The 118,763-nt window shown below is 39.2% G+C and overlaps 2 protein-coding genes across 4 annotated transcripts; one reads left to right on the top strand and one right to left on the bottom strand.

Annotated features, from left to right (window-relative positions):
* Positions 1–4,948: 4,948 nt before the first annotated feature.
* On the bottom strand, positions 4,949–91,483 carry LOC127660227 (protein phosphatase 3 catalytic subunit alpha-like). Of its 2 annotated transcripts, none has more exons than XM_052150354.1 (14): positions 91,096–91,483; positions 44,483–44,683; positions 40,593–40,717; positions 40,194–40,305; positions 38,268–38,413; positions 35,744–35,883; positions 26,954–27,031; positions 18,306–18,400; positions 17,390–17,515; positions 16,159–16,236; positions 15,716–15,800; positions 14,832–14,929; positions 13,860–13,907; positions 4,949–8,743 (listed from the first exon to the last, which is right to left on the bottom strand). In XM_052150354.1, exons 1-14 carry the CDS (start codon positions 91,148–91,150, stop codon positions 8,565–8,567), a joined length of 1,566 nt encoding a protein of 521 aa, XP_052006314.1. In that variant the 5' UTR covers positions 91,151–91,483; the 3' UTR covers positions 4,949–8,564. The 2 variants fall into 2 exon arrangements, with proteins under 2 accessions (XP_052006314.1, XP_052006315.1); XM_052150355.1 differs by lacking the exon at positions 91,096–91,483 and adding an exon at positions 90,594–90,696.
* A 5,981-nt stretch (positions 91,484–97,464) lies between these two features.
* Positions 97,465–114,201, top strand: LOC127659446 (ubiquitin-conjugating enzyme E2 D2). Of its 2 annotated transcripts, none has more exons than XM_052149270.1 (7): positions 97,465–97,729; positions 98,949–99,012; positions 103,541–103,572; positions 104,308–104,385; positions 105,992–106,097; positions 110,284–110,377; positions 113,147–114,201. In XM_052149270.1, exons 1-7 carry the CDS (start codon positions 97,706–97,708, stop codon positions 113,190–113,192), a joined length of 444 nt encoding a protein of 147 aa, XP_052005230.1. In that variant the 5' UTR covers positions 97,465–97,705; the 3' UTR covers positions 113,193–114,201. The 2 variants fall into 2 exon arrangements, with proteins under 2 accessions (XP_052005230.1, XP_052005231.1); XM_052149271.1 differs by lacking the exon at positions 97,465–97,729 and adding an exon at positions 97,873–98,845.
* Positions 114,202–118,763: the final 4,562 nt, after the last annotated feature.

The raw sequence follows: 118,763 nt of genomic DNA, 5'->3' as shown, positions 1-118,763 counted from the left end.
TAATTTGTGTATGTCCATTTAATATCTTTATATGATGAAGCCGTTAATCATTAAAAAGGACTTATCATATCAGGGCTAAAAATGTTTTTAGGAAGTGAAACATTTCTGTCCACAGCAGTAGCAGCATTATAAAACAGCGGATTTAAAGGGATATTCCACCAAAAAATGTAAATACTTTCTATCTTTTACACATCCCTATGCCTTCTCTAACTCGTATGACCGACTTTCTTCTGGAGGAAACAAACAAAGATATATTGAAGAATGAATAGTATGAGCTGTTTTTGTCTATTCATTGCAAGTCAATGGGGTCCAAATATTTCAAGCTCCAAAAAGGGTATAAATGCAGCATAAACATAATCTATATGTTTTGAGTGCCTTTTAACAATATGATCGTGTTGGGTGAGAAAAATAGAAATGTAACCCCTTATTCACTATACCTGACTCAATGTATGACTGTCTTGCCCTGAATAACTAAAACTCCACTTTCTGCAACAAAATAGTATTATATCTGTATTTCAATCGGCTCAATTCTCTGAGGCCATTAGAAGACATTCTCTGGTTCAGCTCTGCCTCTGCATTTTTAATATTCCCTTCAAACTACACAAGTTCTCGTGCTTTGGATTTCTTTGGTAAATGAGGCATACTGTATGATCTGACCCCTAAGAACCGCCTTAATTGTCTCCCAAGCCACGCCCACAGAGGATACTGAGGACCAGTTGGTCTCCATATAAACATTGATTTCGGCCTTTAACTTTTGTTGGAAATCAGGATTTTGCAAAAGGGATTCATTAAAGCGCAAATATATGATTTATTTTTCTCCATATGTGGCAACACCTCTAAACTCACCAGGGCGTGATCGGAGACTAAAATGTTTCCAATTCAGCAATCAACAACAGATGAAATGAGGGACTTAGATATCAGAAAAATACATATTCTAGAATAAATCTTATGGACTGATCCCTACCAGATGGGTTCAAAAGTCGCCAAATACCTGTAAGAACAAGATTTATACACATCCTGTTGAAGCGACAATGTAGCTCTAGTGGGCTTACACACTTTTGCTTAACTTTGATAACGAGTCCATCAATAGATTAAAGTCTCCTCCCAATATTATATTATAAGGGGTGCCAGCGGCTTGCAACATCCCTTCAAGATCTATAAAAAAAAAGCCCTGATCGTAAATATTATCCAAAATCAACCGTTTCTCGACTTCCCCGATTCTTTTAACCAGTTCGGGGAATTTCGCCTCCATAATCGATCTACATATTCCGGCATGATCCTCCAGGTCCGCTATGTCTTTTTCCAGCATTATGGACATACTCGCCAGTTGCTGCTGGATTTCTCCCGCCGCACCAAAGAAAAACCGAGTCCCCGGTCTGTGGGCCTGTCTGACGTATCAGCTTGAGCACTTAAGTGTCTTTTAATATCTCCAGGGCCTGAGGATTTTGAATTCTTTGGCATGCTGACTTTTTAGAGCAGTTACAATATGTAGCAGGGTGTATCGAATCTCACTGGTTTATAACATAAAAATAATTAAAACTAGCAAAGTGCGCAGCGCTCGTCGTTCACACGTCTGACCCTCGCGTGGCACCATGCGATTCCATCTACTTTGTGTTTCTTGATAAGAATGTATTTAACCCTTATGCATCAATAAGAAAAAGTTACTCAGAGGTCCTTCGAGGACAAAAATGTTTACGTCAAAAAACTGCCATAATAATATAATATATTAATATTATTGTCCACTTTCAATTAGTTACTTTTTTTTAACCAACCGAAGGCCGCACAATAGTTAAGAAACTAAAAGAGCCATTTGCTGAAACAACATAATTTTAAAGACTAATATGTTTAGCAAGTGTTTTCCATCATGTAAGCAATATATTCCTCTGTCCGGTGGGATTGAGAACTGTCTTGAATTCTTGGGCGGAGCTCACTCTGAAGCAGCACTTGTGGGGTCTGATTTTGTTCACTGTAAATGCATGAAGCTCAGGACACTGCCCTGGCACATGTGAACACATGAAGGAGGTGCGTGAGGCCGGGATATAGAAAATGAATGTTATGAGGAGAATACGGTTTAGACATAAGGTTTGCACACCTCTTATCAAAGCACATAGTTCTATCTTGTTTGGTGGCAAGGGCGATGAGGTAGACGCTATTTCACTGGTGGCTTGGTCACACTCAGTGATAAGCATCTTATCACTGAGATTATAGCTCGAGTTGCCCATGCCTGATGTGCCCCAGAACTCTTGGCTGGATGAACATTGCATCATTCATTACGCCATCTGTGGCCATTCTTTTCTCAGCTGCATGACCTATTGGAGAAGACATACTGAAACATGTCAGGGACTTGCAGATCTTTTCAGTCAGCGACTTCAGTTTAAAGTGTGGACTGGGCCTGTGGAATACCATTCTTTAAGCCTAGAAAGGGTTATGTGCCCAAAGTGCTGGCAACCCTCTTTAGGGCTCAGGATGTCTAAATAACTGTGGTCTCTCTATTCCCACTGAAGTGAATAAAAGCATGTAAGTAATGTTTCACTACCCTGTTGACTAGTGTCATTGTACCAAAGCTTCTGCCAGGTGACCACCCTGCTCCCCTCCTTCCCACCAAGTAAGAAGATGTCTCTGTCTTGGCATTGAGCCATATGTTTTATTATTCCTCCATTTCCTTCTTATTTTTCAATATGAAGGGGTGGTATTGGCAAAATCCTTTTACTACCCTACTGGCTAGAGGACATTGTCATATAATTGCACAGTGTTATGATATATGGCTCCCACAGCATCAGGTACTGAAATTTCCATCTGAAGGTAGGAGAGTTCATCTCTTGGTCCCTTAACAGTGAAAAACTGTGTGCTGTACAGCTCAAGAGATGTTCCCTCTCATATACTGATGTAACCTTTGTTCCCTGAAAAGAGGGAATGAGATGCGCTCTCCTTCCTTCAATCAGAATATTCTGATGGTGTGGCACTGGGCTCCGGTTTATATGCCCATAGGGCGGAGCTCCACCAACCAGTCAAGCTGACTTGATGGTATAGGGCAGCTGTCACCAGACCCTGGCTTGGTTTCTTCCAGACCGCGAGGCATCATGACAACGGTTGCCCCATCTTACCATTTCTACAGTTTAAGTGAGCAATGTGTCAAAACTACGGAGCTGTACACACCACACTAATTAATATTTTTCTCTACCACTGAAAGTCCTACATTCCCGCTCCCTGCTCCACACACATTGCCTCTTTCTCCCTGCTATAAACATAAAGTGCTGCATAAACCATAATAAGTAGAGTTGCAGGTGTGGTTATTTTAACAACAGTAGCAGAGACACGGTGAGCAGCAATATATATATGGATGCTAGCATCTTTCACATAAACACATTGCAGAAAACAAGAATGAAGCAAAGTGAAACTATCTTCATCTGTCTGATATATGACTCAGATGGTTTAGCTAAGGCAGGGTTGTGACAGGGCAAGTTAACGTAGTGCCTAAAACGTTTGAATCCCCCCATTCATTAATCAGCATTTTATGAGCATTTCATAATAAACAAACTGATTTTTGTTCTAATTTTGTGAAAATTAATCAAAGATGTCATCATCTCTGGCATGGATGGCAAATAAAAACAACCAAAACTTTGAATTTACTAGTTATCCTAGTAGAGTTCTCTGCTGTTGAGAACATTTCCATTATTTCATAGTCAGAATACTTCTCTTGGATCCATCCTGAATAACTTCTTCCAGTTAATCAATATGATGATCATCAAATTCTCCCCAGTATCCCTGTCTACAGCCTATATATGTATATATTGCAAACAGTATTTTTATGCTGCACTGTTATGTAAAATATTTGTTTGTGTTAGTAGATTGTCACTTTAAGGAATATATATTGTAAAAATGGTCCATTCAGACTTACCCCATACAGTGTTTTTTGATCTGTCAAAAGGCCTCCTCTGTCCCATACATACAGTAGGTATGTACTCTGAATGTAAAAAACATATTCAAACTCAAATACTGGACTTCTGTCATTCAGCTTAAAAATCAACCAACACTTTGGCTGCTCTGCCCAGTCAGTATGGTTATGGTTTCACAATTAAGCTATTATTATCCGGACCTTTTCAGGGTAGGAAATGGAGAAATTCTGGAGAACCTCTAGGAACTTTAACTGAATACCCCTGGTATAGGGTTTCAAGGTCACCACCCCTTGGAGGAGCTCCCACAGCGTCTATTTCCCTCCTTTCAGGAAACCAAGTTAATGTCAGTAACTGAAACGATATCTATAATTAATAATAGTTGGAATTCCAAATACACAGCTAGGCACTTCTTACTTGTAAAAATTATAATTTTATAGATAAATAATTCAATTGTTACTAGTGCAAATGTAGTTACAGGTATCAAAAATAGTTTTTTACTAGAAATTACATTTTTGATATCAACAATGTGTTTTCTGTGAGCAATGATGTAAATTATGATATCAAGAATTAACACTTTTACTAATGCAAAATGTAATTACTGAGAGCAAAAATGAACACTTTGTTGTTTACAGTAATTTTCTTACTGTAATACAGAAATGACTGCAATTAAAAAAAAAAAAAAAAGGAAATAACTGGATGCATTACGATAATCAGAATATTGATGAAACAGTACTTAATTAAGGTCCAAAAAGCAGGCTTAATTTTATTTATTCAAATCTGTAAGATTTGTATATTATCATAATATGATACGATTTTATTAAACAAAATTTGTTGTCTTGTGATTTTTGGTTGAAATAAATATATATTTATTTTCATGTGCTTTGGAATATTTAGTGCTGAATTTGTGAAACATCTTAAAGTGACTTTTGGGTTCTGATCATTTAGCATGAAGCAGACATTTATCTATTTGCTGATTTCATTGTCTGACATGTGTGAAACTCTATATTCTGGGAAATGCATCTTAAATAAATACAGAAATTCCAAAAGGTTCATGCATATTTTATTCAAGAGTAAAAAAAGAGATTTGTCCCATAGGGCATGCTCACACTGTCTGTATTGTAGATCAGGAAATCATGATGCTCAAAATGAAGCTCCAGAGAAAAATACAAGATATAGAATCACAAAGAACCCGTGAAAGGTTTCATTATTCATAAAGTCAAGCACAATGATCAACCAAAACAAGGATGAGGCAAAGTGGAATAAACCAGCAGAACTCTTAATAATAATAATCATAATCATAAATAATCAGCATATTGTTTAGAATAATGATCAGAATATAATTCTCCTTAAAAACGTGAGACATGTTAAAGTGTTTCCATATTCGATTTACATTTGACATAACCATGCAGTCATGCTTTGGCAGCCCGGATGTCATTTCACAGAATTATATGTTCCTTCACACTACTAGATAACTTCTGTACATCAATTAAATAAGAAACGCAAAAGCACAAGGTTTAACACCTCATTGGAGCTTAATTACCTGTACAGCAATGTAAACAAACAAACAATAAATAAGTAAATAGCTTGAATTGAATAAAAACAAAAACATGAAAATAAGCAATAACAAAAAAACTTTCCTTAAAAATATACGGCATTTATATACAAAATAAACTCCCATGAATTATGCGTAGCTGGAAATTTGTTCAGTCTAGTGCGCCTGTACAGGTCAAGGACCTGTTTGAAACCACACATTGTCACAAGGATCTGTTTGAAATCTCACATATCCACAATTGCCTAACACAGTCCCTAGGTCACATCACCTCCCTGTTTCACACACGCACACACACACACACACGAATATTCCCCTTGCTCTGCTCTGGAATGGAGGGAGAAGAGGTGAGGAAGTGTCAGACTCAGGACACAGGGAGTACTGCCATAGCAACTGCGGGACGACGTGACAACAGTGGATTTACACAATGCAGCGAGCACTCAGCTGAACAGCATCAGGGGCATTACGAGAAATTAATTGCGAATTAATCATAATAACTTGTGTGAAGTAATTTTTTGGAATATTGGTTTTAATTTCCTTCCATTTACATGTTTCCATTGATCATGGTATAAATATTGGGTGGTTGTACTTGCTTGTTTTTATTATGGGGGGGGGGGGTGTTTACCTCTCCCCCACCCCCCTGGAATCTACACCCCTGGCTATACTGTATATTGAGTACTAGTAGTAAAACATAGAACTGCAAGAGAGTTTCAAAGTAAATGGTTTCAAGCACCTTACACACACACTTACCTAAACGCAAACATACATTCCTCTCATTAAGAATAAATACAGCAGTGGCCTTGTGTTATATTTTCCACAGCAGGCCTGGAAAAAGAACAGTAAGAATTCGTGAATGAAGTAGTGAACCTACTTAAAATTATATAATACATTTTGCACACACACACACACACACAGACATACAGTGCAAACACGCATAAATAAGCATCTTTTCATACAAAGCAACTATTGCAAGCCCTTTCTAGATGTAATCATGTGCAGGATATGAATTATACATTAGATGCAGTTTTCACTAGTTAAAATGATAATTCTTGAGATCAGTAATTAGGTTTGCAATAGTACATTCTTGATATCAAAAATACCATCATTACTCATCGAAATACCAATTCTTAATTTCAAAAATGGAATTTCAACTAGTAAAACACATAAGTACTGAAAACATTTACACAATATCTGTCAATCACTCCTGCTCAAAACACAGATAACTACCAAGAATGTCTTACTAGCTGAAATTCAATCTACACATACAGTATCAGCTTAATAGTAAAATAATACATGTTTGATATCAATAATTACATTGTTACTAGTGCAATTGCCTATTCTGATTTCAACAACTGAATGACAACTAGTAAACATGATAATTTTTTATATATTTGTTTTTCTTCTAGTGGCAATGTTAATTTCAGTTATCTTAAATCTTTCATTACACTTCCATTTATTGATATCTGAAATCCATTCCCAGATATATGAAATACCAAATCTAATATGTAGAAATAAACATACAAATATTAAAAAAAGAGCATTTTTACTAGTTGTAATTTCATTTTTGATATCAGGAATGGATATGTACGTATACTAGTAACATTATTAAATTATTATAGTAAAATTATAATCTGTAATTGGGTTTTGAATAGACAGATCATTGTGAAATTCTACTAATGAAAATGCAGATACAGATTGCAAACACTGTTTTTACTAGTTGCAATTACACTTTCGATATCAAGAATGGATATTCCCGCTAGTAACTTTGACATTTTGATATCAAGAATGAACCTTTTTACTATTGCAAACCTAATTATTGATATCGTTTGTAGCGTTTCGCTAATAGTAATTTCATTTCTGATATCAATAATTTGCATTTTAACGAGGGAAATTGAATTATACATATCCATAGTTCATATCATGCACATGATTTATGTTGAAATGGCTTGCATAAAGCAACAGGAAATGCCTTCTGTTCATATGTACTTTACAAAGCCCATTTTCAAATAAATTACATATCCCATCATGCAACTCTCACGCAATCAGTCATTCCCAACCGACAACATGGGCGAATTCCAATGTGAAAGTGAGTATCACTTTGCTCTACTCACTGTGAAGGGCAGAGCTCTTGAAATGAGAACTATGAAGGGTGCAGGGTATTCTACGCACATCACTGCACATATCATTTTGAATTGTAATCTTAACTTGATAACGTAGCAGCAAAGTTCTGGTGTTTAGCTGCAAAGATAGTTGTGGCGACTAAACCTTTTTAAATTTGTAAGGGATATTTCCCATTGGGTTTACATAGGTTTAAATCCCAGGTAATGTCTCAAATTAATTATCTCAGGTTTCAAAATGAATCGTGAGGATATAGATCTCCTTAGAAGACAGGGAGAGAATTTATTTTCTGAAATAGTTTTGCATTACCTCACAATAGCTTTATTCATCTCTTACGAAAATGAACCATGGTTTTACTACAGTAATCATAGTTGAACTGTGGTTACTGTAGTAAAACCATGACCACAAAATTCTTCATGATTTTACTACACAACCGATGGTTTCACTATCGCAAACCTGCAGTAAACATGTAACCATTTTTTGTGGTAAGAACCATGGTTTTAAAATCCATGATACATGTAAAATCTATGAAATTAACCATGCTTTTAGACCATAGTTTTATTACCATAGTTTTGAATATCCTGTATTATGACAATTTTTTTCACCATGAATATCATGGTTAAAATATGGTTACTGCAGTGTACCCTTCGCTAACGGCCCATAATGAAGGGACTCAGTTGCTCACTTTCATTTGGAACAACACTTCAAGTAGCGTATTCTTCTCGGAGTGTCCGTCAAGGTTGCAAAAATGCTGTTTGGAATTCACCCATGATCTTCTCTAGGCATTACGTAATATCTTCTTGTTCTGAATAGCGACGCATCCCTTCTGTCCATCTCATGTTTGTTGTTGAGGTCGCTGAACACCAAGCAGGGAGTTCGGGCTAAGTATATCGCATAATCCGTCTGCTACACAGACAGTAGCACTGAAAATGAGGGGAGAATTGCATAATGGGAGAAGGAGCAGGGGTGAGCAAGGGACTGGAGGAGGAGGACGAGATGAATCACTGAATATTGCTGTTGTCATCCGTGCCGTTGGATTCGGCCATGTTCATCTTGCCCATGGAGAGCCCCACACTGTTGACCACATCTCGGCGAGGTGGCATGCGCTCGTTTATACGGTCTAGACCCTTCGCCTCCTCGAAACTGGTGATCTTGTGCTGTGGAGAAAAGCCACGGATAGCTAAGAGAGAGAGAGAGAGAGAGAGTGAGTGAGAGAGTGAGTGAGTGAGTGAGAGAGAGAGAGAGAGAGAGAAAGAGAGAGTGAGTGAGTGAGAGAGAGAGAGTGAGTGAGAGAGAGAGAGAGAGAAAGAGAGAGTGAGTGAGTGAGTGAGAGAGAGAGAGAGAGAGAGAGAGAGAGAGAGTGAGGGAGTGAGTGAGAGAGAGAGAGAAAGAGAGAGTGAGTGAGTGAGTGAGTGAGTGATTGAGTGAGAGAGAGAGAGAGAGAGAGAGAGAGAGAGAGAGAGAGAGAGAGAGAGAGAGAGAGGAACAGTCACCAATATGCATGGGCAACATATAAAACGGAGAACCACAAATACATACAAATACTTACACAAACAACAAGTGTCTACAAATTTGCTACACACATCACAAAGTTTACTGTGAACTCTCAACACATACAGAATGGTGTGTACTTTATCATGATATATACACACATAAAACCTGTAAAAACATTGTCCACATCACACTCCATTCCAAAATCAAAATAAGACATTGTAAAAACATTTTTAAATAAAGCCTATTTTTAGGAACAATAAGACTTTTTGCATTGTGAAAATATTTTGAAATTACTTTGTCAATTGAGCATATTTATTTGTCAAATGTTTGTTACTGTAATGCAGAGAAAATACTTGGATATTATTTAAATTGAAAAGTATTTAAAACCCAATGATAGCATTTGTTGTATTGCCTTTAATTAATGCTGATTTAAATAATACAAATTTATTTATTTTAATTGTATTACAGTAGTTTTGTTTTGTAATACAGTAAAATTTTCATTCTAAAGTGAATCTAAAGAGAATCACCAATGACAATAATGAGAATTACAATAGTCCCTGAAGTAAAATATTCAGATGCATAACAGTAATTTGGATTTAGGGATGGAAATGTGCTAAAATGTCATGATTAAATCTTATTTTTTTTATTTTATTTTGATTTTGGGGTGAAATATACAATACACACAACTCTTTATTTCAAACATTCTACTGGTCCACTTATAGTCACATAATAGGCACATAATAGTACTTCACAACCACACACACACACACACACACACGCTATAGGTGTACAGGGGAACATCTGTGGCGACGATAATGGAAGTTACAGCTTACACACCCAGACCTCTTCAAAACCTCACAAGGGACCAATGGCACCATCAATGTTTCCATTAGAAAACAAACCCATTTCAACAGCATAAAAAATCAGTTTACGTGTGGACGATCTTCACACATGTACTTTTATGTAAATTTATAACACTCAGATCCGTTCTGATGGAAACATGATAGAGCTTCATTCCACAGTCAGAGATGATGTGAGAGCCTCTCTTGGGTTTGTTTTCACAAAAGCTTTTAAAGACATTTCTCTGTATCATTGTGTGTTCTATCCTGTTGAAAAGATCAGCATACCATATGTTGTGTTTTGGTTTCTGGCTTCCAGTATGGGATGCTGGTGTGCTGGTGTCCCCACAACTTCACTAGAAAATACAATTTTAATCGACTACCTTCTTACCTTGCTTGACCAGCAAGACTTCCCTGGTCAACTAGCTTCTCCAGAAATACCAAGTTGGTCAGCTAACTTTTTATGTAGCTTAACCAGAAATATTTCCCTGGTCAACCAGCTTCTCCAGAAAGACCATGCTGGTCGACTATCTTCTTAACTAAACTAGCTTCACCAGAAATGCCATGCTGGTCCACTTGCTTCTTGACTAGCTTGCCCAGCAACATTTCCCTGGTGAACCAGCATCACCAGAAAGACCATGCTGATCGACTAGCTTCTAAAATAAACCAGCTTCACCAGAAACAATATGTTGGTTACCTAGCCTCTGAACTTGGTTCACTGGCAAGTCTTCCTCGGTAAACCAGCTTCACCAGAAATACCATGCTCATCATCTAGTTTATTGACTAGCTTAACTAGCAAGATTTCTCTGGTCCACCAGCTTCACCAAAAAGAATATGCTGGTCGACTTCCTTCTTAACTAGCTTGACCAGCAAGACTTCCCTGCTAAACAGGCTTCTCTAGAAATGCCATACTGGTCAACTAGTTTCTTATCTAGCTTAACCATCAATACTTCCCTGGTCAACCAGCTTCACCACAAAGACCATGCTGTTTGACTCTTCTTAAATAAACAAACTTCACCAGAAAAACTATGTTGGTCGACTAGTTCTGAACTAAGTTAACTATCAAGGCTTCCTCGGTAAACCAGCTTTACCAGAAATGCTGGACACCTAGTTTATTGACTAGCTTAACTAGCAAGATTTCCCTGGTCAACCCGCATCACCAGAAAGACAATGCTGATTGACTAGCTTCTTAACTAAATCAGCTTCACCAGAAATACCTTACCGGTTGACCGACTTCTTAACTAGCTTGATCAGAAAGACTTCCCTGGTAAACCAGCTTCTCTAAAAATACCATGCTGGTCCACTTGCTTCTTAACAAACTTAACTAGCAAGATTACCCCGGTTAACCAGCTTCACCAGAAAAAAACATGCTGGTTGACTTTCTTCTAAAATAAGCCAGCGTCACCAGAAATACTGTGTTGGTCTACTATTTTCTGAACTAGATAAACCTGCAAGGCTTGGTCAACAAGCTTCACAAGAAATACCATAATGGTCGACTTGCTTCTTGACTAGATTACCCAGCAAGATTTCACTGGTCAACCAGCATCACCAGAAAGACCATGCTGACTGACTAGCTTCTTAGCTAGCTTGACCAGCAAGACTTACTTGGTCAAATAACTTCACCAACAAAACCGTGCCATGCACCAGTTTTGCTGGTTTGATGCTGTTCTAGCAGGTGGACCAATATAACCATTCAGTATATGGGTTTTGCTGGTCTATCTACATCACATAATCATGTGTTAAACCCGCTAGACTAGCACCAAATCAGCAATATCCAGCATAAACCAACCAACGATGCCAGTCTAAGCTTTTCAGCAGGGTATATTGAGAATTAAGATATCCTGTAACCTGTGCAGATCTTTAGGTCATTGTTCACTAGGTTTACATTGAAATAAAAATGTAATGATGCACACTGAATGAGACATTAAACAAACCCTGTCAAAGAGAGGTCACATGATCCCTGCAGATCACAAGGTCATAAAAGACCAAACCCAGAATGATTGCGCAAAGAGCATCACTGGGATAAGCATTTGGGTGTGGTGCTGTAAGAATACTGGGTCATTATTGAGAGGCAGGGGGACACATCCCCCCACCTGTCCATTGCCCAGATTTTTGCATCTGCTGAGTCATTCTGTAACCTTGTTGATCAGGTACATGTGCTGTTGAGAACAGCAGTGCAGAGTTCATCATGTGTCTGTATGTCTGTGTGCATATGTGTTTACATGTCTATTAGTCTGTTGTATATTAGTGTTTGTGCATTTGCTTGTCAGTTGACAGAATTAGTTTTCAAAACAGTTTGAGTTACAATTCTTAACATCTGTGATTTCATGTACCGTTTAAATGGGATTGAAATCTCTGTATTACAAAAGTGGGAGTTTGAGTTGTTTGTATGTGGACGTTACGGAAGGTCATGTGCTATGGATGTGTCATGCACCTTACAGCACGTGATATAAATATATACTTAGTTATATAGTTACGGGAAGTAATTAATTATCTTTCTACATTGTATGGGATGCCTGCAGTGCTTAAACTACTAGTAGCTACGGTCACACCGTGTCCTACTCAGACGCCATACAACACTCAATAAAAGTTATCTTTTCTATGTTAATCAGAGTTTTTTGTCCTAAGCAACAGCAACAAGCAACAGGATATTCTGTCGATCACTTGGTTTCTATATTTGGTGTCGTGCCAGGTAACCCCGTACATTATGATCTGTCGTTGGTCCAAAATGTGATACATGGTGCGGACGCGAGGCGATTGGGTTACGCGACTGCTTTCAGGTCCTTGGATAATGTATAATGTGTGAGTAAGGGCAGCTGGTGGAGTTTCTGGTGTTCCCCTTTGGGTAAGATGGTGCCCCACTAGGGAGTTAGTGCCCTCCGCAGACTGTGTAATATGCGTATAGGGAGCGGTGGTACTGGTAGCTACCTTCAGCCTCCTCCATCACACCTTATGATGGAGGAATCTGAAACATTAAAAATGGACATTAAATGCATCTCTTTGTCCACTACAAACTCTTCAGACATGTTTCTAAGTTATTTTCTCTGGTTTGTGTGCATCTGTGTTGTGTTTTCTGTTAATATTACTGGTGGTTCTGTTGAAGCAAAAAAAAAATTGTTTCACTTGAATGCCCCATCTCGCGTGCTGTGTAACTACAGTTGCTCTGGTGCAAAGAACACTAAAGCTCGCGCAAACAGGAGAATAACGAGCAGTGAACATTTTCACTATATAATACATTTGATTCAGGTTTGATTATCACCAAACCATATCATATGCTTTGATAACATTCATGAGTCTCATGGAATTATTTATTAGACTTCTGAATTATACTTTTGTGTTCTTTTGAAGCTTGAAGAGGTGGTATCTATAAACTGCCATTGTATGATGTCACTTAGAAACTTATTTTTTTCACAATTTCTCCCTTCATATTAGAAAGTCATATTGGGTTATAACAACACAGGGGTGAGTAAACAATCACAACAATGAACTAATCTTTTAATGTCGTATTAGCTGATGTTTTACATGTAGTCAGTTGACAGGACTGTGTGGTATCTCGTATTTAAATGCTCCTCACGAGTGATGTCTGAAAGTTTGTACACAGTTTATTGTTGCTAGGCTGTTTGTTGCTCCTAATTTATCAGAGTCTTTAGTTCTTGCAATTAGCTTTATTAAAAAACAATAAAAGTCCCTGTTTTGATAGCTTGTAAATGTGTGTGTTTCTATATGAGTAACTGTGTGCAGTGGTTATTTGTGTGTGTGTGTGTGTGTGTGTGTGTGTGTGTGTGTGTGTGTGTGTGTGTGTGTGTGTGTGTGTGTGTGTGATGCACAATCCTGACCAGTCACAGCACCCCACACACTAAGTTAGCTAGGCTGTGCTGTCTAGCTAGCTAGCTAGCATGTTATGGCAGTTGCTATGAAACCTTTGAGCAGCAGAGAGCAACAGAGTGAGGCCGGCCAGTTTACCTTCTCCATCCTCAACCGTCTCGATGGCTTCAATGGCCTCGACGGTAGCTGAGGAGCACAGAAAGACAGACGAGGAGAGAGAGAGGGAGAGAGGAGGGATGGATGGGGAGTTTATTGTGACAGTCATGCACGCAGCACAGTGCCCCAGCATTAGCTGCCAAGTGCAGTTAGCGTTAGCGGCACTGTTAGCCGGTTAGTGTTCCTGTAAGTGTATGTGTTCATGTGTGCACATTTCAGATGGTTCAATTGCGAAGAAAATGAACGAATCATCATTTACTCATTCTCATTACCTTTTTCAGAGGGACACAAAAGGAGATGTTAGGCAGTATGTTAGTTTAAGTAACTGATGGACTCGCTAATATTCTTCTGCTAATATCAAAATCGCTCAGGGTGCTTCTGAAATGTTTAATGTTACATAATCAACTTAATATTTAATCCATGAATTACGCTGCCTTCGTTTAAGAAATGTTTTTTTCTATGTGGTAAGACGTTATCAGTAAACACTGATCTAGAGTCAGTTTTGACAAATTCTCTATGTGTGAGCAGAGGTCTTAACAATCACATGCTCATGTGCACATTGGAGGCATGAAAGCAGAATGATGCACCTGCAAATTAGGACACACTGATTTGCGAGATCATATACTTATACATTTATATATTTATTAGTTTTAATGCATGGATTTTGTGTGTGTGAAAATCTACTTTGCCAATATACAGAATTATTAGGCTTACATATTCAGTTGATGGTGCTCTAATATTTGCAAGCACCCCATAGAACTGGGCCTGTGGACGGGTTTGCAACATTAAGAGGATGAGTAAATAATGACAGAATTTGAATTTTTGTTAGAACTTTCCATTTAAAGAGAGGGGTTAGAAAACAAAAGTGAGTTTAATAAGACATTGTCTCTGCAATCTTGTAAGGGAAAACAGGCTGAGATGGAAGAGAGAGAGATGTTTGGTTTTGTAACTCACCACTCTGCAAGGTCTGTTTTCCGCCGGACAGTACGCCGCTTGGCAGCATGCCAGTAGGGGTCAGGCCTTTCAGGGTTAACACATTCTCACTCTCCTCTCTGTCAAAATGCAACACAATTTCAACAATTAGATACACTCATATGCACTATACACACACATTTTATAAAATGGATAGTTAAGGTCATGGATGATGATCGTTTGATAAGCGTTCCAATCATGCTAAAATGACTTGAAAACTTCAATCATGCTAAAAATGACTTGATTATCATAAAAATGTATTTCAGAAGTTAATGCTGAAGAAAGACACAGAAGAAAGACATTTTTTTTCCACTATTGGCTAATAGTCATCTATAGATGGCATTTCAGAATACATTTCAGGTGCTATGTGATGATATCGATGATACTCTTTGAGCAAATTATGTATTTATATGGCTTGTTGTGGCAAAGTCACATGACGATTTTTGATGCCTATCAATGTTCCTATATAACTTTTATAAGTTTATGTGCATGTAAAAGAAAAAGTTTTTTAATTTTTGTTTGCGCATTTTGGAGATTTTGTTTTCATCTGGGAGTTTCACTACAGCATTTTTTTATGCAATATCCCAAAATTAACAAAAAAATTGGTGGATGGAAACCCAGCTTATTGCAGCTGTATGTCTTTGAATTTATTAAGCTACTTTTTTTCTCAACAAATGCCATTGTTTGTTTTCTAAAAAACATAGTTAAATAGTAATAAAGATTTGTCCATGGATTTACCTGTGGTTTCCACGATGTATGCATGAAGGTGAGTATGCATGCAAGTATTGCTTTTGCTTTCATAATTAGTTTGGTTATATTATAAACATTCAGACTACAAACACGTTACCAACCCCTTTCACACTCACCGCAGGACTGAGAACATTTTGGCCATTTTGCCGATGGCACGGATCTTGTTCCTGATGACCTCTTTACGAGCGGCTGCAGCATTAGCTAAGAGAAAACATTCAGAAAACATTCAGAAAACATTCAGAGTGCGAGCATTTGCTAAACATCACACAAAAGGCCTATTCACACCAGGTTTGGATTTTCTGAATGAAAAACACACACAAGTTTTAAGATGCTTCTCCTTAAATGAATCTAATGTTTTTATTTGGTGACGAGGTTCATTTTAGAGACTTTTGAATGATAAATGAATGATGAAAATTCAGCATCAGAAAGTTGTTTGTAAATATTTTTACTTTAAAAATATATCTGCTCTGATGGAAATTGTGCATGAAGCATTTCAGTTTCTAACGCAGTCTTGACTTGTGCGCTTCTGAAAACATTACGAGGGATCTACAGTCCTCACCATCAAAGATCTCATCTTCTTCGTTCATGAGCTCGTCGTCAGAACAGATGCTGAGGACATTCACCAACATCTCTGTCACTGTGGAGATGTCAAAGGTCAGAAGGTTTTCTGAAAAAATTCTTGAGAAACTGCTTGTCTTTAACAATTTCATTCACAACAACAAAGAACTGTTATTGTAGTATTTATAAACATGATAACTAAATCCTGATCTCTATTAAATCACTTCATCAACCAAAACATTTCTGATTTGGCACAATTGTGGTTTTACTTATTAAGGCAGTTTAGAAGAAATACATGTCTTGTTAGTCCTGTTTCTGTGTTTTGACATGTCAAGACAGCACATCCACATTTACTCACACACCCAGAAAGTTATGACTAAAACGTGAGGAATTTAGGCACGGTCACATTTACCTTCACACAACAGAATTCCATCTCAAAGGGAATCCGCGCGATAGTGAATTTCTTAGCCCACGGATTTCCATTGAGAGTGAAATTCCACAAGTGAAGAAGGCATGGCCGGATGTTTAGCGTGTGTCAAACCAGTAAAAATGAATTGCCAAAAAGCCTCTTTTCAATGCTGCACTCTGGGAGAATGAAGTTAAAAAGAAACTCGCTGCTACACTGAAATACTTGTCCATTGTGAATAAACCAAGCAACTTCCTATTGGTCAGCGTGGAGAATTCGCCTGTCAAAGTTAACCAAACTTCAACTCTATGCAAACTTCAGAAGCGGAAATTCTGCGCCACCAGATGTCCATCGCACAAAAGTTACGAATTTTGCCATGCGAATGTGACCATACCTTAAATGTGACCGCACCATTTGTGTAACCACAAGGAACGTTTTTACAAAAAAGCTTTCAGATTTATAAGCAAGACAGAATGATGCCCAGATAGCACACATGCATCTCTGAGATGTCTGTTTTTAGTCTGGAAAGCATCACAATCTAAACATCTTAAAAAGATCAGATTTACACACGTTCTAAAAGTTCATAAATGTCTCAAAGACATCTGCTGATCTGCTTATCGGCATCCGATAGGAAACGTCCAATAGACGTATTGCAAATGAGCTAAAAAACTTACAAAAATACGTCTTCCAGATGTAAACACACATCAAATAGACGTCTGGGTGATGTATGTGTGCTATCAGGGATAACGTCTGATACTGTTTAGACCAGTTTAGATACTGTTTAGGGCAGAATTGTTCATGAATGTGTTTCCTCTGAATATCCCACCTTTCTCTCCAACAAAGGGCAGAGACCAGGTGAAGACATCCATGAAATTTGGCAGCCAGTACGGATGTGGCGAGCAGTTGAACTGTCGTATGTTCATCACGTTGTTCTCATATTTGAGCACAGCCGCTGAGGAGAGGCATGGAGGCAATTACACCAACGCCCACATACATAAACATGTTTATAAGAAAAGAAATACCTCTGCTACATTCTTTAAAGTATATTCAAACAAAACACAAAGACTAGTGAGGTATTATTCCATATTTACACATCACATATTTATGTATATATAAATCTCACAAAACAGGCTTATCTCCTTATGCATAGCAATATTGGGTGAAATCTCATCAAATCTGTCAAGAACATATTGTGGGTCATATTTCACCCTAAAATGAAGACAGAAAAATCTGGAATAATTTTTTGCATAAAGAAAATGTACCATATTGTAGAACCATAATTTTTTGGTCAATGTGACATTCCCATGACAAGTAGCACATGCCCCTCCAATGTTTTATTTTACTCATAACTGTATTGTAAAAAAATAAAGACAAATTATTAAACATGCAATGTATTTACACATCATGGTAGAATTTACTGCACAGAATGTGATATATGCTGATTTAAATAAAACAACATTCTGTCATATTAAGATGATATTCATTACTCTATTATAGTACATTTTTGTAATTGTAGGAATGTCATGAAAATGTCACAATGCAAAACATCTTAATAGTCCTGAAGTAGGCTTAATTGTTTTGATAACGATTCTAATTTAGTTTTTGTTTCTTTTGATTTTGCAGTGAAATATGACCTCCCCCTGGACCCTTCTTGAGATTCACCCGATCATACAGAATGAACCACATTTACAAGTATTTGTGTTTGTGTGTAATTTTTACTGATAGCAAAACTGAATTCAAACCTTTGTTATTGTAAACATCCAGGTAGTTTGGAGCTGAAAATATGGTGATGAGGGACGGGAATCCTGTGGTCTGACTCTTTCTGTACATACGGTAACTGAGAGGTAGGTAAAAATGCATGTAATGATTAATGGACATTATAAATATTATTAGACTGTGTAAATACAAAATAACCAAATTAATGATTTATAACAGTGAGCGTACAGATGCTGTTTGTGTTGTTTAGTCTCTTGTATTGTGTTGTAGACTTGTGGAATAATGTAGAATATCATTGACTGCTGTTTACTAGACTGTACTGTACAATATTGTAGACTGTTGAGGAGTATTGCTGACTATAGTGGAGCACTGTTGACGTGACTATTGTGGAGTAATTGTGGAGTATTGTTGATTGTTGTGTAGTTTTGTAGAGTATTTCTGATTGTTGTGGAGAATTTGAGCATTGGTGACTGTTAAGAAGTATTGTAGAATATTGGTGATTGTAAAGAAGTATTGTGGAGTAATGTCTATTTTTGTTTTTATGAATTGTTCACTGTTTTGGAGTATTGACTAATGTTGTGGAATATTGTAGGGCGGAGGGCGGGGCCGGGTTGTGATTATACACACCCGGTCCCTTATCAGGCTAATCAAGCCTCCGAGAGGGATAAAGTCTGACTGCGGAGGATTGTGCGGGAGAGAGCGATAGTTTACAATGTTTTTTGGGGAGAGTTCTCGCCACTACCGTCCACCCCAACGGAGCAGCCACGGCCATCTGCCGGGGGACGGGGAGCCTGGCCGCCTGGAAGCAGACGACGGCCGCCGACCGCAAGGGGAGAAGGAGCTCCTAACCGACCGCCTGGAGTGGTCAGGGCCGCTGCCAGGGGTTGAGGAATCCCCTACCAGCCGCTGAAACGCGGCGGGGTCTGAGACCGCCGACCGGGAACCGCTGCCAGGGGCGGGGGGGACCCCTTCTGTTCCCCAAGAACGTGGCGGGGCATTCCGTCCGCCAGGGGCTGGAGGTCTGCCTCCAATTCGCCCGGAGAGGCACGGCTGTCGTGCGTTAGAGGGTGGAGGAGTGGCCGAGGAACAAGCTACGGTGTATCGGAGAACTGGCGAGAAAGTGTTTTTATCTCTCCCTCCTCTCTCTCTCTCTCACTGCAGCTCCGCTTTGGCCTTTTTCCCCATTTCAATTTGACAGTGTTTTTTTTTTTGGGGGGGGGGTGTAATTCACTGTTACAGGAAGTACCCCCCTATTTAATTATTTCTGTTTCCCTCCCCTTGTCCCCTCCCTCGTAGACAGGGGATGACCTGCCGGCAGACAGGTAGACGGGGATGACCTGCCGGCAGACAGGGCAAAAGGCACGCCCCTCCTAAGGGAAAGGGGGGGGAGGGATGTACGTCATGCCGGGGGCTCCCCTCCCTGAGAAAACGAGGGAGGAATGTGGCAGGGCGGAGGGTGGGGCTGGGTCGTGATTATACACACCCGGTCCCTTATCAGGCTAATCAAGCCTCCGAGAGTGATAAAGGCCGACTGCGGAGGATTGTGCGGAAGAGAGAGATAGTTTACGGGCATGTCCGTCATGTGTGTGTTTTTGTCTTTTAAGTTTCTCATTAAAATATTATTTATATTGAAAAGCCGGTTCTCTCCTCTTCCTTTCCATTGAACTTCTTTACAGTAATGTAGTGGAACATTGTAGAGTATTGGTGACTTTTTTTGTGTATTGTAGATTATTGGTAATGTAGTGGAATATTGTAGAGTATTGGTGATTGTAAAGAAGTATTGTGGAGTATTGGTTACTTTTGTGGAGAATCAGAGTATTGTTGACTGTTTTGGTGTATTGGCTACTTTTAATATTGTAGAGCAATGGTGAGTGTTGTACAGTATTGTTGAATGCTGTTGAGAATTGTGTCACGAATCAGTAGAGGAAGGACCCAAACAAAAGGTTTATTTAATAAGAAAAACAAGATAACATACATAAACTACCCCTACGTGTGAAAACCAGGTACTGGGCGGTAATAACAAAAACGAGCTGCGCTGGATAACAGGACAAAACACAGGACCGACCAGACTGGAAACGAGACCGAAGAACAAGACAGAATAACAGGACCAACGAACAAGATCAAAGTACAAGACGAACTGGCACTGGACAGCACACATGAGGAGACTAAAATAGGGAGAGAAATCAAACAGGTTAACAAGGGGACAGGTGAGGCAAAGGAACCAATAATAGCAATCAAGGAGAGTGGGTATGATGCAAGACTGAGACAGGAGGCAAAATAAAACAAACAAAGCCATGTCCTCTCACAAGACACAGTCACCCAAATGCCACATGTAGCGGAATATTGTAGAGTATTGATGACTATTTTGGAGCATTGTAGAGTATTGGTGACTATTTTTGAGCATTGTAGAGTATTGATGACTATTTTGGAGCATTGTAGAGTATTGGTGACTATTTTGGAGCATTGTAGAGTATTGGTGACTATTTTGGAGCATTGTAGAGTATTGATGACTATTTTGGAGCATTGTAGAGTATTGGTGACTATTTTGGAGCATTGTAGAGTATTGGTGACTATTTTGGAGCATTGTAGAGTATTGGTGACTATTTTGGAGCATTGTAGAGTATTGATGACTATTTTGGAGCATTGTAGAGTATTGGTGACTATTTTGGAGCATTGTAGAGGATTGATGACTATTTTGGAGCACTGTAGAGTATTGGTGACTATTTTGGAGCATTGTAGAGTATTGGTGACTATTTTGGAGCATTGTAGAGTATTGGTGACTATTTTGGAGCATTGTAGAGTATTGATGACTATTTTGGAGCATTGTAGAGTATTGGTGACTATTTTGGAGCATTGTAGAGTATTGGTGACTATTTTGGAGCATTGTAGAGTATTGGTAATGTTGTGTAATATTGTAGAGCATTGATGATTGTTGTGGAGTATTGTAGAGTATTGGTGACTTTGAGTATTGTAGATTATTGGTAATGTTGTGGAGTATTGTAGAGTATTGGTGACTTTGAGTATTGTAGATTATTGGTAATGTTGTGGAGTATTGCTCAGGTTTTCACAACACGGACAGTAGGCCTATGTATATTTATACTGTATGTTTTATACATATTGACATTAGAAATTACACTTTTTTTCCATTTTGCACATCATCATCATCAAGTATATTGTTTTCGTTGTCTAAAATGTAATGTCATTTGTAAAATGATTGAATATAAAATTACAAAATATTGATTATTTTTAAAGAACATTTTTGTCAAAAGTAAAATATACTTACATTAAACACAAATATGTAACTTCCCCTGACAACGGATCACAATCGGTAAACACATGATTAATGTACAATTCATAAAAGCATTACCCCTACCAGACAACATTATGTATCCAATTCCAAGCATTATAGCAGGTAAACAACTTCCCAAATGGATAACAGAGAAACAACCATCCAGACTGCAGCGATACCATCCTGAACTGTGTGATTGTGACTAGCTGATCTGAACAGCGTCCTCAGCCGGAACACATGACAGCCTGTTCTTCTTTCCTGTGTTACGGACATGACGTTGTGACGCAAAGAGGAATGACATAAGCCAGCGATTTCCAGCCAAATCTGACAGCTCAAAATACAAATTATTATAAGTATAGGCTTACCGAAATAAATTTAAGGTAAGGGCATTGTTTTAAACACTGATTGTTTATGTAATTAATCAATAATGGCAATTTGTAAATTTTTTTACCAAAAAATCTTACATAGTGCAGTCTTAACAGGGGGTTATAAGGGCCCGGGACAGACAGGTGGCCCGGCAGGGCCGGCCCGTGGCATAGGCGGAATAGGCAAATGCTAGGGGCGCCGCCCACCCCTTGGGGCGCCTGAGCGTCCAAACAGTTTTTTTTTTTTTTGTTTTTTTTTAACAATACAACTTTAATACTACAGATTAAAATATATATATATATATATATATATATATATATATATATATATATATATATATATAAAAAGCGATCATCCCACAAAAACATAACTACATTGCTTTCCCGATCCACCCCGGTCCGAGTGACGTATCAATCCCCCCACCCCGCCCTGCTGCACTTAAAGACATCCATTACCTGTTTGATATTGTGACGGGTGGCCGAATTCACAGAAAAATTATCATTATGTCAAAAAGACCGAAGCCCTCTGGTGCCCAGGGAAGAAAAAAAAGAAGAGAAGAGGAAGAAAAACGGGATAAAGTTAGAGGTAATGAATGTGATGTATCTGTTTATCTATGTCTGCATTATGCATAAGTTAGCAGTTAGTTCAACGATCGATGCTAGTAACGTTTGCTAATTTGAAATAGCTTATCATGACAGTTAGTTGAACTTGTGCACTATTTTATGGTATTTTTATTTGAATTGGCTAAATTAGTAATGTGTAGTTAGTAGGACATTGCTGTAACCATCTAACTGTTACTGGAAAACAAACACTTTCAAAATAAATTTTTTGAAAATGTAACTACTGTATGTATGCTAGAGAAGTGCTCAATACAGTTTTGTGCATGAATACCAGTTGTAATTATTCTTGCTGTTTGTGTGTTTAATTGTAGTATTTAGTATTTGATTTGAATTCAACCTCTAATAAATGCATAAAAAGAGCACATATTTGCGTTATAGCTCGCAACCACATCACAAATCGAGAATCCATAATATCTTTCTTTATATTTAAAACATTTTCAGACCTTTTTTTCCTCATAAAATTGAATTGGTGTTATCTTTTGAACTCTTGGCATGAAAACAAACATGAGGTTTTAAATGATATATAGTTTGTCAATATTACTTTAGGTTTTTATTAAGATATTATTGTTGTTAAATTTGGAGTGCTCCTCAACTTTCCCCACATGTCCAAAGAAGAGTTGGTAGAGCACTGTCAGACCCTGAGCACAGCTTTAAGTCATGATGGACAGACAGATATTGATGGCAGGGAACTTGTATTGGAAATGCAAAACTTTCCACATCTGCCATCAAAAAACATGACAAACATTGAGCTCCTGACTTTCCTGCACAAGAAGAAGCTGACGGAATTTTACCCCAATATGTGGGTCGCTCTGAGAATCTCTGCCACTCTACCTGTTACCGTCGCTGCTGCTGAAAGGAGCTTCTCTAAGCTCAAACTGATTAAAAACTACCTGAGATCTACAATGGCTCAAGAACGTCTCAGTGGACTTTCAGTCATTAGCATAAATCATGTGGTCTCCCAACAGCTGTCTTATGATGATATCATAGATGACTTTGCTGCTAGAAAGGCAAGGAGAGTAAGGCTGTAGAACATTTGCTACATTTTGTGTATAGTTATTTCTTTTTTTTGTGTATCTTTTTGTTTCTGTATTTTTTTTCCCGCAATAATCTTATAATATAAATGTATTTATATTATATTTATAATTTAGTTGTGTGTGTGTGTGTGTGTGTGTGTGTGTGTGTTTGTTTCCAAAATATTTTCAAAATAAAGAAAAACAAGACAAAGCTGCGCAGTTTGTTTCTGTTTGAGTGTATGAACACAATGATCAGTGGTGGAATTGTCTGTGATTCCAGGGGCACCAGGTGAAATCTTGCATAGGGCAGCAAATTGGCCAGGGCCAGCCCTGTGGCCCGGCATTATCCCTGAGTCTTTTCCTGTATGATTTTGTGATAAATGGGTATTTTGTACTGGTCAGAAGACTGTTCTAACTAATAATAAATAATAATATAAGATGATATAGTGTTTGAGATCCCAATTGACGTCCACTGATTTATCCCAAAAGCACTTTTTTAATGGATGAATGTATATCCCTTTTATACAGTGAGGCAACAAGCAAGCATGGTGGCACTGGACGTGTCACAAACCAGGCTTGACTGGACTGTGTGGAGTGCTAAACAGCACAGCGCAGACCACAAAACCTGAATTAAACCGAGAATTTTCTACTTTGAAGCTTTAAGAAAAATGGTAAACACCTCATAAGGCCAGACTGACTGTTTGATTATTACGAAGGCTGTTTTAATTATAGATATTAAATGTTATAACCAGGGCTGTCAATTTAATGCGTTAATTCAGTGCGATTCATTTTATTAAAAATAATGTGTTAAAAAAATGTACGCAATTAATCGCAATGACCCCGGATTGTGATAAGGAAGATTCCTGAGAAATGCAAGCTTGTAGTACCACCTGTTTACTCCAGAGGGCAGTAAGTGAAATTTCAGCTGTGTGGTAATGCACAGTTTATACAGTGAAGAAAACAGCCATCCAGCAGAGCAACACAAACATGCGTTACGTTCTTGCGTTCAAAACATTTGATGGAGCGCAAATTCAAACTAAGGGATCTCAAGATGTGTTCTAAGTATTAAACTATATTTAACTTGACACAGTTAAATATAATTTGTAAATGCGATTAATCGCGATTAATTGGGGACATCATGTAATTCATTTGATTAACATTTTTCATCGATTGACAGCCCTAGTTATAACTAATGTTTTTTCCATAAAAAAATAATTTGTTTTTTTAGAAGCCTAATTACATTGACCTACACAATGATTAGCCATCCATGGTCAAACCTACGGTAATTCTAATAAATAAAATGTTTTAAATCATGGACAAGCTATCAGTTTTTCTCCTGTATAACATCTGTTCTAGTCTAATGCTCTTGTAGGGGGGAAATATGGTTTTGTTTGCCTTGAGATACTCCAAGAGATTATTTGAATCAACATTTGAAACATTAAAAACTCACTTATATGACTTCATCAAACAATTAATATATATATAAATATGGAGCATTGTAGAGCACTGATCAGCCACAGCATTAAAACCACTGACAGGTAAAGTGAATAACATTGATTATCTCATTACAGTGGCACCTGTCAAGGAGTGGGATATATTAGGCAGGGATATATTGTGTTGAAAGCAGGACATATGGGCAAGCGTAAGGATCTGAGTGACTTTGACAAGGGCCAAATTGTGATGGCTAGACGACTGTGTCAGAGCATCCCCAAACCGTCAGGTCTTGTGGGGTGTTCCCGGTATGCAGTGGTTAGTAGCTACCAAAAGTGGTCCAAGGAAGGACAACCGGTGAACCAGCGACAGGGTCATGGGCGCCCAAGGCTCACTGATGCTCGTGGGGAGCAAAGGCTAGCCCATCTGGTCTGATCCCACAGAAGAGATACTGTAGCACAGATTGCTGATAAACTTAATGCTGGCCATGATAGAAAGATGTCAGAACACATAGTGCATCACAGCTTGCTGCGTATTGGGCTGCGTAGAGTGCCAATGCTGACCCCTGTCCACCACAGAAAGCACCTATAATGGGCACATGAGCATCAGAAATGGACCTTGGAGCAATGGAAGAAGGTAGCCTGGTCTGATGAATTGTGTTTTCTTTTAGATCGTGTGGATAGCGGGGTGCATGTGCATCATTTACCTGGGGAAGAGATGGCAGCAGGATGCACCATGGGAAGAAGGCAGGCTGGCGGAGACAGTGTGATGCTCTGGGCAATGTTCTGCTGGGAAACCTTGGGTTCTGTCATTCATGTGGATGTTACTTTGACACGTACCACCTACCTAAAGATTGTTGCAGACCACGTACACCCCTTCATGGTAACGGTATTCACTGATGACAGTGGCTTTTTTCAGCAAGATAATGCGCCCTGCCACACTGCAAAAATTGTTCAGGAATGGTTTGAGGAACATGAGAAAGAGTTCAAGGTGCGTCTATGGGATGTGCTAGACCAACTCTGATCCATGGGGCTCCACCTCACAACTTACAGGACTTAAAAGATCTGCTGCTAACACCTTGGCATCAGATATCACAGGACACCTTCAGAGGTCTTGTGGTGTCCATGTGTTAATTTTTTTGCAGCATGAGGGGGACCTACATGATATTAAGCAGGTGGTTTTAATATTGTGGCTGATTGTGTATATATATATATATATATATTGCACAGATATTTCTATTAAATGAATTAAGTTAATTTAATTAACTTTTAAACTGAAGTTTCATGTCAGAGGGTCCAAAACTCCTACGGCGCCCCGATAATTGTTGTGGAGTATTGTAAGTATGTGTCAGAGAATGTGTTGTGTCATGTAGAGAATGAGAAATTTGTTGCACATCCAAAAACTCTTCACAAAAATATTTTGTCAAGCTACATTATCTGAGGACCTAATAAGTAAGTTGATATTTACATTGATATTTAAGTTGATTATATGATAGTTAATATAGTAAAAGTTGGTCTGTAACTTTGCCAGCGTTTGTGTGTGTGTGTGAGAGAGAGAGAGAGAGAGAGAGAGAGAGAGAGAGACAGAGAGAGAGAGCGAGAGAACACTGGCTGTGGTATATGTTGTGTGAGAGAAATTGTTTTGTGAGAGAGAGACAAAGATAGATTTGACATTGCTAAAGTAAATGTGTGTGTGTGTGTGTGTGTGTGTGTGTGTTGAGATCAATGAAGAGTACTGTAGTGTGAAGTGTGTGTGTGGATAATGAAGAATCAATCGCTCTTTGTCTGTCTGTCTGCTGTAGCTGTACATTAAAAGGACAATGATCATCCATCAACACAAACTCTCACCACTCAATCAATATATATACATACGTCTGTCTGTGTGTGTGCTTATGTTTATTGGCAGCAGTTTGTATATCTTTGGGAGGTGAGGAAAGTGAGAGAGTGTGTTCTTACCCTGCGTCCTGAGCCTCGTGTGCCCTGATGACCGACAGTAAGTTGTTGGTCTGTAAAAACTCACACACTGCAGGATAGCTGTGCAAAATGATAAGAAAACACACAATGAGGTATGATGGTAAATGGTCTGCACTTATATAGCCCTTTTAAACTTAGAGGTTACCAAAGCACTTAACACTGTGTCCCAATCACCCATTCACACACACACACACACACACCAATGGCTGCCTTACAAGATGCTAGCCTGCCATTGGGAGCAACTTGGGGTTCAGCATCTTGCCCAAGGACACTTCGGCATGTGGAGTCATGTGGTCCGGGACCCACTCTACCATGTGAGACTTAGACACTCCACAATATGATAAACAATATTCAGTCACCTGTACTTTGAGGGTAAACCAACGGCCTTGACTCACTTGTGACCTCAGCGAGATAAGATAAGAAAAAAGATGTCTTCCACAGCTTTTAAAACAAACACATTTTCTGTACAGTAATCATGCAACTTAAATAATAAAATATACTATATATATATATTTAAGTTGCATTCAAAATTCACTAAATTCTGAGGCCCCCTTGGCATGAATGGGTATGATGTTTCTGACAATATTTATAGTGCTTTATTGATAAATGGGTTCACTTAATATGTTTTTTGAGTTTTTGAACAGGTAAATTCATTTTTAAGGGGCTGATTTAAAGCGTTATTGCCAAGTCAACACAGAATCTGTGCCGCAGATTTACAAAGAACTGGAATGTATATCATTCTAAAAATGTCTAAATATCCCTTGCCTGTTTGTTTATAAAATATCTGGTTGTGTTTCAGCTACCAATAACATTTTAGTAATCTCCATTTAAAGGAATAGTTCACCCAAAAAATAAACATTCTGTAATAATTTACTCACCATCATGCTGATCCAAATCCATTTGACTTTCTTTCCCACGTGGAACACAAATGCAGATGTTAGGCAGAATGTCTCCGTTTACTTTCATCACATCTTTTATCCATATTATGAAAGGTTTGGAACAACATAAAATGTGCAAATGATGACAAAATTAAAATGTTTGGGTGAACTGTCCCTTTAAAAAAATTATCATGTTTAAATTCATCCCACATAATTAAAAGATTTTTCCTCAAAATCAGTGCAGAAAAAGGAGGGGTAAAAAAATCTGCAAATTCTCCAAGGATCAGTTTTTTGCTTATTTTGAAGTAGTTTCCGCAGTTAGAACTTGGGATTTAGATTTAAAACAACGTTTCAAACCAACTCCTTTGTTCACTAGATTTGATTTAATATGGCAGCTGGTCTGAGATCTTTGCGAACACTTGGAGAGATGATGGGGTCCTTGAATATATATTTTTGGCCATGTGATTTTTCTCCTGATTGTTACGGTAGCATGTATATAATGTCATCCTACTACATGCCACCAGGGGGCAGCAGTGATGTAAAAGTTTAGGGCTACAACAATATAAACATTATTTTCTGCTCAGAAAATCAGAGGGTTCAAGGCTGCATTCAAATTTGTATCCCCTTCCCTCGCAAATTTCACTCCATCTCATGGACCCGGATGTACGTCACTGCTTACGTTGCGCGAGAATCCACTACTGGTGTAAGACGTGCAATGGGTTTAACTGGAACACCCTTAACACTTGATCACTTGGAGCATGTCGAAGGCTGATGTCAATATGTGGAATTATGGAATTATATTTTTGCACCTGAGAAAACAATGTTTTCAGAGATTGATTTCAGAGGCTTATGTATAAATCTTGTATGTTTAATAAAAAAAAAGGATTAATCAAGGTTTACACAAATGAAAATGTTAACATAACCATGAACACATAGGCTCTAAATAAAATATTATACTAGTATTTTATTCCATATATTCAGTAAGATTGTGAACTTTTCTCTTCTTATCTAGCATGCCAACATAAAACCAGTGGCCTATGTCAAAAAGCAGGATTAAGCACATAGATAAACATTTACATTTACATTTAGCAGACGCTTTTATCCAAAGCGACTTACAGTGCACTTATTACAGGGACAATCCCCCCCGGAGCAACCTGGAGTTAAGTGCCTTGCTCAAGGACACAATGGTGGTGGCTGTGGGGATCGAACCAGCAACCTTCTGATTAACAGTTATGTGCTTTAGCCCACTACACCACCACCACTCCAATGGCTTTCATTGGGGTTCCTCGCTATAGTAACACGCTAATCAGCTAACCTGCTCTGGGGTTATGTTATGTATCAGGTTATGTATAGATTCTGGACCAATCAGATGTGAGCAAAGTGACAGTCACTCCCCCCAGTATATCTCACTCCAATATAAAGGTCACTTCAACAAGACAATTTTAGAAATGTACAAAATAACTATTTATGATCATTATTTATTGCAAGAAATACATTTTTGGCAGTCTTAAAGACACTTAAATTTTTCCCACACTGGCCTTAAAATATTTATGAATAAATAAACCTAAAATAATGACATAATTTCAAGTAAGATATTAATACAATAGCAATAATGATCAAATTGCTTTCAAATCTAAAAAAACGTAATCACTCCACGATATACTGCAGATACATCCGAAAAGTGTGAATGCCACCCAAATATCTTATTATTAGGATTTGCCACTGTTGGGTGTAATGTATTACTTAGTAATGAATTACTGTAATTAAATACATTTTGTATTCGAAAAAGTAAAGAAAGGGATTACTCTTAATTTTCAGTAATTTAATTACAGTTACTTCTGATGTAATTGTGTTAAATACTGTATAGACTATAGAATAATTCTATATAAAACAATAGTGAATTTAAAATCGTTTAATGTTAAAATGTATGTTTTCTAATTTAACGCTGCCCCCTTAAATTCTTTGGCAAGTTCATGAATAATGAATTACATTTTTATATGATATATTTGAAATAATTAAAAGAAAAGTTTCATGTCTATCCTTGTATTTTTCATCTGGTCGAGGCCGATAAGTGTTTAAGAAAGTAATTAGTAATAAGTAATGCAATTACTTTTTAGACAGAGTAATTAGTACAGTAATCCAATTACCCTATAGAAGATATAATCTATGTTTCATCTTGCTGTGTAAATGCTTTATCTTTATCATTTACTAGTGATCCTCTGTGCTGTGTAAATGTATTATATTATTCATGATTTCACAGTCATCATTCGTGCTGTGTAAATGTGATTTGATCATAGTTTTTAAAGTCCTCTTGTGCTGTGTTATAACTGTGTTTCAATTCTTATAATGTATCATAATATTCATAAACATCTTCAGCAGAGAAGTAAATTACACTGACTCTCTCACGATTGGCTGTTCTCTTCATTCATGTGAACACACACATGAACTAATCTTAACCTCGGGATCAAACTCTGAATTGATAGAGAAAGAGGGTAATGAGTGTCTTGATACCACTTAACCCTGATGAAGCCTGATTGGATTTGGTGAGTTTTGTCAGACTAAAACCAATCCTGCAATCCAGAATTTGTTCAGCTTTTTTTGTGATACACATCACAGAACCATTCTTAAACGAAGCCTACAAGGTTAGCATCCAAACGCATAAAGCAGCGGTACACTGGCGAGGAGACAAGAGGATATTCTTTTAGAATGGATGTCTAAGGTGGAGATGATTCAGTGTGCTGAATAAACTGCTTTTGTGAGGAAACAGCTCATCACTTATTGCATTAACAGCCTGTCTGCTAATCTTCAACATGTTTTACACTAAACACTCCTTATGAGATGAAATATCTGTGGAGATGACTACGACAAAACTGCTGTTTTATAAGAGAAGTCAGAGTAGAGAATGAAGCGACACGTTGGACTCATTTACGGCATTAACACAAGCCTACAGAGATGTGTTTATTTACTTTCTCCAGCTCACAAAAAAATGCATCAATACATTAAAATAAGTGTTAATATTAAATAATGATACATTTTGTGCAATAGTGTATATTATCTAATAAAAACCAAAATAAATTCATATATGTCAATTCAATTAAACTTACATTGCAATGATTCATATATTATATATGTAATTATATTATTGTAATGACTATTATGACTGTTGTGTGATATCCAGTGATACTGATATAATATAATATATATTTTTAAATGGATTAAGACTCTCATGACAAAATCTGCAGCAGCAAAACCATGCTCTTTTTCCAGCCCACTGAAACATATTCCACAAACATTACATTCCCAAAATACGTTAACTAACATAACATAGATATATCTTAAAATCTATCACAAGAAAAAGTGCAACGAATACTGTAAAAAAAAAACTGGCCTAAAACTCTGAACACGGTCCTATGATGTCAGCCGTTATATGATTGGCCAGAGAAGACTCATGTGATCCAAGTTGACCATTACACTCTCTACAATGATAAAAGCACTGAGGTTGATATCTCTGAATAGAATATCTCTGATACCACTCTTATGATTTCTGCTGTATAGGCTATAGTATGATTATCATGCCCAATATGCAAATATTTATGCATAGAATACCTTGATTGTCCATTACATTTGGCAAAATGTACAGCAGTATACACTGTACTAAATACCATATGCACAATGCAATGCACTCGCTCAACCTGACCTTCCATTTCCAGTGTTGAATGAACAGGAAGTAATACAGCTAAATATTACAATCACAATTACAGATTTGTATCTGTTTTGGCAGATTTTAATTCTATTTTGGCTCTTTATTTGATCAGACAGCCAAACGTTAATACATTTGAACACAAAACTGAATTGAAAATGCAAAATAACTGTTCTTATTTCCAAGATGATAACTGGTCGCACTTGTAAAAATGAGGTCATGTGACTAGGGTTCCTCAATAGGTGGCCAACAGGCCACATCCGGCCTATGAGAGACAAATGTTTGGCCTGTTTACACCAAATCCTTGACAATTACGTGAAACAAACTTCCAACGAAAGGTCTATACACGAGTACATAAAAATGTATATGAAAAACAATTTCACTCCTGTACAGTAGGTGGCACTGTTGCTGTTCTACAAACATTTATACGCATTTCATATATTTATCTTTGCACATGAATTTATCTATCTACCAAACAGACTCCAGAACCCAACTTCTCTTTTTTATAATGCTTTGATAATAGAACTCAATGTACAGTGATATAAACATGTGGAATGATGTACATTAGTAATAACACTGTACAGAAAGAAATATGATGCATAGCTTAATATTACAAATAATTTATAAGAAAACATTGGCTCACGGACTTTTCTTTATTTAAATTATAGCAATACTTTATATTATCCTTAAGAACAATACCAATATTAATACTAATAGGTCTAATAATTGAATCTGTAATTAGGGAAAGTGCAGGAGATCCTGTTTGGAGATGAGCAGGAACAGTTGTCTCGCATGGAGGACATGGAGATCCAGATTGTTCATTAAAGGTTTTTTTGTTTGTTTGTTTTCAGCAGGCAAAGTTGTGTAATTTTGTGTATCTGTTTACCAAAACATTTTCATAATTGTTTGAATAAATAAAACAGGCTACTAATACTAAAATAACTAAAAACAAATATGAATATTTATGCGTGACTGTTATAATAATAAAAACAATGGCAATAATAATAATAATAATAATAATAATAATAAAAGCAGCAGCACAAAAAATTTGTCATTACATCTTGACTTTGTATTGTTGACAGAATTTGGCCCTTAGTAAAAACTATTTGATTTGGGGAACCCTGCTCTGGACGTCCCGTACTGAAGCGTTCGAAATGCTCAAACATCTCATATTCTTGCGACAAATAGTTGGCAACCCTACATGTGACAACAACGTAGCATACCACATTTCTGAATGTTTATCGTTCATTATGTCTACTGTTTCTGAATACAAAAATTGCCAATAAACAATATACTGCATATTATTCAGGAAGTAATATTTCATTCCGATCATAGCCACTGACTTTCTGTAGATCTCACCAGAGTAACAAGTATTGTTTAAATGAATGGACAGTAAAACAAGGAGGAGGTAGTTATTAACTGAGCACTTAACCAGTCCACAGTAATTGTACTTACGGTTGAACTTAACTTGCACTTACAGTACAAAATAATAAATAAATAAATCCTTCTCTGTCTCTTTCTTCTGCACTAGAGCCTATACTACTCCATCCACCTTGAGAGCTTGGCAGAACAACACTGTAGATGTTGTTGAACATTGCTTACTATGTTCCTCATTTGTATGTTGCTTTGGATAAAAGCGTCTGCTAAATGACTACATGTAAATGTAACCTAAACAGGTGAAAAAAAGAGACCAAAGTTGACAAACACGGCAAGCCATTATTTCCTATAAATGACACACACATCCTGACCTGCAGCTTCATCCATTGTGTTTAGTTTCAATGATTTCTGTAGGTTTCATAAGATGTTAAAACAGAGAGGATTGTGGGTAATGTTCACACCTCAGACTCTCATTCACAGCCTGCTCAATATTTGCTCTCGTTTCAACACATATTAGCTTCATTTCTTTCTAAAAACTCCTCTACTGCGATCACTCACATTTTTCTCAAAATTCTCTTTTCTTTCTCCATTATTCCTTTTCTTGCACCATCATTTCTCTCTCTATCTCTATATCTTCATATCTCAGCGGATCTGGCAGTAGTAGCCAGTTGTCATGGTAACAGCAGAGCACAGATTCCCGTGGGATTGTGGGGATTCTGTATTGTGCTGAGGCTGGTCACTGTTTGGGCTGCTTTACAATTCCAATTAAATTCACACTCTCCATCCTTGATGTACTGGACTTTTATCTACACCCTAGTTTTACTGTACAACCATTCCCAGAGGAACATTTGATTCTTTAGAGGTTGCTCTTTTATATTTTGTAGCTCAGTTACATTTAAGTATCAGCATTGTCTTAGATGTTTATCTTAAATTTTAAAACAAATGAGACATACAATCTGTTGACATACAGTAAGAGAATAGAGCTTTGAAACCAATGTGGATAGCGTAGCTCAGAAAAATGCTGTCATGCGTTTTTTTCCCAGCCTGATCTCATTAAAATTACTTGACTGTAGTTACATTTTTGTAAAATTATATAACACATATCGAGGCAGTTTCGATGTTTCGATGTTAAATGTACACTATGTGGTGCTAAAAGTGAGTTAAATGTTCTCCCAAACAGATGAGGTTTTTAAGGTTAATACTCTATCAAGTTTTAAATCAACAAAACCAACCACCGTACCCTAAACCTTAAATCAAACCGATAGCGTCATAAAAAGCAAATGTGAGAAGAAATAAAACACAATTGCTGAAGCAACAATGTCATTTTGGGCCTGTTTACACCTGGCCACTTCATGCATTTTCCCTGATCAGATAGCTACATGATTATGAAAAGTCCAGGTGTAAATGCTCTCCGAATTGCAATCCGCTTGCTCAAACCACTTCAGGAGGTGGTTTAAGATGCATTCCAGACAAAACTGGTCAAGTCTAAATGCATCTGGCTGTTCAAGTCACATATAGTTGTCAGAAGTTTATATACACTTAGGTTGAAGTCATTAAAACTATTTTATTTTTAACCAATTCACAGATTTCATAATAGCAAACTGTAGTTTTGGCAAGTTGTTTGGGACATCTACTTTGTGCATGACATGAGTAATTTTCAATTACAATTTAAAATTTTCCAAAAATTGTTTACAGACAGATTGTTTCACTTTTAATTGACTATATCATAATTCCAGTGGGTCAGAAGTTTAGATAAGTTAACTCTGCCTTTAAGAAACTTGGAAAATTCCAGAAAATTATGTCAAGCCTTTAGGCAATAATAGGCTAATTGGTGTCAATTGGAGGTGTACCTGTGGATGTATTTTAAGGCCTTCCTTCAAACTTAGTACCTCTTTGCTTGACATCATGGGAAAATCAAAAGAAATCAGGCAAGACCACAGAAAAAAAATTGTGGGCCTCCCCAATTCTTGGGAGCAATTTTAAAATGCCTGAAGATATCACATTCATCTGTACAATGTGTACAATCTGTACAAACAATAGTACGCAAGTATAAACACCATGGGACCACGCAGCCACCATGCTGCTCAGGAAGGAGCAGTATCTCTGTCTCCTAGGGTTGAACATATTTTGGTACAAAAAGTGCAAATCAATCCCTGAACAACTGCAAAGGACCTTGTGAAGACGCTGGAGGAAACAGGTAGACAGGTATCTATATCCACAGTAAAACGAGTCCTATATCAACATAACCATGAGAGCTGCTCAGCAAGGAAGAAGCCACACTTTGGGCTCATGTGTCGACTTGCTCTTCAGGATTTGTATTCCATTCTTTTGCATCGCATTTGCACCGCTCAAATCGTTTGAGATGCCACACAATTTTATTGCATGTGAACAAGCTTGTAAATGTAGTTATATAATGCAAACGTCAAAATGCATCGCCATCGTGCTATAGTAAAAGTGTTTAGATGTCATAAGACAGCATCGTATGGGGAACAGGATGAAAAGTATGTGTTCATTAACTTTTATTCTGCCGTTTTACTCCTGATTTGTGTGAAAGTAAATAAATGTAATTGTTGTTATAGCACCTCTAGTGTTCATTTCACCAGGAAACTGTCGCAATCATTTTGCAAAAATGTAGGTACAGTAACAGGATTCTATGAGACCAGGTTGGGTTAAAGAGATTTCATTAGTTTGTTTTTATTCCTACAGGTTATGTCTCTCCTTTCTGGTGTTAACGTTTGTATAAATCGACAGCGCTTTTCTCCAATCAATTCTCAAAGTGTTCTCCATTAAAATGACATGTGAATGGTTGTGGTTTACCTGTAGAAGTAAGAGCATCCGCGGACAGAGTTGTGGCCGAAGTAATCTTGGCTCTTTTCATTGCCGAAGTCTTCCAGAGGGTCAGACCACAGCAGGTCACACATGGGGCCGAATGCCGGGGGCTCCTTGAACCTATCCAACTGATAGAAAAAGAGAGAGACAAAGTAAATGCAACTTTATTAACACTATTATTTATGTACTTATTTCTTTGTATCCCTTTTAACAGTACAAAGGTCATGGGCTCCATTCCCAGGGAATACAAAGACTGATAAAATGTATATCATGAATGCATTGCGAGTTACTTTGAATTAAAGCCGAATGCACAAATGTACATTTAAAATTAGAATTTTATTCCAATCATTAATTTACTTTTCTTTTTCTTATTTTGCACTGCTTTGAAAATACAAATGTAGAGTTTTTGTATTGAGAGAGAGAGTGAGAGAGAGAGAGAGTGAGAGAGAGTGAGAGAGAGAGAGAGAGAGAGAGAGAGAGAGAAAGTTATCATTTTAAAAAGGGTGTGTTGTGTTTGTGCACAGCCCGTTGTCGTAGAAAATAAAGCACGAGTATAAGGGGAGATTTACATAGGATCAGTGAAACGTCTGTTGTTGGAGCTCAGTCTTAAGTCTAAAACATTCCAAACAGACCAGGACTGCTCGATAAGGACTTCCGGAGGAACATGAAATGGACCTAGTTATGGAAATGGATTTGCCTTCCGAATATTCTTTTATAAAAACAGATAATATTAATTCCCCTAAAGACTTAATGCCTTGAACTTCAGACATGCTACAATAACATTTACACGCACTGCATTTCATGAAGACTTAGAAACACAGATAAGGGCTTTTCATACTTTCCAAACGTCTTTTTAACCCTGTGTTAAAGGTACTTTTAACTCAGTTTTAAGCAGTGTTTAACATTTGGAATTTGAAAGGGTGTTAGCATCAAAGCTGGTTAGTATCAAATCTATATTCGTATTCAGCGTCTCTAGACATCAGTGTTGTGTGCTTTTAAGATGCTCTGTGTCAAGTTAAACTGTTTGAAACTTTGAAAATATTCACAATTTCTGCATTCTGTTGTAATCTGTCTAGTTGTGTTTGATGACAAATGAAGTCTGTGGAAGGTTGTGCTGCCTGCTCATTGATTTGATGAGCCATGTTGCCTGTACAGCTGGCGTGCTGACTGCCCCCTACTGCATCAAGGTGGGACATCAAATTTGAATTGCTAAGATGCTAGGAACATTCCTTATTACCGAATTTATGTACAGGTTGGGGGCATGTATAATTGTGTACTTTTTTTAACACATTGTTTTTCATATTATTAATCAAACTAAATGACACTTAAATCGACAGCCCCAATTAAAAACATCTAAAGGCCGATACCAATATTTTACCACTTACCTTATTTTCTCGTTAGATTACTGTTTTACTTTGTAATTATGCTTTAAATATGTACAAGGAGGTATGAAATTATTTTATTGTTCTAACTATAAATAATTTCCATTGAACATGGATTAGATCTTTTGAGCCAGTGAAAGATAAATACAATAAAGATTTAAGATTTAAAACAAGGTTTGATAAAAAAAAATATGATAACATGACAATTGATGCAGAAAAATGTTTATATGAACTTCTAAATAATTTGTCACTTCTGTTTTTTTTTCTAAACAATTAAAATGTCATAATGCAAAATATGAATTTATGAAACATTACTATTATGCCAATACATTCATTACATTTGGCATGCTTAAACTTTATGGATTTCCTTTATTTTGGTAGATATGTTTTTATATTACAAACAAAAAAAAGCCTATTTAAGATTTTTAGCAAACTTGCATTGAGGTCTCGCTCCAGTGTGGTATGGGACGCCAAATTCTGATGGTTAAAATCAAGTCCTGCCCTACGATTCTTTCATAGTTGAATATTCTTTGTCCCTTAGAAATACATCACATTACAGGAGTCAAATGTAAACATTAAACCTAAACCTAGTGTCATAAAATCAAACGTGAGATGACAAACACAATTGCTGAACCAACCATGTCTTTTTGTGGTGCTTCTTTGAAACTTTTAGCTCACATGTCGACTAGCATGCTCTTCAAGACTGGTACCCATATCAGTTGAGCTACCACGCTATTTGATGATACTCGAACAAACTTGTAAATGTATTTGGTTATGTAATGCAAATGTTCAAATGTATCGCCTTACAAGTCACGTACTATAGTAAAAGTGTTCAGATGTCATAAGACAGCAATTTATGAGCGAAAAGTAAGTGTTTATTAACTGATAATCTGTTGTTTTACTCCAGATTTGTGTGAAAGTGAATAAGAGGCATTGTTGTTGTAGTGCCTCTAGTGTTCATTTCACCAGGAAACGCAATACAGACGATGAGTAACGATAAAAATTGTTTTTGAAAAATGGAAGTATAGTAACCTCATCCTTTGAGACCAGGTTGTTTACAAATTATAATAACTGCAAGTGTTAAAAGCCCTATAAGATCTCCATTGTCTAGTCCAGTTTGTTCCCCTCACCCTCTTGATGTCATCTAACGTGTGGATCTCTGGAGACAGGCCCCCATGAACGCACAAAAACTGCTGATTCATCAGAGCAGCCAAAGGCAGACAGTCAAACGCATCCATGCACACGTCATACACCTGCTCTGAGTATTTGATTTTACCTGAAAAAGAGAGAGACAGATATCACACACCTGTTTGAAGTATTTGGCTTTGTTTAGACGGGCAGCAAAAACCTCTTTTTTTTTTACTATTACTATTATTATTTTTATGTATCTGACTCAAACCTGTTTAGTTTTTTGTAGTCGGAACAGCAAAAAATATACCTGATACAAACAACATCAATATGTTAAATAAAATCAATTAAAATCTCTCACTTCACCTAACCCATAAAAATGAATTTAGCTGTTTTAACCTAATTTGTTAGGTTCATTTAGTGCAATTAAATAACATTTCTGGCTTGAATCAAACCAGTTAATGTTACCACATGAAGCATCATTTTAAGGTTACCAGACAAAACTTTTTTAAAGTGTACATACTCAGAAATGAAGTGAACTTGTTTTGAAGGGCTTGTTATCTCTGTATGAATCAAATTTGTACATTAAGCTCTTGCATTTATTTACACTTTCAGAGTACACAGAGTGAGAGAAATGTGTGTTTGTGTGTGTGAGACATTCTGTGCCGCTCTAAATCTTCCAATCTGTTCAGCCACATCACTGCATCACTCTGCATATCAATCTCTCCCTCAATCTTTCTAACACACACACACACACACACACACACACACACACACACACACACACACACACACACACACACACACACACACACACACACACACACACACACACACACACACACACGTACTCTCTAACTAATGATTGGATCAATCTATATATGTAAAGTTGCTGCCATAGTGGGATATTTGTTTTTCAGACTAAAAAATAGAAGCTAATAATCTATGAAATGGTAATAGCACAGTACAGTAAAGTTAATTAAATTGCAAATGCACCCCCTTCCTACTTTACATCCACTGACATACTCTCAGAGACTTCAATGCCAGTAGCAATGCCAGGGGTTTGGGGTTTGATACTTGATACTTACTTGTTAACTTAACAACATAAAAGCCGTGTTCTGCAACAGAAGCCGACAGTCTTGACAAAATAAAATGTATAGAAGCCTCAGTGAAGTCGAATGATGTCCACACAGCAAACGAACAAGGATCTATGTTTGAAACACATTGGGGGGGGGCTGTAGTTCCATCCACACAACACTGTGATGCTGTTTGTGAATGTTTGTTGGAACTATGGTTTCGGGAAACACCAAATCGTTGAACTGTGTTGGTAACGATGGAACTTGCGAACATAGTTGGCTAAAGGTGCTTTTGGGAAATGCACCCCTGGTAGGTTTTAGCATGTTGCTGTGAGGTTTCTAGGTGGTTGTTTACTGGCTGGAGTCAAGAGTCAAAATGTTACCTACCCCTAAATAACTATGATATTTTGTTCTATATTTGGCTGGAGTCCCTCCTTCAATGTCAAGTATATGGTATTTTTTTCACCTGTTTTCTTCAATAATAATAGTTAACATCACTGAATCAACCTTAATATATTAGGTGTGTATTATGAGCAAAGTATGAGCAATAATAATAGTGATGTCAATAGTGTTTGAGAGCGTGTGTGTGTGTGTGTGTGTGTGTGTGTGTGTGCGTGTGTTCTGTCACTCAGCAGATGGTAAAGGAGGGCATCCACTCCTCCTCACTCCCCTCATCAGGGAAATCACACTCACATGCTCCCTGGGCCCAACATTAACAGGCAAATGAATTTTCTGCTAATCATACTCTCTCTCTATATCTCTTGACATCTCTCTTTCTCTTTCTGACAAGAAACTGCTCTAGAAAAAAGACCATCAGAGGAGATGAGAGAGGCGAGGTTTTCAAGTACTCACATTCTTGTTTGAAAGTGAAATATTCAGTCAGATGTCTACATTCATGGTTTCCCCGCAGTAGAAACAGTGTCTTCGGATAGAGGATTTTCAGTGACCAGAGGTATAGAACACACTGAGGGAGAGAAAGACAAAACAAGAGAGAGATGATTTAATTGACCCAATCAAGACATTTTACCAAAGATAGTTTGAACTGAAAAATAGATGAGATACTTAAATATGAATATGATTATGAGTGTGCTGTCATACATCCAGTATTCATTTCATATATTCACATTTAAAGCTATAAGAGATGTTCAGGTTCCCAATTTGGAATGCCCAGGATCAACCATTTGGAGTCTATCTAACTGATACAGTGTGCACTAGAAAGACAGCCTATGCAGGGTGAAGAAGAACACTCACCTCAATACTGAAGTACCCTCGGTCAACATAGTCTCCCAGAAATAGGTACCTTGTTGTCGCAGGAGACCCACCAACCTCAAATAACTTCATTAGGTCGAAGAATTGCCCGTGGATATCTCCACACACTATAACAATGAAGAAAAACTACTAAAACATCTCTCCATTTTGTCCTATTAGGCATTTGTTTCTTAAATACCAACAATATATCTGTCTCATATATAGATGTGTCTAATTAGTATATCAAAAAAGAAGGAAAAATATGTCTACGTGTCCAAAATAAGATAATACTTTCTATAAATCCTGCATATATAATGCATTATAAAGACATTCATAATACTGCTTCTCATAATACACACTGTAATCCATAATATCTTTTCATTGTAACTCTGGTTATACTACGTGATAACAGTAGGTTTTGCTTCAGGACTGTTTATTTTGGATGTCAAGTGGCAACCAAACACTGTACCCACATTGTTTATTATTAAAAATAAGACCACATTTACATGCACATAAGAAAACAGTTTATTCCTTGTGTTCTGAAACATCATGTAAACAAGAACACTGATTTCCCTACGACATTTAAGGGATTAAGAGGAAGCAGTTTAACAAATCTGGGTTCTCCTCAGAGAATGCGGCTTATGTATTCATGCAAACGCATAAGTGGCATTCTGATGGGTGTTTGAAGAGTGCGTATGTGCATATATATATATATATATATATATATATATATATATATATATATATATATATACATATATACATGGTTGGGGAGTAGCGGAATACATGTAACGGGATTACGTATTTTAATATACAAAATATAAGTAACTGTATTCCACTACAGTTGCAATTTAAATCATTGGTATTTAGAATACAGTTACATTCAAAAAGTATTTTGATTACTGTAGAGATTACTTTGCATTTTATTGTCATTTGTTTCATTTAACCCTCTACCGCACAGTGTGGCCATATGGCAACATTGTCTTTGTGTTCATTTCCTTGCCACTGTCTCTTTAATAAAACATGCTAGATTTTTTGGGGGGGGAAAGAGAAGACTTCAGTTTAGCAAATGATGTGCTTTGGTTAAGTCACATGACATGCAGTACTTTTCTGTGGCATGATTTCTGACAACCTGTGGTCTTTAAATCAAAGTTGCTAAAAGCTGACTAAAACTAAGAATGAAAGACCAACCAATTTAACCTCATCCCAAAAAATTTTAAACATCACGTCAGGTAAGTTATGATGACATATTCATCACTCAAAAAAGTTTTTAAGAAATTAGTTTTTGTAAATGGATCAAATGCCTGTGTTGCCAAGCGGCAACACTGTGCAGAAGTGGAAAGACTTTACTGCAATAGTTTAGCTAGCTAGCGGGAATCTTGTAAGCTGTGTGGAAAAGATCCACAGATGTTACTGTTGATAATATAATTTTCATCTGCATCCCAACCTCAAAATCAATGCTGTACTGTCAAATGTGCATTTCAATGCACATAACAGCTAATATTATTTGCATGGGTGCTACCAAAGCAGGTGATGGTGCCAAATTTTCAACGGGCCCTTTGAGGGCACAAATAAACCCTGATAAGGCCTAAGCTGAAAATTTGTTTGACACCACTGTTTTAATCTATTCTTCGACAACACGCGTTAATACCGGTCCAGCGTTGTGGGCTTGTGGACACACACACAACAGCACTGCTGTATATACATATATGAGTTTTTTGAAGATAAGTGTTTTTATCAGACAGTGACGATCTCTTATGATGTATTATTCCTCTTTGGATAAAAGGGTCTGCCAAATTAATAAATGTAATTGTAAATATATACATATACTGTATATATATATATATATATATATATTTAAGCAATATCACACAAGCAAGAGTGCTATATGGCCCTACATCAGCACTGCTGTGATTCAGCAGCCGTAGGTAATAGCACAATTGTGAGTGTGATACTGCTTATATACAACAGTTCAATGAACAAGTACATTTTAAAAAATTAGGAAAAACTGAGTCCGGTCATAAAAACTAATTTGTGCATGGAACAACTTTCTTACGCGGCGGATCAGAACCTGCCATTGCTGATTCAAACCAAATGATGCGTCCAAACCTTCATTAGTAATAAAATTTAGTAGCCGGTGCGCAAGAATCATTCACTAAAGAAACCGCAATGTCCTCCGCCATTTTAAACAGTGTGCACTCCAATGTGGAAACTCCAGTAAGAGGTAAGCGTCTTTAGTTCGTGACATTAATCAGTCTGTTGTGTCTCTCAGACACACATATATATATATACTGTGTGAGGCTTTTTTTTAAAACCATGTAAGCAGCCTTCTGTGCTGATTTTGGGGGAAAATGAATTTTAAAAAGGTAAAATATGTTTAAGAGTTGGTTCAGAAATTGGGTCATTGTTAACTAACTCATGTTGTTTCAAAGCGTATGACTTTCTTTCTTTCGTGGAACACAAATGTAGATGTTTGGCAAAATGTTAGGGACTGTTCATTACATGGAGAAGAAGAGTAGAAAATGTCTCACCTTGTGATCCATGGAAAGAAAGTCAATCAGGTTTGAGTAAATCTTTTTTGAAAATGACGCGAGTTATACAAATTCAGGTATCTCCTGAAGTCCTCACACACATGATCTTGTCGTGCACATCCACTGTTTTTGCCTTCACATTCATCTCCTGTTGTTTATTACATCATTATCTAGTGCTTTTTCATGAGAGTAACATTGTGAACCCACTAATTAGTGCAAATACCTCCAGACACATGCACATTCGGCGGGTTTAATGTTAGAAAAATCATGTGGCATGTTAAGTTTTGCAGGTGCACATTCCATGTTTTTCAGTACTCAATTATGTTCTATTTCTTTCCTTTTTCTCCCCTTTTCTCCTCAATTTGGAATGCCCAATTCCCAATGCGCTCTAATTATCCCAATGCGCTCTCTCTCTCAATCCGGGTGGCGTCAATCTGTGCAACTTATCACGTGGCTTGTTGAGCGCAATACCATGGAGACCTAGCACGTGTGGAGGCTTTACACTATTCAACGCAGCATCCACGAACAACTCACCACGTGCCCCACCGAGAGCAAACCACATTATAGCAACCACAAGGAGGTTACCCCATGTGACTCTACCCTCACTAGCAACTGGGCCAATTTGGTTGCTTAGAAGACCCAGCTGGAGTCACTCAGCACGCCTTGTATTTGACCTCGTGACTCCAGGTGTGGGAGTCAACGTGTTTACTCGCTGAACTACCCAGACCACTTTTCAGTACTTAATTAAATATGCTTCCATTTTAATTTCCCTCGACCCTGTCCACCATCTTGGATGAAAAATATTATCAAGTTCATTGTTATACATTCTGGGATTGGATTATCCACAAAGAATTTATTTGAGACTGTGGTATATTTTGGCCAAAAAGAGGTATCTTTATGTCAGGTGTGCACACACGATGTCTAAAAATGTTGCCTCGATAGGCAGCTCGCTAGGTTTTGGAACAGAGGCCTTTCCAAACAACTTTCTTTCATTAAATACATTTTAACGATGAGTTAAAGGGAGTTTTACCAATGCTGAGAAAAACAAAACAAATCAATCAAACAAAATTAAACTATAAGGAAAGCAGTACTCTTCAATAAATGTCAATAACTGTAAATCACACTCCATATTTGTTTTTAAACAGAGATATATGCTGCCTTGCAAAGGCAAAATGCAATAACTTCACATTTTGTTAAAATTAAGTAATGACTTAGTAATGAAAATGGCTCTCTTAGACTATGATCCATAACAGAATCAGAGAAAACAGTGTGACACTATTTTATAGTCCACATTTGGCTGGTCATCAAAAAACAATGTTTCAGTGTTGGCTTTTTATGGGAGTATGTATATATGTCAGTGACCTGTGACAGGGGCCTCTATGTCCAGCATGGTCTTCTCCTGGCGGAGGATGGCGGCCCCCTCATTAATGATACGCAGTGCGACGGGCTCCTCCACGCGGCCCTCTTTAGTGAGGTGAGCCTTCAGCAGGTCCACTCGAGGTTTCCCCTCACAGTCGAAAACCTCTCGCATGCTTAACCTGTGGCTCAGCGGAAACGGCACCGCTACAGAGAGACAAGGATAAAGAAAGGAACAGAGTGTAAATGAAACAGAAAGCCAAGACAGGATGAAAGTACAAAACCATCCTATTCAGTATTCCGGAGTGACACATCCGGAATACTGAATAGTATTCCAGAATTCAGTGAGCATTCAGGGTAGAATGAACAGGGACACATTGGCACTAAGTTTCAGCTAGTTTGTTTAGTATGCTTCAGTAAGGTTTGATGAGGACAGCTCAGGTAAGCCTGATCATGAAAATGACGTGACTGTGGAAACATTTTTGCAAAATGATACTGTGCATCATGGTTAATTCCATGTATCGCGGCAGTTCTGAAATGTCCACCTTGTGATGCTAAAAGCGAGTTAAATGTTCTCCCAAACAGATGAGGTTTTAAGGTTTATGCTCTATTGAGTTTCAAATCAACCAAAACCGACTTCCCTACCCTTAAACCTAAACCTAACAAATAGTGTCATGTAAAGTAAACGTGAGATCAAAAACACAATTACTGAAGAAACAAAGTCATTTAGTGCTGCTTCTTTGAAACTTTAGGCTCACATCTCAACTCAAATGCTCTTCAGGACTCGTATCCCAGTCCTTTACATTGCAACTGCAATGCGGTATCAGTTGAGCTACTGCGCAACTTGATTGCATGTGAGCAAGCTATGTTTATGTAATGCAAACATAAAGTGTATCGCCTTTCAAGTCATGCGTTGTAGTAAAAGTGTTTAGATGTCATAAGATTATTATGTGAGGGACAGGGTGAAAAGTGATTATGAACTGCTAATCTGCCATTTTACTTGTAATTTGTATGAAAGGGAATAAGAGTAATTGTTGTTGTAGCGCCTCTAGTGTTCATTTCACCAGGAAACTTCCGTAATGTTTAAAATGAGCCCTGTAAAAATAATTGTGCAATAATGTATATATAGTAATGTGATTCTATGAGACCAGGTTGGCTCAGGTACATCTACAAAAATATGATATTTGTGCTATGAACATGATACCTCAAATCAGGCAAATCAAAATCATATCTAGGGACCAGAATTACATAGAGACTTGGTAGTGTGCTCTTTTGACTGGGCCAGTAAGCAACACCCTAGCATGGCTCTAGCAACCACACCAGAAACTAGCAACAGCATAGCAGTGCATTAAAAACTCTCAGAACACCTTAGCAGCCTCATAGCAGTCTAGATGTTATTCAAACTTCTTGTCAGATTACATACATCATTTTTCCAGGTTAGTCCATTGGCTTTGAGATTGAAAATCTACAGGTGAAACTCGAAAAATTAGAATATCGTGCAAAAGTTCATTAATTTCAGTAATTCAACTTAAAAGGTGAAACTAATATATTATATAGACTCATTACAAGCAAAGTAAGATATTTCAAGCCTTTATTTGATATAATTTTGATGATTATGGCTTACAGCTTATGAAAACCCCAAATTCAGAATCTCAGAAAATTAGAATATTACATGAAATCAATAAAAAAAGGATTTTAAATACAGAAATGTCGGCCCTCTGAAAAGTATAATCATGCATATGTACTCAGTACTTGGTTTGGGCCCCTTTTGCATTAATTACTGCCTCAATGCGGCGTGGCATGGATGCTATCAGCCTGTGGCACTGCTGAGGTGTTATGGAAGACCAAGATGCTTCAATAGCGGCCTTCAGCTCTTCTGCAGTGTTTGGTCTCATGTCTCTCATCTTTCTCTTGGCAATGCCCCATAGATTCTCTATGGGGTTCAGGTCAGGCGAGTTTGCTGGCCAATCAAGCACAGTAATACCATGGTCATTGAACCAGGTTTTGGTACTTTTGGCAGTGTGGGCAGGTGCCAAGTCCTGCTGGAAAATGAAGTCAGCATCTCCATAAAGCTTGTCTGCTGAAGGAAGCATGAAGTGCTCTAAAATGTCCCGGTAGACGGCTGCGTTGACTCTGGACTTAATAAAGCACAGTGGACCAACACCAGCCGATGACATGGCTCCCCAAACCAACACAGACTGTGGAAACTTCACACTGGACTTCAAGCATCTTGGATTGTGTGCCTCTCCATTCTTCCTCCAGACTCTGGGACCTTGGTTTCCAAATGAGATGCAAAATTTGCTCTCATCAGAAAAGAGGACTTTGGACCACTGAGCAACAGACCAGTTCTTTTTTTCTTTAGCCCAGGTAAGACATTTGACATTTGAAGCCCATGTCCAGGACCCGTCTGTGTGTGGTGGCTCTTGATGCAGTAACTCCAGCCTCAGTCCACTCCTTGTGAAGCTCCCACACACATTTGAATGGCCTTTTCCTGACAATCCTCTCCAGGCTACGGTCATCCCTGCTGCTTGTGCACCTTTTTCTTCCACACTTTTCCCTTCCATTTAACTTTCTATTAATGTGCTTTGATACAGCACTTTGAGAACATCCAACTTCTTTTGCAATTACCTTTTGAGGCTTTCCCTCCTTGTGGAGGGTGTCAATGATGGTTTTCTGCACAACTGTCAGGTCAGCAGTCTTCCCCATGATTGTGAATTCAACTGAACCAGACTGAGAGACCATTTAAAGGCTCAGGAACCCTTTGCAGGTGTTTAGCTGATTAGAGTGTGACACTTTGAGCCTACAATACTGAACCTTTTCACAATATTCTAATATTCTGAGATTCTGAATTTGGGGTTTTCATAAGCTGTAAGCCATAATCATCAAAATTATATCAAATAAAGGCTTGAAATATCTTACTTTGCTTGTAATGAGTCTATATAATATATTAGTTTCACCTTTTAAGTTGAATTACTGAAATTAATGAACTTTTGCACGATATTCTAATTTTTCGAGTTTCACCTGTATTTAGCAAAAGACACCTGATCATTTGGTAGCTTAAAACATCATAACAATAAATTAAACAAACAGAGCTAGGAATAAATATGAAAAGACTGTTATGTGAAGAAATGGGGCGAGTTGGGTGGCTAGAGTTGACATACACTCACCTAAAGGATTATTAGGAACACCATACTAATACTGTGTTTGACCCCCTTTCGCCTTCAGAACTGCCTTAGTTCTACGTGGCATTGATTGAACAAGGTGCTGAAAGCATTCTTTAGAAATGTTGGCCCATATTGATAGGACAGCATCTTGCAGTTGATGGAGATTTGTGGGATGTACATCCAGGGCACGAAGCTCCCGTTCCACCACATCCCAAAGATGCTCTATTGGGTTGAGATCTGGTGACTGTGGGGGCCATTTTAGTATAGTGAACTCATTGTCATGTTCAAGAAACCAATTTGAAATGATTCGAGCTTTGTGACATGGTGCATTATCCTGCTGGAAGTAGCCATCAGAGGATGGGTACATGGTGGCCATAAAGGGATGGACATGGTCAGAAACAATGCTCAGGTAGGCCGTGGCATTTAAACGATGCCCAATTGGCACTAAGGGGCCTAAAGTGTGCCAAGAAAACATCCCCCACACCATTACACCACCACCACCAGCCTGCACAGTGGTAACAAGGAATGATGGATCCATGTTCTCATTCTGTTTACGCCAAATTCTGACTCTACCATCTGAATGTCTCAACAGAATTCGAGACTCATCAGACCAGGCAACATTTTTCCAGTCTTCAACTGTCCAATTTTGGTGAGCTCTTGCAAATTGTAGCCTCTTTTTCCAATTTGTAGTGGAGATGACTGGTACCCGGTGGGGTCTTCTGCTGTTGTAGCCCATCCGCCTCAAGGTTGTGCGTGTTGTGGCTTCACATATGCTTTGCTGCATACCTCGGTTGTAACGAGTGGTTATTTCAGGCAAAGTTGCTCTTCTATCAGCTTGAATCAGTCGGCCCATTCTCCTCTGACCTCTAGCATCAACAAGGCATTTTCAGCCCACAGGACTGCCGCATACTGGATGTTTTTCCTTTTCACACCATTCTTTGTAAACCCTAGAAATGGTTGTGCGTGAAAATCCCAGTAACTGAGCAGATTGTGAAATACTCAGACCGGCCCGTCTGGCACCAACAACCATGCCACGCTCAAAATTGCTTAAATCACCTTTCTTTCCCATTCTGACATTCAGTTTGGAGTTCAGGAGATTGTCTTGACCAGGACCACACCCCTAAATGCATTGAAGCAACTGCCATGTGATTGGTTGATTAGATAATTGCATTAATGAGAAATTGAACAGGTGTTCCTAATAATCCTTTAGGTGAGTGTAAATTTTTTAACTATACTTTAAAACACTTATATTGGCCAATATTATGTTTTTTAAAAAGTGCCTTTGACTTGAGACCTAAAACTATTTAGAGACACTAGAGTTTGTAGTTTTAAAGATTGTTTTTTTTAAAGTGGTGAATCTTTTGAAACCTTTCAAGAACATGTCTGGGCCATATTCCCAAAGCATATTGTCTGGGCCATATTCCCAAAGCACAAAGTCTATTTTAGGGTCATTATAATTATTTTGCATTATGACACTATTTTCAAAACTATTAAACACATTTTGTTTGAAATGACCAAACTCTTGCATTCTCTGTTGTAAACAAAGTGCACGCTTCCAACTAAAATGTTACCCAGGCCTGCTTTATGAGATTCGCCTGAAGATTGTTCTAGGACAAGTGGTCAGCAGATAACCCCCAAGTAAACCCAATAAAACAATCATAATATTATTTAATTGCCAAGCTTGACATGCTGTGTAGATGCTGGGTAAAATGATGAGAGAGAAAACAGAGATATAATATAGAGCAAGAGAAATCAGGAGAGACAGTGAAAAAACTCAAGAAAAACAAGTCTGGAAAAGGTGAAATGAGACAAAACTGTGGCAAAGTGTTACTGGGAAACAGCAGCCAGAGGTTGGCATGCCACCAGTGAAGCTAATCACACACACACTGAGTCATAGCAGCCCACATGCTAACCCACTTCTACTTCCAAAAAATGTGTTTTCAAAAACGTATCTTTCAGTCCTTATTCAAGCATTTGAGCTGCACAAACTCACTGCAGCAGCCAAAAAAATAACTGTAAACATGACATTGAATCCAGTAAAACATCTACATATTTGGACAGAAATAGAAGAATGGATTGATCTTATTGCAAAGCATCTGATCATACCCAGAAGAACAGTGGCGGATTTAGGCATGGGTGACATGGGCAGTCGCCCAGGCCGGCATCTTGGGGGTTGGGGGGCGGCGGCAACCCACCACCCCCAACCCCCCAGTCAATAACTTTGTGGTGACAAAAATTTCTTTTTAATGCAGCAGATATAGTAATTGACACAAAAAAGATGGTTATTGACATCCAGTGAGGGTTGTAACATTAAAGTGAATAGCTCAAATAATTTGGTCTTGAAGGATTTTAATGAGAAATGTTTGAGTTCACAATGACATTTCTGACTTTTGACTGCAGTCTTTAGAATCTTTGCAAATCGAAGCACAGTTTAGGGGTCTTCATCTCAGGCCTTTATCTCAAGAGAAACAAATCTTAAATCTCCATTTGCTCTTCATATAATCTCATTGCTGTCTAAGAGACACAGTTGAGATAAGAGAATGTTCTTTCTTAAAGCATGGGCATTTTTAAGTATATATATTTGGCAGTATGTCTACAAAAAATATTTAGGAAAGCATGCACAAAATTACTGAATTGACATTACAATTTATGAAGGTTAAGCTGAGTTGAGCATATTTCTTTTTTCTTTCATGAGCTTGTGTGTGTGTGTGCGTTATCACATGCATATGAATGCTTTTGTAGTCTGCAGCGTATGTGTGTGTGTGTGTGTGTGTGTGTGTGTGTGTGTGTGTGTGTGTGTGTGTGTGTGTGTGTGTGCTGCAGTGCATTTGCCTGAGGAGACTATGTTATGTAAGAGAACTCTGCTGCATACTGCACTTCAATAATACACCCATACTGCTAAATAAAGGCACACACACATACAATAACAAATAATATACAGAGCTAAATCTGATTCTTAGAACATTTGATCTAAACCGTATCTAAGTCCTAATGCAATCTCTCTCTCTCTCTCTCTCTCTCTCTCTCTCTCTCTCTCTCTCTCTCTCTAGCTCAGTCTGTACCGTGTCATTGTCTTTCTTAATTTGCAGCCTTTCACTGTGCTCAGATATTCTGCTGTTGTATATTTTCTGTTTAGGGCAAATAACATTCAAGTTGTGTTGCTTCAGTCCAATAAGTAGGATCATTTTCTTTTTGTGCTTTGAAAATTTGGTTGGGGTGAATTTTGTGGATGAGGGTGTCAGTGTCCTGAGGCAGACTGTTGTTAGCCATGTTAGTTAAATTGTCACATGATTCAGAAGAGGAGCCCACATTTCCATATAATGCACTAGGTTCTATAAATGATTGGAATATTTTGAGTCAGATTCTAATTTGTATTTCAAATTGTATAGATGTTTTTAATGGCATAGAAGGCCCTTCTTTCTTTCTCTTTCAGTTCATTCACGGCCAAGCTGAGGTTTCCAGTTGCACTTATTTTCAACCCGAGATATGTGTAGTTTGTGGCATGTTCAATTTTAGTCATATTAATGGTAAAATTGGGTCTCTTTCCCTGACATCTTATGGAATGTGAGTATTTTTGTTTGTTAGGTTTAATAGTCAGGGCTCAGGTCTGACAGAACTGATGAAGGATGTCCAGCTTCTGCTGTAGACCTTCTTCTGTTGGAGACATCAGGAGCTGATCATCTGCGAGCAGCAGGAACTTTATGTTGGAGTCATATAGTGTGAGGCCAGGTGCTGCTGATTGTTCTAGTAGTTTCGTCAATTCATTAATGTATATATTGAAGAGGGTCGGTGATAGTGGGCAGCCCTGTCTCACCCCCCGCCCTTGATTGAAGAAATCTGTTTGTTTATTTCATTGCACATTGATTGTTTGAATACACTGTTTTTATTATGTTGTATGTTTTTCCCCTGAAACCAATTTCTGTAAGTTTAGACAGTAGACCTTCATGCCAAATTGAATCAAAGGCCTTCTGGAAATCTACAAAGCAAGCAAATATTTTGGTTTGGTTTTGGTTAGTGTATTTGTCAATCAGGGTATGTAGGGTGAAGATATGATCTGATGTTCTATAATTTGGTAAGAATACAATCTGACCAGGGGTGTGGATTCCCGGTGGGATAGGCGGTGGAGGTAACACCCATAATAATCAAAACAAGCAAGTACAACTTGTACTTCATGTAACCATGACCACGAGGAGGTTAACCCATGTGTCTCTACCCTCCCTAATTTGGTTGCTTAGGGGACCTGGCTGGAGTGAATACTCGCTGAGCTACCCAGGCCCACTGCTAATGAACTTTCTTAGTGGTTTTAAGGTTAGATACTGTTGCCAAATAATTGAAAAATGTAATTTATATTTTCTACAGCCAGATTTACACAATTTACTTTGTGAGGATTCATTATTTCTATAAGGTTATCTACGGGTGAACATATTTTGGGGTGGCCAGTTGCTGTCAGGTATTATTCAGTGCTGCTTTGGACCTATCTGTAATGCTGTTTAATATTATACAGCTTACTGGGTCATGGATGCATGTTAGTATTATTTGTCCTTTTTAGATACACAGTAATTTAGCTGTGATCTGATAGGGGTGTTAATGGTTTGACTATGAATGCGTTGAAAGAGAATAGATCTAAATCTGTGATCGTGTAATCAACTGTTGAGCAACCATGAAATGAACTGTAGGTGGATCTTCCAACAGAATCGCCTTTCATCCTGCCATTGACGAGGTACAGACTGAGGCTTTGGCAAAGCTGAATTAGAAGCTTCCTGTTTTTATTTATTTATGTATTGGAGTTAATCCTTGGAAGATGTACACTGTTTTGTGGAAAGCTCTGTCCGAATATATAGTTATCCCCACGGTATGTGGTGTAGTCGGGTAGGGATCCCATTTTTGCATGTAGATCTCCACACACCAGCACACTTCCCTGGGCCTGGAAGTGGTTGAGTTGATTGTGGAGAGTCTCAAAGATAGTAGGGAGATTCAGAAGGAGAAATATTAAGAGCACATAAGAATAAATATGTTGTTGTTTGACTAAGCTGATTATTGTTTTTGAGCCAGATATGGGATTCTTCTTTTTTGACTAGTTGGATATATTTATCAATGTCTAGTTTGTGTCAAAAGATTGTGCCCCCTGAATCTCTCCCAAGTGTAATTTGTTCACGTCTTCGGGATGATAAAGATATTTCACGATATCCCGGGGGACAAAGAGTGACCTCATCAGTTCTGCACCATGTTTCCTGTAAAATTATAGTCTATGTTCCATACACTTCTCTTAAAATCCAGGGTTTTGGTTTTACATCCAAAACTGGATGTTTCTAATGCCCTGGATGTTCCACAATGTGATTGTCAGTGGTTTCATGTGGTCAACAACCAATCCTCTAAAATAGAACCAACCCAACTTGAACCATATATATCTTTAAGATAATAGCAAAACCATTCACACTGTCTTTACAGAGATGTACGTGGTCATGGAGGTTGTGAATGTCCAGGGTAGGGTGATATGCCAGGTGAACATTTAGCATTCCAGAACAACTTTGTGAGATGCCTGTGTTACTCTATATGGTGCAGGGATGGTAATCAGTTCTGGGTAGGAAGGTGGAAATGATTGATGTTGGGAAGGTCTGTGTTGCTTTTACTGCCACTCATGAAACTGACTGTGCCACTTGTTCTTGTTCTGCCCTCAGGTCTTTTGTCCCCACATGTATGATTACTGATGTGGCTGGGTTCAACCAGTTTTTCTTTGCTGAGTTGTTGAAGGGCATTATCTATTTTTGGGCATCAAAGTTTCAATGTTTTGTGGTTGGCAAAGAGCTATTTCTCATTGATGAACCTGCCATTTGATTCCATTAAAATGACTATATCTACATTTCTATAAATATTTTTTCTTGGGGGCACTCAGGGGCTTCTGTCTGTGTTGTTGGGGTGTTGGACTCCTGGGGGTGTAAGAGGTTGGTATGCTGGCATCTGGGTGGTGTTTGAGATGGACTGTATTTGGGCCTCTGTCTGATCTTTCTCACTCTCTCTCTCTCTCTCTCTCTCTCTGTCTCTCTCTCTCTCTCTTTCTCTCTCTCTCTCTCGCTCTCTCAAATGTGATTTTTCAGTGTCTTAAATGTTAAAAATGTCACACCTCTATACTCCTATAGCTGGTCGGGATGCTAAAACAAACACAGCAATTTTTTGATAGAACAACAGTGACACGGTGACAATAAACTTGGGCTGTATGAGGGTCTCTGTCTACTCTCTCTCTCTCCCTCTCTCTCTCTCGCTCTCTCAAATGTGATTTTTCAGTGTCTTAAATGTTTCTCCAGGACAGCAATGAGAGTAAATGGAGACCACATGGAGACCTTTGCTTAAATATCCTACTTCTCAGATTTCTCTACTAAGAAAAAGACCCCAGTAATCTCAAATTTGTCTGCTCTAGAGCTTCAGAAGAAATCTCACAATGTAACTGCCCTCAAAAATCAGGAAAAGTCAAAGTCTGCAATAAAAAGTAAGAGACTTCAATATGAATATACACTCACCTAAAGGATTATTAGGAACACCATACCAATACTGTGTTTGACCCCCTTTCGCCTTCAGAACTGCCTTAATTCTACGTGGCATTGATTCAACAAGGTGCTGAAAGCATTCTTTAGAAATGTTGGCCCATATTGATAGGATAGCATCTTGCAGTTGATGGAGATTTGTGGGATGCACATCCAGGGCACGAAGCTCCCGTTCCACCACATCCCAAAGATGCTCTATTGGGTTGAGATCTGGTGACTGTGGGGGCCATTTTAGTACAGTGAACTCATTGTCATGTTCAAGAAACCAATTTGAAATGATTCGAGCTTTGTGACATGGTGCATTATCCTGCTGGAAGTAGCCATCAGAGGATGGGTACATGGTGGCCATAAAGGGATGGACATGGTCAGAAACAATGCTCAGGTAGGCCGTGGCATTTAAACGATGCCCAATTGGCACTAAGGGGCCTAAAGTGTGTCAAGAAAACATCCCCCACACCATTACACCACCACCACCAGCCTGCACAGTGGTAACAAGGCATGATGGATCCATGTTCTCATTCTGTTTACGCCAAATTCTGACTCTACCATCTGAATGTCTCAACAGAAATCGAGACTCATCAGACCAGGCAACATTTTTCCAGTCTTCAACTGTCCAATTTTGGTGAGCTCTTGCAAATTGTAGCCTCTTTTTCCTATTTGTAGTGGAGATGAGTGGTACCCGGTGGGGTCTTCTGCTGTTGTAGCCCATCCACCTCAAGGTTGTGCGTGTTGTGGCTTCACAAATGCTTTGCTGCATAACTCGGTTGTAACGAGTGGTTATTTCAGGCAAAGTTGCTCTTCTATCAGCTTGAATCAGTCGGCCCATTCTCCTCTGACCTCTAGCATCAACAAGGCATTTTCAGCCCACAGGACTGCCGCATACTGGATGTTTTTCCTTTTCACACCATTCTTTGTAAACCCTAGAAATGGTTGTGCGTGAAAATCCCAGTAACTGAGCAGATTGTGAAATACTCAGACCGGCCCGTCTGGCACCAACAACCATGCCACGCTCAAAATTGCTTAAATCACCTTTCTTTCCCATTCTGACATTCAGTTTGGAGTTCAGGAGATTGTCTTGACCAGGACCACACCCCTAAATGCATTGAAGCAACTGCCATGTGATTGGTTGATTAGATAATTGCATTAATGAGAAATTGAACAGGTGTTCCTAATAATCCTTTAGGTGAGTGTAAATATAAATATTTCTCATTATTATAATAAATATCTCCGATCGGCATAACATCGACATGACATAATGAATGACTTGTGGTTCAGTAGTCTTTGATTCACTTTAAAAAACTGGCTAATAAGAGTAATTCGTTCAGGAGGAATCTTTATACATTTTACGGTGTACAGTCATTTGATAGAGACTACAGTAACACTGATTACGCTGTATGTTTCACGCTATAGACTCAAAAGAATCATCTCATAAGAGTCATTTGTTCAGGAATCAGTCTATATTGGTTGCACTGTATGTTTCGTGCTGTAGATTCAAAAGATTCGGCTCATAAGAGTAATTTGTTTGGAAATCGAACTACATTGGTTGCGCTATATGTTTAAGACTGCAGATTTGAAAGAACAGATTCAAAAGAGTAATTCGATTAGGAATCTGTTTACATTGGTCGTGCAGTATGTTTCGTGCTATAGATTCAAAACAATCGGATCATTAAGAGTCATTCGATCGTGAATCAAACTGCATTGGTCATGCTGTATGCTTCGTGCTACAGATTCAAAGGAACCGGCTCATAAGATTGATCTGTTCAGGAATCGGAATGCATTGGTCATGCTGTGTGTTTCTCACAATATATTCAAAACAATTGGCTGATTAGAGTCATTTGTTTCAGAATCGGACTTCACTGGTCACAATGTAGAGTATGCTTTGCACTGAAGATTATAAAGAACTGGCTCATTAGAGTAATATGTTCAGGAATTAGACTATATTGGTTGGCTGTATGTTTTACACTGTAGATTCTAAAGAACCGGCTCATTAGAGTCATTTGTTCAGGAATTAGACTATATTGGTTGGCTGTATGTTTTGCACTGAAGATTATAAAGAACTGGCTCATTAAAGTCATTTGTTCGGGAATTAGACTATATTGATTGGCTGTATGTTTTGCACTGTAGATTCTAAAGAACCGGCTCATTAGAGTCATTTGTTCAGGAATTGGACTACATTGGTTGTGCTGTATGTTTCATGCTGTAGATTTTGGCTCGTTAGAATAATTTTTTTGAGAATCGGACAACACTGTTCAAGAAGATTCAGAAGAACCGGCTCATTAGAGTCATTTGTCGGGAATCTGACTATATTGGTTGGCTGTATGTTTTGCACTGTAGATTAAAAAGAACAGGCTCATTTAAAAAAAATTATAATAAAATATTGAACCGATTCTTGGTTCCCAACCCTTATTATGAATATCCAAATTATCCGAGCTAAGCTATAAATATACATTTTACACCTCTATACTACTAGTGTATGTCAATAATTGTCTATTTTTATTCCTCCTAAGACATTTCAGGAAAAACTGAGATATAACTGAGGGCTCCATTAAGCCTCCTGAGCTATGAAAGAGTAACCTCTGAGCAATAACCTAATACACTTTTACAGTAACACAAACACACACACATGATTTACAGTATATATATTTTTGTACATTCTTTCTGAATAAATATGCAGACCTACTGTGCACATACAGTATACTGTCCTCTCTTTGAACATTAACATACTATAATTACTGTTGCCATGGACACAGTCATGTATTGAGAGGCTACACACACCTTCGCTTGTCAGCGAACACACACATGCACACTTGTGGCCCATTTTTCACACAGATTCCCATGTGAATAAACACAAAGGCTAAAACTCAACACACGTCGGATAATAAACCAAAACAATGCACTGCAAATCCATGAATCATTGATCACACATCAGACGAAACATTCAAAATAATGTGTGCTAAAAATAAAAGCAACTGTTGCAGAGATGGTAAACTCAACCACCACTTACACAATGAAACAAATGCACACATTCACACCTACATCATTAAGATATTCGGTTAAAATGTATGTGAATGTAAAAGGGAAAGTATATATGATAGTGTGTAATTTCTGTACCACTAGCATCACCAATTGGAAATATGACTGTTTTCAAACAGTTTTCCTGAAAACTCTCCCTGTCTTCCATTGGTCAAGAAACAGAGAGTCCCACCCTAGACTCATGCAGTTGGTTAAGCTAAAGTTGCAGTGTCGAGTTGGTCGGGATGCTAAAACAATGCAGTGTTGTGATAGAACTACAGTGACAATACAGTTGTCACTTCATATTAAGCTGGTATAGTTTATGCCAATACCAATACGTAGCCACCATCTGCTGTGTGTCAACAGTAGTGACCTTTGATATGGCATGTGTATATCAACAATTCCTGTCATGATTTTATTTTATTTTTTAAATTCATGAATACTTTTTTCTGCTCTTTTATTTTAATTTCCCTTTCAAACTTCCTTCTTGCCCTTTCACAGCCTGTAAGCTTTGCATGTGTGTGTGTGTGTGTGTGTGTGTGTGTGTGTGTGTGTGTGTGTGTGTGTGTGTGTGTTTGTTTTGTGTGTATGTTTATATTGTTAAGATATGTTATCTTCTGTAAAGCTGCTTTGAAATGATGTGTGTTGTGAAAGGCGCTATACAAATAAAATGGACTTGACTTTACTTTATACTACATTGTGGGGACCAAATGTCCCAACAAATATAGTAAAACATGACTGTGGCAGCAGGGGTGTGGTCGAGCACCCGTCCGGAGCGAGAAAGCGGTAAGGGTGCTTGCACCTGAGCTAATTTATGTCTAACAGCTGTCTCTAATTCCATTGAGCATGGGGAGAGCGGCATATAAATGGCCACCCCACCACCAGATGAGAGGGAGAGAACGACACGAGTGACCAGTGACTGACATGTCTTATTGAGGGTTTTTATGTTATTGTGAAGCTGAGAAGTTTATGCTGACAAAGTTTGTGTTACACTGATCTGGTTGAACTGAGAAAAGCTCTGAGAAGAGTGCACGCAGAGTGTTGAAGGCAGAGAAATAAAGAGCCTTACTTGACTGCATCATTGCTCTCCGTCTCCTCCCTTCCATCTCCAAGCTTGAACGTTTTACAATTGTGGTGCCCAGCCAGCAGTCTCCACGAGGGAACTTTATTTCTTATTAAATGTACTAAACGTTTTTTGAAAATGTCAAAATGTAAAAAGGTTTCTGTGATGTATAGGGGTAGGGTCTATGGAGATTATGATATAAAAACGTGTGTGTGTGTGTGTGTGTGTGTGTGTGCCCTCCGGCTGCTGAGACTCCTTCTGTATCTACTACAAGAGACTCAAGAAAAAAGCACATAGACACACAAAAGTCTTCCTGACTGCTCTTGTTTGAAACTAACAGTTCCTACTATTAAAAAAAACAATAATAAATGCAAGAGCTGCTGATTAAGGAGCACAACAATACAGAAATTGCATTGGAATCCAATGATAATTATGATACACATCATTATCATAATGATATTTTTCAATATTTAGTCATTTGTAGATTTGAGCAACTGATATCAAAACCTGATATATTGATGTTTAGTGAGTTTCAATGGTGGAACATATTTTTTATATATATTAACACTGCAAAAATCATTTTCAATGAGTACTTTTGTCTTGTTTTCCAAAAACAATATCTAAACATCCTTAAAACAAAATAAACATACTTGTGAAGATCATAAGACTTTTTTGAGAGAATAAATCTTGAATTTTTATTTATAATATCACATTTGCAAAAAGCATAAACTTTGATATTTATTTTGATAGATTTATATTTAAAACAAGAAACAAAAACTAGTAACACATTACAATATGGTTCTATTTGTATCACGATTCCCTGTTGTCTGCTCTGTGTTTCTCCCCTGTCACCTGTCCCGAACTACACTTCCCATAATCCCCTGCCCTCATCACTGCCAGTGTCATTGTTCTCACCTGTGTGTAATTGAATCATCATCCTTCTGTATTTAAGCCATGTTGTTTGTTCATTCGTTGTCGGTCGTCAAATGTATGTTATGGTTATCTTTGACTGTGTTCCTGCCGTGCCCTCCGTAGTTGTTTCTAGTGTTTACATTTTTGTTATCCCCTCATGGATGTTTTGTTTGTTCCCTTTGTTTTGATTTATTCTGTGTTTTCTTATTTATTTATAAAGAGCTGCATTTAGATCCTCACTCCTCGTCTGCCCACGTCTGAATCTTAACAATTTGTTAACATTAGTTAACGCATTAGTTGTCATGAACTAACCATGAACAATATATTTTTAAAGAAATATTTTCTTAAAAAAATTTAAAAAATGCATTGTAAGTTAAAGTTAGCTCATAGAGCATTAACTAATGTTAACTTAAACTTTTAATTTAAAAAAATATATTTGTATGTTGAAATGAATATTAACCATAAATGCTGTAGAGTATTGTTCATTGTAAGTTCAAGTTAACTAATGTAATTAACTAATGTTAACAAATACAACCGCATTGTAAAGTGTTACCAAAAACTTTGCCAACTGGGTAAGATAAATTAAACACATTCAAGATGTATTCTCTGAAAACGTCTTCTAGTATCTTATGAAATGATAAAGTGTGTTTGGGTATTTTATTGCAAAAGAAAACAAAAATACTGATTAAGATACAAATTATTTCATGTTATGAAATGGTTTAGTTTAAAACACTATTGTCTATGTTGTTAACGGTTAAAGCTTCATAAAAAAATCATGCAACTTGCAATTGTGTAAGAGGAAACGGAGGTCAGGTACCAAAATATTGTTCTTGCATCTTACCTGAAATCAGAGTAAACCAAATGATCTATATATTAAAAGAGACAATCCACAGCTAATGAATAGTGCCAACTGGCTGGAGAAATCTTTTATGTTTTATTAAAGAGGTGATAGTGTTTGAATGTGTTTGATATCATTTTTCAGCCTGTCAGCAGAAGCAAAAGCAGTCTGCACCTTAAAATTGTTCATAATATTTGATGTGTAGTTGCTGTCATTGCAGTCTGCAGTCCATTCATGTTTAAGATTGAAAGTTCAGTTGCACTTATTTAATGGGTTGTCACTGTGGGTTGTACATTTTGACTATTTTTGTGTGCAAAATATTGTTTTTAGCCAATATTTGCAGTGACACTTGATTTCCCCACATCAAAGATTTATTGGAAAAACTGAACATTGTTAACATAAACTGTAAATAGCAATGAAGCAATTTTATCATCCATAACTTTAAAGTTACGGGAGCTTAATGGCAGGTTACACTGTGACAACTTTTGGGGCATGTTCAATCAACCTGATGTATTCAAATGTACTTTTAAATGAAAATATATGACCGTGGCTCCCTAAACCAAGACCAAAATTATGAATTGTAACTTCTCCTAGAGCTGTAGAGTAAATAATAGGCTAGAGTAAATAATCGATAATGATTTAAGTCATATTTAATTGAAAATATACAAGTTAAGCTACGTGGCATGGCATAAATTTGAGCAGCCTCCGGGGCCTTGGTGGGCGCCGGCGACAGTTGGCGAGTGCCGGCGGTGGTGTGTGTACATTCATAGACAAATCTTTTTTCACATTTTAGAACGCGCCATGCCGTCCGCCAGACACGTGTGGTGTGCGACCCCCTTCAGACCGTTCTGTCTCGTGTTGCAATATTTTTTGTTGGGTTTACCCAATTCAACCATGTTCTTTTTACACAGTGATTGTCTTGAGATTACTTCATTTTAAGTTAAGGATACTCATTTCATGATTGAATCAAGTTCAGCCAAAGAGTTATTTTTTTGAGTGAAGGCCTGCCATATCATGGATTTAAGTTACAATACAAATTCTATCCATCTATGTATCCTTTTGAAGGTTTTATCTGATGGTCTGTTGGTCTGTCTGTCTGTCTGTCTGTCTGTCTGTCTATCTATCTATCTATCTATCTTTTAAAAACTTAAGTTTTTTTCTTGACTTATCTGGTTAATTTATACAATTCTGATGTGACAACCGAGTTTTAAAAACCATTAGGGAAAATACAATTGGCTGATATTCGTTGTAAAAGATATAAATGTATGGAATCATAAACACTACTTTATGTAAGCATCTTTAGCTCAGAGTTATGAATATATGTAAATGAGATATGTGTGCTGCAACTGATTGTGATGGGATAACAATCAGTCGACTCAAGAATGTGACAGTATAATAAAGCAGCAAAGATTACACAACTTGGTCATTAAAGGACTATTCCAGGTTATTTTCAACATAATATGTACGGACAGCATCCGTCGAATTGGAAACACATTTACTGTAATAATTACAATTGTGGGCCAGAGGGTTTTATAAAAAGCAGAAATGCGAAGCTCTTATTTTACTAAAGCACTTGAATTCATCCTTAAAAAAAAGTGTTTGTTACTTGAGCTGTAAGGTTTAAATTGTCTTTTTGAGCTGTGGGAGGATTGTCTGGTTCTAGAATGTTGTTACTGATGTAATTCACTAGAAAAACTTTCCCACACAATTAAATTAAACATTTTCAACAAAAAAGATTTGGTTTGAACTGACTTGTTCTAGTTCTAGTTGTAGTTCTAGCTGTACTTAAATTAAATATAATTAAAAATCATGTCAGACCAACTAGATAAGATCTAATTAATTGTCTTAAGTTGGTCCAACTAAATAACTTTTATTAACCATAAATGCATAACTACTTTGTGCATGACATGAGTAATTTTTCCAACAGTTGTTTATAGAAAGATTGTTTCACTTTTAATTGACTAGTCAAGTTCATACTTGGGAGCAATTTCCAAACATCTGAAGGTACCACGTCATCTGTACAAACATAGTATGCAAGTATAACACCATGGGACCACACAGCCATCATACCGCTCAGGAAGGAGACACATTCTGTCTCCTAGAGATGAATGTAATTTGGTGCGAAATGTGCAACTCAATCCAAGAACAACAGCAAAGGACCTTGTGAAGATGCTGGAGGAAACAGGTAGACAAGTATCTATATCCACAGTAAAAGGAGTCCTATATTGATATAACCTAAAAGGCTGCTTTCCAAAACCGGTATAAAAAAGCCAGACTACAGTTTGCAAGTGCACATGGGAACAAAGATCTTACTTTTTGGAGAAATGTCTTCTGGTCTGATGAAACAAAAATTGAACAGTTTGGCCATAATGACCATCGTTATGTTTGGAGGAAAAAGGGTGAGGCTTGCAAGCTGAAGAATACCATCCCAACCGTGAAGCATGGGGGTGGCAGCATCATGTTGTGGGGGTGCTTTGCTGCAGGAGGGACTGGTGCACTTCACAAAATAGATGCATCATGAGGAAGGGAAATGATGAGGATATATTGAAGCAACATCTCAAGACATCAGCCAGGAAGTTAAAGCTCGGTCGCAAATGTTTGACCCAAGTTAAACCATTTAAAGGCAAAGCTACCAAATATTAACAAAATTCATGTAAACTTCTGACCCACTGGGAATGTGATGAAATAAATAAATAATTCTCTCTACTATTATTCTGACATTTCATATTCTCAAGATGTCACATTAGTGATCCTAACTGGCCTAAGACAGTCAATGGCAGGATTTGAAAAACTGAGTTTAAATGTATTTGACCAAGGTGTATGTAAACTTCTGACTTCAATTGTATATGCCAGGGTAGCAAGTGTAACTACAGTGACACAGATGCGTTGTCAACTTGTCAGCAACTGCTTATAGAGCTAAGCAACTTTGAAATCAAACATCAACGAAAGTGAGAGTCCATCCTCAACCTAACATGCGCCAATCTTCACCACAATGGTAACTCCAAAAATTCCAGCCTAACAATCTTTTTTAAATGCCAGTAAACACAAAATTAAACAAATATGTTCATATCTTACTCAAAAATGCATAAATAACACTTAGTTTCAACATTTGATCACCCAATCCATTCACCTGCAAAACATGCTGGGAAGTGGAAATCTCCTGCCCCGTTTCATCAATGTAGTGCTAATTCAAATTGATTGAGTAAACTTAATTTTTACAAATTTAATTGAATAGAAAATAATGAAATCAAGTTAAGACAAAATGTTCTAGAATTGTGCTGCTTTAATTCATTTTAATTAAGTAAACTGAACAATAAAAAATATTTTTTTCCTGTATACACATACACACACACACACACACACTGTGGAGTCAAACTGATTATATGTGGTAATTGATAGCATGCCATACATGCTGTCCAATGGCATAACCAAATGTTAATTTAAAAGTGAGTTAATGCTCTACTGAGTTTTAAATGAACAAACTTAAGCCTAAACTGAACCGATGATGTCATAAATTCAAGCATGAGATGGAAAACGCAATGCTAAAGCAACCACATACTTTTGTGGTGCTTCTATGACACTTTTGGCTCACATGTTGACACGCATGCCTCCAGTCTTTTACATCATAAGTGCGGTGCTCTATCAATTGCTACCTCGTAATTTGATCGCGTATATAAAAGCTTGTAAATGTAGTTGTTATGTAATGCTATAATAAAAGTGTTTAGATGTCATAAGATGGCATTGTGTGAGAAACAGATACGTAAAAATCATAATGCAAAAACATAGGTACAGTAACTTGATTTATGAGACAAGGTTGTCTTTTTCCTCTCCTCATTTCCCTGTTCCTGTGCTCCCACTCGCCAACCTCACCTTGACTCCTGCCTGTATGATCTCTCCTCTTCGAGTAACACTTACAAATGGCCAGCCCACCATCCCTTCACACATTCTCAGGATTGTTCTGCGGATCCGTTGAGCCCGCTGGAGCCCCTCCAGTGGTAACACAGATAATGGCCTAGAATCATACTTTGAGAAAGTAGGCTGCTGTCAGGCTCACGCTTGTTCCCGAACCCCAGAGGTACGAAGGGAGGGACTCATTCAGGTCACAGCTGTGCTAGAGCATTCCTCCCACTCTTTCCTTCACTCTTTCTCTCAATCTTTTCTCTTCACCCTCTTCTCTCTGATCATTCCCTCCGGCCCTCGCCTTGTCATGACCCCCATTTAAGGAAGACACTCCTGTAGGTTGAGCTGTGCAGGATATGCCTCCTCCTTCGACTACGTCACTCCACAATCCCACTTATACACCCTGCTGAAAGCACTTCACTATTAAACTCTTTCAGTGTGAAGCCCTGCTGAGCAACCATCGCAACGCTATTACAGGGTTCCACTTCCTCACAACGAGGAACGCCAAGAGCACGCTATCTCAAAGCAAACTGACTTCAAAGACTATAAAGTTTTATTATTAAGGGTTTTTTAGTAGGGTTGTCATTTTACCACGTTAAATCAGTGCGATTCATTTGATAAAAAATAACATGTTAAAAAAATGTATGCAATTAATTGCCCCCGGACCGTAATATGGAAGATTCCTTCCTGAGAAATGCAAGCTTGTAGTACCACCTGTCTACTCCAGAGGGCAGTAAGTGAAACTTCAGCTGTATGAGCAACACACATATCTGAACTAAGGGATCTCAAGTTGTGTTCTAAGTATTAAACTATATTTAACTTGACACAGTGACCTAAACATTTTATGTTTATGATGCAACATACACGAAACGCTACACAAGCATGTCTGACGCAGGTGTACATTGAAGGGACCTTAAAAAAGCCCTCATAATATATCTTGAACTGACTGACAAATTCACGTGAACTGTATGCCAATGATTGACTTATGATCAATAATATGGTAGTAAACAATACATTGTATTCTAAAGCCGTTTTTTGTATTGTTTATCAATGATTAACTCTTCTGCCACAAGAATGTAATGCACTAAAATGTTCTGAATATTTTTTATTTTATTTTATAATTATATATACAGGTGAAACTCGAAAAATTAGAATATCGTGCAAAAGTTCATTAATTTCAGTAATTCAACTTAAAAGGTGAAACTAATATATTATATAGACTCATTACAAGCAAAGTAAGATATTTCAAGCCTTTATTTGATATAATTTTGATGATTATGGCTTACAGCTTATGAAAACCCCAAATTCAGAATCTCAGAAAATTAGAATATTACATGAAATCAATAAAAAAAAAGATTTTAAATACAGAAATGTCGGCCCTCTGAAAAGTGTAATCATGCATATGTACTCAGTACTTGGTTTGGGCCCTTTTGCATTAATTACTGCTTCAATGCGGCGTGGCATGGATGCTATCAGCCTGTGGCACTGCTGAGGTGTTATGGAAGACCAAGATGCTTCAATAGCGGCCTTCAGCTCTTCTGCATTGTTTGGTCTCATGTCTCTCATCTTTCTCTTGGCAATGCCCCATAGATTCTCTATGGCGTTCAGGTCAGGCGAGTTTGCTGGCCAATCAAGCACAGTAATACCATGGTCATTGAACCAGGTTTTGGTACTTTTGGCAGTGTGGGCAGGTGCCAAGTCCTGCTGGAAAATGAAGTCAGCATCTCCATAAAGCTTGTCTGCTGAAGGAAGCATGAAGTGCTCTAAAATGTCCCGGCTGCGTTGACTCTGGACTTAATAAAGCACAGTGGACCAACACCAGCCGATGACATGGCTCCCCAAACCAACACAGACTGTGGAAACTTCACACTGGACTTCAAGCATCTTGGATTGTGTGCCTCTCCATTCTTCCTCCAGACTCTGGGACCTTGGTTTCCAAATGAGATGCAAAATTTGCTCTCATCAGAAAAGAGGACTTTGGACCACTGAGCAACAGACCAGTTCTTTTTTTCTTTAGCCCAGGTAAGACGTTTGACATTTGAAGCCCATGTCCAGGACCCGTCTGTGTGTGGTGGCTCTTGATGCAGTAACTCCAGCCTCAGTCCACTCCTTGTGAAGCTCCCCACACATTTGAATGGCCTTTTCCTGACAATCCTCTCCAGGCTACGGTCATCCCTGCTGCTTGTGCACCTTTTTCTTCCACACTTTTCCCTTCCACTTAACTTTCTATTAATGTGCTTTGATACAGCACTTTGAGAACATCCAACTTCTTTTGCAATTACCTTTTGAGGCTTTCCCTCCTTGTGGAGGGAGTCAATGATGGTTTTCTGCACAACTGTCAGGTCAGCAGTCTTCCCCATGATTGTGAATTCAACTGAACCAGACTGAGAGACCATTTAAAGGCTCAGGAACCCTTTGCAGGTGTTTAACTGATTAGAGTGTGACACTTTGAGCCTACAATACTGAACCTTTTCACAATATTCTAATTTTCTGAGATTCTGAATTTGGGGTTTTCATAAGCTGTTAGCCATAATCATCAAAATTATATCAAATAAAGGCTTGAAATATCTTACTTTGCTTGTAATGAGTCTATATAATATATTAGTTTCACCTTTTAAGTTGAATTACTGAAATTAATGAATTTTTGCACGATATTCAAATTTTTCGAGTTTCACCTGTATGTGATATATATATATATATATATATATATATATATATATATATATATATATATATATATATATATATATTAAATGTTTAAAGATAACTATGTATCATTATTTCATTATTATATATTGAATTATTTTTATATGAGGGGCTTTCTGTCATGTTCACTGTTGTCTTTTGTTTTGTGCTTTTATATTGAAGTTTAGTTTAGCTCCTGTTTCCTGTTTTGGTTTTTGTAGTCCTTTGTAGTTTCTTTTATTACCTTGTCTTGTTTCACTGTTCCCTCTTGTTTACCATTTTCGTCACTTTCTGCATTCCTTAGTTTTCACTTTTGTCCCTTATGTAACTCCATAGTCTCTTTGTTAGCGTTCGTGTTTTCCGTCATTGCTTTCACCTGTCCCTCGTCAACTTGCCACTTGCCTCTGTTTCTTCCCTCGTTATCTTGTTTGGTGTTCTGTTTGTTCATTGGCCCCTTAGTTCTATGTTCATGTATATGTATCCTGGTTTTTGGTTTAGTCCCTGTCTTTCGTTGATTGTATGTGCTGTTGCATGTGTTCTCTCTATGCGTGTTTACTCCAGGTTTCCCAGCCCTCCGTGGATGTTCTGTCTCCTCATGTTTAGTGTTATGTTAGTTAGTGTCTGAGTTTGCTTTTCCCCTCGTGGACTGTTCATTTGCTCCAGTGTTTGTTTGTTTTGGTACTGTAATAAAGCTGCACACCCTTCTGCCTTTCCCTTATTCTCCAATCATTACAGAACGAAAGACCAAAATGATGGATCCAGCGGCGTTCTTTGTGGAGCTGACGCGGACGGATTTAACCATCCGTGAGTACTCTCACTTCTTCTCCTGCGTGGCTGTCCTCACCAGTTGGGATGACAACCTTCTGAAGGAAGTCTACAGGATCGGAGTACCCAAACACCGACATCACGATCTGCCAGAGGCCGGAGATTGCACCTGGCAGGAGTATGTGGAGCTCATTGTGGAGAGATATGCGACTGGGGAACCACCTCTCTCAATCCCGGGAGCGGTCTCGGAACTTGTAACACCAACCCCACCTGCCAGCGAACAAACTCCCACACCAGTCGCATCCCCAGCACCCACACGGTCTACTTCGTCAACCCGGAGGAGGAAGAGAAGACGGGCTTCCGTCCCCCAGCCCACGCCTGTCACGGTGAGCGAGCCGGCGCCCACGCCTGTCACTGTGAGCGAGCCAGCGCCCACGCCTGTCACTGTGAGAGAGCCAGCGCCTGTAGCCTCGACCGTCCCTGAGCCAGCGCCTGTAGCCTCGACCGTCCCTGAGCCAGCGCCTGTAGCCTCGACCGTCCCTGAGCCAGCGCCTGTAGCCTCGACCGTCCAAGAGCCAGTGCCAGTAGCCATGACCGTCCAAGAGCCAGCGCCAGTGGTCGTACCCGCCCAAGAGTCAGCGCCTTCCGAGCTTTCCAGAGCTCCGCCTCTCGAGCTTTCCAGAGCTCCGCCTTCCGAGTTTCCCGAGCTTTCCAGAGCTCCGCCTTCCGAGTTTCCCGAGCTTTCCAGAGCTCCGCCTTCCGAGTTTCCCGAGCTTTCCAGAGCTCCGCCTCCCGAGCTTTCCAGAGCTCCGCCTTCCGAGCCTCCCGGGCTTTCCAGAGCTCCGCCTCCCGGGCTTTCCAGAGCTCCGACTCCCGAGCATTCCAGAGCTCCGCCTCTCGAGCCTTCCAGGGCTCCACCCCTCAAGTCTCTCGAGCCTCCCAGGGCTCCACCCCTCAGGTCTCTCGAGCCTTACATGGCTCCGCCCCCAGAGCCTCCTGAGCCTTCCACGGCTCCGCCCCCAGAGCCTCCTGAGCCTTCCACGGCTCCGCCTCCCGAGCCTCCTATAGCTCTTCTCCCCGAGCCTCCTACGGCTCCGCCTCCCGAGCCTCCTACGGCTCCACCTCCCGAGCCTCCTAGGGCTCTTCTCCCCGAGCCTCCTACGGCTCCGCCTCCAGAGCCTCCTACGGCTCTGTTCCCAGAGACTCCAGAACCTTCTAGAGCTCCACCTCCTACGGCTTCGCCTCCAGAGCCTCCTAGGGCCCTTCTCCCCGAGCCTCCTACGGCTCTGCCTCCTGAGCCTCCTACGGCTCTGCTCCCAGAGACTACAGAGCCTCCTACGGATCTGTTCCCAGAGACTCCAGAACCTTCTAGAGCTTCGCCTCCAGAGCCTCCTACGGCTCCGCCTCCAGAGCATCCTAGGGCCCTTCTCCCCGAGCCTCCTATGGCTCTGCCTCCTGAGCCTCCTACGGCTCTTCTCCCCGAGCCTCCCAGAGCTTCGCCTCTGGAGCCTCCTGCAGTGCCACCGCCCTCGGCTCCACCTCCTGAGCCATCCTCGGCTCCGTGTCCTGGGCCTTCCTCAGCTCCGCCTCCTGAGCCTCCTACGGCTTCGCCTCCTGAGCCTCCAGAGCCTCCCTCAGCTCCACCTCCTGAGACTCCCGAGCCCCCTACGGCTCCGCCTCCCGAGCCTCCTACGGCGCCGCCTCCAGGGCCTTCCAGGGCTCCGCCTCTAGAGCCTCCTATGGCGCCACCTTCCTCGGCTCCGCCTCCAGAGCCTCCCTCGGCTCCGCCTCCAGATCCTCCCTCGGCTCCGCCTCCAGATCCTCCCTCGGCTCCGCCTCCTGAGCTTCCAGAGCCTCCCTCAGCTCTGCCTCCTGCTCCTCCAGAGCTTTCCATGGGTCCGCCTCCCTTGGCTCCGCCTTCTGGGCCTCCAGAACCTCCCACAGCTTCGTCTCCAGAGCCCCTCTCAGCTCCGCCTCCGGGACCTGTCCCTGTCCTGAGGCTGCCTCCCAGGCCTCCTGGACCTGTCCCTGTCCAATGGCCACCTCCCAGGTCCCCTGAACCGGCCTTTGCCTTGTGGCCAGCTCCCGGGCCACCCAAACCTGTCCCCTTAGTGTGGCCTTCTCCCAGGGCCCCTGACCTAGTCCCTGTCCTGTGGCCTCCTCCCAGGCCTCCTGACCCTATTCCCGTCCTGTGGCCTCCTTCCAGGCCTCCTGACCCAGTCCCTGTCCTGTGGCCGCCTTCCAGGCCTCCTGACCCAGTCCCAGTACTGTGGCCTCTTCCCAGGCCCCCTGACCGGCCTCTGTCCTGTGGCCACTTCCCAGGCCCCCCAAACCGGTCCCTTTTTTTCTTGTCTGCCCCCTGTTGCCCCCTGGACTGCCTGTCTGCCCCTCGTTGCCCCCTGGACTGCCTGTCTGCCCCTCGTTGCTCCTGGACTGCTTGCCTGCCCCTTGTGCCCCCATGGACTGCCTATTTGCCCCTATTGCCACCTCGGACTTCCTGATTTCCCCTTGTGCCCCCTTTGGTCTGTCTATTTGCCCCTGGTGCCCTCACTTTGTTTCTTGTGGGTTTTTGTCATTTATTTTTTAGGATCGTCTGGAATCCGATCCTTTGAGGGGGGGTTCTGTCATGTTCACTGTTGTCTTTTGTTTTGTGCTTTTATGTTGAAGTTTAGTTTAGCTCCTGTTTCCTGTTTTGGTTTTTGTAGTCCTTTGTATTTTCTTTTATTACCTTGTCTTGTTTCACTGTTCCCTCTTGTTTACCATTTTCGTCACTTTCTGCATTCCTTAGTTTTCACTTTTGTCCCTTATGTAACTCCATAGTCTCTTTGTTAGCGTTCATGTTTTCCGTCATTGCTTTCACCTGTCCCTCGTCAACTTGCCACTTGCCTCTGTTTCTTCCCTCGTTATCTTGTTTGGTGTTCTGTTTGTTCATTGGCCCCTTAGTTCTATGTTCATGTATATATATCCTGGTTTTTGGTTTAGTCCCTGTCTTTCATTGATTGTATGTGCCGTTGCATGTGTTCTCTCTATGCGTGTTTACTCCAGGTTTCCCAGCCCTCCGTGGATGTTCTGTCTCCTCGTGTTCAGTGTTATGTTAGTTAGTGTCTGAGTTTGCTTTTCCCCTCGTGGACTGTTTATTTGCTCCAGTGTTTGTTTGTTTTGGTACTGTAATAAAGCTGCATTTGGATCCGCACACCCTTCTGCCTTTCCCTTATTCTCCAATCATTACACTTTCTCAGCAAATATTTGTAAATGCGATTAATCGCGATTAATTAATCGGGACACCATGTAATTCATTCGATTAAAATTTGTAACCGATTGACAGCCCTAGTTTTTACACTTTGGTTACTTCATGCATTTTTACTAATCGGATAGCAATACGACTATGAAAAGACCCGGAAGGCTCCCAAGCGTTCCTGAGACGGACGACCAAGGGAACGAGACATTTTCTCCAGAGCTGGTAGACAGACCACTCCATCCCCCAGTGGAGGGCCGGGAGGAGAATCCTCAGTTCAAGTTATTTCCTTTGCCGCACCCCCTTTGGTACCCACATTTTCAATAACAGAGCAATTCCGTCTTTCCCTGGGTCACCTGGCCCGCAAATGCCATTCTCACGGCAACCCGGTTCGGCAACAACAATCGTCTCTACCCCTCGCATGGAGCTTGGACGCGTGGCTTTCACTTCCCAACCCATTGCGCTGGATGGCCAGGACCATCCGACTCGGCTACGCGATCCAGTTCTCCTGGCCCCCGCCCCATTTTTGTGAGCGAAGTAGTCACTGAAGCACCAACTGACTTTTTTTCGGGATCTTTGGAGGACTGAGGAGATTGGGGCTTTAAATTTAATATCTAAATTTCTATAAATAATTATTTCACACCGTCAAAAGTCAAAAGTGCAGGGGCGTGTGCTTGCGATTGATTCAGCGAGAGTGAGGGCGGGGCCTTGATTTCGCGGCTTTACTTCCTGCTCACTACTGCTCAGGTCTGGTCCCGAAATCGCAACTGCGCAGCCTCAAGTCCCAAGATGTCAGGGCCATATCGGGACACTGGCGGCTTCAGTTCTCACCAATGGAAAAGAGCGAAGGGCCGTCGTCCATCTTTTTTTACAGTCTATGGGACTCCAGCGCTGCTAACGCATCAGCATTTCACAGTACAAGCTAGAAATGTCCCGCCCCTTACTGGAACGGAAAATATGATTAGTTAGCAAATATCCAATCGCGTATGAAACAACCGTTCTGATTGGTTGTTCTGCTGAGTCTGACTGTCTATCTTCAGTTGCGCTCCCGCTGCTCCGTGCGCGTTTTAGAGAGGATTTCTGTTCACTTATTAAAAACGCACAAACACACACAATTCACTCAACGGTGCTGCGGCATCACCTCAGTAGAGTGAACAGTTACAGGGTCAAAAGCCTACTCGTTGCTCAGGTGGCCATACATATCATCACTCATTTTAGGTGACCATTCGCAAAATCCATAGAAAATTAGATGGGCATACTGCGTATGTACTAGATACACTAGATGTTCACTACAGCATATAGCGCAAGAAGAGTAGATCGGATTTTGATATGTATGTAAAAGCAGATACACCCGCAGACTTCACCTCTCACCACCAGAGGTCATCCTGAGTTCTGAGGAAATCATGCACACCTGTGGCTGGTTTAACTCATTATGAGTTCATTATTTGCTACACCTTGACTTCATTCATTATCTTACTGCAATTCTGAGCATTATCTACCTCTCTGAGCTCTTCTGTGTTTTGAGCTCTTTTCCTGGTTTACTCTTGTGTTTTGCCCTTTGGATTACTTATTTTACGACAGATTTGTGGTTTTTAAAGAATATCTATTGAATATCCCTTGGTAATTATAATTTTTTTTATCTTTGCAGACATAAATCTAACCCAAGAAATATTGCTTCTCAGAAAACCTTTTTAAATCATTTTAAGAGTTTTTATTGAGAAGTTAAATATTTAGTACTGGAAACAAAATGAAAAATATTCAAATTCTTTGTGCAGCATTGTCTGATATCATCGGATTACAATGATTTTATATTTGACTGGTATTTTATATTAAAAATCTGCTGAACGGCAAATGTACTTTTCATAATGTTTTTATTAGACTAGAATGGGGGTTTCATCGCCATACTGTTTCTGATGAGACATGTTTCTCCAATGGTCTGTTCGACTACTGAATGTGGCCAGCAGTGTCTGTCAGAGTTTATAATCAGTCTGTTCAGTTCATTATGTGTCCAGCTGGAATATCCAATTCACACACACCGGAAAAAGAGTGTGTACGTACCAGCCTGAACTCGCAGTGAAATCAGAAAGAGTAGACTGATTTTTCTTTCCTCAAAATCGGTATAATTGACTGAAATTTTGAAACACTGCCCCCTGTGGCCAAAGGAGTAAGTGTTGCAGGGCATTTGGACCCATGTGAGCTACATTTATGTCCAGGAGAGGCTGCCAAAAGCTAGCAGTGAAGCAAGTTGTTTTCAGTTTTACAGGACGTTATACAATGTAGAGAAAAGAATATATATATATATATATAGATTATATCCCCCAACCCAAACCCAAACCTTACCTTACCATAAGTGGAGTAAAAAGTTATGTTAGATGGAAAAGTGAAACCTCCAAATCATACTTGTCAATGATTATTTAACATGGTAACTGCCTGGCTTTGAACCCTAGTCTCCCACGCAGCTGAAACCACGTGCTGCCAATCACACCAGGTGGAAAAATAAACACATTGAAACCACTGCAAACATGCAAACCTTCACGTATGATCATATTGTATGCACAGTCAAGAGTGTCTGGACAGTGCGCACATATTTAAGCCAAGTTTATTTTTTTAAATCCCGAAATGTTTGTGGGAAATTGCATACGCACATTTCAATGCCCATTTTGTGCATACACAACATTTATACATCAGGTCCCAGGTGTTTGTGGTGTGCTGACAGCATGGCTGTCTGAGTGGCTATAGAGGCCTGAAGCTGCCCCATCTCTACTGGATCCTGAGGTGGCGAAGTATCCTGTGAATCATCAGACACATTAGAATCCATTTATTTAGCATAAGGACCAGGGCTCTGATGTATAGACATTGCGCATGCACAAAATGGGCATTGAAATGTGCAGAAACAATTTTCCACGAACATTTCGTGATTTATAAATAATGAAGTTAAATATGTGCACACCATCTGGACACTCATGACTGTGCATACTCACTCTTTTTCCAGTGTGGACAAATAATGAACTGAACAGACTGATTCTAAACTCTGATTTTCATTTAATTCACATTTAGAATAAAAAAGTATGTAATAAAGCACTTGAAACAAGTAATCGATATCAAGCCAATAGTAGGCTATATTGATTTTATGTAACTAATTGAAAAGGCCTTCAAATATTAGCTGTAAAAGGGAAATATTGGTTTGGGTTGCACTGCATTTGTAGAACTTTCCTGTGTCATCATAGAGAAGGAACATACAGAACTAAAAATGACAGTGAAGATTTCTCAGTTTGAGATATTTTCTATTCTATTATTATCATGTTCTGAGATAAGTACAGCATTTTAATAAAGATGATCTGTAATGCGATGTGCACTTGAAATGGCTCAGTAAAACGGACAGCAGCTATAAGACAGACACTGCTGGCCACATTCAGTAGTCGAACAGACCATTGGAGAGACATGTCTCATCAGAAACAGTATTGTACAGCTGCAAACAGGTACAGCAATGCACATAAAATGTGCATCAAATGTGGCACCTGCTCCACTTCACCCCGACCCTCATCGCAATGAAACCTCCATTCTAGTCTAATAAAAACATTATGAAAAGTACATTTGCCGTTCAGCTGATTTTGAATATAAAATAGTAATCCGATGATATCAGACAATGCTGCACTTTGAATAATTTTCATTTTGTTTCCAGTACTAAATATTTAAATTCTCAATAAAAACAATTTAAAAGTTTTCTGAGAAGCAAAATTGCTTAGGTTAGATTTATGTCTGCAAAGATAAAAACATTTTGCCAAGGGATATTCAAGATATATTCTTTGAAAGCAAGTTCATATCATAATAAATACTGTTTCTTCATGGAGCACGTGGCTGGATGGTGAAATGCATATAGTAATTGTATGCAGATGAGGATATGCATAGTAAAAAAACTGTACATATGGATTGTACACTCCATATATGGTGATTTTGGGGAGGAGACTGGTGTGGGGAACGAATCATGTGCATGTACACACAATCTTCCACTAGCTGGGATTTATTAAGGGAACTATACGCAGGTTCTGGTGTACGTACGGTTTTATAAATCCGTATAAATAAATTATTTTGTGCGTACACAAAATATGAATTTTGTTCTTACACACACTTTAAGGAAGAAATCTAAGCAGCGTTTTATGACATTTTTTTCACATTCTAGTTCCCTAGTAGGCTGCAGCTGTGCCTTCACCCAAACTCACTGTTGCCATAACACACAGTGGTCCCTGTCTGGCTCTCCCCGAGAAGTTTGATGTCACCTCTGTATCATGTCATGGTTTCCTCAGTTCACCATCTATATCGCCCAAAAATCTCAAACTTTTCCAATGGAGGATTCCAAGGTGCACATTTATATCATCTTTTCTCACTGAATGAGCACTGGTGTGGTTAATGGCTGTGTAGGAGAGAGATACAGAGATTCACAATTCGCTCTAACTTTTAAAGTATCGTCTCAAGGAAGTCTTTGAGCATCCGAGTGGGGGAAAGGAGGCTGGCGAAAAACTTATTACTCTAAACCAAGGAAGGCAGCCTCCAGCTGAATTCCTGTTCACTACCATATTTCCCCTATGTTTCATGTCTTACTGCTCAAACCGATGGCTTAGGAGAAACATCTGACTGACCAACGGAAAGCACGTCCTACTACTTCAGCACTTGTTATTGATGGAGCGGAGGCATACATTGTCAAGGAGCTTCTAGACTCATGATGTAAGGGTTGTGTGTGTGTGTGTGCTTGAGGAGCATAGGGTGTGAGTCCAACTTGATGTAGGGGTTGTACCATGTATTATCAATGGGACTGGGAGGGTTATGGTCCAGAAGAATGCTTCTGGTTTTCCACAGCAGACATTTTAAACCCCTCTCTTATCTGAATCACTTCCACCGTGATCATCCCGATTGGCCTGCGCCTAGGTGGCCAACTCGGAGATCAACCTCAGTGTCAGGAGCCAATCATAATATCATAGGATTATGTAACAGTGGCTTCATCAGCAATCTCCACCTCTCACCACCAGAGGTCATCCGAGTTGTGAGGGAATCATTCATACCTGTGGCTGTGTAATTCATTATCAGTCAGTTTATTTATACTGGCTTGTCTACTTTATTCAGTGCAAAGTATTGTTGTTTTCTGAGCATTATGTACCACTCTGACCTCTTCTGTTTTTAATCTCTTTGCCTCATTTATTTGATTGCTTTTAAGTTTTGTCCTTTGGACTTTGTTTTTTTGTTTTGGCTTCGAACCGTGCTATGTCTTTAGATTATTCTCTTACTGTGTGCCTTGTTTCTTCTGTTAAATAAAACCTCTCCAAATAGATCTTAATGCATCTGATAATTCACAAAGTTTTGCAGAGACACATTTCAACTAGCACGTCATTATATAAATAATTATATAATGATTTGATACATCTTTCATTATGATTTGATACATCTCAGATAACCTGTCCTAAACATCCCGTAATGACAAAATTTACTGTGATTGGTCACTTTACATGTCAGTTAGAAGGCTCTTCCTGTCTAAATGGGCAGTTCTTGGCCAATTGAAGCGGTTATAGACCCCTGACTACACAAGACTATGGGAAGAGTGCTATTGAAGTTTTAGGCCCCAAACCTACTTTACACAAGTACATGAAAAAAAAAATATTTCTATAATACTGAAGACAACCTTGCAGAACAAATGAGATCTTATAGACATGTTTATAGTAAGCTACATAAATAATAACTTACCCAGTTTAATGGCTCAGACATTTGAAGGTAACTCTTCTGCCCCTGTAGTACTTATTGCCAGAATGGTGTTGCCACGTTACATGTGCGTTCATGTACTTGTGAAGAGAACGTAGTACAGTATAATAGACCATTCAATTTACTTTTGTTGTTGTGTGATTAGGAGGAGGGCGGGTCCGGTCCCCAATCGGGCTAATCAGCCAAGGAGAGGGTTTAAGGCTGAGCCGGATGCGGCAAACCTGTGTATTTATGTTTATGCCTTTTTAAATTTTCATTTAACATTATTTTGACTGTTCATCTGGTTCCCGCCTCCTCCTTGCCCATTTTAAACCTTGTTACATTGGTTCCGAAACCCGGGAAGGAGGAGGGATGCACTGTCGTGCAGTCCTCGCCACTGCCGTCTGCCCAAAGGAGCAGCCACGGCCATCTGTCGAGGGATGGAGGAGTCGCTGCCGGTCACATGGACACGGAGGAATGGCCGCCATCCGCGAGGGGAGGAGGGGCTCGCTATTGGCCGCCAGAACGCAGAGGGGCATTCCATCCACCAGGGGTCGGAGGACTCGCTCCAGTCCACCCAGGGAGGAGCAGCTGTCGTCTGCCAGAGGGTGGATGAGTGGTCATGGACCAGGCAACAGTGTGTCTGGGAACCGGCAAGCTATTTTTTTTCTATCTCTCTCACTGTCGCTCTGCCTTGCCCTTTCCCTCTCCTCTTTTCCCTCCCCTTGTCTCCCTCCCAGGTCTCGAAAGGTGGGGAAAGCTTGCCGGCAGGCGCGGCCAGAGGGGCAACGATATGAATGATATATGTATTGAGGTGTTAAATCTTCACTGTACAATCTTTAAAATGACCAAAGCACACAACTCCATTTGAACCACGCCAAACCTCTTGTACCATTTCCAGTCCACAGCTTGGTTCACGTTACCGATGGTTGTGACCTAGTGCTCCAGGCAACATTTTTCTGTTGATGTCTTCACTTAGTCGAGATCATAAAACATGAATACACTGGAGTACAGAGTTACCGAGCTGGTGCAAACTTAACTACATCTGGGGCCAGTTGCTTAAATCTGTTTTAGACTAGTCTTACAAGTTAGTTGTCTAAAATAACACTTTGAAATAGTCTAGTGTTATTTAGCTAGATAGTTTCCTGTTATATGTGTTTAAAATGTACTTGCTTGTTTTGATTACCTCCCCCCATCCCCTTAAATCTACGCCCCTGCGCAAATGACAGATAGTTAAAGGAGACTAGTGAAGGGTGCCTATGCCAGTGCTCTTTAAATTAAACAACTACAAGCTTCAAATACTGCAATGCTCCAGATGTGAGGAAGAAGAGACCTGATGAATGCATGCATCATCAACGTATGTTTTAATCTCAATAGTCATTGTTTCATTGATAAGTAAATCGCTATATGCTAAAATGTAAACGCATAAGTAGAAAAGCTGCCAAAGACAATGTAATAAATTAATTAAATATGACTAGTGCTGTTTTAAATATTTAATGAATTTATTCAATTTGACATTAAAACTACTTCTTTCTCTGGTTTTTAAAGCCTGGTCAGAGTAAGAGAATGGCTAATGTTTTTATAAATCAATCTATCTGGGACATTTAACCAAACTAAAGCAATTTGCAATCATTGCATGGTGGAATGGTGCAGCTTGCCCAAAAGTTGTTGATCTGGGGGCTCTTCAGACAATCATGGCCCGTTCGGCATAACACGGTGGCCCATTTCAGCTTATCGCCCCCCCACCAGGAAAAATTCCAGTTCTCCCTATGGCCAGTCCGCCCCTGACACCCACAAGTCGATCAGTGTCTTAATTTTCCCACAATGCAAATTTTAGAAGAATGTTTCAGCTCTGTTGGTCCATACAATTCAAGTGAATGATGACCAGACCTTTGGAGCTCCCACACTAATCATACCACTTCTAAAGATATGGATTTAACCACTGGAATTGTATGGATTAGTTTTTTGTTATACACATCTGGGATGGCATGAGGTTGAGTAAATTATTAAATAATTCTAATTTTTGGGTGAACTATCTCTTTAAATGGCTATGTATGCAAACCAGCCCCTGTGCGATTGTTTGAGAAAAGACATTGTCTAAGACTTTGCCATGTGATTTTTTCATACATGAATTCTACAAATGTAGATAAATTACCAGATCAGTAAACTTGTGCATATTATGTCCACACAATATTACTTTAAATAATTAAGTGGTTAAAACAGCTTCTTTTGCTAATTTTATGTGTATTCTGTTCATAAACCGAGGAAATAATGGTTCATGGCTGTGACTTAAGCTAAAGACTATTATTTTTTTATTTCTTTTAAAAGGTTACATTCACTCCTTTTGTGAGAATTTAACATTCTGAATAGCTATTATCAGTCCAACGCTTACTGTGAGCTATTGAAGCAAGATAATGTCAAAGCCAAATACTGTATTCACCCAACTATTAGATCGGCAATAAATGCATGTTTATCTTATGCTAGCATATTGTGCTAGCTGCCCTGACATACTTAATATTGACACCTTGGACGCTAGGCCAATTTTGCTCTGGTAAATTAATGATTCAAGGATCATAACTTTTCAGAAGCATCAGAGTTAACTGTCAAAATGAGGTTGTTCAGTTGTATGTTGAGTACCAACTGGAATATTAGCAAACTCACAGTACATTGTCAGTAGGAAGTTCAGTACTCGCCTTGGGGAAAAATGTAGGGCATAGAATTTCAGAGAAGGTAGTGTCGTACAACAACTTAGGAGATCTGAAACAACATACAACTGAAACCGAAGACCATCAGACACCCACGGTGCTGTTCTAGAACTACTTCCACAGTGCTAGCTGCAACATGCTGTAATTAAACTGCTGGCAATCTAAAATACATCATCCTGTGATTACAAATTCATGTGACGGCTCTGTTTCAGCATCTGAGACCAAAAAAACGATGAAAGACACATTTACCTTTATGTTACTACAGGCTAGCTACAAAGTAAAGCCTGCTCTGTCTTGTCTGTCTGTGTGCTGTCAGTGTCCTCTTTGCTCTGCGACGTTATCACTGCGTGAGAAAAGGGACGTGTGGCGTGAGAACAGTGTCAATTTTGTGACACTCACGCTCAATGCATGAGAGTTGGCAGCCCTGTGTAGTTAAGTGAAAGTAGAGATGCTAATAGCTAAACTGACAGGAGTTTAGTGGTCTTCAAAATAGTTTTGCTTTTCCAGCAACAAGCAAAAATTTCCAGCTTGTAGTGCTGTAGCATCACAAAATGCTACAATTGTTACATTAGCATTGTGAATGGCGTAATGGAGCTGAGGGAGTAATTAATCTCCCATGTAGCGCTGTGAAAACCGGTTATATTTAAGTCACATTATTTATTTAAACCGCACAATGAGGACTTTAAGGCATTACAGCATAAAAGCTGCTCAAAACAATGTGTGTTGTTAAAAAGCGCTGTACAGATAACATGTACTTGACTTGCCTTGACTTAAAGGTGCACTCAGAAACTTCTGTCTTTGTATCATCTTGGACTTACAGTGACACCTAGTGGTTTGGATGCAGCATAATTTAAAATCAATAGTTTTCAGTTTCAGATGCATGTGTAGAAATGTATTCACAGTCAGCCATAATTAATTTAATCAATGAGTGAAAGTGTCCAATAACAGGACAGTTACTGAGATTAAGTGAGTAGTGTTCAGCTGGTCATGTGATTCTAACATGGCAGCCCCCATGTGCAGATCCTCTTCATGTAGAATAAAACAGCTTTCATAAGGTTACTGATATGACTGGAGTCTTCACTTTAATGTGAGTGCTCATGATTTCTAACATATATTGCAAAATTACAATTCATGTCTTTAGAAGCTACACTTTTTTAATAAGGAAACATTGACTGAGTGCACCTTTAATGAACTGGTTAATATAAACAATTCCATTATATTTAGCATTGGGAACTCCAGTTCATTTTAGTGATTTGGTTCTTTTAAATGGTTCATGTAAATTAACTAGTTCACATAAATTATTAATCAATTCACTTGAGCCCCACACAGCCTTAAAAAGACTTTGCCATCTTTTTTAAAACAAAATATTTAGTGTATTGCTTCTATATTTTGATTCAGTAATATAAAATGTATGTTAATTTTAATGTTGTCACTGTTTAATCCTTACCAAGCTTAACCATGGTTTTACTATAGTAATACTGTAGTATCCATATAGTAACCATGGTTAATTGTTTTGTTTTGTTACTATGGCTTCACTACAAATACAATGGTTAAACTATAGTTACTGAAGTAAAATATTTTTTTTTAATTAATAAATTTTGTTTTAGTAAGGGAATGTCACCCTTATGATATTATTGAATTTTGCTTCTTTAAAATAGCTAACTTAATAATTTTTTGTTAGTAGATTGTCATGTAGCAAACAAATGTTTTAAAAAGAGAAGCTTGACTGTAGTTTAACTATTTTAAGTTATGAGTAGCTTCTCCAAAAATGGTGAAAGTAACCATATTTAGCACTCTAAAACAGGACTGACAACTCTATGAACGTAGCCAAACAGAGAAGACAAAGAGAAAGAAAAAGGATTGAAGGATTGGGAACAGGGAAGACTGAAGAGATATGAGAGAGAGACTCATTCGTTGAACAGGCGTGATAGTTTGCGCCTGACCCAGATTGGAAGAACATAGCATAGCATCATGCGCCTTTGACGGAGGGATTAATACAAGCGCCGATTGAAGTTGCACAATTAATGCACGCTTCACACATAAGGGGCCATCTGCACACACGCATGCAGGCGGAAGGTGGCCCTTCAAGTACACAATTAGGCAGATGAACCAATCAGCAGAGTAAGCTGGGTTGATTGACAGGCCAGAAGTGAGCATTGATAAAGTTGTCAACTCAGGCAGCAGTAAATACAGGATAAACAGTGGAGAGACAGACAGATCTGCTGGATTGCTGGATCACAGAAACGCTCCTGCTTTTGCATGGCCTCATTAGGTCTGAGCTCTGCGCCATTCCATTGTGTCCTCTATGCTCTAAACTCACATTCAATGTATTTATGTTAAAGAGGCTAAATTTAGTCTCTCTTCCTCTTCCACTCTTCTTTCCCAGTTTAACCTTTATTGTGTTTTGAACCAGATCTGTGGACAGGTATCTGTGTGTGGCAGCAAGTTACAGTATTTCTACCCCTGTCCACTTCCTGTGCGGTGTTCTAATGATTTAGAAAATGTGATGCCACAGTTTCCGGACAGTCCCTCTATTACAGGGTGCATCCTCTGCAAGGTTCTAGTGTCAGTTCATCCAAAAATGAAAATGATGTCATTATTTACTCACCATAATGTCATTCTATAACTGTATGCTGTTATTTGCTGCTAAAGGAGACATTAAGAATAATGTTAACACTGCTCTTTTCCATATAAGGATAGGTCATTATGACTATATCTGTCAAGATCCCAAAAGACCATAAAGCACGATTAATATACAATTGTGGTCGTCTATATGAATTGTGAACTATATACAAAGTATTCTGCAGCCATGCGATTAGGGATGGGAAACTTAAGGAACTTAACGATTCCCATTCCGTTTCTTTTTAACGATTCTGATTCTTTTAGCGATTCTTTTATTATTTTTGAGAAAGAATTCTTATAAGAATGATTTGAATTATTATATAAGATACTACAAATAAGAAATACAATTCAATTTTTGTAAAATATAAATAAAAATAAGCATGTTACACAGACTTTCTTTTAGAGCATATAGTAAATCCAATAACTGCTTCTACGTAACTACATATAAAATAAAAATTCAAAAAAAGAAAAAATGAATTAATACAATTCCACTGTTTCTTTAACTACACTTTGTCATATGAACCAGTCAGTAACTGCACTGCTGGATTGAAGTCTCTACATAACACAGCATCAGTTTAATTTCATTTCAGTTGGACATGACGAAAGTCATTACTTGTGCGTCAGGAAGATTAATTCAATACCAGCTCCCTGCCACTAATGTTTTTGATTCATTAAAAAGATACGGCTCCTAAAATGTATTCACTCAGGAATCAGACTACACTAGCTGGATGCACTGTACTGTATGTTTTACAATGTAGATTCAAAAGAACCGGCTCATAAGAGTAATGTGTTCGGGAGTCAGACTACATTGGTTGCATTTATGTTTTGCACTGCAGATTCAAAAGAACCGGCTCATTAGAGTAATTCGTTCAGGAATCAGACTACATTGGTTGCACTTTCGTATTGTCAAAATGGCAGGCCGTGTTTGTTTAGAAGTCATGCAATAATCAGTAATGTTTGGCATAACTGACCTCAAACCTGGGGCGATGTATCTTGATGCACCAATTTTTAATAAATGTAAATGCAAATGGGATTCATGAGCTGCAGAGGAAGATTATCAGTAAATAACTATTTAAATTTCTATCTTTGTTTTTTGTTCTTCTCGTTTTTGCAGTTTGACCACTATGAACTGTTGTTGCATGGAAAAGAGGTGTAAATATTTGTTAAAAATGTTGGGTAACACTTTACACTAAGACTGAATTTGTAAACGTTAGTTACCTACATTAGGTAACATGAACTAATAATGAACAATACTTTTACAGCATTTATTAATCTTGATAAATGTTCATTTCTACATGTGTAACGGTGGCCACGTGTGTGAGTGTTCTCAATCACACACTTCTGTTTGTATTGGTGTGTGCATGCTCAAATTAACATCTCTAGTGACCCGCAATGTGCGTTTTTGTCTGTGTGTTTGTGCCTCTGTGTGGGAGGAAACAGTTTTCATCATCTTCCTGCAGTCCTGTATTTGATGTGAGATTGCCTCTCTCTCTCTCTCTCTCTCTCTCTCTCTTGCTCTCACTCTCTCACTCTCCATTGCATCATTCAGGTGGGCGATGGAGTTGATAAGATCAATATCTGGTTAGAACGGCAACACTATAGGTCGCATCACAGAATTCTTAATATGAGCAGCCTCACATTTTCACATGCATGAAAAAACAGCATATGTCCATAATACTCTTAGTATTTCTGTTGTATGCAGTATGAATACTGTGCACAGTCTGCACATTTTCTGTATGCATGGATGGACCTATTTCAAATGCCAAATGAATGAAGCTGGAACAATGACTAATGTAATTGAATCAGAATTGTGTTTATTTGAATTCTAGACATGTGACATCTAACTATTTAATGGTATAAAGTATTTTATACATTTGTATTTTAAATAGAATATTATTTGTTTTGAAATTTTTTAGTGGTGAAATTAGCTTTAAATATTCAGATTATGAAATTACAGGTTAAAAAATTCTCAGATTAAATCAAATGCAAGTCAGACCGTGCCAGGGAATTCTGGTAGCTCTGTGATTGTTTGAAGTTTGACCTTTGGCCTATATTTTTTACCATGTGAATTTTTCAGATCTGGATGTTGGAGTTCTGAATTTCTTCTTAATCAGAAAATGTAAAACAGTAATTTTATCATCTGAATATTTACAGCTAATTTCACCTCTTAAAAAATTTAACAAATCTGCTTTTTAATATATGCCACAAAAATCTTTTCTAAAAATTTAGTTCATTGTTAATTGTCACAGATCTAGAATTCAAATTAATAAAATTCAGATTAAAATACTTTAGTAATTGTTACAGCTCCATACAATTTTGTCTTGTTTCAGACTACAATAATGTTGTAAATGCTGTGCTGGGTAGATTACTTCTGAAATGTAATCTGGTACTGATTACAAATTACACTATTTAAATTGAATCAGTAAGGTAATATTTTAGATTACACTATTTTGTTAATCTAATCTGATTACTTTTGGATTACTCATTGCATATTTTGATGTAAATCTAATTGTTAATTTTAATTGCATTAAGTACCAATTAATATTCATTTCATTAAACATTAGTAAAACATATTTACTTACATAAACATATTTCGGTCTACAGAACCTCTTCTCTTTTATATATATATATATATATATATATATATATATATATATATATATATATATATATATATATATATATATATATATATAATATCATTTTGCAAGGCTAAGATTGCATTGCTCAGTTATTTTCCCCGTCTCTCTTTGAAAGTTATTATTACATTTTCAACATTAAAATTTGTATATGTTAACATAAGTTATTGCATTATGATATCAACAATAGCATATTTATAAATTAACAATTAAAGAAGATTAATAGATGCTGTAAAAATTTATTGTTCATTATTAGTTCATGATATCCAATGCATTTACTAATGTTAATGTATAGAATCTTCGGTAAAGTGTTACCAAAATGCAAAATAACTAATTTATTTCCAAGTTGACAACTGGATTCCACTCACCGAAATTAAAAAAACATGCATGTAATGAGGTCACATCATGTGACAACATGTGATAAATGCAACAAGGTCATGTGACAACAATGTACTGTGGACTACTACTGTATGCAGTGGTTATGTGTTATGTATTACATGAGTACCACTTCACATGTTTTTTTTAAAAGCAGGCAACATTCTGTTTATACTGTGTGTAGTACTACAGTATTCCATTCTAAATATGTCCTGTGTCCGTTCCTGTGTGTGAGAGAGGCTACTGTATGTTCGTAGGTCATCCGGGTATTCCATTCATACAGAAAATTGACCCTGAAGCACATTATATACCGCATATTCTATATATTATAGAAATAGTGAGAGTAGTATGGTAGTACGTGATTTCAAAGATGGCCAAAGAGATTTCTGGGATACATCGGCAAGCACATCCATCCATCTACTGTCAAGTGCCTAATTCCCTGTCTCTCACACTTCTCATCCTCCACCCTCTTCACACATTCCCCCTCTCTTTTCTTTCACCTCCTCTTGTTTCATTTATCGCCAGGCTCCTGTCAACACTCGCTCTTAGTTGCTCTGCCGGGCTTTAACATCCCGTTCATGTTGTGTGTCACCGCTCGACGGGGGGCATGCATGAATTAAAACAGACGGCAATCTGGAGAAAATGTCCATCTTTAAAACCGATTGGATGATGCTGTAGTTCTCACTGAGAGCTTTGAATGTGTGCAAACAATTTATTCTTGTTTTAAAGCTGCTGCATTCTCAGGAGCCAGGAACACCGATTAGTAACAATCATAAAATGATACACTGCGATGCAATTAACATAACCTGGTTATTATTGTCGCATTACTACATTCCTTGAGGAAACAGATGGAAGTGAGATGCGTTCTGTCTAACGGTGAATGCAGCACATAATAACTTGTGAAAATGATCAAATTATTCTCAAGCAATCTACCCAGTTCCCCACTGTGTGCTTGTGTTAAATTATGCCAAACACTACGTTCCCCTCCTTTCTTCACTATCAAAAAAGTACCCAAATGCACCATGGTAATATTATACTTTTACATTATCCTGGAACATTGTACCATTTTATCATTACCATGATTTTTGGACATGTACCATGGTAATATCGTGGTTTATAGGACATATTGTCCCATGGTAGTATCATGTTTTGGACATGGTTATACCTTGGTATTGTTTAAACTACCTAGTATATAAAAACTATGTTATATAATTAAATATGTTACCACTCTGTACCATGGTATATATCAAAGTATAGTATCAGTATTACCATCTGATACTTTACCATGGTACTGCTTGGTTTTCCTGGGCAATCTTGCAGTTTTTCACATCTGCTGCATGCTCTTAATATCTTTCTCACCTTCACACTGGTTGATTTCTGTGTCCGCCAATTATATGTGGACAAACTCCCATATAGTCCTTGCCTAAAGCCAGTTACCCATGCCACCAACGGTTAATATTACAAAAGTGTGACACATATGCCACAGTATGATTATTTCATGTAGAATGACATATGTTACTAAATAATTACAGGCGGCCACACACCAGGGTTGAGGGATAGCCCCTTACAGTACACACACACTGTAAACACTCTCTCTCTAAAGCACACTCACTGTACATACTACGGTGGTCCAAAATCTGCCTCCCTTGTCCGCTCCATAATCTTTAATAATCCAAACACAATTCCAGTGTTCATCACATTCACAATGATGCTATTTCATGTGCACAACAAGCACTGCAGAAGTCTAATTAGCCCCTCTCTCCACTAACCACCCACACCATACATCCACAAACACATAAAATATTCCCACATCTAGTGGTGCTGCAGCATCCCACATCCAAACTACGGCTGCACTGTAAATCAGAAAAAATGAAATGAGATTCCAGTTACAACTGCTGCAATTGACTAATTGTAAAAAAGTGTCAATTACAGAACTTCGTTATGTCAAAATGTTACAATAAATAAAAAAAAAACAAATGTGTCTGTTGTGTGCATGTGCAAGACTACAATGAGAAATCAGAAGCGTGTCAATAAGTCTAGTATTCTAGAATTGTTTCGTTGCTCATTTTCTGTTTACAATTTATTAAAACATTTAACAACACTTTTTAGTGCAAATCAAATCAGCAGGCTTCAGAAAACAGATTTCAGCTTGTTTTGTATTTATAGCCTAAATAAAAAATATTGCATGCAGCCACAATGAAAGTAAGTATGTTAATTCATTGTAAATTCAATTAATCAAATAACACAGTTGCAATATCAGTGGAAAATAATCGACAATTATGATTTCTGTCATAATCATTCAGTCCTAATCCTAACAATACCTATATGGTGACAGCATACACCATATTCAAACATTTATTATGATGGTATATTTTTCTATTGCTAAAACTGAGAAATTAAAAATGGCTGTATACAGGCTGTAAGCTAATAATAGATGCTTAAAGGAATATTCTGTGTTCAATTTACAAGTTAAACTCAATCAACAGCATCTGCGGCATAATGTTGATTACCACAAAAATGTATTTCAATTTTTTCCACCTTTTCTTAAAAAAAGCACAAATCTGAGTTACAGTGAGGCACTTAAAATGGAAGTGAATGATGCCAATTCATAAACGTTAAAATACTATTTCAAAAGTATCGCCACAAGACAAACAATATGGGTTGCACGTTATTTTACAGTACGTGTACTTTCAGTAGACTTACAGTGTACTCACCCAAGAAAGTACTGAGTTATATTAAGTAACTACATGTACTTAATATTAGATTTACGGTTAGTACCTAGTAATTACTATAGTTGTTGCAATTATATAGTACGTAAACGTAGAACAGTACTGTCAAATAAAGTGCTAGAACAATTTTCATGTTAACATGGTTTTAGTGTGATAAAATCGCTTCCTAACCTTTTCTGTGTAAATTATATCCGATTTTACAACTTTGTTTCCATGACGACATAACTGTAAGTGTAAACCTTAAAACAACAATAAAAACAACTATTAAAACAGCTTTACAGCTCAAATAATAGGCCTACACAAGTTTTCACAGAATACTTTTTATAAAATTATAAGATTCAAATTTCTGCCTTTAAAGCCTCCAAAAATGTGGCCCCATTCACTTCTCACTGTAACCTCGGTTTTTGCTTTATTAAAAGGAAATGAGGGTTGAGTCCAAATTACTTTTGTGGTAATCAATATTATGCCTCAAATGCTGTCGACTGAGCTTAAATTGTATTGAACCCGGAATATTCCTATAAAAACATTTGTGCACAATTATCTTCACATGAAATATACTCCAGTCAGTACACTGTTTTGAGTGTACTGACTGGCACATGTTCAGGTAGCTGTAACATATGGCGACTCTACCAACTTGTTGGAATACACAGCATCAGTGACCAGCTACATCAGCAAGTGCATTGATGATGTCACCTTCTCCAAGACCATCACCACACGCTCCAACCATAAGCCGTGGATGACTGCAGAGGTGCGTGCGCTGCAGAAGACCTGAGACTCCGCCTTCAGAGCAGGCGACAAGGCTGCCCTAAGAACAGCGAGGGCCAAACTGTCCCGGGCCATCAGAGAGGCAAAGTGCGCACACGCCCAGAGAATCCACAGTGTGGCAGGGCATCCAGGCCATCACTAACTACAGGACAACATCAGTTGCCTGTGACAAAGATGCCTCCCTTCCAGATGCGCTGAACGACTTCTACTCTAGGTTTGAAGCACAGAACGACGTGGTGGCGAGGAAGACCACCCCTCCTCCCAACAACCAGGTGCTCTGTCTTACCATGGCTGATGTGAGGAAAACTCTATGTAGAGTCAACCCATGGAAGGCTGGACCAGACAACATTCCTGGCAGAGTGCTAAGAGGATGTGCAGACCAGCTAGCAGATGTTCTTACCGACATCTTCAACATCTCTCTGAGCAGCGCCGTCGTTCCAACGTGCTTCAAGGCCACCACCATCACCCCCATGCCAAAGAAGTCTTCAGTGTCCTGCCTCAACGACTACCATCCCGTCACACTCACCATCATGAAGTGCTTCGAGAGGCTCGTCATGAGGCACATTAAAACCCAGCTGCACCCCTCTCTAGACCCACTGCAATTCATGTATCGTCCAAACCGTTCAACAGACGATGCCATCGCCACAACCCTCCATCTGGCCCTCATCCACCTAGATAAAAAGGACTCATACGCTCGAATGCTGTTCATAGACTTCAGCTCAGCATTCAACACAATAATTCCTCAGCACCTGATTGGAAAGCTGAACCTGCTGGGCCTGGACACCTCCCTCTGCAACTGGATCCTGGACTTCCTGACTGGGAGACCTCAGTCAGTCCGGATCGGGAACAGCATCTCCACCACCACCACACTGAGCACTTGGGCCCCCCAGGGCTATGTGCTCAGTACACTGCTGTTCACTCTGCTGACTCACGACTGTGCAGCAATGCACAGCTCGAACCACATCATTAAGTTCGCCGATGATACGACCATGGTGGGTCTCATCAGCAAGAACGACAATTCAGCATACAGAGAGCAGGAGCAGCGGCTAACGGACTGGTGTAGAGCCAACAACCTGTCTCTGAATGTGAACAAAACCAAAGAGATGGTTGTTGACTTTAGGAGAGCACAGAGTGACCGCTCTCCGCTGAACATCGACGGCTCCTCTGTGGAGATCGTCAAGAGCACCAAATTCCTTGGTGTTCACCTGGCGGAGAACCTCACCTGGTCCCTCAACACCAGCTCTATCACCAAGAAAGCCCAGCAGCGTCTCTACTTTCTTCGAAGGCTGAGGAAAGCACATCTCCCAACCCCCATCCTCACTACATTCTATAGAGGGACTATTGAGAGCATCCTGAGCAGCTGCATCACTGCCTGGTTTGGGACTTGCACCGTTTCGGACCGCAAAGCCCTGCAGAGGATAGTGAGGACAGCTGAGCATCGTGGTCTCTCTTCCCTCCATCAAAGACATTTACAAACAACACTGCATCCGCAAAGCAACCAGCATTGTGGATGACCCCACACGCCCCTCACACAAACTCTTTACCCTCCTGCCGTCTGGCAAGAGGTACTGAAGCATTCGGGCCCTCACGGCCACTGTGTAACAGCTTCTTCCCCCAAGCCATCAGACTCCTCAATACTCAGAGACTGGACTGACACACGTGTCCTGAGTTGCACTTTAATTATTGTCACTTTATACCTGACTGCTACCTCAATAACTACTATGTGCATAGAACACTATCTCATAGTATGTGTTTACATTTGGCATTTTTAGAAACGGTCATCTTTTTGCACTTCTGTGTACTGGTCGGCTCTGCACTGTCTCTCACTGTGCCCATTGTCCTGTTAATTTTTAGTAATTTATTGTACTGTCCTGTACTTTTTGCACACGTTTGCACGTGCACTTTATATAGCTATGTTATTTAGTTTGTGTAGTCTCATGTGGTTCTGTGTTTGTCCTATGTTGTTGTATGTAGCACCATGGTCCTGGAGGAACGTTGTCTCGTTTCACTGTGTACTGTACTAACTGTATATGGTTGAACAACAATAAAAACCACTTGACTTGACTTGACAATGCAACTTGCATTTGTAACACTGATACCACAGACTTGTTCACAGTGTCTCCCTGTGTAACGATGTACCAACGAATCGATAAACTGCTACAGAATGTTACGTTAAAATACACTCATAGGCCATTTGTGCGAGGATGTCCATGTCAGTACTCAAACGAGATGACACTGCGAGCATCCAAGCGCATTTTGCGCGCTCATGTAAATTCTTAAGGCATTGTACATTTCACATCATTACACGTATCAATCAAAACGGTAACTCACGCGATCATCTCGTTATGAGCGTAGCGACCCAACAAGCGCGCGTAACGCAAACGTACGCGTAACACAAAAATGCATGAAATAATACATGAATGTAATGCAAAAGCACGCTACCTTTAAGTCGTCCTTTCGCTGTCATCCTCAGAGTGCCAACAACATTTCATTGGAACGAGATATTACACTCTCTCTCTCTCTCTCTCTCTCTCTCTCTCTCTTTGTTTACCCCCCCCGGGTATCCTGGCACTGTATAACAGTTCACGCATCCGCCAGTAGGCGCTCGCAGCAACCGATGCGCTCGAGAGATGCGCCTCGCTTGCATGAGCATCACTGTGCATATCAGGAGAATTATTGGGTTGCCAGTTTAATAAAAAAAAAGCTCATAGAGAATGAGTTTTATTTTTATGCAGACACACCATTTCTCCTCTTCCTTTGATTATTGACCAATCACCTGAAGCGTACACAAGGATGTATTTTATCATCCTTTAAGCATATTTTCAAAACAAACAGACATCAGAATTATCATGGAAACAGAATATAGAATCGTGAATGATGCCCAATTACGTTTAATTTTCGTACATTGCATGCTTACATATCATATTGAACCCAGCGCACTTACATTTAATGAGGCGGTCGGTAGGGTTTAAACCCATGTCTGCATTGGACATCTTCATGGGTTGTTGTAGATACCCGGGAAAGTGCGCCTACTCCTAACGGGCGAGCGTAAGGTGTTCGGTGCTGCGGGATGCGCTGGCTGCAGAAGCCGCATCACTTGGTGCGTCTCTCCTCCGTCCAGGTCAGGGGAAGATGCGTCGCGGTTTCTCCGGGAAAACAGCGATGCTGTGGGTGCTGGACTCCGTGTGGGGGTGGATAGATGGATAGATAGATGGATGGATGGATGGAGCGACAGGAGGGGGGCTGGGAGACTTGTGCTCGGTTCAGGGTATCCTCAGCTCGTTGCAGCACCACCCCGACATGGCGAAGGCAGGAACTCCCACGCTCTGGTTTGCAGGGACTGCCTCATACCGCCATCACGCGGAGGCTAATTCGGGGTTTCCCTTTGAACGAGATAAGCGAGCCCTGGCTTTGTTGCCGCTTTACTGACGTCATGTTTTTATTAATGCTAACACGGCAGATCTGTCTGTCTGTCTGTCTATCTATCTATCTGTCTATCTGTCTGACTATCTGTCTGTCTGTCTGTCTGTCTGTCTATCTGTCTGTCTGTCTGTCATATCAATACTGATAGGAAAATACATGATTGGACGTTGGAAGTTTCAAAACCTATAATTTTTGTTGGAGATTCAAACTTATCTAGAATTCCATTTTACATGGATAGACATATTCAGATAGATATAGTTATAGTATTTTTGGTATATAGCATCACCCATTGAAGAATTATATAAATGTATATCTATTTTGAATAAACATCTTCCTTCAATTAAAATTAAATATGAGTTACAAGAGGAGATATTGCAGTTTTTGTATACAGAGTGTTTTTTTATAATCAGGGATGAGGGGAATAAAACTTTGGCTACTAAAGTATTTTTGAAATTGACTGATACTTGTGTTGTACTAGAGAAATCCAGTTGCCATCCCAGGCACACTTTTAGAGGTATAATTAATTCATGATTAATTCAATTTAACAGAATATGCTCAAAGTAGGAAAATTGTTAGAAGCAATTGAAATTTTGTTTAGGGCACTTCAACCGAGACGTAAGAGGTGATGTATATTGCTAAAGGAAACTACAAAAAATGTAATTCCATTCATTTCTACTTATTCTCAAAACTTCTACAAAAAAATATAAAAGACAATTTTGAGAGATTACAACAGAAAAATTCAAATTCAAAAGAATTTAGAGTAATATCAGCTTTAAGGAGAAATATTAATATATGGACCAGGTTTTCTGGTCCATTCGATGTTTAAGAGTACTAAGTCTCCATTTTTATTCGATATACTAAAATCGGTTTGGGGATGGGTGTATGGTCGTGTGTTTCTCTGCGGGAGAGGGAGAGCGGTATCAGTCTTTATCATTAATACCTGTCTCTTGTTATAGTGATGGTGGAGGAAGAGCTGAAAAGGCAGACAAAGAGCATCAGTCGCACTTAGCACTTAGTTTTTTTAACAAAGCTGAAGAGTAATAAAATACTCATGTTGACTGTTTCCACTGCCTCCTGACTCCTCCATTTGCCCTGAGAATACAATCTCTGTTACACTGGTGCTGAAACCCTGGATTTGGAGGATAACATCGTCATGGACACTTCACCATTGGGCGAATTGATCAAGTCCCTCACCAGCATCCAGCAGGACCAACATCAGGCCCTCATGAATTTATGCCTTGAGCAGGAACAGCATTTCAACTCCTGCTCCAGGCCCAAGCAGAGGATCAGCAGGCGTTCCGGAGCCTGATAGCCAGAGAGGGGGCTGCAGCTGCAACCCAGGAGCCCACAACCCCTGTTACCCTCATCAAGATTGGGCCCTCGGCCTACCTCGCATTATTTGAAAAGACTGCCGAGGTGTAGAGATGGCCTCCTGACCAATAGGCAGCCTGCCTGTTACCTTTGCTCTCTGAGGAAGTGCAGCTAGCGGCCCAGAAACTTCCTGTCTCCAGCCTCCTCAATTACGGAGACCCGAAGAATACGATCGTGCAACGGGTTGGCCGTAGTCCTGAGCAGAACCGTCAGCACTTCTTGACCCTGAAGTTTGAGAAACATGGCCACCTGTTTGCTTTCGCACAACAGCTCTGGGATGCCTGTTGAAGATGGCTGCTGGCTGAAGGAATCCGTGGCCCATGGATATTGTCGACCTTGTGACACTGGAGCAGTTCATCTCTCAAGTCCCTAGGGGGATGACCGAGTGGGACCAGTAGGGACGCCTGGGCCTGTCTGTGTGAGCTGAGGGAAGCCGGGCACTGTCAGGGTTGGTGTACATTCATGGAGGTGGGGACACTGATCCAGATCCCTGATGCTCCACAGGCCGCCCCCGATTGGGCAGGGACATATCAGATACCAGTGAGTTTAAAATGGGATACATTTCAATGTATGAATAATTATATATATGTGAGTGTGTGGTGTGTGCACGGGGATATTCACAGGTATCCGTTGGTTACCTTTGAGATATTATTTAGGGGTAAAAAGCATAGAGCAGAGGCCGGGGTTAATTCCCATCTCACCCATCCAGTGATTTGGGGAATAAATTGTCCCGAGTTTAGGAATTTATTAAGGGAAATATGTGTGGATGGGTCCTGTAAAATGTTGTCTCTGTGTGTGATGTGCAATACTATGGCTGGGGAGGTGGTGCCAAGGCTGTCTATGTCTGCTCAGCGTCAAGATGATGCAAGAGGGGGAATTTCTGTCCTCAGGGGGTTCCCTGAGGGGGATTTCCCTCTAGAGCAGTGACGTCACAAGTCCATCAAACATGTGTTTGACCAAGTGAGAGTCATCGATGGTCAACAGCTCCAGCCTGATATCACACTCACATACCGATATTTTTCAATTATTAAAAATTGGTTGTATCGAGTGACGCAGGACACTCAAACAAAATAAAATACAACCCAATTATTAGTACCGAAGAGCCATCGGGAAACCCTCTTCCAGGCGGCTCACCATAATCCAATGGCTGGCCATCTAGGTCACGAGAAAACACCGAATTATGGCACATTTTTTTGGCCGGTCATTCATGGGGATGTTCGCAAGTGGTGTGCAGCATGTCCACTGGCCTTTGTGGACTTTTGGCTTTGTATTAGTTCTGGTGGACTATGCAACGTGGTATCCAGAAGCAGTGCCCCTGCACAACATCTCAGCACGTAGTGTTGCGGAGCTACACTTCAGAATAATCTCCTGAGTGGGGATTCCAAAAGAAATCCTCACTGATCAAGGCACCTCACTTATGTCACAAACATTACGTGACCTGTAGGAATTGTTAGGTATTAAATAAATTTGTTTATTTAATGAAGAAGTGTGCAATTGGGCGGGTGGAAGTTCGGTATCTGGGGTTCCACTTGGGTTACAGGCAGGAAAGACCCCAGGTTAACAAAACTGCAGTGATCGTGGCCTGCCCGAGGCCCAAGACCAAAAAGCAGGTAAGACAGATTCTGGGGCTGGCTGGCTACTAACGAAGGTTTGTGCCTAGTTTCTCTTGACATCACCAGCCTATTGACTGATCTTACTAGAAAGAGGGCCCACGATCCAATCCAGTTGACAGTCATGTCAACAGGCTTTCCTAAAAGTAAAGTCCGTGCTTTGGGGGTGGCTACTTTTACATGCTCCTAACTTCTCTCTCCACTTTATCTTTCAGACGGATGCATCCGACAGGAGGCTGGGGGCTGTGAAGGTGTTGGGAGAGGAGGAATGGCTTGTAGTGTTTATAAGTCACAAGCTCTCCTTAAGGGAGACTAAATAAAGTACCATCGAGAAGGAGTGTCTTGCGATCAAGTGGGCTGTCCTCACCCTCTGCTATCACGCACGGATCGGCCATTGGTACCTGGCACTTAGGCCGTTTAAATTCAAGATTATCCACAGACCGGGGGCACAGATGGCTGTGGGGTGTCTGTGTGGGGGTTGGCTGGCTGGATGTTGGATGTCGGGCAGTGGGTTATGTAGGGATGGGGGCATGGTGGTGTGTCTATCTGTGGAGAGGGAGAGCAGTAAGGCTCGTCACCTGGGTTGTCTTAATCAGTAACAACTGTCTCTTGTTATATTGATGGTGGAGGGATGATGAAAAGGCCAACAAAGAGCATCAGTAGGCAAAAAGAGAGGGGCCAGATAAACTGAAGAGTAATAAAATACTCATGTTGACTGTTTCTGCTGCCTCCTGACTCCTCTATTTGCCCTGAGAATACGATCTCTGTTGCAATCGATTATCCGATTAGACACTATATTACAGTTGAGGACAGGAATATAGTTTATGTTCTTAAATGTAGGGAATCTGGTAGGTAGTATGTGGGCAAAACAGGAAAGCAACTTCAAGATCAAACAGCATATGTATATATATATATATATAAAATACAAGAAAGAAAAGCCGTTCCATGATAAAGTACATTATGAACATTGTATTGAACATGGGGAACAGGCCCTATACGTTGCAGGTCTTCAATCCAGTTTTAGGTGGTTGATGTTACAATGTAAGACTGTTGAGAGGTGGTGGATAACACCTTTGAACGTAATTTCCTGAGGATTTAAATGAAAAATAGGCGAGGGTGTTGTTAAATGGTGGGAGTTATTTTAACAATAATTTTGAGATTTTTGAGTATTTTGATTTTTTTTTTACTATAATTATCTATAATTATTAAATTATCCATCTATCTATCTATCTATCTATCTATCTATCTATCTATCTATCTATCTATCTATCTATCTATCTATCTGTCATCTGTGTGTCTTTCCGTCTGACTGCCTGTCTATCTGTCTGTCTATCTATCTGTCTGCCTTATTTATTTCTGTATTCCTAAGATATTTGTTTTGCAAGATATTAGTATTAGCTTTATATCTTCTGTATTATTTCATTGATCATATTACAAATGTGTGCATTATTATTGAAGTAATATTTGTAATGCTTAAAAGCACATTGTTGACTCTCAAGTATTAAACTGTATTCTCAGACCACATAATAGAATGCTGTTACACTAACAAAAAAAGTAGGCTCCTAAAAAGTGCTATTTCTGGACATGGTGCTATGGTAATAACAACTTCCTTGAAGTACTCTGTAAATACCATGGTAATCATGAAATACCATATATCAGTCATCATACCATCTGATGCCATTAATGTATCATGGTACTGCCACAGTAATTTAGGTGTAGGCTGCTCAATAAACAATCTTAATTTAAACTGTATTGTTTTAAACTGACTGTCTGGTGTGTTGCCAAAACTGCATTTTGCACTGTTTGTTGTTCTATATTCATAATCTGTAATATTTTATATTTGATTGTACAATTTACCAGCAAGTGGTGTGGCAATACTATTATAAATGCTATTGTCAGCAAATGAATGATTACACCATTAGGCCTAACAATGAATGAAAAACATTGTCAAATATGATTGTGTTTGTCACAATAAAATGTGATTGTCTAAATGGGGTAGAGGACCTATGCTTGCCAGATAAAGATATCATAATGAATCGAGGTATTTTAGGAATATAGGCCAATAGTTTGATCTTTTGGGATTTTTAGAATGAGGATTATGTGGCGATCAGACAAAAGCACTAATATTTGTTATTGTTTGGACAATCAAATATTCAAAATGAGAACAAAGGCAGGTACTGGAGTATATAAATAATCAGAATTAATTACTTAATGTACAACCATATATTTGTGGATTGAATAATAAAAAATTCAGACAGCTCAGGAAAAGTATGACACTTGTGTTTTTATATTACTGCATATACGCTAAATGTAAAAAGTAAACATATAGATATCTAAAGCACACACAAATTAACGTGGCATATTTAAATTTTAAAAATAAAAACAGTCTAAAGTGTGAATTCCCATGCAACCATTCACATCCATGGTCCGTACATTCAAACTCATTCACTTATCGATTGGACGATAATCTCGTATTGTTCCGCGATAAAAACATTATTTTCTAAAATATCCCTCCGCACTGTAGGAACTTCCTGTGATCGTGAGTATTTATGTTATCTCTATGAATGTCGAACTGTTAGTATGCCTGGTATGAACGTGAAAACTAGGCGTATGCGCACCACTTACAATAAACATTTCAACATATATTCTAATATCTCTCCTTTCTATTTCCGAGCTGATCCTCAACCTCGTCTGCTCGAAATGGAAGCGTTAGCTCACTGGAGTCATTTGGGCTCAATAAGCGTTCAAGTGAACAAGCGTGGTCCGCCATTTTGAAAGCACTATTGCATCAGTTTCGCGATTCTCTATAGCACAATCGAGCAACTGGCGTCGGCGCGCATTCCGTTCCCAGCGAACGCGTCTATTGGCGGAAGGATCTGATTAGAGCGGCACAGTGTGCGTGATGCGGTAGCTGCTCGCTGCTACTGCTGCAGGAGGAAGGACCGGACTGCTACCAGCACCACCTTTCAGTTTCGCCTTCGAATTACACCGACCGGCTCCGTCACACACACACCACACGACTGAATTATTACGCAAAGGCGTCCCTTATTACGACTCCAGGGGTTTGGTCGCGTATAAACTGAAGAATCACCGTTTTAATCGCGTGAAAGACGGGTTTTGTGTGTTTTTGACAGCAGTAACAGCACAACAATGGCTCTGAAAAGAATCCACAAGGTAAGAGAAGGAAGTCACCGGCGCCAGGCCCTCAACACACCATCCTGTCCCATTTACGATTGAAAGGCGATTCAGTGGACGTTATTGAGGGGTTAAACGTGTTAACTGTGCCGGTGGTGAGATGACAAGTGCAGTAAAGCGCCCCGGTACGACGGTTCGGCCCGAGCTCACAGTTAGCATTTTAGCGAACATCCCTCGGTCGAGCGGCGTGTGGATGATATTGAAGGTTTATTCGCTGTCTCGTATTATCACTCGAAGTCTGTGAAGTCACGAGGTTTTTGGAAATAAATAGACACTGGAAATGGCTCATGATAACGTGTTAGCATGCTAACTTCTCCTAACTGCCAATACTAAAGGCCCGTTTGGAAACTGAACGAAGATCGTGTATATCGAACACAGAATGGTTTGCTAACTGTATATTAGTGTTATGATATTTGACTCTTTACATTATATCTGTTTGTTTGGTTTGGGCACAGAGAACAGGCCGTTAGCTGTGAGCTGCTAACCGTTCGGGAGAGGCACCTGGCCCGTCAGGCTGTCGTCGCATTGGTGTATTTGAAACCATTTTTGGGATACTTTTGACGTCTTTATACTTGTACATCGGGTTGACCACTCTGTCCTCGCCAGTACCGACATATATGATCAGTGAGTCCGTCGGTCTTGTTATAAACTAAACTAACACACTTCATAAGAACGTTTATATGAGGTTAGCTCATGGCGCAAGCAAATTGGCCTTATGAACGTGGTCAAAAGCGTCCGTGTTCACATGTTAGGTCGGTCTGGTTTAGGTCTTTATATGAGATCTGAAATGATGGAAGGTGATGGTTTCGGTATACGAGGCTAACCCGGAAAAAACGCAGTTACATAAGCTGTGATTACCTTTCATGTTATTCCAGCAGCAATAACTCCCTAACAGACATGTTGTGTGTCTGATTTGAGATCGCCCGCATTTATGCGCTACACTAAATATCCAGTGCGTGTGTTTAGTGTATTTGAGTATTATTTGGTCTGATGTGTGGATATTTGTAGTATTAAGTTTCGGTGTCAGATTCTCAGTTTCATTTTTAGTGCTGCATTGTTCTCATCTCGGCTCATTCAGATAAGCGAGCGCTGCAGGTGTGTGTTCAGGAATGAGGCTTACATTGGTGATGACAGGTGATGCAAAGGTTTAACTGCTGGCTCTTCTCATTTGACATTGATTGTTTTTTGTGCGATGCAGGAGCTGCATGATTTGGGCCGTGACCCACCTGCTCAGTGTTCAGCAGGTCCAGTAGGGGATGACAGTAAGTAACTCACTTTTTACTCTTTCATCAAAATGTAAGAAACGTATCCGCCTCAAACAATTTAGCAGGTTTCTGTCACCAAGTCCCCTTGTTTTTTTTTAACAGGTCAACCACTCATCAAAATCCAGTGTCACTCGAAAATACTTCACATTACATAAGGAAAATGGGTTGCGTATATATCATATTGACTTCAAAACAGAAAACACAGTTGGCATATTCTCATGAGACCTGTCAAGAAAATGACCTGGTCTAACTTGACCCCAAATCTGTACAAAAAAATCCAATAGTATCCAGCTGCAGACCCGCAGCACCACCAGTTTCAGAACCCCAGCGCCAGAACCTGAAGTGAGGGGCGGAGCTTACGTTCTAAACCGAGTAGCGCCACCTAACGTTTTGGAGAGTAGGCTACACCACCAGTTTCAGAACCCCAGCGCCAGAACCTGAAGTGAGGGGCGGAGCTTACAATCGAAACAGAGTAGCGCCACCTAACGTTTTGGAGAGTACTTTGCTTTTATTACAAACGAAACATCATACTTTATACGTATGTTATAATGATTCTTTAAGGTACAGTACAATAAGCATTTTAAAACATTGATCTTGTGTAATATAATTGTATATAGTTATCCGTTTCATTGTATTATGAGAGTTACTTCCTGATCATGATTTTATTTTTCTTTATGTAAAATAAAACATGTCAAAAAACTAAAAAAAAGAGAGAAAATTCAGCATAATTTTAAAAGAAACAATAAAAATATATACAACAAATGACCAATTCACCCCTAGGCCCATTTTATCATGACAATCCTGTATAAATTAAACTTAAAATGTATCAAATGAGGAATTCACTCTCAGGCCCATTTTGTCCTTACATTCTTGCTAAAATAACTCCATGTCATCCCTGAACACAAAATGAAATAGAAAGGGCTCTCTGGAAGCTTCTGACTGTTCCAGGAGATTGTTGCGGGCCTTTTCCTTGTGGTCTTCATTCATTCGAAATGTCTCTACAAGAGATGAAAGCACCACACAATAATCTCAACGTAAAAAAAAATGCATATAACAGAGGAACGTGGAACAAACACTTTAACACCTTCACAAGATGTCTTCAAAACGTCACCGCAAGGCTCATTTACAACATGCAAAAATGTATCGAACCATCTGTAAAAAAAAATTTTAATACAGTAAAGTATGACAACATATTCAAGCTTCATTAAGATGATAAAGTTATGCACAAATTAAATATTTAGCAGATAAACGCTGAACTTAATATATGCGATAATTTTTCACAACATGTCAAAAACGTTACACAACTCACCATGCTCTCCGCCATGCTTGTCTCATTGTCAATAACTCCGCCCCCCAATTCAGGTTCTGGCGCTGGGGTTTCTGAAACTGGGGTTCTGAAACTGGTGGTGCTGCGGGTCTGCAGCTGGATATGTCTCAAAAAATCAGAAATTTTTTTTTTTTTAATGAGGAATATGAAGCCTACTTTTAGGACCATTGTGATTTGTTGCATTGCGACATTATTTTCTGGACACTGACACACTGTCTACACTGGGTGTGTCCGTTGATTTGCCATAACGGTTTGAGACCGTCTACACTGGATGTGTCAAAGCCAACATTCTAATTCATTTGTCTTGTTGGCTGGAGTTGCGCATGCAGTGCAAAATTTAACTGGACATCCGTTTACCGTCTGTGCGATGCACCACAGCTGACTCTTCCAGTGTAGACTGCTTCATTGATTATAATGGAATCTATTTGCTTGTGCCGCTTGCCTCTGAAGTAGACAGTTTCACAGGAATACTTCACCCAAAAATTATAATTTTCTCATTTACACTGTCGTCTCAAACTCGATTGCCTTTTTCCTGCGGAACACAAATTCATATATTTTAATGGAGATATGTCTATTTGTCCATACAATGCCAGGGAATTGTGACCAAATTTTCAAGCTCCAAAAAAAGAGATAAATCAGTATAAAAGTAATCCATACCACTCCAGTGGTTTAATCCATGTCTTCTGAAGCGATTCAATCAGTTTTGGGTGAGAACAGACCAAAATATAACACCCTTTTCTCTGTACATCTTGATATTGTAGTCTTTAGGCATTATTTCAAACTCGATTACACTTCGTAGTGCTAGACTCTTGCACAGAACGCTAGATGGCGCTAGGAAATTTAATCAAGCTTGAAATCATGATCGTTCCTAGAGACTGCAGATGTCAAGACAGTAAAAAATTAGTTATATTTTGGTCTGTTCTATCCCAAAACAGATTGGATCATTACAGAAGACATGGATTAAACCTTTGGAGTGCGAGTACATGATGACAGGATTATAATATTTGGGGTGAACTATTCTTTTAAAGCACATTTGAACCCCCCACAATTCTTATCACCGTAACGCACCCAGACATTTTCCCCATTTTTTTTTCAATGATGATTCTTATTACCATAGTCATTTTGTTACTGTATATAACACTACAAAATATGCTGTTGTTCAAAGTTTATTATTATTGAAATCAGCAAAAGTTTAGAGGTGGTAGTAACATGATGTATGAATCCTTTACAATTTAAGAAATGTCACATAGTGCACGTTGCGATAATGCGACTATAATAAAGATCATCTTTTTTTACATTGCTGTTTTGAGAGTTAGGGGGTAAAATGTGCATAACTGCAAAAGTGAAAAATCTTAATGGCTCTAAAAAATAGGACTCATTTTGTATATTCAAAACAGGCCTATATAACTCATTACACCAGTTCTGTCTGGAGGAATGGGCCAAATTTCCAGCAACTTATTGTGAGAAGCTTGTGGAAGGCTACCCAATTTAAAGGCAATGGTATCAAATACTAACAAAGTGTATGTAAACTTCTGACCCACTGGGTATGTGATGAAAGAAATAAAAGTTGAAATAAATAATTCTTCTATTATTCTGACATTTCACTTAAAATAAAGTATTGATCGTGACTGACGTAAAACAGGGAAATTTCTCTAAGATTAAATGTCAGGAATTGTGAAAATGAGTTAAAATGTATTTGGCTAAGGTGTATGTAAACATCTGACTTCAACTGTTTGTTTTTTATTTTTAAAATTGAGGAAAGTGGGACCAGAAAATTGTCTTAACATGTTTTATGAGAATCACCCATTTGGTAAAATAAGACATTGATCACGTTCACATGCACTTAAGAAAACATTCATAAGAAAAATTCCAAGGTTTTTGCAGAAAGTGCCGTTCTGAAACATCATGTAAACGAGAATGTTTGCCTTATGCCGTATAAGGAATTAAGAGAAAGGGTACACACCCGGGTATCTCCCGGAGAATGCGGCTTAATTTGACAATTCTACACTATGAATTATGCACACTAATTTAAAACCTTGACTGCTTTCCCTTACTTTCGCATATATGCACTCGCACATTGGGGGAATCTGTAGTTTTATGTTAAAGGGAAACCCCACTGTTGAAGCGCAATTCTGCTGCAGGATGATGGATTATTTGGACTAATTGAAAAAAAATAGCAGCTATTTAGCTTTCCTCAAAGCAGCAACCACTTTATTAAATCATCAATGATACGTGAAAGACATCTGACCCACTTGGTGCCTGAGAGACTTGACTGAGATCGGAAAACATAATTACACCAAAATAATGCACTCAAATTTGCTTCATCATATTTTACTCTGTGGACTTTTTTTTTATTTATTTATTTATTTTTTTTTTATGAAATTAAATGGTTAGTTTTACCCTAAAATGCAAATCCTCTCATGATTGTCTCACCTTTAAGCCATCCCAGATGTGAATGACTTTCCCTCTTCAGCAGAACCGAAGTGAAGATGTTTATAAGCACATTTCATTTCTTTTTATCCATATAATAAAAGATAATGGGTGCCATGAGGCTGCTGGCTGTTCGACAGTCCAAAAGTCATATTTAGGCAGTATAAAAGTAATCCACACAACTAGTTGATCAATTAATGTCTTTAATGTAGAAACAAATAGGTAATTTAAAATATTTTTTTTTTATTGCTTTCTGCCAGCAGTCGACGCATCAGTGACATAAGCACAATGATGCATTCATGCGATAAGTCTGAAGCACACACTTTGTATACAACAGAGGAATAATTGTCACGCGAGAGTTAGGTCATTTCAAACAGATACAGCGCTGGCTGGAAACAGTGATTTAAAGTTAAAAACGTTTTAATCAATTTGTTTCTTACACCAACCTATCGATTTGCATCTGAAGAAATTAACTGATCGACTGGAGTCATGTGGATTACTTTTATGCTGCCTAAATCTGAATTTTGGACCATCAAACCAGCCAGCAGTCTAATGACATCTGTTTACTTCCATTTTATGGATAAAAAGAGCTAAAATGTGCTTATAAAAAATCTTTGGTTCTGATGAAGTAAAGTCATACACATCTGGGGGTGGCTTAAAGGTGAGTAAATCATGAGATCATTTTCATTTTTGGGTGAACTATTACGTGAAGACAGATTTGTGACCGATCATATCACTCTCTCCATGACCTTTCTGCTTGTTTTTCAGTGTTTCACTGGCAGGCCACAATAATGGGACCAGTAAGTATTTCGTTTTTGGTTCGCCACCAATAGGTGACATGCCCTCTGAATTTCACGGTTTACCAGATTAGATTCTGCATAAATCTTTAGCTGTTCTGAATACATTTTATAGTTAGGGTTCACTTCCCACTGTCATGGTAACTGAGTTGTAATATTGAAAATTATTTTGAACTAATTGGGTTAGAAAGCAGATTCTATCAAACTAAAATCATTTTAACCCATTAAACCTTGTGTTTATGCACTGGCCCCATTCACTTCCATTGTAAGCATCACATAATTTTTTTATATACAAACAAGGGATGTTAATAATTTTTTTGGTAATCAACATTTTACAGCAAATGCAATCAATTGAGCTTGTATTGAACCTGGAACATTCCTTTTTAAAATAATTAAAAAAAAAAAAAAAAGTAATGGAGATTTAAAAATATTAAAAAGGTATTGAAAGATCATGGCAAATTACTTTTGAATATATTTAATTGTCTAAAGTTGTCTTTTTGAGTGCAGTCACTATAAGCTAATTTCTTAAAATCTTTATACTTGATCACAAACAACTGGGAAGGCCAAGGAAATGTATTGGGCAAAATGTTTTAGAACCTTGTAAAGTAGATGAAAATATTGCATGAATATATTCAAAATATGGTGTTGACTTTCTGAAATAATGATCTTGTGCTTTGGAATTTTGTCTGCCTATAAATTACTACAACTTGCTTTGTAAACTGTTTGTTTATCTAACAGAATGACAGTCCTTACCAGGGTGGGGTGTTCTTCTTGACCATACACTTTCCCACAGATTACCCTTTCAAACCTCCAAAGGTCAGTAATGCCCGTACCTGTTTGACAATATTCTCAGGTGCTTTGGTTATGATTAGGTGCTGGTAAAAGTTTTCGGTTTAAATTCCTCTCGTTTTACTGACATGCACTTGTCGTAACATAAGGAAATGTTTTTCCTTTCAGCCTATATTCAAATGAATCCATTTGTTTCAAGGGTGTGTATCATACATCATGCAGGGCTTAAAGTATTCCGGCCGGGGGCCGGATTTCCGGCTTGAGGGCAGGTCCGGCCTCCGGCGCAGGCAAAATTTATTAATCAGGCTGCAAATTACAGTCGGACGCACTTTCGGCGCGGACGGCTTGGAAAAACGAGTGCGCCGCTTCCATTATGGCGCGCATACGCGCGGCTGCATTTGAAACTGGGAACTTGAATGCGGTTTAATATTTTCGAGTCAATTGATTTCACCTACCAATCATATAAGAGGAGCGCAGCTCTAACTAACGTCACAAGCCTATCAGAAGCAGAGCAGGGCGGGTCCTGGCAACAGTGTGATTGAGATCCATACCTCACGTTAGCGTCGTCGGTGAAAGCATGGAGCGCAGAACTCCAGAAACAACATTAGGTGACTTAATGTCATCATGGATGAAAAGAAAGGAGATGTGAGTTGGTTGATTTCAGTAAATTAGCTCAGGTCAGCATAATCATATTTTCTGTCTACACCTTTTGATGTTAGCCTTACGTTGACTGAGCTAACATTAACATACACTGCTGCTAGGTAACTTCAGACTGTTAGTTAAATATTTAATGTAGAACATTCTGTGTAGCTTACTAAAAAACATTATGTGTAGGCCTACCATGAAAACGAGTCCACTTTAAACCGCTTTATTTTCTGTCAGCAATGTATGACAAGTAACGTTGCAGTGTGTACGCACCTTTAGTGCTGTCAACGTTAACGTATGCGATTTCTTTTTTTTTTTGTCCAGCTTTAATGTTTTAAAATATTTAACACAATTAACGCTGCATCCGTTCTTTGTCATTCTTTAGCTGTTATTATTAGTTTGTCCACCAAATGCTTTAAACCGTTAATGTGCGACAAGACAAAAGAGAACGCACTTCAGTAAATGTCCTCCTCACACACACACACACACACACACACACACACACACACACACACGAGGCACAAAAAGTCGCGAACTAGTATCGAATTCTCTTTCGCGCTTGAACGAACAATAACACACACATTTAATCGAATTTAATTTATAATTTATGCATTGCGGACTATTTTATAACCCTAAAATTTAGTATACTAAATAAAATATCAGTGATACTGGCCTTCATTAATAAAAAGATGACATTAAGATACAGCCGTAATACTTAAAAATAAATGGTTCCATTTGAAGATAAGTCCATCTCTGCAAAACAACCCCCCCCCCCCCAAAAAAAAAAGTTCAGGCTCAGCAATTTTTTTCACTTTAAGCCCTGATCATGTGTTTTATTGTTACAGAATGCAGAGTATCTTCTAAAATAATTTTCTAAGGAACATTGTGTGGATAACAATCTTCAGTAATGTAGAAAACCTGTAGTTTTCCTCTTTAGCCTTAAAATAACTCTTGCTTTTGCATGCATATTTTATTCTTACTATTTCAGGTTGCATTTACCACAAGAATCTATCACCCAAATATCAACAGCAATGGAAGCATCTGTTTGGATATTCTGAGGTCACAGTGGTCACCAGCACTTACCATTTCCAAAGGTAAAACACAGCCAAGTTTCCTTATGATCAAATTTCAAACATTCTGCATCCTGACACTGCATTTGCTGGTTTATATCTCAGTAATAGCAAGTGCTAACTGGGCATCATTAGAAACAACATTGACTGTGTTTTTATTTTCCCTAACCTGTGTTACCGGCATACCCAGACAGAATGTGCGCATGCTGAAGGGTGCTGAATACTCAGCAGATTGCGTCTTGTTTAATTTACAAAGGTTCAACCCATTCCCCTCAAATTGCATGGTTGTTTATTAAACATTGTTTGTAATTTCATGATGATTTCATATCCATTTAATAAATTTGACCAAGTTTTTAAATCCCTTCTGCAGAATTCTGCAGATGCACCGATACCAAAAATTCTTGACTCACGGGGCCGTAAACACAAAACCACTATTATCTATTACTACACATCATAATAAAATTTAGTAAACAAAGGGATTACATACATTTGTAGATTACACCAAAATTGTTTTATTTCTTTTAGGAAATTATTTTACCCAGCATACGCTATTGAAGAGATTTTTTAATTAACCTTGAATCGCTTTTGGAATTGATATCAAAAATACATTATAAAAACGTATATAGGTTTTTAATATTGTACCCAGAAATGTAATTTTAATTTGTTTTCGCCATGAAAATAGTCATGGAAGCTGGCATGGCGTTAAATTACAAATTCACTCACCATTTTATTAGTTGTAATTGTCCATCCATCCATCTTCAACCGCTTATCCGAAGTCGGGTCGCGGGGGCAGCTGCTCCAGCAGGGGGCCCCAAACTTCCCTATCCCGAGCCACATTAACCAGCTCTGACTGGGGGACCCCGAGGCGTTCCCAGGCCAGTGTGGAGATGTAATCTCTCCACCTAATCCTGGGTCTTCCCCGAGGCCTCCTCCCAGCTGGATGTGCCTGAAACACCTCCCTAGAGAGGCGGCCAGGGGCCATCCTTACCAGATGCCCAAACCACCTCAACTGACTCCTTTCGACGCAAAGGAGCAGCGGCTCTACTCTGAGCTCCTCACGGATGACTGAGCTCCTCACCCTATCTCTAAGGGAGAAGCCCTCCACCCTTCTGAGGAAGCCCATTTCGGCCGCTTGTACTTGTGACCTAGTTCTTTCGGTCATGACCCAACCTTCATGACCATAGGTGAGGGTAGGAACAAAAATTGACCGGTAGATCGAGAGCTTTGCCTTTTGGCTCCGCTCTCTTTTCGTGACAACGGTGCGATAGAACGAGTGCAATACCGCCCCCGATTCTCCGGCCAACCTCCCGCTCCATTGTCCCCTCACTCGTGAACAAGACCCCGAGGTACTTGAACTCCTTCACTTGGGGCAATATCTCCTTCCCTACCTGGAGTACGCACTCCATCGGTTTCCTGCTGAGAACCATGTTGTAATTGTTTATTTTTAAATTAAGGACAAATATTTCTTTATTCCACTGTTGCAACCAAATCGGGTGCTGGTGCCACCATCTGTAGAACTTTGGGGCATGAGTGCCACCACTCTCATTTGTTAGTTTGGAGCCCTGTGGTGACATGTTCTGTTAGATAGGTTTATATTTTCTATTGGTGTTTGTTTAATAAATATAGTGAATGTGATTTTGAGCGCTTCATGTGTCTAAAGCTCCCAGTAAAATATAAACGCACGCATGACAAGGTGAACATGAATAACCCAAATAAAATGACTCTAAGGTCATTTTAAGCTATTATTAAAACCTGAAAGGATAATGGTGAACCGTCAGCTTCACAGAAAAAATGTGGTTGAAGAAAAAAATCTTGAATGATTATAATCGGAGATCACAAACTCGTAGTCGCATCGTAAAGAATTGACAGTAGAACTCACGCTATGTTTAATAGTGAAAGTCAGAGCCTTTCCATACACACAATGCGACAAGAACTTACAGGATTGGGACTAAACAGCTGTGTTGCCACAAGAAAGCCACTTGTTAGTGAGGCTAAACTACTTCAATTTGCTAGGGGGCATAAAGATTGGACTTTGGAGCAATGGAAAAAGTCATATGGTCTGAGTCCAGATTTACCCTATTCCAACTGATGGGCACATCAGGGTAAGAAGGGAAGAGCATGAAGTGATACACCCATCATAGTACCCACTGTACAAGCCTCTGGAGGCAGTGTTATGATCCGGGGTTGCTTTAATTGGTCAGGTCTAGGCTCAGAAATGGTATGTGGCAAGTCAGCTGACTACCTGAATGTACTGAATGACCAGATTATCCCTTCAATGGATTTCTTTTCTCCCCTGACTCACGGGCATATTCCAGGATGACAATGCCAATATTCATTGGGCTCGAATTGTGAAAGAGTGGATCAGGGAGCATGAGGAATAATTTTCACACATGAATTGGCCACCACAGAGTCTTGACCTTAACCCCATTGAAAGGGTTTGAGATGTGCTGGAGAAGGCTTTACAGAGTGGTCGCAGTGTCGCCATAAAGCTAAAGGCGGTCCAATAAAAAAAAAAAAATTTGGTCAGGCAGTGTATGATGCACGAGTCATATGGCCTAATTTAGTTTTTTTAGCCCCTTTTGCTCCCCAATTTTGGCATGCCCAATTTCCAGTGCTGTCTATTCCTTGTTGTGGCACAGTTACTCGCCTCAGTCCGGGTGCGGAGGACGAATCTTAGTTGTCTGAGTCCGTGCATCTTATAAACTGGCTTGCTGAGAACATTAACATGGAGACTTTGCGCTTGTGAAGGCTCACGCTACATCAATGCACAACTTGCCACGTGCCCCACAGAGAGGTAGAACCACCATAGAGCGACCACAAGAAAGAGTAAATGTAAAACTCATCAATTGCATTTGTCTTTTGAATGATATGCTTGATACCTGAGCAGAGTGAAATGGCCGTGCTGTTTCTCAGGAGCGTTACATGCATTGATGTCTGCATAAGAAAAGTCTTAAGTTTATCAAGTAGACAGACATGTTACAAACCTCAATCTGCATCCCTGACATGAGCGCAATAAAGACAGAGAAAAGTCTTGCGGAAGGTAATTTCTTTGAAAATGTAAGATCCTGAATTCACTGCAGCTTAATTCAAATGCATTAAGGTTGAGGCTAATCTAGAAAATGTGTTATGTAGTATGTTTGAAGGTTTTGTTACAAGTTGGGACGTTTCCATGTTCTTGGGTAAAATTCTCAAACTAATTTTAGCTAATGTTCATTAAAGCTTCTTTAAATGGGCTGGGTGAAAATCTCATCTTATTCTTAAATCCTTGGATCGATCTTTCACTCAATGGCAATCCTTGACGACGTGAATGTCTGTTATCCACTGGCTTGCAATCTTAAGATTTCACTCGCCATGATTGAGTAGTGTAGTGGCGAAGAATTTCAGCACCGACATCCTTTTACTGCGTGTTGACAGTAAAAAAATGTAGCCGTTATTGATGCCATTGTAGAAATGGGCTATACGCAGTCAGTAATGATTCATTTATTAAATGAGCGAAAGCATCCAGTTACAAGTGATTATTGGGAAAGCGTATAATATTTAACTGGCCATATTACCTCAACATGACAGCGTCCATGAATGTGTGTCCAGAGTCTTCATCATGTGATTGTACAGCATGTTTTTCAAAAATATTATTCATTTAATGTTTAGCAATTAGCATGGGCCTGGGTAGTTCAGCGAGTAAAGACACTGACTACCACACAAGTCTCTAGTTCAAATCCAGGGCGTGCTGAGTGACTCCTGTCAGGCTTCCTAAGCAACCAATTGGCCCGGTTGCTAGGGTGGGTAGAGTCACATTGGGTTAACTTCCTTGAGGTCACTATAATGTGTGTTTCTCGGTGGGGCGCATGGTGAGTTGTGCGTGAATGCCACGGTGAATAGCGTGACGCCTCCACATGCGCTATGTCTCCACGGTAATGGGCTCAACAAGCCATGTGATGAGATATGCGGATTGACGTCTCAGAAGTGGAGGCATTCATCCTCCTCCACCCGGATTGAGGCGAGTCACTACGCCACCAAGAGCGCATTGGAATTGGGAATTCTAAATTGGGAGAAAGGGGTGGGGGGGAAATGGTTTTGCTAATTGCTAAACCACTTAATTGAAAGTATTTTTTGCTCTGAGATGATGACCTGACGATATTATCTTTTTAAAAAGAGCTCTTAAAAGTACCTCTCACATAATTTTTTTTATGTTTTGTCTCTCGCCCCTCAGTTCTCCTGTCCATCTGCTCCCTGCTGTGCGACCCCAATCCGGACGACCCCTTAGTACCTGAGATCGCCCGCATTTACAAGACTGACAGGGAAAAGTGAGTGTTCTCTAGTGCACTAAAGCTATACAACAGACTGTGTTTACAGGGACAAGGCGTTTGCCTCCACAATTCCCCCTTATTCACATTAGTGCCATCTTTAATCTTTGGCGGGAATGACAATGAGGCTGTGAGGGATAGACATAAACTCAGCTTATTGTCCCTACGCCATTACACAAGTGAAATGTTGTGTGAAAAGCTTATGTGCGTGGTCCAGACATTGCAAATACAGTAAGTACATGTACACTCATCAGAATAACATTATACAGAATTACAATTAGTAATATACAGAATAACAATACACAGATGTTTACATTGTTTGCATGTTACAGTACACGTTACACAATATAAAAACCGTTAGAGGCAATTGCACTGAATTGAATTAAGCACAGTGTACATAATGTGCAGTGATGTGTGGCATATACATGCAGTCTCTTCAAAAGGTTGTACAATTGTTTAAAGTGTTTTGGTATTTTTCTGCTGATGAAACATTGAAAAATATCTTTCCAAGAAATTTCAGTAGACAGAAAACTCCAGACGGCACAAGTTGTGGAAAATTAGATGTGATCTAGGAGCTTTATACAGTGTATTTAAGTCTATCCTTTGCAGACTAATTTTCATTCCAGTCAAAAATGGTGATTCTGTGAAATGGGTCTAGATGTTTTTCATGCATATACTTGCATTATAGCATACATTGCTTGATTTCCTTTTTAGACATTGTCATCTTTACTCTTCCCTGGGGATGTCATATTTGTAAACACACCCTGAAAACCTGTTTTGATTCATTTACTTAAGTTGGACTTTATCGTAGTAGATGACAAACTGTAAAGTAGAGACAAAAGTGTTTGGCTGGTTGTAATGTCAGCATAATAATATGGTGTCAGTAGCAGCAGCTCATAAAGAGCAAACAGTGTTTTCTTATAGCTGAGGAGGCAAATATCAGGAAACCTTTTGAGCACGTCTGTGGCATATTTCTTAATTCTTTTTATTTTGGAAATTTGTGACACCTCAAATAAGCAATGAACCGTGTTAATCTATTATACGTGTGATTGATTACAAAGTAATTGGTTACAGTAATCTGTTTTCATCAGAAAAGTAGGGTAATATTACATTTGAATTGATTTTAATCAGATTACAGTTACTGACTTTAAAAAGTTGAATTACTTCTAGTATATTTCTTGGGTTACACATTTCATAAATGATGTATGTAGAATAAATAAAAAACCAGAATCATTAATATGTTCCTCTGTTTGGTGCACCCCTTATTGTAAAATGTGTATGACTTGCATGTGACACTGAGCAAGGAGGAAATAAGGCTGGGCTAAGTTTTTCAAAATGTATAAAAACAACTCATACTGAAATATATGAACATAGAAATACAATTATAGATCATAAATGTGCATAGACAATAACATCAACTAATTGTTTCAGCCCTATCGACAATTGTTGACAAACTTTAGTTGCTGAATATTCGTTTGATCTAAAATAACATGAGATTACATTCAACGCTAATGATGACGCATGAGAGCAGCACTGCAGTTCATGTCTGACTGAGGAAAGGAAGAATTACACATCTCAGTCCAGATGCACTCTAAACTTACCAAACCGCTTCAAGTGATGTAGATCCCAAAGTATGAGGGAATTCTAATGCAAAAATATAAAATAAGTAAATACAGTGAATGTCATTTAGAGGTTTATTTTGTCTTTATTGTTAGCAAGCACGTTTAATACAACCTTTTAAGCCGAGGCAGAAGCTGAATAATCAGTTAAGGAGCTAATGATTCAACGATTATTGCAACGATGAATAGTCAAATAATTGTTCAAATAATCTTTTATCGATTATCAAAATAATCGTTTGTTGCAGCCCTAATAGACAAATTCTAGTTAACGTATTTGGGAAAATTTAGTATTTTGAAATGTATGCTGCATGTATACACCAATCAGCCACAACATTAAAACCACTTGCCTAATATTGTGTAGGTCCCCCGTGTGCCACCAAAACAGCGCCGACCCACATCTGAGATTATATTCTTCTCACGACAATTGTACAGGGTGGTTATCTGAGTTACTGTAGACTTTGAGTTAAAACCAGTCTGTCCATTCTCTGATCTCTCATCACCAAGATGCAGATGGGCTGGTTTGAGTATTTCTGTAACTGCTGATCTTCTGGGATTTTCACACACAACAGTCTCTAGAATTTACTCCGAATGGTGCCAAAAACAAAAAACATCCAGTGAGGGGCAGTTCTGTGGATGGAAATGCCTCATTGATGAGAGCGGTCAGCAAAGAATGGCCAGACTGGTTTGAACTGATACAGTAACTCAGATAATCACTCTGTACAATTGTGGTGAGAAGAATATAATCTCAGAATGCTGATGAGATTCGGGTTGGTGCTGTTTTGGTGGCATGAGGGGGGCTGACACAATATTAGGCAGGTCGTTTTAATGTTGTGGCTGATCGATTTATGTACGAGCAACTTTTTTTTTTATCAGTGAAAAAATATGACCCATGTGTATATATATATAAATGTGTTTCACATATTTCCATTTATCAGATTTCTGTGTGGGATGGGTAATGTTGAACTTTGACAGTGGTTTTCTTTTTCTTCAAGGCACATAGAGGACTCGTATTGACTTGCCACGAAATGTTAATGTTGGTAGCAACTAATGCAGTTCAGGACAGAAGATTTCCTGTTTACTTTTTAATAGTGCCTGTAAATTCCTTCCTGGATTGTGACTGTTGTTTTTTTTTTTTTTTTCTCATTCACAGGTACAACAGAATAGCTCGGGAATGGACACAAAAGTATGCAATGTAGTTTAGGAGTTAGAATCATGGTGGGAGAAAATTACACCTCTCCATATTAAGGTTAGGGGAGCTTTGAAAGTTCAAAAGATAAAAAACACAAAAAAAAAAACAGATCTTGTTGGTTTCCATTGGAGTGCTTTCTTTAAGCCACGCCTACCCTCAAAAGAGCACCTCTTCCTCACTCTTATCCCCCAGGCAGCCATGGTGTACATACTCCGACTACAACCGTAGCCCCTCCTGAACTCCATCTCCTGCTTCACCACCTCCGTTGCTATAGCAACGCACCCACTGCTTAGGATCAGTCCGTATCAATTTTTCTGTTGAAAATGTTTGACTCTAAAAATCATTCCTTGTTGTTTTTAAGAACTGGGAAGGTGGGCTACATTATCCTAATTATTCCTTCTCCTTGTGTTTTGTGATAGTCTGGAGATGGGATATGTACCTTTACAGTTTACATTTTCATTTCCATTTCCTGGACGTTGGATCAGGAAATATTTTTTGTTTTTGTTTGCAGAGAATGGAGGGGTATGCTGGCTCTCTTTTTGTATAAAATCTATCTAAGGAATTCTTTTAAAATCATAGCAGGTAATTCAAGGAAAATGGACCTCCTGTCCTCTACTCTGGAGTATTCTAAAGGACTTGAAAACTATGAATATATATATTTTGTTTCCATTTGCCAATGCAAAGACTGTCTCTACCCCTTTCCTTAGCCATGACCAACTTCACAAACGTTCACCATTATGGAGGGTTTCAGACCAGTTATTTAAAGCAGTCTCTATAACATACATATTTTTTCTCCCCCAACCCAACCTCGTAACTCTTAGGTTGCTTTTTTTCTTTTTCTTTTTTTCTTTTACTGCTCTTGTTGAATTAGATGCTAACATGGTTCAGCCAGACTCGATTGGGTCCCTGGGTGAGAGTCTCCTCACAGACAAACTTCTGTATATTTAATTTCCCGACAGGCTCGTTGAGCTTTGTGTGTTGATTAAAACTGTGTAATAAAATGATTACTAAAGTCTGAAACACTTGGGTGTCTGTGCTGTTTTTTTTTTTAATGGATCTGATGTTGAATGTAAACGTTGTCATGTGTGCCATGGTTTTAGTCTCAAAGCCAAAAGCTCTTTTGGATCAAGAAATATATACAGTTGAAGTCAGACGTTTATATACACCTTAGCCAAATATATTTAAACTCTCTCTATATATATACTCTATATTTAAAATGTTTTTTCACAATTCCTGACATTTAATTGTAGAAAACATTCCCTGTCTTAGGCCGTTTAGGACCACTGCTTTATTTTAAGAATGTGAAATGTCAGAATAATTTCATTCAGCTTTTCTTTCCTCACATTTCCAGTAGGTTAGAAGACTTTGTCAGTATTTGGTAGCATTGCCTTTTAAGTTGTTTAACTTGGGTCACACGTTATGGGTAGCCTTCCACAAGCTTCTCACAATAAGTGCTTGGGGGTGCTTGGTCATTGTACATTTTTAAATCCCATTTGCGATCGAGCATTAGCTTCCTGGCTGATTTCTTGAGATGTTGCTTCAATATATCCAAACTGTTTCTTCTTGTTGCCATCTATTTTGTGAAGTGCACAGTCCCTTCTGCAGCAAAGCACCCCCACAACATGATGCTGCCACCCCCCCCCCCCATGCTTCACGGTTGGGATGGTGTTCTTCGGCTTGCAAGCCTCACCCTTTTTCCTCCAAGCATAACGATGGTCATTTTATGTCAAACAGTTCACTTTTTGATTCATTAGAATAGAGGACATTTTCTAAAAAGTAAGATCTTTGTCCCCATGTGCACTTGCAAACTGTAGTCTGGCTTTATTATGGCAGTTTTGGAGCAATGTCTTCCTTGCTGAGCTGCCTTTCAGGTTATTTCGATATAGGACTCGTTTTAATGTGGATGTAGATACTTGTCTAACTATTTCCTCCAGCATCTTCATGAGGCCCTTTTGCTGCTGTTCTGGGATTGATTTGCACTGCGCACCAAACTGTGTTCATCTCTAGCAGACCGAATGCATCTATCTAGTATAATGTCTGTGTTGTCCCAAAGGTGTTTATACTTGAATACTATTGTTTGTACAGCTGAATGTGGTACCTTCAAGTGTTTGGAAATTGCTCCCAAGGATGAACCAGACTTGTGGAGATCCACAAATGTTTGTTTTTTTTCTCTAAGTATTTGGCTGATTTCTTCTGATTTTCCCATGATGTCAAGCAAAGAGGCACTGATCCAGCCCTGGTTTTGGTAAAGCTTTACAATTGTTTAATTTTTTACTACATTAGTTAGCACAAACTAAAACGTCTTTGTTAATGTCGTAAACCTCCGGGGCCTGGGTCTGGTAGGCCAATGCAATGGCATCCACGATCCAGTGGGCAAGCCTCTGTTTGGAGACAGCGATGCCTTTCCGCTGTCCAGCAAAGCAGTCAAAGAGCTGCTCGGAGCGTCTGAAGCTCTGCGTGCTATCCAAATAGGTGCGTAAAGCACTCACTGGACACAGCAACACTAAGGCTGGGTCTGCCTCCTCCTGGGCCGGGCTCGCAGGTTCACTACCTGATTCCTGAAGGGGTTTGTAGGAACCTTGGGTACATAGGAACCTTGGGCACGTAGCCTGGTCGGGGCCTCAGGATGACTTGAGATTCAGCCGGACTGATCTCCAGGCAAGTGTCGCTGACAGAGAACGCTTGTAGGTCCCAACCCTCTTGATGAAAGAGGGCTTTTAGTTCGACTGAATCTAGCGGCTCAAACAGGGCTCTCCGAAGGCCTTAGAGGACCACAGAGAGATCCCATGCGGGGAACAGGCATGGCCTAGGAGGGTCTTCTGCAGGAATGAGAGCACTAACCTGACTGCGCACCTCTGTGGGTCTTCAGATCGAGAAGAACACCAATTTACAAATAATCTTTAGGGCGTAAAGCTGCTTGGTAGAGGGAGCTCTGGCTTGAGTGATCGTGTCTATGACGGCTGGTGGTAGACCGCTTAGATCTTCCACATCCTGTCCAAGGGCCAGACGTGGAGCTTCCAGAGGTCTGGGCGTGGATGCTCCCTGACCTTGCACAGGACTTGTGCAAGTAGGCTCACTGGGGGAAATACGTACTTGTGCAGCCCACGGGGTCAGCTGTGTATCAGCGCGTCTGTGCCGAGGAGGGCTTCCGTCAGAGAGTATCAGAGCAGGCAGTGGGTGGATTCTTGGTAGGCAAACTGATTTACCTGTGCTCTGCCGAATCAACCCCAAATCAGCTGGACCACCTGAGGGTGGAGTGTCCACTCTCCAATGAGCGGTACCTGCCGTGACAGCGCGTCTGCTGTGGCGTTGAGGTTACCCGGGACTTGAGTTGCAAGCAGCGGGCTCCAGTCCAGCCCAACACTCGCGGCCCGTGCAAGCTTAGCGGACAGCTCGGCGTCGGCCTTGGACTGGGCTAGCACACCCGAAGGCACTAGCCCAGTCGAGTCCTCTGCGTCTGAGTCCGTCAAGATGCTCTCCAAGGCAGCGGCGAAACTCATCCAGCTCGGGGGCTCCGAAAGAGACATCAGACTGGCCGCAAGGCGAGCCGGTCTCATCTCGAAACAAGACGGGGGCAGACGAGCGTGCGTTAACGACCGCATCCAGGAATGACATGAAGGAAGGGCATCTTGAGAAAGAGGTGTCTTTGATTGACGTTGAACGTCTTTTTAATGTGTGTATTCTTTTAGAGAAATATATTCTTTCAGATGTGTATACTCTTTTAGAAGGGCTGCCGAAGCACCCAGGGGCGTAGTCTGCACGGCCATGCAGAAGAAAATAAAAGCAGCTGAAAATATGCTGCATCTCCAACAGCGTGTGCTCCATAGAGGTAAGTGGAACAGCAGTGGGTTTGCAGCAGAGCGGTTGCGTTTCAGTGAGCTGAGTAAAGACAAAATCTGTCCGAAAAGACACACGCTTCCCTCCTTTAATACCTGTATATCCGGGGGAGGGGCATGCAAATTCTGTTTGCCAATTGTCATTGGCCTTTTCTACAAGATAAGAGGTAACGGAGGCTCTCAAGAGAGACCTCTTGTGACACTATGTCGACACAACGTTGAGTGAGTGACAGAAGGGGAACAGAAAATACCTTTACACAACTTACTAAGATTTGGTAAACGCATTTTCACATTAAAAGTTATATACAGTGTTGTGAAAGTATTTGTCCCATCCTGATTTCTTCTGTTTTTGTGTATATCTCATACTAAATTGTTTCAAAAATTTCAAACAAAATCTAACATAAAACAAAGGCAATCCGAGTAAACACAATATGCAATTTTTAAATGATAATGTTATTTATTGAAGCAAAAAGTTATCCAATACCAACTGGGCATGTATGGAAAAAGTATTTACCCCATAGTTACTAAATCCCCAAATCTATGAAACTGCAGACAATGATCCAAAGCAAAGGAGTAAATCCACCTCTGAATGACTCAAAAGAAGCAAAATCAAAGTTTTGAGTGGCCTTGTCAAAGTCCTAACTTGAACCCAACTGAGATGCTGTGGCTGGACCTTAAATTGGCAGTTCATGCTCGAAAATACCCTTCAAGAAGAGCGGGCCAACATTCCACCACAGTGTTGTGAAAGACTGATCTCTAGTTATCGAAAGCATTTGGTTGCAGTTGTTGCTGCTAAAGGGGGCACAACAAGCTATTAAGTTTAAGGGGGCAGTTCGTTTATTCCACATTGGTGATATTGTTTTGGGTAACATTTTTGCTTCCATAAAAAACCAAACAAAAAAAAACTGTACCTGTATTTTGTGTTTACTCTGGTTGCCTTTGTTTAATGTAATTTCTTGTTTGAAGATCTAAAACAATTTAGTGTGAAAAATACACAAAAATGGAAGAAATCAGGAAGGGGCAAGTACTTTTTCACTTAACTGTATCTTAACCTTAGTTAAGGCATAACAAATAACATGAACTGACAATTAATTATATATATTTTATGAAATAAAAATGTATCATGATTAATAAATTCTGTAATTAGTTATTGTTCATTTTTAGCTCATGATTCCCAGTGCTGGGTAGTAACTGATTGCATGTAATCTTGATTACGTAATTAGATTATGAAAACCAAGTACTTGTAATTGGATTAAATTACATATTTAAATACTCATTATCAGACTAGTTACTTTTTTAAGGATTACATGTTAATTAGGCAACGGCAGTTATTTATTTTAATTATAAATCTTACAGCCTACCTACGATATATGTTCAGTAACTGTTTGTGTGTTTTCAGAAGTGGGGTTGTGAAATTGCACAGATAACTGATACTTCTTATATGTGTATGGAATTGATTTGTCCAGCAAAATGCCCAAATATATTTCATTATCATTATTTCAATTGCATTAGCACCATAAATTAGTTTTCGTTTCATGAATTGCTTTTGTACTTGGCTTCAAAAATGTAAACGAATACACTTTTGATTTAGTAATAACTTTGAGTCTGTTTTTGTAACATTGATTCTCAAATATAACTCTGAACTCTCACCACACATGGATGGCATTTGAAATTGCATGACCAAGTAATAGTTATGTAATATAAATTTGTAATACATCTCCTTTCAGTATCACGTCTTTATT

This window comes from Xyrauchen texanus, chromosome 19 (genome assembly GCF_025860055.1).
Source record: "Xyrauchen texanus isolate HMW12.3.18 chromosome 19, RBS_HiC_50CHRs, whole genome shotgun sequence".
NCBI lineage: Eukaryota > Metazoa > Chordata > Actinopteri > Cypriniformes > Catostomidae > Xyrauchen > Xyrauchen texanus.
This window is presented reverse-complemented; position numbering and strand designations above follow the sequence as displayed.

Coding starts and splice junctions, on each gene's coding strand:
- LOC127659446 (XM_052149270.1), top strand. CDS start 97,706: ATGGCTCTGAAAAGAATCCACAAG. Junction 99,013..103,540: donor AGGTCCAGTAGGGGATGACA/GTAAGTAACTCA, acceptor CTTGTTTTTCAG/TGTTTCACTGGCAGGCCACA. Junction 110,378..113,146: donor TACAAGACTGACAGGGAAAA/GTGAGTGTTCTC, acceptor TCTCATTCACAG/GTACAACAGAATAGCTCGGG.
- LOC127660227 (XM_052150354.1), bottom strand. CDS start 91,150: ATGAAGATGTCCAATGCAGACATGGGTTTAAACCCTACCGACCGCCTC. Junction 44,684..91,095: donor TACCGACCGCCTCATTAAAT/GTAAGTGCGCTG, acceptor GTCTCTCTGTAG/CGGTGCCGTTTCCGCTGAGC. Junction 14,930..15,715: donor AAAATGTTCTCAGTCCTGCG/GTGAGTGTGAAA, acceptor GCATTTTGACAG/AGAGGAGAGTGAGAATGTGT.